Below are 144,179 nucleotides of genomic sequence, written 5' to 3'. Positions count from 1 at the left end.
AGGTTGGGAAGTACTTTTTCAGCATTGTGTGATAATTTTGTATTGGAAGATGGTTACTTTTAAAAAAAAAAAAAAAACCTTTATATTTTACAGCGATTTTCAGTTCACAGCAAAATTGAAAGGAAGGTACAGGGATTTCCCATATACCTCCTGCCCCCACACATGCACAGCCTCCCCCATTTTCAACATCCCCCACCAGAGTGGTACATTTGTTACAGCTGGTGAACTTACATTGACACATCATCCCAAGTATATAGTTTACATTAGAGTTCACTCTTGTACATTCGATGGGCTTAGGCAAATGCATAATGACATGTATCCACATGATAGCATCATACAGAGTAGTTCGCTGCCCTCAAATTCTCTGTGCTCCACCTGTTCGTCTCTCCCCACTCCCTAACCCCTGGCAACCATTCATCTTTTCACCATCTCCATTGTTTTTGCCTTTTTTGAATGTTATATCATTGGAATCACACAGTATGTGGCCTTTCCAGATTGGCTAACTTCACTCAGTAGCATGCATTTAAGGTTCCTCCATGTCTTTTCATGGCTTGACAGCTCATTTCTTTTTGTTGTTGTTGTTCTTTTTTTTTAATGTGTGTCTATTTTTGAGAGAGACAAAGAGTGCAAGCGAGGGAGGGGAAGAGAGACAGGCAGACACAGAATCTGCAGCAGGCTCCAGGCTCTGAGCTGTCCGCACAGAGCCTGACCTGGGGATTGAACCCATGAACTGCGAGATCATGACCTGAGCCGAAGTTGGATGCTTAACGGACCGAGTCACCCAGGTGCCCGGCTCATTTCTTTTTCGTGCTGAATTCTATTCCATTGCCTACACGTACCACAGTCGACTTCTCCATTCACGTACCGAAAGACATCGTGGTTGCTTCCAAGTTCTGGCAATTCTGAATAAAGCTACTATATATATCTGTGTAGGTCTTTGTGAAGATAAGAGTGTTCAACTCCTTTGGGTAAATACCAAGGCATGAGAGTATGTTTAGTTTTAAGAGAAACTGTCAACTTGTCTTCCAAAGTGGCCATGCCATTTGCATTCCCACCAGCAATGGCTGAGAGTTCCTGTCATTCCACATCCTCATTGGCATTTGGGATGGTCAGCGTTCTGGCTTTTGATAGTTCTAGTAGGTGTGTGGTGGTATGTCATTTTATTATTTTTTGTAATATGAAATTTATTGTCAAATTGGTTTCCATACAACATCCAGTGTTCCTCCCAACAGGTGCCCTTCTCAATGCCCATCACCCACTTTCCCTCCCTCCGACCCCCTATCAACCCTCAGTTTATTCTCAGTTTTTAAGAGTCTCTTATGGTTTGCTTCCCTCCCTCTCTCTTTTTTTTTTCCTCTTCCCCTCCCCCATGGTCTTCTGTTAAGTTTCTCAGGATCCACATAAGAGTGAAAACATATGGTATCTGTCTTTCTCTGTATGGGTGATATGTCATTTTAATATGCGTATGTCCCTGATGACATATTAGATGGAATAACGTTTCTTTTTTTTTTAAGTTTGTTTGTCTATTTATTTATTTATTTTTGAGAGAGAGAGAGAGAGAGAGAGAGAGCATATGCAGGAGGGGCAAGAGAGAGAGGGAGAGATAGAGAATCTCAAGCACAGAGCCGGACACAGGACTTGAACCCACGAACCATGGGATCATGACCTGAGCCCAAATCAAGAGGCAGATGCCTAACCAACTGAGCCACTCAGGTGCCCCTGGAGTATTGTTTTGTATGCTCATTTGCCATCTGTATATGTTTGTTGGTGAGATGTTAGCTAAGATATTTTGGACCATTTTTTAACTGAGTTCTTTGTTTTCTTGTTGCATTTTAGGAGTGCCTTGTATGTTTCAGAGAACAGCCGTTTATCAGATACATCTTTTGCAAATAATTTCTCCCAGACCGTGGCTTGTCTTACCACTCTCTCTTGACATTGTCTCAGCAGAGCAGAAGTGTTTACTTTTAATGAAATCCAGCTTATCAATTCTTTCTTTCGTGGATCATGCCTTGGAAGAATGTAGCATTTTAAAATTCTGTGTTTTCCAAGTGGAACATCTTTCCTTGTGGTACACAGACCTGCCTGCTGTGCTGTGGAGATGAAGTATAGAGCGTATGCTGTTCACATGGCAGGAACTCAAAACCCTAGATAGGGTACCTGGTTCATTTCTGCCACGTGCCTGGGGGCACACCACGGCGGGCTTGTTCAGAAGCAGTAATCTAAGCACAGTGTTACACGGAGTTGTGCGGAGACACAGCACGAGACTGCACTGAGGCTGCTGGGGAGAGGCTCCCCGCCAAGCCTGCGGCAGACAGACCATCCGGGACCTGCCAGCAATGCCAAGGCTCCGCCAGCCCTCCAAAGTGAGAGAGGAGCAGGGCTGGAAAAGGCAAAAGAATAAAGAAGGCAGGACAGGATGGAGCCAAGGAATTAAGCAGCGGGAAGGCAAGAGTGCAGTTAGCAGGGGGCACGAAACAAACACAGCCCCTCCAAGAGGAACCCCCCCACCGCCCTGCTTTGGAGAGGACTGGTTACTGTGGGGGGCTTCCCCGCACTGTGGCAGGGTCTTGCTAAAAGTGAAACCATAATTTTTCAAGCGTTCTGAAGGGGTTTGCCCTGGGAGGGAAGATGTTCCACTTGAGGGTCTGCACTGGCTTAAAAACAATCCCTCCCTCCACCTTCTTTCTGTATTCAAGGCTCGTCTGCAGTGGGCCCAGCACATCTGGCATCCCAGCATGGGCCGGGGCGTGAAAGAGCTCGTGTGTCTGAAGTGTGCCCAACAGCACGAGACCCCATCTGCTTCCTCAGCACAAGACAAACAAGGATAATAAGACTCCCCTCTGCTCCCAGGCTCCAGCACTGTGCCCGGAGAAGTGCATTCTTTCTCGCCTCCTTTCTTGACAGGCTAACAGGGTGGGTGGTCTAGTAACCAACCCTTTTAACTTCTTAGGAAATTGAGGCCCAGAGAGGCTCTGCAGCATGATCAAAATCACACAGCGTTTACTAAATCCGAGAGCTAGGATTCAACCCCAGGCAGCTTGACTCCAACGCCTTACCTACCCCCCACACTTGCCAGGCACAGCCAAGCTGTTTCTCTAGATTTTGAGGAAGTGCAAGCCTAGGAGTTTGGAGAAAAACTTGGGAGAAAACGTGTGTAACCTGATTTAAAGGTCTGAGTTTTGGGGTTATCTGAGAGAAAAAAAGTTAAGTTGGCTTTCAAATCGGGTAAACCCAGCAATACAGAATGTTTCAGGAGAAGAGGTAAGGCTGGAGGAGGGTGAATCCAGAGCTCGAGCGACAGACAGGAAGGCTCCATGTTTAAGGCAGAGGCTGGCATCCAAAAAACCTGGGCCGCTTATGTGATCCCAGCCAAGTGACCGTGGCTGTTGTTTTTCCCCAGTTTTCTTGAGATATAATTGATATATAACATTATGTTAATTTCAGGTGTACAATGTAATGATTTGATATTTGTGTATATTATGAAATGATCACCATAAGTCTAGTTAACACCCATCATCTCACATAATTATAAATTGTTTTCTGGTGATGAGAACTTTTAAGCTCTATTCTCTTAGCAACTTTCAAACATACACTACAGTATTGTTAACTATAGCTGCCATGGTGTACATTATGCTCCCAGAACTTATTTATCTTACAACTGGAAGTTTGTACCTGTTAATATATGGGTTCATACCTTTTGAGAATAAATATATAGAAAGAACATCTCAGGGCACATGGGTGGCTCAGTCCGTTAAGCCTCTGACTCTTGATTTCCGCTCAGGTCATGATCTCACGGTTTGTAAGTTTGAGCCCTGAGGCGGTTTCCGTGCTGACAGCGGGGAGCCTGTTTGGGATTGTCTCTCTCCCTCCTTCTGCCCCTCCCCTACTCGCATCTGCGCTTTCTCTCTCAAAATAAATAAACTTTATATATACATATATATATATATATATATATATACACACACACATATATATACATATATACATGTATATGTATACATATATACGTATATATATGTATATACATATATATATGTGTATATATATATGTAGAATATCTCTAATCCATTTCACCCCTCATACAGTATTTGTCTTTCTCCACTTGACTTATTTCCCTTAGCATAATGCCTTTAAGGTTCATCCATGTTGTCACAATGGCAGGATTTCCTTCTTTTAAGTGGCTGAATATTTCATTGTAACATATATATCCATTCATCCATTGACATTTAGGTTGTTTCCATATTTTGGCTATTGTAAGCAATGCCGCAATGAACATGGGGATGCAGATTCCATTTTGAGATAGTGATTTCATTTCCTTTGGTAAATATATATACACACAGAAGTGGGATTGCTGGATCATTTGGTAGTTCTTCTTAATATTACTGTTTAGAGAGAGAGCACAAGCAGGAGAGGGGCAGAGAGAGAGGGAGAGAGAATCCCAAGCAGGCTCCATGCCCAGCATAGAGGCGGGGGTGGGGAGGCTCAGTCTCACAACCCTGAGATCATGACTTGAGCCAAAATCGAGACTCAGGTGTTTAACCAACTGAGCCATCCAGGCGCCCCTATGGTAGTTCTATTTTTACTTTTCTGAGGAATCATTATATTGTTTACCCATAATGGCTTCACCAATTTACATTCCTACCAACAATACACAAGGGTTCCCTTTTCTCCACATCCTCATTAGCATTTTTATCTTTTGTCTTTTTGATGATAGCCATTCTTTTTTTAAATTTTTTTTTTCAACGTTTTTTATTTATTTTTGGGACAGAGAGAGACAGAGCATGAACGGGGGAGGGGCAGAGAGAGAGGGAGACACAGAATCAGAAACAGGCTCCAGGCTCTGAGCCATCAGCCCAGAGCCCGACGCGGGGCTCGAACTCCCGGACCGCGAGATCGTGACCTGGCTGAAGTCGGATGCTTAACCGACTGCGCCACCCAGGCGCCCCGATGATAGCCATTCTAACAAGTATGAGGGTATATTTCATTGTTTTTGATTTGCATTTCCCTAATTATTAGTGATGTCGAGCACCTTTTCATGTGATTATTGGCCATCCGAATGTATTCTTTGGGAAAATGTCTATTCAGTTTCTCTGCCCATTTTTAATTTTTTTTTTTTAACGTTTGTTTATTTTTGAGACAGAGAGAGACAGAGCATGAACAGGGGAGGGGCAGAGAGAGAGGGAGACACAGAACCTGAAACAGGCTCCAGGCTCTGAGCGGTCAGCACAGAGCCCGACACGGGGCTCAAACTCACGGACCGCGAGATCATGGCCTGAGCAGAAGTCGGACGCCCAACCGACCGAGCCACCCAGGCGCCCTCCTCTGCCCATTTTTAAATAAGATTGTTTGGTTTTTTTTTTTTTTTTTTTTTTTACTATTGAGTTGTGTGAGTTCTTTATATTTTTGGATGTTAGCCCCTTCTCAGATGATTTGCCTGGCTATTTTTGAATAGCTTAAAGTTTGTCCTCTGACAAAAGCCGCAAAGCCTGTTTCCTTGGAAATTCAAGTACTTTACACAGTGCCCAGAACCGAGCAGATACTCATTATATGATTAGTCTATTAACCTTCTAAAAAGGACAGAGTTTTTAAATTTTTGTTTTAAATTATTAAATATTTCACATATGAAGAAAAGCACTGGAAGTCTTATAATAGATGCCCAGATACCCACTGTCAGATTTATACAATTTAACATTTTCCCAAGTTTTCTTCAGTTTTTTATTTCAAGATATAAAATGGTAACACTTAACTTCATTCCCATTCCATCCTCCAGTACCACTCACCGCCAAAGTAATCCCCATCCTGAAGTTTGTGGATTCTACCTGGTTCTAGTGAGACTTTTACATTTTTATACTTATATTTTATATGTATGTATTTATAAATAATGATAATAAAAAATAATACAGAACATTATGGTCCATGTGTTTTTCTTTTTTATAAATGGTGTCAGGTTGAGAGTACACTTTAGATATTTTCGTATTTCATTAAATGGCATATTTTTGAGGTTTATCTGTGTTGATGCCTGTGAATCTGGTTTGCTCACTGTGTTACTTATCAACATTTATTTATCCATTCCTTTATTATTCAATATTTAAGTTGTTTCCAATTTTTGTTATTACAAATTTCCAGTTTCTGTTCTTGTTATCTCTGTGAGCACTCATACTTCAAAGTTTCTCTGAATGATGAACCTAGAAGTGGAAGGGCGGGGGCGTGGGGGGCAGTTCGGAAAGCAGGGGGTGGGAATGGTGATGAGTACATTCATTTTTGCTAGATATCGCCAAATTGTCTCCAAAGTTGGATGCACCCATTCACATTCCGATCAACACTGCATAAAATGCATTGGCCATTTTCTCATGCTTGATATTATTAGTCTTGTTAATTTTTGCTAATCTGAGTATAAAGTAATATCAGTTGTTTTAATTTGCATTTCCCTTACTCATTTAAGGCTTACTGTCTTTTTATATGGATATTGGTTGGTTCATGAGCTGTTCATTTTCAATTGAGTTATTTGCCTTTATCTTTTTAATTTGTAATAGTCTTATACATTATGGATCATGCTGCTTCTATGCACTGAAAGTATCTTTTTTTAATCTGAGATCTGTTCTTAAACTTTGCACTTACTGGTTTTTGTACCACATTCTTTTTTAAAAATTCAATATGGTAATATTTTGTCAGACCTTTATGGTTTGTGTTTTTAAGGTCTTGATCAAGAAATCTTGCCCTTATCCTATGTCATAAATTTTTTTCCCAAAAGTTTTAAAGCATTTATTTTCACACTTAGTCTCCACTCCATCTGGGTCCATCTGGGATATACCTTTGTAAATGGTTGAAGATATAGGTCAGATTTTACATTTTTCCCATGGAAAGCCAATGGTCACAGCCCATGACTAGATCTTTTACCCACTGATGTGTACAGCCATCTCCAATATTTTCATATGTATCTTTGCTAGGCCCTCTACTTTCTTCTTTGATTTATTACTATTAAAATTACTACATTTTATGAATCTTGATATTTGGAAAAGTAGGTTCTCCCCTTACCCTTCAGCAAACTTATCTTAGCCCTTTTTGGTTGGTCCTTTATACTTTCCCATGAATTTTTATAATCAGTTTGTTAAGAAGGTCTAGTTCACATTTAGAGTACACTGATCTGTAATATTAACTGGGGAACACAGACGTCTTGAAGTTGAGCCTTCTTGTCCAATATGGTGTACCTCTCCGAAGACATTTCTGTCAGAACAAGCTCACTGACATTTGGGACAGACTGGCTTGTCTTCCAACCTGAGATGACAATACCGACCCACTTCACAACTCTGCTGGGAGAAATTTTAAGAGCATGAGGATTGTCTCTTTCACCTACAGACCTTTCTACCCTTGACCCCAAATGTCAGGCAACTCATTTGTAGGTCACACACTACTGAAATTCACCTTGATTAACCACGGTGATAAAACCCAAGGTGATGGCCGGGAGAGAAGGGTGGGACCCTCACTTTGCCAAATGAGATGAACTTGCTTACCTTGGGGGCACAATTACAGTAAGTGGTTCTGTGTGATTTCCTCCTTCTGAGGAGAATTCAGAAGAAACAGAATCAGAGGTTTCTGGCTTCAGGTCTTAAATTAAATGGGGGGGGGGGGAGGATCCTCTTGTGCCCTTAGGCCTGTGGGGTGCTACAATCCTGGTTCCTTCTATTTAAGTTGACATACCATCGGACTGGTGAGCTAAATCACATAGTAAATCATCCATCATCCTTAGCAAGTAACCAACAGATTGTCACCACCTTGGTGCGACCCTGCCTTTTGCAAGGCCTCAAGGGGAAGGCATCTCAATAATCCCTGTCTCATGGTGCCTGCCTAGGAAGTACAGCCGTGCTGTGACCTCACCAAAGCTGCTGGGCCGCAGGATCATGAGACTCAGAGGCAAGAAGTGCAGGGTCCACACGGGTGGATCTTTCACATTTTCACCAGATTCCTTCGCCCTCCCATAAGAGTGTCCCAGCACCCTACTCCCAGCCCAAATCCTGGGAGATTCTAGTTCTGCCCTGGTGAGCCCTGTAGACAGGGGTCACCCTGTATGATCTACAGAGTGTCCACCTTTAATAAATTTGCCCAAAGTCCTAGAGAATGGGGGAAAGGGCAGCACTGGAATCAGCAAGCACTTGGGAACCTCTGTTTCCTGCATCTCTGGCAGGGGATCACCAAGGATATGATTCCCTTACTTCCGATGAGCAGCAAATCTGAGGTTAGAGAAAGTTGCTTATGTCAGGTGACCTCCTTCTGAGGAAAAGCACTTTTAATCTCCTTTCATTTTTTAAAGCTTCATACAAATCTTACGAATACAGTTTTGTCAGAAAAACGAATAGTTTGCCATTAGTAACTAATAATTCTTTGTTTCCCAAATCCACCATCACATTAGTTGACATAATACCACAGCACTTTCTGTGCATTTATACACATACACACACACATCATAATTTTTATATAAAAGAGTCCTAATGTATACATTGTTCTGCAACTCATTTGTCATTTAATAGATGTTAGAATTTGTTTTATTCCAGGACATACAAATTTATTGGCTTACTTTTTAAAAAATATTTATTTATTTTTGAGAGAGTGCAAGTAGGGGAGGGGCAGAGAGAGAGAGAGGGACAGAGGATCCAAAGCCCGTTCTGTGTTGACAGCAGCGAGCTCAATACGGGGCTCGACCTCATGAACTGTGAGATCATGACCTGAGCCAAAGTCGGACACTCAACCAACTGAGCCACCCAGGTGCCCCTATATTGACTTGCTTTCAACTGCTAGATGGTATCCCTTGAGGTCAGTGAACCATAATTTAAGTTCCCACTGCCCCAGTGATGAACACTGGGTTTTCTCCAAAAATTCACTTTATAGGCCGTGCTGCATGAACATTTTTGGACCTGCCTCCTTATGGATGGTTGTGAGGAACCACATTCTGCTGCACACATAGGTAGGCATGATGTTGTTCAGGCACATGCCGGGAAAACACTGAGAAATAACTATTTATATGGATGCCACAGAGGCAAAAATAAAATAAAAACAGTTACAAATATGATAGGTATTTATCCCATCACATCAATAATCACTTTATTTTTTTTTATTTTTTTTTAATGTTTATTTTTGAGATAGAGACAGAGCATGAGTGGGGGAGAGGCAGAGAGAGAGGGAGACACAGAATCCGAAACAGGCTCCAGGCTCTGAGCTGTCAGCACAGAGCCCGACACGGGGCTCGAACTCACGGACCGTGAGATCATGACCTGAGCCGAAGTCGGACGCCCAACCGACCAAGCCACCCAGGCGCCCCAGCAATAATCACTTTAAATGGGAATGGTCTAAATACACCAACCAAAAGACAGATTTTCAGAGTATAAAAAGCAAGTCCCAAACATACGTTGTCTATAAGCAGCCTACTTCTTTTTTTAAAAAATGTTCATTTATTTCTTTTGAGAGAAAGAGAAAGAGAGAGAGAGAAAGAGAGAATCCCAAGCAGGCTCTACACTCAGCACGGAGCCCAGTGCAGAACTCAGTCCCACAAACTGTGAGATCATTACCTGAGCTGAAATCAAAAGTCAGACACTTAATGGACTGAGTCACCCCCGTGCCCCATACACGGAGCCTACTTTAAAGGAAAGACTCATATGGGCTGCAAAAGGATGGGGAAAGCTGCATCATGTTAATACTTATCAAAAGAAAGCACTTTATTTTGTAGTCATTTTAATTTCAGATGGGGCAGACTTCAGAACAAGGAAAATTATCAGGATTAAAAAGAGGCATTACATCATGTTAAAGAGCTCAGTTCTCCAAGAGGACTTAACAATTCCACGTGTATGCACCTAACAACAGAGCGTCAAAATATGTGAGATAAAAAATGGCCTGACTGCAAAGAGAAAGAGACAAATCCACTATAATTGTTAGATATTTCAACACCCTTCTCTAAGCAGCAGGCAGAAAATCAGTAATGAGTTAATTGACTTGAATAGCATTTTTAACCAACTTGATTTAGTTGACATTTATAGAACACTCCATCAAACAAGAGCAGAAGACACATTCTTCCCAAGCTCACACGGAATATTTACCAAAACAGACCACCTTCTGGCCCATAACACGTACCTTAACAAATTTACAAGAATAGAAACCGTACAAAGTATGGTCTCAGATTACAATGAAATTAAACTAGAAATCAATAACAGAAAGATATCTGGGTAATCCCCAAATATTTGGAGATTAAACAACATACTTCTTTTTCTAGTTTTTTAAGTTTATTTATTTTGAGAGAGAGAGAGAGTGTGTGTGTGCACATGTGTGCTAGCAGGGTAGCAGCAGAAAGAGAGGGAGAAAGAGAATCCCAAGCAGGCTCTTGGGCTGACAGGGCTCGAACCCATGAACTGTGGGATGATGACCTGAGCCGAAATGAAGAATCGGACGCTTAACCAACTGAGCTACCCAGGAGTCCCTAAACAACATACTTCTTAATAACATATGTGTCAAAGAACAAGTCTCAAGAGAAATTTAAAAATATTTTGAACTAGGCAAAAACGAAAATACAACTTACCAAAATGGGCGGGATACAGCCAAAGCAGTGCCTCTAAGGAAATTTACAGCACTAAATGCCTATATTAAAAAGAAAGGAAGATCTAAAATCAATAACCTAAGCTTCCACCTTGAGAAATGAAAGAAAGAAAAGCAATTTAAGCCTAAAGCAAAGCAGAAGGAAAGAAATAAAAATGAGAGCAGAAGTCAATGATATGGAAAACAAGGAAACAATAGAGAAAATCAATAAAGTTAAAAGCTGGTTCTTAGGAAAGATCAATTACATTAATAAATTGCTAGCCAGGCTAACCAAGAAAGAAAGGGAGAAGACACTAATTACTAATATCAGAAATGAAAGAAGGGTCATCTCTACTGATCACTTGGACAGGATAAGTGGATGGGGCCACTTGCGTATGACAGGCTGGGCTATTCCTCATCTTCTTAGTCCTGGAAAAAAAGCATAAGACTCAGCTTCCCACACCTTTTTTTTTTTTTTTAATTTTTTTTCTTAATGTTTATTTTGTTTTTGAGAGAGAGAGCGTGAGCAGGGGAGGGGCAGAGAGAGAGAAGGAGACACAGAATCTGAAGCAGGCTGCAGGCTCCAAGCTGTCAGCAAGCACAGAGTACGACACGACACGGGGCTCAAACTCACACACCATGAGATCATGACCTGAGCTGAAGCTGACGCTTCAACTGACTGAGCCACCCAGGTGCCCCTCCAGCTTCCCACATCTTACTTTCTCCTCCTTCTCCACCAAACTCCCTTTACCTTAGGGACAATGAAACAGGAATGTATCAATACCAGGAAAATCATGTAATCTCAGTGGGCATCACTTTCCTCCATATTTCAGCCCAGTTACCCTAAAATCTCACCACTCTAAAAAAAAAATCTTAGGGGCGCCTGGGTGGCGCAGGCGGTTAAGCATCCGACTTCAGCCAGGTCACGATCTCGCGGTCCGTGAGTTCGAGCCCCGCGTCAGGCTCTGGGCTGATGGCTCAGAGCCTGGAGCCTGTTTCCGATTCTGTGTCTCCCTCTCTCTCTGCCCCTCCCCCGTTCATGCTCTGTCTCTCTCTGTCCTAAAAATAAATAAATGTTGAAAAAAAAAATTAAAAAAAAAAAATCTTAAAAAGCACCCTTCCCCTTAATTGTATAAACTTTAGGCTCCACAGTGCCCCTACCTGCTTTGTGTGCTACACTGAAAGGTCTGCTCAGGTCCAGGGGTAGCAGGGTGGGAGGCAGTCAGGGAGAATTTGTGGTATCTGGCTTGATCACTGGAGTTTTTTTCTTTTTCAATAAGGTGTTTGGCAGTCAAATAAATATAAACATAATTCTTAGAATGTACGACTTGAAAGAGATTAACCTCCTCAAGTTACAAGTTAGAAAACAGAAACACAAAAGGACACGAACAAACAATCCACACACAGCAAAGAAAATTCAACTGATTATCAGACTTGCAGGGGGAAAAAAGTCACCTTCAATAAATATCAAAGCAAATCTTTTAAAATATCCCATATCCTACCTCAAAAATAAAAGCAAAAACAAAAGCAGGACACTTGTTTTTGTTCTTTGTTCTTTTTTTCTTTTGTTTTTGTTGTTCTTTTTGTTTTCTGGGTTTTTGTGTTTTTTTTTTTTACCTGCTGCCCACCGGAGTTAGTAAAGCAAGCCAACTGTGGCAGCCTACAGTGTGCATTTGTCAAATCCTCAGGATTTGTCAAATCCCAGTTCGGCTTTCAACACCCTTTCCTTCCAAAAATCCAGACTGAGAAAATAATTCAAAATCCATAAAAAGATATATAAGCCAATTTGTTTATTTGTTCTTTTTTTAAATTTACTTATTCTGAGAGGGAGGAGGGGCAGCGGGGGGGGGGGGGGGCGGGGGGGGGGAAGAGAGCATTCCAAGTGTCCCTGAAGTAATTCATGAACCAGTAAGATAACGACCCCAACCAAAACCCACTAAGGCACTCAGATGGTCCCAATTTGTTTATCATCCTAACATGGAAATAAAATGGCCAAAGGGTACAAAGTCCAGTTATAAGATGAATACATTTTCGGGATGTAATGTACAGCATGATGACTACAATTAACAATACTGTATCGTATCTTTGAAAGTTGCTAAGAGTAAATCTTAAACGTTCTCAACGCACACACACATGGGAAAAAATGTAATTATGTGAGGTGATGGATGTGTTAACTGGCCTTATTGTGATAATCATTTTCACAATATATACATATATTAAATCATTATATTGTACACCTTGAACTTACACAATGTTACATGTCAACTGCACCTCAATGAAGCTGGAAAACATCTTAATAAATAAAATATGTAAGGCACAAACTGTTAGAAAGAACTATAAAAAGGAAATGGTAAGTCCACAAACATAGTTTGAAAACTTACAGTTCTTTCAGAAATTAGCAGATCAAGTAGATAAAAATAAAGGACAGAGTAGGAATGGATAATGTATTTTACTAAGCTTGATCTAATATACAGAATTTCGTGCTCAATCATTCATTCAACAGTATGCCTAAAGTTATTGACAAAATCAACCATCAATCAAAAGCTGAAAAAATTTCAGAAAGCTTCAACATGGACCACATTCTCAGACTAGAGGGCAATAAAATGCAAAACAAATGGGGAAGATCTACCCACTTAGAAAATTGTTAACACCTTTTAAGAACTCTTGAGGTAATTAAGTAAAAATTGAAATTGTATACTATTTAGAAAAAAAAGAAAAAATATTAAAAATTACATACTATTTAGAAATCACTATGTCATAATGAAAAAGTAGGCATGACCTACATGTCCAGCTAACTGGGGACTGGCTGGGCAAAATATGAGCAGAATATTATGCTGATATCAGGTGAGATTCATGACGCACCTGTTATCAAAGAAATGTGTATGATATAGGAATTTTAAAAAGCAGGCTGGAAACCTGAAGAGGAAATATGATGACAATGATGGAAAAAAAAATAAAAAATACATCAGTATAGGATCAGAACAAAAAAGGACAAAAAATGATACCAAAACAACTGTTGACACCATGAGTGATTATTTTTCTCTTTCTTTTCCATTTTATATTTTCCAAAATATTTTTAGTCTAAGAAAGAAGGCAAAACTTTTTTAGGGTAAATACCGATTGTGTACATCTGAGGCAGGGAGGGATTTAGAGGTCTGAGCGAAGCACTGTCCACCCCTTACCCCTGCTCCACCCCCCCCCCCCCCCATTGCTGGGTCTAATCAGCTCAGGATCCACGTGAATAACCAAAACCGAGGATTCACGCCAGCAGAAGAAACTGACGGGGCCTAAAGACTTGTCAGTGGCTGACAGCATGACGCATTTTGACCAAGGGGCCCTGGCTCCAAGCACCGCCAAGGCCAGCTCAGGGCCGGGCCCTCCAGTAGACTGAAACCAAACGCGGAATGAAATCGGTAAACAGGTCCTGGGAGCCTCAGAGAGGCACGGCTCCTGTCAGCACCCACCTTAGCGCTCCAAGACCTCCCCCCTCTCGCAGACCCAACCCGAGTCCGGGGCGCGCGAGCCTGCACCCGCCGCCCGGACCCATTCCAGAACAGCTACCTCCAAGCCCCGAGTGGGTGGGAGGCCGGAGACCGGATGCTCCGCCTGCCCCAAGGACAACCCAGAGCCCCTTCCCCCCCCTCCCGCCCCCGACCGACCCCAACCGCTTCCTGCCCGACACTCCCCTTCTCCTACGGCCCCGCCCCCGCCCCTGGCCTAGGGCCCCCTCTCGGGGCTCCGGGTCCGGAGGACCAAGCCTGGGGACCTCTGCCCGCGTTCCCTCCGTACCTCGGCCGAGCCGTCCCCACCTGGGGAGCCCCAGACAGCGACCAGGTCACGCCCCAGCCGGGCCTCCCGGCTCCCGGGAAGGCGCGGGATCTCCGATCTCCAGTCGGTCCCTCTTCGGGATGTTGAATTGGGAGAAATCGCAGCCTGGCCCAAACAAGAGGGGTTCTCAAAGTGGGGATTCCTACCTACCATTAAAGTGTTGACATTCTAGCTATTCTAGGGACAAGGCATTGCACAGATGGCTTAAGACTAATGGTAGCTATTCAGACATTGGGGGCAATTAAGAGTTTACCTGAAATCTCTCCCCCACCCCTAATACTGGGCCAGAAATTCCATCTTTAACTCGTCATTTGATCCCCTGTTAAAATGCAAACCCACCCTCCACCCACCCCACCCCCCTCCCAATACTAATCCCCGTTGCCAAAGAAAAATAGGGCTCTAAGGAGCCTGGAAAAGGACTAGGGAGTCAGTGGGGATCTTGAGAAAGGCAGGTGGGGGGGGGGGGGAGCTACAGCCGGGGAAGACTGAGGCAATGTGGGGAGGTTGAACGAGGCTGGGCACTCGGTGGGAACTAGCACCTGCTTCCGTTTTGCTTGTGGTCAAGCGCGGACTGAATCGGATTACCCACCCCCCGCCACCCCTCACCCCTCACCCCTCATCCCCACTCCCCACTAGAGGGGGGTAAAAACCAGAGCAACATCGCCCCCTGCTGGACGGAGAGGCGCGTTAGCTTTCATCCAAGGTGGGCACCGGGCGGGCGTGGTGGGGAGCGTCCTGGGCTGCTAGACCCAGTTTAGGGAGGCCCTCCTGAGTTACTTGTAGTAAAATGCTCACCCTCCTGGGACTCCGTTTTTCTTCCTCTATAATGTAATGTTTGTAATGTAATGTAATGTAATGTAATGTAATGTAATGTAATGTAATATTTTCTTTCTCTGGGGGGGGGGGGGGGCAGGGGCAGAGGGCCAAGCCCTGACTTTCTTTAGGGGCCACTGTCTCCTGGGGTAAGAGTGGGAAATGTGCTGGCTGCTTCCGTTCGGGAGCTTGCTACGCACAGAAAAATAAATTCTGTGCGAAGTGGTGGGAGGGATCCCGGCCCTGGATCAAGCAGGGTGGATACCTTAGACATCTGCCCAGGCTGGCCCAGAGAATGGTGCAGAATGAGCAACTGAGAAGGGAAGGGGGTGCAAACCCCTTACAATGGCCCCACCTCCTGTCCATCAACTCTGCCTCAAGCGACCTGGCTGGTGCGGGTTCCCCAAACCCTCCGCTCCGCCTAGGCCGCCGTGCCTGTGCAGCTGCGTGAGCCTTCAGCTTGGCTCCCCAGCGCGGCACGTCGCCGCCTCGGTGAAGACTGGGTTCAGGTGCAGCTGCGCTGGTCGCCCTGGTCGCCTTCCCCCAGCCTCCCTCCACCCCCCTGCTAAGGGTGGCGACTTTGGCTGGGCTCCTGTCCTCGCTGCACCCACCACATCCTGGCACCCCCCATCTGGTATCACGTGTTTCCTTGCCTGTCCCCTTTGGCTTGGGGACCTGCAGCACTGGAAGCGGTGCGGTGAAGCAGGACACCAGCTGCAGGCCCCACCCGCACCCCGGCTCCACGTAGCTCCCCTCCACTGCACACCCGCCTGGGGGGGGGGGCATAGGAACACATTCTCCACAGTCCAAGTTAGAAGCTGACTGTGGGGCCTAGGGAGTCCACTTGCACCGCTCTGCGCTAGGAATGTTCCTGATGGACAGTTCGCCTCAATGTCAGGTGCGGAGAGGAGGCTCATTTCTCCCATTCTTGCTAACCTGAGAAATTGCAAACCTTCCTGGGAAATACTCTCACCCCTTTCACTCCGAGGCTCCCAGAAAAACGGAAAGAGGAGGGAGGAGCTGGAGGACTACAGGAGGAGGGAGGGAGGATGGGGAGAGCCCTCGGGTTTCCAGGTCTTTTCTCTCCTTCTCAAGCTTCGCCTTCTACCTTCCTCTTCACTCTCCAGTCTTCCTGTTCGCAGAGGAGGAAACTGTAATTAATGGGTCAGTGGGCTGTTGGAGTTGGAACCTTTTCCGCCTGCCCCAGGCGAGGGTGGTTAGCTGTGGAAACAATCGCCTCCCACCCCCGCCCTTGCAATTTTCCATTGCTGCGCCCTCCAGCTTCCACAGCTCACCCAGCAGGTATCTGAAGAGAACCGCGAAGATGCCCTCAGAAAGTAGCACGGGGGCTTCCCACGGGCAAGGTCACAGTTTATAAAACATGAGAGTGAAAGCTTCATGGTTGCGTTGAGCTTACTTCATGGATCCTCCACCAGCGCCCAAGTAAAGAAGTAACCATCTTGTGTACAAAGAAACATTTCCACTGACTTTTCAAGTTTCTATCTTGGATACACTGGGTCAAGACAACAAATTGTCTCAAGAAAGAGAAAGAGAAAGAGAAAGAAAAGAAAAGGAAAGGAAAGGCTAGGATAGGAAAGGAAAGGGAAGGAGAAAGAAAAAACAAAGGAAGAAAGGAAGAAAAAGGAAGGAAAGAAGGAGGAAAGGAAGGAGGGAAGAAAGGAAGAAAGTGAGCCTTTTTTGTAAGTTTATTTTGCACCTGGGTTGTTGTTTGTTTGTTTGTTTGTTTGTTTGTTTGTTTTTGCCAGAGCCTTAACCATGAGTACAGCAGGACTCAGCACAGCCAGAAAGAAAAAGGAGAGCTGAAGCCTCATTTATTGTGGAATCAATACTGCACAACTGGTTAGAAAGAAATCAGTTTCTCTAAGCACCAACAAAATTTGTCTTTTAAATGTTCAACAGACCTGTAGGCAAAGAATGCAGACAGGCATTTGGCGGAAGAGGTCAGCTGAATGGCCGCATGGGAAGGACACACTGTCTCTCAACCTTAGTCAGGGAGATGCAAGTTTAAACAACAAGATACCAACTCATCTATCAGAGTGACAGAATTGAAAAGACTGACCAAACTAAGAATTATAAAGCGCGTGGGTAAATGGAAACTCATCCACAGCTGGTGTGAGGATAAACTGGTATCATCACTTTGGAGAGAAACTTGCCAATAGCTAGGGAGGTTGAAGAGAAGCCCATGTTCCAGGTCAGTTGGCATCCTCTTGAAGCCCTTCCTCTCCCAAGCTGACACCCTAGAGAAAATCTTGTACATAGACTGTAGGAAATATTCACAAGGATACTCACTGTAGCATTGTTTATAACGGCAAAAACTAGAAACAGCCTGAAGATCCATTAAGAAAGGAACAGAGAGGGGTGCCTGGGTGGCTCAGTTGGTTGAGCATCTGACTGTGGCTCAGGTCTTGATCTTGCGTTCGTGAGTTCAAGCCCCGCGTTGGGCTCTGTGCTGACATCCTGGAGCCTGCTTCGGATTCTGTGTCCCCCTCTCTCTCCGCCCCACCCCTGCTTGTGCTATGTTTCTCTCTGTTTTTCAAAAATGAATAAACATAAAATTTTTTTAAATAAAAAAACACAAAGGAATGGGTAAATAAAGAGTGGCGGTTGTTATCAGATTTTACTGCTCTTGTATCCCACCCCAAAGACGAAAGACTCTGTGCTCCTTTACTTGGTTTTTGTTTTTTTTTTGAAGTTTTTGTTGTGGTAAAATACGTATAATATTTACCATCTTAACCATTTCTCAGTGTCGAGTTCAGTGGTATTAAGTACATTCACATTATGGTACAGACATCACTACCATCCATCTCCATCCATCTCCAGAACTCCTATTTGTACTCATCAAATAATAACTCCCCAACCTTCTGCCCCCCAGCTCATGGCAACTGCCAATCTACTTTCTGTCCCTATGGTTCTGAGCACAGTATTTGTCCCTTTGTGACTGGCTTATTTCACTCGTCATAAGGTTCTCAGGGTTTAGCCATGTTGTAGTGTATGTCAAAATTTCCTTCCTTTTTAAAAGTTGAATAATATTCCATTGTGGGGACATCCCACATTTGCTTATCTTTCATCTATCGGGGGACACCTGGGTTGCCTCCACGTCGTAGCTCTTGTGAATGATGCTGCTATGAATGTAGGTATATTCCTTCACTCCATTTTAACTTGACATCAAGCATTTTTCATCATAAATAGATGTAAAATATATAATTCCAATGTGTTGTAAATATTAATGTTTTAAGATAAAACCTTTACATCACTTTTTAACTTTTTCTGATAGAATATGAATGAATAATGTATCAATTTTATTTCCACCCTCACTGTTTTGTTTTTTTTTTAATGTTTATTTATTTTTGAGAGAGACAGAGACAGACACAGCATGAGCAGGGGAAGGAGCAGAAAGAGAGGGAGACACAGAATCCGAAGCAGACTCCAGGTTCTGAGCTGTCAGCATAGAGCTCGATGCGGGGCTCAAACTCACTAACCGTGAGATCATGACCTGAGACGGAGGCTTAACCAACTGAGTCACCCAGGCGCCCCAACCCTCACCTGTTTTTAAAAGCAAGAACATGTTCTTTAACTTTTGAAAATTTTTCATCATTCCTTTTTTCCGTCTAATTTATGAATTCTACCCATCTTCCTGCATAGAAGTTTATCCTAATGTAGTATGTTTTTATGCTTGAAGAGCTTTTATTGATCAGACTTCTCTGCCAGAAAAGCATATAAAATGAAATTTTAATTTCCTATAACCATGAATTTCCAAGTATTAAAAATTTATTTAGGTTATGCCATCATTACAGCTATTGGCAGTGCAGACTGCTCAAAAACAACAGAAGTTATATTGAAAATGAAATGTTAAACATAAAAAGTAGCCTTTGGTAATACTGTACTATAGTTACAAAATGTTACCATTGGGAGACACTGGGTAAAGAGTATATGAGAGCTCTGTATTGTTTTTTATAATGCAGTGTCAAAATAAGAATTTTTATAACAAAATAACTTTTAGGGGAAATTCAGCTCTTAAAGAGATGGACAGGCCCAATTAGTTAATGAACCCATAAGAAATTATTACCTATTGCTAAAATGAGACAGGGTTCAACATCAATTATTTTCCTACCTTCTTTTCATCCAGTGTAAACACTGAGAAATCTTGTCCTTATAAATGGTTTGGTTGTAGCAGAGACGCTAAATCTTTTAACTTTTTCAAAAAAAAAAGAACACCACAGGGCGCCTGGGTGGCTCAGTCAGTTAAGCATCCACCTTCAGCTCAGGTCATGATCTTGCAGTTCATGGGTGGGTTCGAGTTCCACATTGGGCTCCGTGCTGACAGTTCAGAGCCTGGAGCCTGCTTCGGATTCTGTGTCTCCCTCTCTCTTTCTCTCTGCCCCTCCCCTGTTCACACTCTGTCTCTCTCAAAAAATAAAGCATTAAAAAAAATTAAAAAAAAAAAAAACCACAATAGTGAGCTACCAACAAAAAGCCATTTTAATGATCTAGTTGTTACTCTGTTACTTTGCAAGGGCTGCTGTAAACAAAGTACCACAAACCAGGCGGCTCCACAACAGCAATGTATAGTCTCACAGTTTCGGGAAGCTACAAGTCCAAGATCAGGGGTGAGTTTGTTCCCTTTCAGGGCTGTGAGAAAGATCTGCTTTCCCTCTCCCCTACTTTCTGGTGCGTTCCCCACCATCTTTGGGTTTCTTGGCTTGTAGAATCATCACCGTGATCTCTGCCTTTATTTTCACATGACATTCTCCCAGGGTATGTGTTTGTATCCAAATGTACCCTCTTTAGAAGGACACCAGTTATATTGGATTAGGACCCACCCTAATGACCTCATTTTAATTTGACTTTACCTTTAATAAAACCCTATCTCCAATAAGGTTATATTCTGAGGTACTGGGGGTTAGGATTTCAAAATAGGATTTTCAGGGGACATACACACTTCAGCCCCTAACAGTTGGCAAATCTAGTAGGTCTTCTTTCAATTGTGTTGAAAGCAAAGACTTGGGAACCACTGAACTGCAAGTGGCTTGATTACTATCTTTAGAGTTACTCACTTCTCAGTTTCTGGAAGCCGACTAAGACAGGCTTTACCAAGACCTATTTACTCATACCTATGAACTGTACCATTCTTTCTTTTTTTTTTCTTTAATTTTTTTTTTAACGTTTATTTATTTTTGGGACAGAGAGAGACAGAGCATGAACGGGGGAGGGGCAGAGAGAGAGGGAGACACAGAATCGGAAGCAGGCTCCAGGCTCTGAGCCATCAGCCCAGAGCCCGACGCGGGGCTCGAACTCACGGACTGCGAGATCGTGATCTGAGCGGAAGTCGGACGCCCAACCGACTGCGCCACCCAGGTGCCCCTGAACTGTACCATTCTTATCTCACCTAGAAGCAACTGCCCTCACTGATGGACTTAGAAGGGGTTGGGGAAATATAAATATTTTTAATTTCAATACAGATTTGACAAAACTATATTTTAATTAAATGTTTTTATTTTATCATAGACTTTAAACTTTGTTGTCATCAAAACTTTGGAGCTGAGGATTTTTACCTCATTTGATTCGTTGCAAATAAAAATGCTGCCAACTAATGTCATTGGCGAAGCCAGTCTTCAATGTCAAACCAAGTAGCAAATCCGACTGTGTGTTGAAAAGGAAGTCTGGGGGCACCTGGGTGGCTCTGTCGGTCAAGTATACAACTTTGGCTCAGGTCATGATCTCACGGTTTGGGAGTTCGAGCCCCACATTGGGTTTCGCGCTGACAGAGCGGGCCTGCTTGGGATTCTCTCTCTATCCATCTCTCTCTGCTCCTCCCCTGCTCTCTCTCTCTTTCAAAATAAATAAACTTAAAAAAAAAAAAAAAGAAAGAAAGAAAGAAAAGGAAGCCTGGTTCCCTTTGCAATGCAATGCTAATGAACACGTTAGGAATGAACGCACCTCCCATAGTAACTGTGTGGCTTCTGCACTGTAGCTCTCCAAAAGAGAGGTGAGTAAAGTGATGGGGCCAAGGAGTTGGCCATAAAGTGCTCTGCTTCCAGCATTTCTCCCAGACACCCTCTTTGCTAGGATCTCAGGGACTCTCCTCAGGAAAAATGCTTATTCCTAAAGGAATGGGCATGGAATGAAAAATATCTGGGTGTTTCCCCTTGTTGCCCACAGAGGGTTTCGAACCTCCTGGGCATTGCCCCACAGTAACGTACGGGATGGTAGCAGGTCTGCCTTTTTGTTTTAAAGCAAGCAAACGGCAATCATGAAAAAGAAGGCAGGGAAAGAGAATCAACACGAAGACAAGACACAGACATCTGCTCCTGGGCAGATCCGTCTTAGGAAAGAGAACCAATGGCAGTTGAGGATCTGGAAAATGAGCCCCTTCAAATATCGTGCATCCCCGCAGACAGCCTCCTTGTCCCCCAGGGGTATGAATACTCTGGTTTGAGGACCCCCGAACTGTCGTGTATTCACAAGATAATGTTACTATACACCATTTTAAATGAATGAACTAAATATATGTAACAACACAATGCAAACTCAAAGACATACAATATGACAATGTGTCTGTAGATTGAAACATTCTCCAGAAAAAGTGGGAGTGACGTTGACAGGTATTTGTCACTGAGATAAAGCAAAGCCCTGTCAACTCTAGAACCCAAAGGCCTTTCTAGGCCCAAACAAGCTAACTCCTTCCAAGGAGACAGTATTGTCCCCACAGAGCTGGATTGGCAAGAGGAGGCAGCAGGGCCACTGATTTCAAGTTGTCCGTGTAGTCAGTGTCTTAGGAGCTGTGGCACAGAGCCCTGATTAATTTCGTACCCCTGCCCTGCCCGTGTATGCCTTCTGAGTGTCTTCGTGTCATGTCAGTTAAGATGATTTTATTTCCACGTTTTAAGAACGAACACCTCCAGAAAAACAAAGACTTGCTTCAATTCAGCACAGAAACTGGTGACTCTCCTACCTTGTCTCTCTCTGGATGTTTTTAAAAAGAAGGGGCTCGCCTGGCGGAGTGTAGTTCTCGTGTCTTCACGCCACCCCGCTGGAGTGCCGTGGCTTGGGGTAGGGGACGCACCTGGCAGGGGAGGGCAGGCCCCGCTCAGCCTTCTGCACACCTGGCCCTATTGCATGCAAGTATCCCCCGAATTTGCGCGCGGATTGCATCTGCTCTCCTGCTTGCTGCGGAGCGGATGTCCTCGTGGTTGCATCGAGAATCCGCCACATTCTGTAAAAAAAATATCACAAAGCCTCCTTTGTTTCACACGTTGCCTTGGCATCCCCCTCCCCTCAACCCTCTGTAGTGCTCTGTACAAAGGGGCTGCCACCCTCGTGGCTGACACTTTTCTTAGCTGCAAGGCTGGAAGGCCTCCAAGCCAGCTGCAGCTCTCTTTCAGGAGACAGACATGGCCTGTCTGGTCTTGGCTCTTTCTCCATCACCCTCATTCATGTGAGTTAAGGCACAGCACTGTGTATACACAGCCAGGGACACACGCACACATGTATACATCTATATGCCAGGGGATGATGCCCTACTGTGAGCCACAGTCATATCCATCATTACAAAAGGTTTTCCTTCCCTAGCCTCCCTCATCTTCCATTTGAAAATGTAACAGGTAGGGGCGCCTGGGTGGCTCAATCAGTTGAGCATCTCGATTTTGGCTCAGATCATGATCTCATGGTCCATGAGTTCGAGCCCTGCATCAGAGCCTGGAGCCTGCTTTGGATTCTGTGTCTCCCTCTCCCTCTGCCCTTCCTCTGCTCATGCTCTGTCTCTCTCTCTCTGAGATAAACATTAAAAAAAAAATTTTTTTTATAGCCCATTCAACACTTAAAGTTTTGCAAGCACAGCTCACCCCAAGCTATGATGTGACATGGTGGGGAGGGGTGTCTGAGACACAGTCTTCGCCAGGCAAAACTCACAGGTGGGGCAGACACATGGCACAGATAATGCCACGTGGCTCAACTCTAGAATGAAGTAGCAACAGTGTGAGGTACATTCATTATGGGATTCAAAGCAGAAAGGCTCAGGCAACCGTAAGAAAAGGGAGGAGGGGCATCCACTGGAGCCAGAAGCTTTCAGGACCGCAATCTGCAAAAAGGAAGGGGACACGGTGTGCAGGAGCCTGGGAAGAAAACTGTCTCCCCCCAGGCATTCACCCAGGCTACACACATGTCCCTGCCAAGCACCTAAAGTCAGGTACGCAGAGGAATGAGGTCTAAATCCCACAGCACTGGAGCCGGCCCCAGGGCTTAAACAGAATGGTATTTCCCACAAAGGGAACAACGAAGGCAAGAGGAGTTTCGACGACCTCAAGTCCCCGTGAGAATGCAGGGCCAGGGGACTGGGCAGAGGTTGGGAGCAGCCAACCCTTGTTTCAGTTTCCATTCAGTCCCGGATTTCGTAGGCGCCTCCAGGAGTGACACTCTCAGATCCCCTTTATGAGAATAATGATCATGGCAGGGTGACTGAGGGTCTAGCCAAGAGAGGCACTGGTGTAGAGGCCCCACTGTTTGCAGTGGCTACACCACACCAGGAAAAAAAAAAAAAAACCTGTGAGGTGAAGTTTAGCAGCAGGGAGAAATCTCCACGGGTGTGGTCAGCAGTTGACCGCCAGTACCACACAAGGCGTGAGTGGCCCCTGCCCCATGGTAGTCTCCTTCCAGCGGAACACCCAGAGTCCCCTGGCCAGAGAAGCTTGCAAATCATCAACGCCTCTCCGTCCTCAACCCTCAGTGCCCATCTTGCTAGAGACACTCTGAGTGACTACAGAGGAAGGGGACGTGTGTGCTCTGCTTTCCTGCTCACCCTCACCCTCACCTCTTGTAAACCTCTGTCTCCGTCGCCCCCACAAGAGAGCCTTTCCCAAGGGTCATTTGCAAGCCTTTTTCTTGATCCACAAACCCGCAGTTCTCCACTGACCCCAGCTGTCCTGTAAAGCCTACTTCGACGGCCCATCTAGATCATGGACCACCACTCCCCCCTCCCAGCCCCCTCACCGGGCTGGAAGGTGGCAACCGCGGAAAAACAGGGCCACTCTCCTTGACGGGGCTTCGGGTGACATCACATCCTCCGAACGCGAAATCTGGCTCCTCGGCCGGCCGGCGAAGGGCGCAACTTCCCCCCTCGGGGTCCCACCAGCTCCTGCGCGCGTCCGCTCGTGTCGCTCAGCGCCGAGTGCGCCATGGCCTCTCCGGTGACTGCCCAGCTCCTGCCGCTGGCCTTGCTGCTTCGTGAGTTGGCGACCCTCGGGGAGGGCGGGGGCGGGGCAGACGCGGGGCGCCGGGCTCCCGGCTCAGTCTGGACACCTGCCACCCGCAGATGCCGCCGCAGCCGCCGGGCCGAGCCCGTTCCGCTTATCGCCCGGGAAGGTGGAGGGCAGGCTCGGCCAGCGGGTGGAGCTGCAGTGCGAGGTGCTGCTGTCCAGCGCGGCGCCGGGCTGCACCTGGCTCTTCCAGAAGAACGAACCTGCCGCCCGCCCCATCTTCCTGGCGTACCTCTCCAGAAGCCGGACCAAGTTGGCCGAGGAGCTGGACCCCAAACAGATCTCGGGCCAGAGGGTTCAGGACACCCTCTACAGTCTCACCCTGCACAGATTCCGCAAGGAGGAAGAAGGCTACTATTTCTGCTCGGTCGTGAGCAACTCCGTTCTGTACTTCAGCGCCTTCGTCCCGGTCTTCCTGCCAGGTCCGAGCGCCCAGGGCGCGGCACCTCTCGGTGTGCGGTTTAGGACTCCACTCTGAACCCGTGTTCACACGAACCCCCCGCTTTCGAGCCTCTTAGAGACCTTGTGTGGGGGGGGGGGCTCCTTAATACTGCTCCCATTTCACAGACGAGGAAGCTGAGGCTAAGGTGCGGCTGGGTCGAGGCTGAAGATGGCTTCTTAGGTCCGGCCGATTTGGGCTCGAGTTCGGGTGCTCGTCTACTCCTGGGCAGTTACTTAAATTCTGTGAGCCAGCGTTTGCTCGTCAGTGACCGGCGGATATCAACCCAAGCCCGCAAGCTTGCGGGTTGAGCCATGGAGAGAGGCTGGGTGACCGGGAGCGGGCTCCTGCGTTCCGGTCCGAGGCGCCGGGTGCGCTTGGCGGAGCCGGGGACTCGGCAGGGTACCGCGCGCGCCGCAAAGGGGTGAGCGCGAATCCTCGAAGTCCCTAATCCGTCTCCCCGCCTTGAGTGCAGAGATCCGCGAGCGCGGAGGAGGCGCCCCCTGGGGCAGAGGCGCGTGGGGCAGTGGGGAGGGTTAAGGTAGATGTCCCCGGTCCGACTCCAACTAGGCTGTGTTTTTCCCGCAGTCAAGCCCACCACTACGCCCGCGCCGCGACCGCCCACGCAGGCGCCCATCACCACGTCGCAGCGGGTGTCTCTGCGCCCGGGGACCTGCCAGCCTTCAGCGGGCAGCACAGGTGAGACAGGCACAAGGTCCCGGGGCGGGAACCGGCCAGGGGCCGTGCGGACCGCAGGGAGAGCCCCTGCTAGGGCCAGCCCTGATCCTGGAGGTAGAAGCGAAAGCTGTCCACGTGGTGGGAAAACAGACCCGGACCCAAGAGACAAGCCCAAGCTGGTGGTATGGGGTGGGAGGATCGCCGGCCGGCTCCTAAATGCCGGCGTTTTCGGTGTCTTCAGTGGAAGCAAGTGGGCTGGACTTGTCCTGTGACATCTACATCTGGGCACCCCTAGCTGGGACCTGCGCCTTCCTTCTCCTGTCGCTGGTCATCACCCTCATCTGCAACCACAGTAAGTCCTAGGGAAGGGCGGAGTTACGGCAAGCGTTCTGCTCCACTGGCTCCGATTCCGCGGCTTGCTCCAGGCAGCCCTTGCCCGCAGACAGGATGGAGATTTCTGGGACTCCAAGCTGCACTGTAGGGTAAGGCAGAGCCCATTTCTTTCCTGGAGACAGAACTCGAGAAAGTCCCTTGTCCCTCTGCTTTCCACTCTCCGGGACATTTTCCCGACGACAGAGCCCTTATCCCAGGGGCCGTAGCTGTGGTGAGTCCATTGGCTAAGGACAAGGCAGCGCACAGATCCTGGCTTATCACAAACGGCCGCGGGGGAGGCTGCCGCTGTGGCCCTGGGACCAGTGCCCAGAAAGGCTGGTCAAAACCATGACGAGTTGAGACTGACCCTTAGCCGCCTCCTCGCAAATCCCCTACTACTTTGGGTCCCACCGTGGGTGACTGTACTAACCCATCTTAACCCACATCTGTATTTTCAATGCTTTTTAAAATTGATGAGAAGAGGGAAGGAAAACTCCCTTACCTGGCTCTCAAAAGTTAAAATCCTAAAGAAATAGGAAAAGGGAGGGAGAAACTCTAACTGGGGACTATTGGTGGAGGGGGGGAGTCAGTCACTTTACCCCTTCTTTTTCTTATCCAGGGAACCGAAGACGTGTTTGCAAATGTCCGAGGTGAGTGTTTTGTAATCCCTGGGCCTAACACTGGGCAGCCCTGGGCAGAGGCCGGGCTTCCCAAACAGCAGTCGGTGGGAACCCTTCCCAGAGAGAGGCCACAGCAGTGGAATTCTGGGAGCAGGTAATCAGCATAGTTCTTGAGCAAAGAGAGGCACAAGGCAGGCACTGTGGGGGAAATGGGGGCACAGGTTGGGCTAACGGGAAGAGCAGTGTGACTATAGTAAATCTCCCTCTTATTTGGCTTAGCACCAAAAATCCCATCTGAAGCATTTGCCCAAAGAATCCTAGCTCCTCAAAGACCTGAGGTCTCTTCATCTGGATGATTCCAGCTGGCTTTTATTGTTTTCTTAAGAAAACTTTTCCTTCCCACTTGCTTGTTCTAGATTTTTGAGAGTCTAGTGTTTTGAGAGAGAGCCAATCTTCTATCAGGGAACCAAATAAACAATGGTCTAGGTTCCTAATTTCCCTGTGTCAGTGCAGGGCCTGGATTTATGACCAAGGAGTGGACTGGAAGAAAAGGGAACCAGAGGCAGGGGCAGGTAACTATCTGGCAGCTCCAGTGACTCCCTGATCCAATTCCAGGCTGTGATCATTCTGAAATGATCAGGAAAAAAACAAAAACAAAAACCAGTGTCTGGAAGAGAGGTCTCCGTCTCCACAGTCCTTTGAACTTAGGCTGAGGCAGCCCTGCCCTAACATCTCACTGGCACCACTGGAGCCCTGCACTGTGGTGGGGCTACACTCAGGATCTCTCTTATCCACACAGCAACCCCATGTGAGAGATACCACAGTCCCATCTCACAGATTAGCAGCTCAGCTCAAGAAACCCACCAAAGACGGCAGAGACATGATGACACCCAGATTATTGATAATAATAAACCACTTGATAAAAGCCTGCAGAGTCCTAACTACTAGCCACATATATACATATATATATTAATTTCAAGTTTCATAACAATTTTACAAGTAGTTACCATGACCACCATTTTTCAGATGAGGAAACTAATGGGTAGGACATTTAGTGACTTGTCCAAGGCCATACAATCAGCAGGTAGCAGAGCTGCGACTTCTATCCAAAACTCAGGCTGCTTCCTACGACTGGGGGGTTGGGGGATGGGGTTGTTTAAGGATAACATATAAGAATTATATTCACTGGTTTCTTTCAGTAGATAAAAATATTTCAAGGTTTGTTTTTTAAGTTTGAGAGAGAGATAGCATGGGCGTGCGCACACACACACACATACACACAAGCAGGGGAGGGGCAGAGAGAAGGGAGAGACAGAATCCCAAGCAGGCTTTGCACCATCAGTGCAGAGCCTGATGTGGGGCTTGAACTCACCAACTGTGAGATTATGACCTAAGCTAAGATCAAGACTCTGACACTTAACTGAGTCATTAATTTTTGAGGCGCCCCCAAATTATTTCAAGTTTCATTCCTAGGGTTTGCATTTCCCACTCCTTGATATTTCCCTGCAGGAAGCCAACTTCACTATCTCATATATCTTTATATATCTTTATATATATATATATATATATATATATATATATATATATATATATGTAACAATGGAAATGTAATGAATTTCCAATGCCTGTTTTAAATGCTATAACAAGGGGATAAAGACCCTTTCAAAACAGAGAAAGATTTTTAGCATTTTCAAGTACTTGGGGTGCAGTTGGGAGCTTTTGGAGGAGGATCATCCCTTATCTGTATCTTTTCTGAAAATTCTCATTTTGAAATGAACTGAGAGGGGCACCTGGATGGCTCAGTTGTTTCAATGTCTGACTCTTGATCTTGGCTCAGGTCATGATCTCACGGTTTGTGAGTCTGAGCCCCACATCAGGCTGTGCACTGACAGTGCAGACCCTACTTGGGATTCTCTCTCTCTCTCTCTCTCTCTCTCTCTCTGCCTCTCCCATGCACTCTTTCTCTCAAAATAAATAAACTTAAAAAAAAAAAAAGGAGGTGAGAACACAACTCTGCCCTAGAATGCAAAGCTATACTGAGTAAGCATATCTCAGGGATCCACATGCATGAGTTAACATATCTAGTGATGACTGAGGGCAGCTCAGCTTCCACAGAGACGTTTGGGAGGATGGTGTGCATAGACATGACACTCATGATGCATTAGCCCGTTTAGGAGGCACTAGCCCAGTACTGAATTAACACACATTTTTAGTGTGACATCAAATGTGGGTTGTTTGTGTGAGATAAAGTAGCTCTTCGTGGCTGATGGTGGTGGTTTGCTCACATCCTCCCCTATCCCTGTGATCCTCCCAGGGGCTGAGAATCAGGTCAACTGATGATGTTGGTTATCAGCCTCTTTTTGTCACCTCCATGGGTACCCTGACAAAGGCTCCAAGAAGCTAGACAAACTGGGTTCAGACCCTGGCTCCACCACCTCCTAGATATGTGACCTTGGGCAAGTTCTCCAGTCTCTCATTCCCACTGCCCCTCACTCTTCAGGTAGCTGTGACCGCGAGACGACAGACACGTGATGCTTGACAGGGTTGCTAACATCACTCACCCAGCCCCATGCTGGTGTTCCAGGGACAAGTCCTCAGGCCCTGTAGGGGCCGGGAGGCTGGAGAGGGTGGGGAGACATGCATGGATGTTGCATCACACCGTGGGGGCTCTTGCTGCAGTAACAGTTGGTCGCCTGTCTCTCTTTCAGGCCCGTGGTCAGAGCAGGAGGCAAGCCTAGCCCGTCAGAGAGATACGTCTAACATGGAGATGGGCCCCATGCACCAGCCACTACAAGACCAAATAAAACTCTCTTTATGAGGACAGTAACAGTCCTTCCCTTTCAGTTTTTCCAGCTTCCTTCTTAATGTATCTGTTCTCATTATTATTTTCATGGGGGTGGGGTGGGGAAGTGACTTTTTCTTTACGTGTTTTCCTCAGTTGACACAAAACAAGACTGTATATCTACAGTACACCACAAGGGTTACGAGACCATTGTGTGCACGCACTGGGGTAAAGGGTGGGCAGGCCAGAGCTACTGTGAGCCATGTTCTCGGAATCTGGCGGTTAGAGCTGGTGGGGGAGGAGGGAGCCTTGACATAGCTTAGCCCAAACCTCTTCAGTGGACATCCAGGGATGGGGGGCAGCTTGATCAGAGTCACAGCAAGGTTCAGGGCTCTTCCTCCAGCCATTCAGATCTTTCTTCTGGAGACCTCTGTTTCAGCGTGGGGTGTTGTGTCTCAAACCTCAAGGGCACAAATTATTTCTTGAGCACCAGTGATAGAGCCATAGCCCCAAAGAGGTAAGGGAATAAGAGAACTTCTGCCTTTCAGAGTTCGATAATGTAGTTGAATAGTATCAGACTTTTTAAATTATGAAGTGTGAAACTGTATGGAGTAGGAATGCCTCAAAATGGAAAGGGTTAACTGAATCCTGGCACATGAAGAAAATCTCTGTGAAATCTGCAGGGGAGGGGGACAAAACTGCTCGCCCAGCCCTTGCATTGCAGAGGGGCCCCTGAAGGAGGGGAGACCGCTCCTTTCCGAGTGTGATTTGCGTGTCAGTCTGGTAAGGAAGCTGAGAGCCAAGCGTGCTGCCCTACAAGCACACTTCCTCTCTTATGGACTTGTGGAAGCAGTGAGTGCTGCTTGGAAGAAAAAAACATAGACAAGGAAATAAGAATCACCTGTAATTCTTTGTCTCGGGTATAGTCCATTGTTAATATTACGGTGTACATTCTCTATTTTCTATGCATGTATGTGAAGTACATACTTCCGTTTTTTAAAAGTGGGATTGCACTGTGTGTTTATAAATGGCCTTAAAAAACAAACACTTATGGCATGCTTTTTAAGGACAAGATAGCACTCCGTTTTTGATTGTGGCATCTTTTATCTATTTAACTATTACTCAGGATTGAAGTTTCCAGTTTTTCACTACTGTAATAACGCTGACAAAACTTTGCACACAGCTTTGTTTTTTTAGGGTAAAAACCTAAAAGTAAAATGACTAGGTCGGTCCCTAGTTTCACTGTGCACTCCCCTATTTTCACATCAGTTAAAACTGGTTAGCCTTGGGGCCCCTGAGTGGCTCAGCCGGTTGAGCATCTGGCTTTGGTTCGGGTCATAATCTCACGGTTTGTGGGTTTGGGCCCCGAATTGGGTTCTGTGCTGACAGCTCGGGCAGAGCCTGGATCCTGTTTTGGATTCTGTGTCTCCCTCCCTCTCTCTGCCCCTCCCCTGCTTGTGCTTTTTCTCTCAAAAATCGATAAATAAAAAGAAAAACTGATCAGCGTCTTCTCGCAACATCTTGTCTTTTGTTCTTTCGTGGTAACAGATGAGCTGATACCTCTAATAAGGAAGCATAAAATCTTCAGGCTGTGGTTGAGGTCAAATATACATACTGAAAAGTGCCCAAATCCTAAGTATACGGCAGCTCCAAGACATCATTACGTGAAAACACTCAACATAGCCAGCACCAGGTCCACAGAGAACTTTCCCTGCCTTCCTAAAACTGCCTTCTGCAACCTTAATTTTCAAAAACCAAAACAGTTTTAAGGAACAGAAATCAAGAGGCAAAAGTGTCACAGATGTGAAAAGGCAGTTGTGAAAGCTAAGAAACTTCCCATAAGACAAAGTCTTGCCCCTGCCCCCCTCCTCCCCGAACATAATCAGCTGACCAGAACCAGACGCCAGTCCAGGGACTGAGACTCAGCTCAGAGCTGGCTCCAGGCTCCGAGCTGCCTGTGGAAGCTGTCCCTGGGTCCCTGAAAAGGGTGACAAGGAGCATCCGGCCTCCTCATGGCGCTGGCTGTGGAGGGCCAATGTCAAAGAACCAGGGCCAGGGTGAAGGCAGGAAAAGGGCCTTCCTTTCCTCCGCTTTCAGCTCAGGTGATGAGCAGCGGGGAAGCCGCACTGGGGAGGCTCTGGAGAGGGTTCAAGACTTACTGATTTTTTCATACGCCCTAACTTACCACACCATACTTACCACAACTAAGATGGTAAACACTACTTTGGGGATTCAAAGTATCAACATAGGAAAAGGTATGCATTAGAGTTGGCGCTCAGGACCAGGGAGAAAATAGAAAAACAATGTGCAGGCTGAGGCCTAAAGCATGTTCAAGGTGGGCTGTGAATTTAGGCTCAGGGCTTGCTGGCGACCACAAGCACCTCGCCATCCATCCTGCACAGGCACAAGGAGCACCTCATGGTTCAAAGTCGGCAGCCTCAGGTCCAGGTCATGGTTCACTTGCAAGTTCTAGCCTGAAGCATTGGTTCTACAAACTCCCCCTGGGGGATGATGCCGACAACACATTCTTTGGACCCTGAAAAACAGGAAGTAGAGAAATGAGTTCTCCATTATGCAGTTAACTTGGTCACAGTTGGCTGGAAACAGCTCCAAGGCAGTTCACTTAACATTCATTCATTCAACAAAACATACCCCATTGGCGGAAGAAAAAAAGTCAGAGAACTTTGTCGTTTCTTTCTCCAGTTGTGACACTGCTCTTCAGAGATCCCCACCCTACACTTGAACATCCCGCATGACTCCACAACCACTGAGACGGGGAGAAGTCTCTCTTTTTCACCAGCAAGAAGCCACCCCTTCCTCCAGCCCCGGGGGCAGATTCTTCCCCGAACACAGTTTTGTGACCACCAGGGTTAGGTACCACCTAACCTGCTCCTAAAAGCGGCTTGAGTTATGTTTCTCCACCAAAGGGAACTGAAGGAGGCCACGATTGCCTTAGATTAAGTTAAATGCAGAGGCTGTGAACGTAGCTTCCTGGCTCTGCTACTTTGTGTGTTCTCTAGCAAGCGCTTAAGGCCTCAAAACTTCTGTCTCCCCACTTGTAAAATGGGGGTAATGATAGTCCCTACCTCAAAGGTTGTTGGGAAGGATACGAGTTCAAATGTATTTTTAAGCTCCTGGAACAGCTCCTGGAACATAGTAACAAGATGTATATGAAAAAAGTACTGAATTTTTCAAAACTGGTGTAGTACCTATTACACTCTGAATGCAGTCACCTGATTCTCCCAATTCCTATTCTCAGAAATGGGCACACAGTAACCATTTCCAACAGATACACATTTATGTATGTACCCAGGGATCTCAGCATCCCAGTGCTAGGGAGGACAGCCCTTCCTGCGCAGCTCACCTCAGGAGAGCTCACTCCCAGATGCACACAGCCTTCACACTGTCATTGAAGCTCCCCTCAGCCTCACCTTCTGAGTGCCACCCCTTACGCCCCCCACCGCTCTGCTGCAAGAGAGCTCCACCATGCTTACAGCCGTCGAATAAAGTTGGCAGAGCAGAAAAAGCCTGTGTGTTCTACCATTTTGTCACCTCACCACCTACTGAAGCCCCCACCACTTTGGGAAACCTCACTTTTGCAGGCCAGTTACTAATTCCCCTTTTCTGCTCTCCTTTAGGTGGTTGTGATCTGCAGATGTCATTTGTTCTTATGTTTTAGCGACTGAAATAAAATAATAGCTACCAGTTATTTAGCACTCGGCATGGGCCCGCTCTCTCATTCGGGCCTCATCAGAACGATGAAGTAGGAACTAGTACCATTCTTCTTACAGATGAGAAAACTAAGGCATAGGAAGTTTTGGTCATTTGCCCAAGATCACACTAGAACCTGGTGGGATCAAGGTTTGAACTCAGGTCCAATCCTGTAGCCCAAACTCTCAGCTGCTACGCTATTACTGAGTATCTTATCTGCCTTTTTTTTTTTTTTTTTAATATTTATTTTTGAGAGACAGAGCAAGCAAGTGCATGAGCTGGGGAGGGAGAGAGAGGGAGACACAGAATCCAAAGCAGGCTCCAGGCTCTGAGCAGTCTGCACAGAGTCCGACGCGGGGCTCAAACTCATGAGCTGTGAGATCATGACCTGAGCCGAAGTCAGATGCTTAACCGACTGAGCCACCCAGGCGCCCCCCCCCCTTTTTTTAATTGAAGTGTAGTTAAGACACGATGTTAGTTTCAGGTGTACAACATAGTGATTCAACAACTCTATACACTATGCTATGCCACCACAAGTGTAGCTACCATCTGTCACCATATAATGTTTTAATAATACCATTGACTATATTCCCTACATTGTTTTTAATTTTAAAATTTAGAAGTTCTCTAAACTCTCTGTAAGCACCTCAAACCAAAAGTATTTTTTTTTTCACCTATGCTGCCCAAGGTAGAAAACGAAGGTTACCACCTGCTCTGAAATCAAACAAATGGGAAAGAGTATGTTCTAGAACAAGAGTAGAGTAGGGATCCTGTCTGAAGTTAGGGTGAGGGCTCTGCTTCTAAAACAAATACCAAGAGGGGCCAAGAAATGCAGCTCATGGAGATGGTTCAGGGATAGCTAACTCATTTGTCTAATATCTCAGGGCAGGTGGAAGGCTGCACTGACCGCTGGTTGTGAACGAAATGTCACCTGTTTCCTGGCTGAGATGCACAGTGCAGGGGGGTAGAATTCGCAGGTTGCTTGCCTACCAACCATTCTCCCCTTTTCCCTTACCAGCAGAACCCTTGTTGTATTACAGGGGGTGATGTGCCCAGACATTTCCCAGACTTGCCCCCAGCCAAGTGTGGCTAATAAGTCACTGGCTGGAGCTTCCAGGAGACTCTTCAAAGGGGCTAATTCAGCTGCAAGCTCCTTTTCCCACCCCTTTCCTCCTCTTTTTGCCTAACACAGTTATATGTCTAACAAAGAGGTGAAACTGAAGCCACACCTTAAGGTTGTGGAGAACAGGAGCCTGGGCCCCTGACGGCAAAAACCCTAAACTGCCTACTCCTCACATGCCACTGGTACACACTAGTCAAGTCAAAGGCTATTTGCCCAAATTTCCTGTACTACTTCTCAAAGCTTTCATGACAATTTAATAATGTCCTGTACAATTCCTCTTTAGGACTAATTGATGAGCTCACTAATCTAAAATCACTAGAAGCAACAGGGTCTTAAGAATGAAAGGAAACCTAAAATGCACGTTCAGAAACTCCCAAAATGATTAGTCTTGAACACTGACAAGTAACAGTTCCTTTTAAAGAACACTTTTCTTCTAGAGGGGAAACATCAAAGTCCTTTCCTTGAACGGCGGCCCTTGCACAGTGGCTGAATGCAGCCTTCAAACGGAGTTAAAAAGATCCCTCCTGACTAGAAATTGGCAGAAAATCATACAACCCATGTAGTGTAGAGACCAACATATAGAGTCTGAAGTGAGAAATTCACCCTTCTAGAAAATGTAAACGACAGAAAGAATGGAGAGTGTATTTTAGAACACCAGGGCAAGGAAGCCCATCATTTAAGAGACCTCACCATAAATTGGTTCTCTGAAATTATAAAAACGTTCAGAGCACTGACATTTTATGATAAAACATCTTGCTGGGTTTTCTTCATTGGATTTCTCACTCTCACAGTATCTGGGTCTCCACTGAGTAGACACCAAGTTTGTCTTGTTCACCATTCTATTCTCAGGACATACAATGCTCAATACTCACTTTAACCGCTTACTGTACTGGCCTCCCATGCTCTAACCTCATCCCCTCCCCAACCATCTTTCATCCTACTGTAGCCAGAGTGGGCCTTAAAAATACACAACTTATGGGGTGCACGGATGGCTGTCGATTAAGCATCCAACTCTTGAATCCAGCTCAGGTCATGATCTCATGGTCTGAGATCGAGCCCCTCATAAGGCTCCATGCTGAACGCAGAGCCTGCTTGGGATTCTCTCCCTCTCTGCCCCTCCCCCACGTGTGCACACTCTTTCAAAATAAGTTAACATTAAAAAAATACACAACTTATTACATCTCTCCCTTCTCATCCCTCCCATTGTCCTCCAGCAGTTAGGTCACTGGTGGGAATTAACCTCACCAGAAGGGTCTCCGTGCGCTACTTTTCTCTACCTCCCAGCAGTCCTAAGCTGCAGGAGGCCCAGGGCCCTGTTCTCTCTCAATGCCTTAAAAAAAACCCATGTCAAATGACTGAAGGTGCCATATCATTGTATGTAAGATGTTTTCTGCATTTAACATACACACATCTGGGGCGCCTGGGTGGCTCAGTCAGTTAAGCATCCGCCTTTGGCTCAGGTCATGGTCTCATGGTTTGTGGGCTCAAGCCCTGCATTGGGCTCTGTGCTGACAGCTCGGAGCCTGGAGCCTGCTTCGGATTCTGTGTCTCCCTCACTCTCTGCCCCTCCCCCACTTGTGCTCTGTCTCTCAAAAATAAATAAAAATGTTAAAAAATTTTTTTCATGACTTTAAAAAAAAAGCAAAAAAACCATACACACATCTGTCTGTTATTAAACGAAAGGATTCTAATGCACAAGCCAGTATTTAGAATGAAACACTTGCTTTTCCAAGGAAACTCAAAATTCTGTCACATAGTGCTTTCCTAGGCACTACTTACAATGTTGAGGTATGTTACGTTAGCATAGAAGATTCATAGGAGTGTTAAGAACACCCCACTACAAGGAAAAGTTTTGGAAAAAAAATTAAAAAAAAATGAGTATAATACTTTCTGTCATACATATACTGACAGAGATTTCAAAGTAGCTTTGTGAATGGATCATTCTCTTGTCCTTTAATGCAAAGTTTTTAAAACTGGATCTCGACCCATTAGCAGGTCATAAAATCAACTTAGAGACTTGGTGAACATTAACAAATAAATCTAAAGTATCAGTGTTATCACACTTTAGAAGCATTCATTTTGTAAAACTTGTCTCAGAACTATAAACTTTATGTGTACACAGGGTTATGAGATTTTCTTACTGACTGCCACAAAACAGTGTGTCCTCTGTGAGAGGGTGAGGGGTACCAAGCTACTGTTTAGTTTGGTCTAAGGGTGCGTTTCCAGGCTTTATCTTGCCATTACAAAAAATCCAGTTTTCCATCTTTGGTGATCATTGCCCATTTTAGTGGGCAGGGGATGGGAAATGCATTTTGCCATGCTGCAAATACAACACTCCTTTCAACTGCCTGGGTGCTTAAAGAAATACACTCATTTTTAAAGTAACTGTACTCAAACTGAATTCAAAGCACACTAAATTTAACTTTTCTTGAGGATTCAAGTCTTAATCATCAAGAAAAGGGTAAATTTTGCCCAGTGGGCGTGATCCTTACCTCAGAAAATAGGGAGCATCCGAGAGGCTCCTTGTAAGGGAAGCCAGTTCTCTCACAAGCGTGCAGATTCTGATTCAGATCTGGGTTGAGGCCTGAGATTCTGCCTTTCTCACAAGCTCTCGGGTGATGCCGACGCTGCTGGAAACTCCACTTTTGAGTCCTAGAGAGCCGCACACGTTGCAGGGATAGGTGGCGAGCTCTCTGGCCGGGCTGGCCAGACCTCACCTATATACCACCTGAGCCACTAGCTCCAAATGCAACGGGGTGGGACCCAAGCGAGGACCCACTTGTTCCCAAGTAGGAAACATTCTGAAATCTCCCGTAAGAATGAGTCTTAAAAAATACACAAAAGCAGCACACAAGGATCCTTGGTCTCTACCACCTTAGCTCATCACTGAACAGGATAGACAACTGAGCCTGCTTCTTCTCCCTGGCAATGCCGACTGTGTGTGCCCCACTCTACCGACAGCCTGAGTACAGCTGTCTCAGGGCTCCTCTTCCAGGTGACACGCAATCGATCACTCCCGTCAAAGGGTCCTGGCTATGCACAGGGTACAGGAGCCTGCAAACACTGATGTGAGCCTGCCCTAGGAATTGGGATGGTGACCGGCCACCTCCTCTTCTTACACTGCTGTGGCACAGAACAGGATGGGATGGAGACAAAGAGATTCTCTTAAATTCTTGGCATGCAGGCCCTTCACAAACACAGGCAGCAGTGTCCTCTTCTTACAACTGACGCCTCCATGCTCCCCTGCCCTCGTACCTCTGTCAGCTGTCACGTTTATACAGATGGGTTCCACAAAACACTTTTTAAATGTGCATTTCTTTAATTTTTAAAAATATACACAGGAGAAGCCATGTGTTTTACATAGGAATACACACATTAACAAAGCATTTGTTATAGTTTTCCAAAATTCTATTATATCAGTCTGAAATTTATAAATTAAGTATAGCAGAACTTTTAAAGTCAAAATGAAATCCCTGAAACTACTGGATGCAGTGGACTTTTTTCCAAAATCAAATGAACAGAGAGTATGAATATGGTTTGTGTTAAATAAAGTTTATTGTTAGCTTTATTGCCTATAGTCTATAAGATGCAACTTTATTGTGCCTTTGCAAACAGGATACATTTCTTAAAAAACTGATCAAAATTTTCCATACATATAGCTCTATATGATAGATTACAGTGCAACACTATTTTCGTTACATAATTATAGAAATACTATAGAACCCAAGAGCACAGCGTAAGCAAAAGAAATACAATCCTGAGCCATCTGAACAAGATGATTTAATGAATCCTTTTAGTGTAAGTTTAGAAAACACGGAGGAGGAAAAAGAAAGATACATGCACACTGCAGTCATGAGCAAAATACATTAAATACCTGTTCCTTGCTAGACACAGGTGGGGGACTATGGTGAATTTCAGACACATGCACACGCACTCACACTCCCATCTACTCCTGCTTCCCTCCCATCCCCAATACATTCACTCCCACCCCTTCCCCAAAGAAAAGATCAGGCACTAAATCCTAGTGAACCCCACATCTGCCTTGCCGGAGAACGTGAAGGGACTGCTAAAATAAGAGTAGAAATCCTCACCCACAACATGAAACAAAGCATGTGCCGTAAGCCAATTCCAGCTGCTTTTGCCTCTTTGGAAGTAAACGAAGCATATGCTCACTACAGTTTACAACTGTAGAGGGAAAGGTCTTGAAAACAAAACTGTTTTCCCTCCCTATCCCCTGAAGTAAAATCAACAGCGGAAAACTCACCCTAAAACTAATTGCCTCATCTGCTATTAAAATACATTTGTCATTCTATTTTTGGTATCTATTCAATCATAGTTCAGTAAGAACAGTTCATGAAGTTTGTACCTGCTTATAGTAAACACTACTGTACCACATAAAACCCACCACAGCTGGACAGGCTTATGAAGCACCAAACCTTCTACGTGTGTGTTCCTTGCTAACATTCGCTCAAGACCACAGCATCCTAGTGTTACCAAGGATAATGTACGTAGAGTTAAGTAACGAAAGGTATTTGGTTTGTGTCTTCACCTTACACATCCTGGTGATGAAATTAACCAAACCATGCCTTCCCTGAAAATAACCTGAGTCTGCTGACTACGCAAACTGACCAGCTCGACTGTCAGTCCACTAATCAGAGGTTGAGCTGGAAAACCAGAGGGCTAATGTCTACCAGCAGCTTGTCTTGTGCGGATAACCAAGAGTTCTTGGTTTTTGCAGTATCTATTGTCCCAAAGGCTGAACCACTGAGGTGGAAAGAACTCACAGCATCAAGAATACTGAACGAACTACACAGCCTGCGGGACTGCCTGGAGAGAAAAGAGGATCCTCATTCCCCACAGGATGTGCTGTGGGTTTTAGTGTCTCTGTGTACATCAGCTGCTACAGAAAGAAAAAAAAAAAAAGATTAACTCCATAACTTTCTTATTTTCAATTAAATGCTCATACACTCACAAAATAGTCACACACCCTATGAATATGAGGTGGCTCTTCTCTTCAACATTTTTAAAATCAAGAGGCACCAATACCCGTTCATTTATGTATTAGAAGTCTCACAGAATCACCACCAAAACGACAGAAATGGCATTTGTGATGATCACACAAAGGAGAAAAAGATCGAAAAGACAAACTTAGCCGCCGTATTTCAGACTGTACTTGAAAGCACAGACGCTCTGGCTAAATTAGAATCTAAGGTTCTAATAAGGTTTTCTTGGTTTCGCATAGTCCCATGGCCTTTGTCCGTGACTGATAAATGGAATGGTTCCTAAGGTAATTGAGGAAACCACTCTGCAATTCTGTTTTCGATGTATATTATTATAATTAGTCTGCCTAGAAAAAAAACCCTTGGCTCTGTCATGGCCTTCTGCAAACAGAGGAAGAGCATGGCGAAGAGCATCCTCCTGCACTGTTGACTACACGGCCTCGGCGATAAGGTCCTGACGCCACTGGTGAAGGGGGTTCCAGAGCAGAAAGGACCACATGTTGTATTTCAGCATCTTTGGTTAAGGTCTGGCCTTGTCAAATCCACCTCTCCTTCCCATTTAGTCACCAATGTTTTAAGCCCATGCCTTTAGTTAAAGGTCACAAGACATAGTTTTCATGTCAAATCGAGAGTTTCAAATTTTTGGCCCTACCCTGCCCAGTAGGACTGTCAGGACCTTACACAGGAAACTGTAAAATCCAATGCTTCAGTGAAAAGCATACTCTTTTTAAAGTTTCATGAGCTGCATAGAAAACTGTCAACAAGATTCCCAACACTGGGAGAGGGACAGAGCACTTTGTCCTTAAAAGTGGCCTGAGCCAACTATATGAAGTGTGTGGCCCCCCAAAATATTTACCACCAGCCTCTAGAGCAACATCTATATTGTACAAATCTTATGTGAAGCCTAAATGTTTTATACGTTTTTCAGGTGGAAAGGTGAGAATAAGAGTTGTGAGTAAAGCTAAATCTGGCCTAGTGAGAAAAAAGAAGTAAACAAACAAACAAACAAACAACCTCTGGATTTTAATTCAAAGGAAAATATAGGTCATAAACCTGTTTTACATCCTCAGCCAGAGTTGCCTGGAATTCTCTACCTTCTGTTATGGAGTCCAACGAGCTTCTCTCTGCTCTCTTCCTTCACTGCTTAACCGGATAGAGGGGAAACTTTAGGGAGGCTTCCAACAGGAAAGCAGAAACATGGCTAAAGTCCCGGTGGGGCCAAGACTGAGGTCGGACAGAGCAAGCGTCGTGCCTGGATAGCCTAACGCTGCCCAAAGCGGTCACCCGGAAGCCTGACCACACACAGCAGTCAAGCAGCGTTCTCCTGCAGGTACTCCTTTCCTTTAGACGTACCCCCGCTCTCCCAGACAAACATTTCAGGACAAACCACCTGGTCTGGTATGGGCTGGTACGCTACTGCAAATGCTGACACTTTCCAGTGAACTCAGCACCAAACGTGTTTTCTCCCTCCCTGCGGAAGAAACCAATCTGCAGTTTAAAACACAAAGTGTCCCAGTCCTCTTTACTTCTGTGTTTTCTTCTTTCTCCATTTTCTCATCAAAGTTTTCCTATATTGACGTTCAGTTCCACACCAGATGAAATAAAGTTGCAAAATATTTGGTGATTTCCACAGAACATTCTTCTCGTAATGAACTGACTTAACGTGCTTAAGTCAAACTGACTTAACGCGCTTAAGTCAGAAGTATGTCCAAAGAAGTCCTTTCCATGTAGTTCGTTCATCATATAGAGAAAGACTCTTACACATGGCTATTTCGGGACAGTGCATTAAACGAAGATACCTCACAAGAGAAAAGATCATTATCTGTATCCATTAGAATAATACACAGATTCATAGTCAATGAGATGATACACTTTGCAGAAGAGAGGCATTGAACGGTATACTATTCAAATACAAAAACAGCAATAAACATATTCTGCACTACAGAAAATATGCTAACTTCTAACTTTAAGGATTTAAAGTAATGAGTCTGGTAACTGCATTTTAGGACTGGAACATGCTTCTTCCCTTCCAGGGACACAATGTTTGATGCCGGTGCACATATATATATACACACACACACACACACACAACACTGTGTCTGCAATGATATGCAAAGAGACAGACAGCCGAGTCCTGAAGGCAGATTTCAGAGAATAGGGCTACCAAGACCAAGAGAGCAAATATTAACTTAAGAACACCTCTAACTTCAGAATTTCATTTTATTGAACACACCTTTTAAAACAAGCACCTCTTGGCAATAAAAGCAAAGAAACACGAGTACTCCTTCCACTCTGTTCTAGTGGAAGACTTCTCACACCAACCTGCTGAATTCATGATGGAATCAGAAACAGGCAGCCCACTGGGGCTACAAGCAGAGCTCAAATGCAGGTCTGCTAACTTCTCGGGGAGAGCTGGAGCAGAGGAAAACACCAAAAAGCAAACTGGGCATCTATCACAGCTTTCTTCCTTAAGCAAAACAAATGCAAATTAGTTTTATAACCACAATTCAGTTTTTCAAACTTTTTCTGAAGAATTTTCATTTAATTTTGTATACATAACAGGAAGTAAAACTTTTTCACAAACATTCTCAAACCTTACAATTATCAAGAAATGACTAAAGTAAAAGCAGGAGAAATATTAAACACATGGCAGGGAGGTTGATTTCTGTTTCTGCTCTTAAAAAGTAAAAAAATCACCATATAATTAAGTACAAAAACCTGCATTGAATGACAACTGCTGGTGTATTTACTTGATCAAAAATGAAGACCAAGAATATAATAAAGCCCTATGATAATATTCGTCTGGAGCACTCCCCTCAGTGTGTGTACACTAAAATGTTGGCAAAGTTTCTGGAGCATTAGCTTATATAAACACGGGAGTCCTCAGTTAGCTGCATTAAATGGAACGTTCTCTTCTGAAATGCGCCACGATTCAGTTTCACTTACAAATCGCAAATTAAAGTTATCTCTTCAGAAAAATATCTGTTTGGCATCTCCTGGACTTTGTTCCATTGGACAATATGGACATTTTAATCTAAAGACAAGAAAGAAAACATTGAATCAAGGAACAGGATCAGTACTGAGCATTCAATTTTCCTCTACGGAATGTCAATGTCTTTAACAGTCACACACTCTCCACACACTCACGTCTGTATTTTGTTTTGAGGGTTAACTGTGCTTTCCCTTATTATACCAGCCAAGCTCTGAAGGGTCACAAATAAATACCAATCAAGCCAGATGCTAAACTGAAGGCTTTCCTTCAGTGGAAATGAGTGAAAACTGTTTTGTAAACAAAACAAAGACAACGGTTTTGAAAATTGCTCTTGCAGTTTCAAAAGTAAGCCCAATTTTCCTCCTCCGAAGTTTAGGCTGTGCCTGTCTTTGAACAAGCTTCAAATGGACTGGTCACACAATCCACTCAAGTGCAGCAAATCTGATGCCAGCAGCTGAGCCTAGAAGGCTTGCTGCCTACCAAGAACGACGCCCAGAACCAGCACGGTCTAGTCACCACCCACCGGCACCACCAGGGTTGCTGCATGGTCTGGGAAGGGCACAGATAGCTTCATTACATGCGAAGACTTTCTTTTAAAAGAAAGACTTTACCATAACAGGTCTCAAGTGAACTCCAATGAAAAATGTTCTAACTGCCTAAGCTAGAAATAGGCTTTTGTGCCTTTTTTCTTTTTATTGTAAGTTGGGCCCAGTATGAGTATAAAAATTATAAATGTATATACCCTGCGAATTAGCAATTCCAAGTCTACAATTTATATATCACATGTAGATAAAGTAATTCTCTTTACAACAACAAAACGTTTAAATGTTCATTGATAGGGAATTGGTTAAATGAATTGTCACATTTCCATATGGTAGAATACTCTGCAGCTCTAAAAAAAGAATGAGGGCTCTTTCTGTAGCATATAAAAAACCTTCAAAATACATCATTAAGTAAAAAAAGCAAACTTGAGTACCATACAGGGTATGTTACCATTTGTGTAAAGGCAGGGGGGAAATGACAATGTACTGCCTACCCAAAAGTTAAGAGTTAAAGATCATGCTTATAAATCTAATCATCAAATTCATAAACAAATAAAAAGACTGACAAGAAAAGAAAAGAAAAGACAAGAAAAGAAAAGACAAAACATCAGATACCACCTTCCCACTAAGTTTCAAAAGAAAATTTTTTTACCAACACTTAAAAAATCACTTACTTGCTACCATTAAACATTTTATTCAGGGCATCTCTTGATATAATATGACCACAGACCAATTTCATGGGTGGATTGTTATCTGTTGTTTGCTGACGAAGAATGGGACAGGCAAATATAGAGTGATACCAGCACTTTTTACCAAGGTCCACTTCAATCTTCAAAAAACAGTAAAAAGGCTCAAGTTACGTCTCAGAAAACCATCTACATGTCAATATGCACTGGGAAGCAAAAACATTTATCAGTCTACTCATCCAAATGTATCTTTTTACAGCACTCTTACCTCAAAGACAGGCAGTCTTAGGGATTCAAGCCTTACTTCATAATTCTAATTAACCTTCAAGATTATTTATAACACTACTTTTCAAACTAAATTCTGATGTCTGAGGAGTCAAAGGAAGGCAATGCTCTAGATGTCGAACACTCCTGAAAATCTGTCAGAATAGATATACCCTAAGAGCAAAGCCCACCAGAAACCCTGTTTTGCAGCACACTCAGGTAGGTGGTAAAATTCAGTGTAATAATTCCTTTAAAGACAGAATAAACAAGGCTTACTTCTATGCAAGGTTCAGATCTGAGTTTCCCATGTTCTGTGTATAATGGTCCAGAGAAACTACCTGAAACAAGGACTTTAAGCTCAAGTTCAGCAAGACCTCTCACAATCTGTACATCAGAGCCATGGTAGGTGTACCAGTCATTTCTCTTCACAGGGAACAAAACAAACAGAAGCTATGAAATCACCTAGCACAATGGTCGGCACACGACAGCGGGCTCCACAAAGGTCAGTTCTTTCTGTTTTCTTTCCTTCCAAAATGGTTATCAATATAAAGTCTATTACCCAGACTCTTTCAAGAATGCTGACCAAGTGTAACAGAACAATCCTGAGAAATAATGGTCCGATCATCACCTCCCATTGCTTTACTACCCCAACACACAGATGTCAGGTGAATTCAGACTTCAGCGTGCTCTGTGCTCATGCACAAATGTCAGAGATGCACGTAGCACAGCTGGGAAGCTGCCAGATTCTTGCAGGCACCTTCCTCAGCAAAGAAGTGAAGGCTCAAGTTCTTTTCACTTGTTCAAATAAGCAGCAGTCAAGGAGGGGTGCTGCCTGTGTCCTGACCACACTCAGACTGGGAATGCACCTGTGTCTTTAATCAAAACAGATCTCTGAGGAGGAGCTGGGGCAGCCAACCGACAGTTACCAGCTGGAAGGTGACTGTGGATAAACCTGTGCACAGGCATGGCAGACAAAAAGCAAAAGCCAAATGCGTATTTAGCCTTTTAGGGTCCGTGACACAACCGTGACAGGCATGATAACTGCAGTCCAAGTTTTAGTGCTTACTGTCAAAGGTCACATACAATGACCTTTGCCACTCCATGTCATAACTCCTATGGCAGCAAAGCTGGAGTCCCTACTATGTGTCCCATGTTATTCTAAGCATACCAATGTTATCTCTAGTCTTTAACAGCCCCAGAAAGGGAAGGAAGGTACCACAAACTACTGCTTAGAGAAGTAATAGGGTTGGCAAGTGACTAGAGGTGATGTTTAAAATCATGGCCAGGAGAGCAGTGGACACGCAGCACTGGAGGGCCGCTGAGGACTGCACGTGTACCAGGGACAACCTTTATTTTAGCAGCTCTGTGCTTATTTTGATTAAGCACAAACCCATGATTTCATAAATATCGATGCTTAACACAAAACTAAATTCAACCAGTTGACTCACCGCTCTTCTATTTTAAAAAACCGTAGTCCGAGTGGTTTCTCCAGGGCCCTGCAGAACATACTGCGTGCCACAGTACAGATGCCACGCACACCTGTGATGTCTTCCTTCACTAGCTCTCTACGTCAAAATTGTATTCGTTTTTTTCTACGTCAAAATTAAAAACCAGAAACTCCAGCGCCTCCAAAATGTACTAGCTCCCCATTTCTATTGTTTTTAATCATGTCTACACATGACATACAAGAATCCTGGCTGAACGGCTACAACGGTGTTCTCTCGTTAAAAGGCAAAAAACAGGCATTTTAAACTCTTAGCATCCATGTTCTTCTCATGGCAGGAAAAAACAGAGAACGGTAGAAAGTGGAACTCACAGGTAATTCATCTTTCTGGTTCCAAACTCCTGTGCACTGCCTCTGTTCTATCACGGCTTTGATATTAATTAACGCTGGCAGTGCCACACAACCTGCTGAGAAACTGGGAGAGAAGAGGAAATGTCAGTGCCAGGCCAGGTGTCAGACAGCTTGGTCCCAGGAAACATCAATCCCTCCAGACTCCGTGTGCACAGGGTCCTGGCCATTGGACAGGGCACAGTGCCCTCTGCTTTGTTAAATCAGTGCCAAGAAAAAAAAAAAAAAAAAAAAAACCTTCACATTTTACAAAACCACCAGATTCAATGGGCTCTGCTTATCAGTCATTAACGATATCCTGAAACAGTTTCTTGCTCAGCCTCCTTCTAGACCCTAGACCAGGATGCCCCTGTCCAGGGCAGAAGTGCTCATTTCTCAGACCCAGAAATGCTCACAGTCGTCTCTCAGCCGAGTCCCTCTTCAGGACTGCCCTCAGTTGAAGCAAGTCACCTGACCAGGGTCACATCTGATGACTGCTCTGGGTGAGGATACAGAAGCCCAGCTTGTCACCCTAATTTGGAACAGCTTCACAGGCCCACCATGGCGCCAGAGCTCCTCAGGGATGTGCTGAGGCCTCTGATAAGACTACTCTGCAGTCCAACTTACCCTAATCCTGCTGCTTTCATTCTGCCACGGGGGCTCATCCTAACAAACCTCCCTCGTGTCATCTCCACCATTTCACACTCTGTTCCCCCAGAGAACCTGACCTGCAGCCTGCTCATGCATTATAACAAACTGCCTCAGTGTCTCCTATGCTCAGCTGGAACACCCCACGGAAGGCAGAAGGTACCTTGTTCACCTTTGTAGCTCATACAATGCCTGGCACATAGCAGGGATCTAAAACACTTGAGGCATTAAATAAATAGGAGAGCTAAAGAAGTTATTTTCTTAAACAGGTTCATCGACTTCTTGTTTTCAAGACCCACTTACATGCTTAGATATTAAGAATCTCAAAGGCATTTGTTTCTGTGGGTTATATTATTGTACTAGAAATTAAAACTGACACATTTAAAAAATATCAATTTGTTTAAAATAATAAATATATCACGTTATAAATAACATTCTTACCAAAAAACAAAACAAAACAAAAACTCCGTATTTTCCAATCCAAAAATTGTGACAAGACTGGCACTGTTTTACATTTTTACAAATCTCTTTATGCCTAGCTTTATGGAAGACAGATTCTTATATCTTCTGCTGCATTCAATTTGTTGCAATGTGTTCTTTTGATTTAAATAAATGGGGAAAAAAATCTGGCTTTAAACAGATAGGCCAGGTAATTTAATTGTCTTTTCAGATAATTGTGATATTCCTTTAATGCCACACCAAAACTCAACAAGTAGTAGATTCTTAAAGGTTAGTTGCAGAGTGGAGTGAATCCTTGCCACTGAATTTCTTTGTTTCCTGCTACATTAAAATCCAATTGTCTGTCTCACACTGTGAATGAATCTTTTACTCATGCACGATTTTATAAGATCACAGTGAATTAAGATCTTCTAAGTGTTAACACATTTCATTACACAATCTCAAAAAAATCAAATTCATTAATATCACCAATCTCATCAGAAAAGTATTGGGAAGGGATCCCTGGGCAGTTCAGTCAGTTAAGCATCTGACTTTGGCTCAACTCAGGTCATGATCTCACGGTTCATGAGTTCCAAATCTACACTGGGTGAGCTCAAGCCCCACTGCAGGAGCACTGTCAGCACAAACCCGGTTCATGAGTTCCAAATCTACACTGGGTGAGCTCAAGCCCCACTGCAGGAGCACTGTCAGCACAAACCCTGCATGGGATTCTCTCTCTCTGCCCCTCACTCACCTGTGCACTCGCTTGCATGCTCTCTCTCAGATAAATAAGGGAAGGAAGGAAAAGAAGGAGGCAGGGAGAAAAAACAGTATTGGGAAGCTGCATGCCCACAGTGGCAGATACAAGTTTTCCAAAACTGCTATCTTAGCTTAAACTCATGAATTTAAAAGATACAAAAAGATACAGTCAGTTGCTTTCCTTGACATGACAGGCTCACTTCATACATGTGAAAAAACAGCTGCCAAAAACCTAAGTGTAATTAACTGTAGTGATTCTAATTTTTTTTTTAATGTTTATTTATTTTTGAGAGTGAGAGAGACAGAGCACAAGCAGGGGAGGGGCAGAGAGAGAGGGAGACACAGAATCCTAAGCAGGTTCCAGGCTCTGAACCATCAGCACAGAGCCCGATGCAGGGCTTGAATCCACGAGCTGTGAGATTAGGAACTGAGCCAAAGTCAGACACTTAACCAACTGAGCCACCCAGGAGCCCCAGCTGTAGTGATTTTTTTCAAGTAAGAACTATTTCATGAAAAAAACAACTAGTGGGGGCACTTGGATGGCTCAGTTGGTTGAACGTCCCGACTTTGGCTCAGCTCATGATCTCATGGTCCCGTGAGTTCAAGACCCGCATCAGGCTCTGTGCTGACAGCTCAGAGCCTGGAGCCTGCTTCAGATTCTGTGTCTCCCTCTCTCTGACCCTCCCCCACTTGCACGCACGCACGCGCGCGCGCGCGCGCGCGCGCACACACACACACACACACACACACTCTCTCTCTCTCTCTCAAAAATAAACAGTTAAAAAAATTAAAAAACAACAACAACTAGTGTATTGGCTCATAAAAATCAAGCAACATACACAGGTGTTTTCTGAGACAAGAGGATACTTTGGCTTGAAGTTGAAGTGCTTTATGAGAACTTCCCACTTTGTCACACAGAATATTAAAAAGGTGTGTACTCAAAGGTGAAAATGTAATAAAACTAATAATTTTAAATGTTTTGTCAAGAGCAATCTTTTTTTTTTTTTTTTTAAGAACAGTCTTAAGTAAAACTAGTGTGTCTTAAACTGCAAGTGTGTGGTGAAATATGATGTGTGGGGAATATGCCAAGTCCTTTAGGAGTCTGGGACCGCTCTGCTGATCTGCGAGCTAAGGCTCAAGCAGTTTAATACACCACTGTTGCTGCACCATCTGTGGAAATATCGGCACAGTGAAAAAGGCTCTGGGGGACCCCCAGAGGTTCACAGATGACACTGCTCTAAGACTGTTTCATCACCAATTGTGATGATCTCCTGAAATACCAACCGTACTCTTCTTCAGAAAGACAAACGTTCTCTTCAAAAGCGAGACAGGAAATTAAGAAAAACTAAAGCAAGCAGTGCATATTTCAATAGCAGGACCCATTTCCATACCTGACGCTGAGAGGGGACTCCACCGAGAGCCCCAGGAGGGCACAGGCGTCCCGAGTAAAGATGTCACAGATGTCAGCCCACTGGTTTGCATCAAGTAGGTGAACGTATGGTGAGTTCTCAATCCCTTGTCTCAGGTACACAAGGCTTCCCATCAAAACCTGAATGTCTAAACAAAACCAGTGACAATTTGGAGGTATGAATGAGCACTCCTGAAACAGGGGCTGACGTGGGGGTGGGAAGCTGAGAAAGGCAAAAATTCCCCCAACTGACATAGCCTAAGTTATTAACAATGTCTTTTAAAATTCTGGTCCTTAAGCTTGGTTTATCCCTTCACTGTAAATCAAAGAAACAGCATTGAGAGAAAGGGGAAGAAAAGGAAAACACTGAATACAAACTTCAAGTTACTTTACTCTTATACACAGCATAGTGTAACTACCATTATCTAGATGAGTAATGATAACGTCGTAAATGGGGCCACCAAACATTTCTAGCTGTAGAACTGGCCAGGACTCCCACACTGACATTCGATGTCACTGCTGCCACCTTGGACACTTTGTGGTGGCATGCCTGCCTGCTCTTTCTCCTATCTCTTACATACAGAATCCCCAAAATGCAATGTCTCTTTCTGACTTTGAATCCAAGAGGCTTCAATGTTTTACTTTTGTTCTAGGTCCACTCAGCGATCTAATAATAATCTAAGCGATTAGCATCTACAATTATTTTAGTTCCTTAGCAAATTGGTGTTAGATCTCCTTAAGATAAACCTAAATCCCAGTGGTGGCTATAGGTCTGTTCCAATTAAAAACATTTGACTCTAGACTCACCTTTTTGATGATTTAGGGCAAATGGCTGAAAATTTTTAGCATATTGTAATGCTTCTCGCTGATTCGTAGTTCCGCCCATTAACAAGCTAATAAAATACAGTCTGTGTAGTTTAAATTCCAAGGAACTGTTTTGGGCTATGAGCATTTCTCGGTTTGATACTGCCCATCTAAAGGAAAAGCAGAAAAGATTTTAACAGTAATTAAGAGCCGGCAAAGAGTGTCAAAAATTCTTTGAAACCTAACAACACACAAAAAAGGGTCTGGTCTGCCATCTTGTGGAAATCAGTGGTAACATCAATCCCTTGGCCCAGAGACTTTTGTAAAGAAAATAAACATAACTACACCCAAAGAGACACTTCAGCTAGTGAAAGTAAGATAAAAATAGTAAGTCAGATGACAATTAAATATTTAGTAAGGTTTTATACCAAGACAAGATGGACTCTGATGAGTCACAGGATATATTTGGAAATTGTACAAGGCCCACTTTGAAGCAGGTGTCAGCCATGAGATTCACTACTCAATTGCCCGTATCCACTACTCTTTTCCTGTTAACCTGGCATGGCATATTTATAAATGAATCATAAGATTCTGAATGGGAACCATCTATTTTTAGACTTTTTGGGGGCACAAGATTTTGTGCTGCATACTTTGAGATTAAAAACAGCAAACAAGGTTATTTGTGCCTCAAGGTGTTTTCAGTCTAATCCGGCAGATAAAACTACATACATATCACATTTATATCACACTGTGCCATAATGATTTGTACAAACATACTGCTAATGAAGGGAAGAATATCCAATTCTGAAAGATCCAAAGTACAGGGACTCAGGACTCTCCAGTACACACAGTTGGGATAACCACTGTTGAGCTGGGTCTACCACTCCAGGTGGGCACTAGGCAGAAAAGTGTACCAACCAGCTGTTAAAATCAATTTTGCAATCAAATGGTAAGGAAGCATTACTTTCTCTCTTTAAACAGATTAAGATGTAGGAGCCATATCATATTTTTCATCTGACTTTCAGTTGGACAAATATTCTAACCCATTTCACCAAGGACCAATGGAACATGAACTGGGTATTATTATAAACCCGGAGCAGCTCTGCAAACTACAAAAGTAAAATGTTACAGGTTCCTCATAATGATCAGTTGAATGGGATTAGACTTCACAGAACTCTACTGTTACAGGATCCTACCCTAAGGGTTCCACATGCACATGGGTATTCTAATCAACCTGTTGATGCATCCACATCTTAGAGTCCAAACATGAAGCTTCTGTGACTTCAAAATCAAGGTTATTGCTAAAAATATTTTAAAACCTATATTCATCACTTAGACTTTGGCAATATTTACTTAAATTTAAGTAAGCTTTGAAACCTTGCCTGGTCGCAACACCAAGTCTGAGATAAATCCTGCTGACACCAGCAACGTACTTTTGGCAGCGATCTTTCATGAATGCCCAACGCCAACCGCCAGTACCAAAAGTATTGAGCGTCTGGCAATATCTAGCTTGTCGGGGACCTTCATGATTTCCAGTTCCAAGGAGTACATTTATTTTTATTTTTATTCCAGTATAGTTAATATACAGTGTTGCATCAGTTTCAGGTATACAATCTAATGATTCCACACTTCCATACATGACCCAGTGATCAACATAACAACTACCCTCCTTAACCCCCTCACCTATTTCACATATCCCCCTACCCGCCTCCCCTCTGGAAACCATCAGTTTGTCCTCTACAGTTAAAAGTCTGTTTCTGGGTTTGCTTCTCTCTTTTTTCCTTTGCTTGTCTGTTTTCTTAAATTCCACATGAGTGAAATCGCATGGTATTTGTCTATTTGGCTTTGCAGCTCCATCCACATGGTTGCTAATGGCAAGATTTCATTCTTTTTTATGGCTGAGTAATATCTCATTATGTGTATACACCACATCTTCTTTATCCATCTATCTACAGACACTTGGCCAAGCAGTACATTTAAATCATGTTGCTTACCAAAAGTTTATCCTACACCCCTCACTCATAAAATCATGAGTGTGTTTTCCTACTAACAAGGAAGGAGAGGCAGCAAGCTACTTGTTTTCTGTTTCTGATATGAGGTACATGTGTAAGAGTCTACAGAGTCCAAGAAGGGAACTAACAGAGAGTAACTACAAATTTTAATAAACAATGAAAGTCAACAGAGAGGGCAAAGTCCTTACGTAGGCAATTCACAAAGGAAAAAATCTATTTCATTTTCACAGGCAGATTTTCAGGATATAATATTAAAGGTGGGGAAAATTGTCCTGTCTAGGAAAAAATAACTCCCAGTTACAAGAATCTTTAATGGTAATGATTCCAGGGAAGCTGGACTGCATCCATTGTTCACCAACTGTTATGGTGCATGGGCTACAACAACCCAGACCAGGGCATCAACTCTCAGAGCAGCACCAGGAGGCCAGAAATAATGGGAGGACATAACGGTGGTCCAGAGGACAGTGACTAACATAGTCTATGCTGTCCTACGTTTTACAAAATTACTTTCAGTTAAGAAGGCAGTAACTTTTTAAGCAAATGCAAAAGTAAACGAAATTCTTAACTTATTTTTTAATCAAAAAAGCTAACAGTAATTGCAAATTACATTTCCTAAAAGTAATCCAAGCCATGAATTATGATTTTAAGCTCTGCAAACTATATATATATATATATATATATATATATATATATATATATATATATATATATATAACCATTTAACTTGGAGAGGTATTTAAATACTGGACAATGTAGTTCCTAATTTATCACTTATTTTTACTCACTTTCAAATTTAGCTATAAACAAGGCTACAAAATAATCAGAAAAAAGCTAACATTGCTAGTTCCTAACCCCCACGCCCACCAAGAAATTTTCAGGAAAAGTAAATAGCTATTTCATTACAAAAAGGAGCTGGAGAAATGTGGGGAAAATGCAAACTCCAAATTCACAGAATACAAGTTGTCATGCATTTCTTAAATTACATTTCTTGACCTTCTGTCTTGAAACAATGCGTTATCTTCACTTAACTTTTGAATATTATATTAAGCCTAAATCTCACAAAGCAAAGCATTAGATTAACCATTTCTAAGCTTCTCCCTTCCTGGCAAAATGTCATTTTCTACACTAAGGATCTCTGCTCTCAAACGTGTAAACATATGTAAGTAAGCATTAAGGTGAAAACCTTGCCTTATAGCACCTCTCCCTCATACCTCCAGGCATCCACATTTGTATTGTCCTGACCCCAATTCCTTGGCCACAGTTGACTGGCCAAATAAACATGGGTTTTAAAGTCACACTCTTGTGGTGTCTCATATAAATGAATTCATCTATCCCTTATCTCCTTCATGATCACTTCATGATCCTGTATCTTTTGTGCTTGAAGTTCTTAATGATTGCCTTCCTTGACAATCAGAACATCTGCCTTAACTAATCTCTGGAATCTGGGTACAAATTTCACAGCAGCATTTTTTATCTACACTAGCAGCCTCCCCAGAGAGCTAAACGTTAGCCAGTTCATGATGACTTCTGAATTGATGAAACCATCTTTGGCAGTAAAGTTCTTCTTCAATCTCCTTATAATTACTGTTTTCTTTCAATACGGCCAACTGCCACATGGCCAAACTAACCTTTTTAAAAAAAAAAAATTGCAACCCAAAGTAGAAGTAAACATTCCTTTTAAACCATAAGCAGCTTTCCGTTCCTAGTGCAATTTAAATTAAAGAATGTCAAAGTGGCTCTACCTTGATTTTTCACATTCATAGTGCTTTTTCAGTACGGCTTCTATCATGACTTTGTTCAGGCCTGCATCTCATCCTGGCTCCGCTCTGTCGATGGCATTTTCAACTTTTTTTTTTTTAATGTTTATTTATTTTTGAGAGAGAGAGAGAGAGAGAGTGTGTGTGAGTGGGGGGCAGGGGGCAGTGGGGAGAGAGAGAGGGAGACACAGAATCCGAAGCAGGCTCCAGGCTCTGAACCATCAGCACAGAGCCTGATGTGGGGCTCAAACTCACGAACTGTGAGATCATGACTTGAACCAAAGTTGAACTCTTAACCGACTGAGACACCCAGGCGCCCCTCAACTCTTTCTAATCACATGCAATTTCACTTCTAGCAATTCACCTTTGTTGACCAAGCTCCTCTTTCAAAAATCCATTTCTGTAATATGTTGCACGTTGTTTATCTCTGGGGGATGAGGAGGCAAGACAACTACACGCTTGCTGAGGGGTAACGAATGTGCGGTGACCAGTCACTGACAGACTTGGAAGAAGTGATGTGGTTGGCTGTGATCAAGATGCACATCTGTTATTTATGTGGTGATTTGTTATTTATGTGGTGATTTGGGAGTAAGGTTTGTAGCTTATGCAATTACTTACAGTTTACACAGAACTTGAAGCAGGATCCAGGCTCTGAGCGGTCAGCACAGAGCCTGATGCAGGGCTCGAACTCACAACGGCAAGTCATGACCTGAGCTGCAGTCAGAAGGTTAACCAACTGAGCCACCGAGGCACCCCAACTTTATAAAAGCCAAGAAGGCCCAGAGTGGCACAAAGGAGAAAGATGCAATGTTTGAAGAACTAATAAGCAAGTCCACGTGTCTATGGCACAACTCTTTTTAAGGTAGGCTTCATGCCCAATGTGGGGCTTGAACTCACGACCCAGAGATCAAGAGCCGCATGCATGCTCCACCAACTGAGCCAGCCAGGCGCCCTCACTACAGCACAACTCTTAAAGAAAGAAAATTAGGTTAGTTTTCTTTTTCTCATCAAGATCCCTGCCCCTCCACTTTTCTTAAGGAGCACAGGGGTAGGTGTCGGCAGGAGCAAGAAGTGGTTGGCCAATAGGAGAAATTAGAGGTGTTTGTCATGTGGTGTGACAAATTAAAGGAGGAAAATAATGAGACTAGAAAGGAGACACAGGTTCAGGCCAAGAACCTGACATCTGAACCTAACACATTCAGATAACCTGATCTAGCAAACTTCATTACCATCAAGAGTGATGTGTCCAAGTGAATGAAAGCTGGTCTAGATGGAAGACCTGTTTGCTTTGTGCAGTGAGAAGCCATGATCCTACCTCCCAGTGGAGGTGCTGGTTAATTTTTTGCAAACGAACAATCAAACACAAAGTGAGTAGCTGAGAATAGAGCAGAAAAACTCAAGGGCCAGGCTCAATTGCCACATTTTCTACAACTTTCCTAAATAATCTCTGCAGCCACAGAACTCTTGATGTCCCTTGTATATGAACCTCTCACATGGCTCATCTCACATTTGTAGGATAGTTTCTGGTCTTTTATAAGGCAGGGACTCTGTCTTGCTCATCTTGGCACACCCTGCCTACTCTGAATGGGGTATACTGATAAAGAATACAGGTTAGTAGAGTCAACTACGTGTGGACTTTAATCTTAGCTCTGCAGTGTGAATTTGGGCAACTGTTACTCAATTCTCTACAATCTGTTTCCTTACTGTAAAATGGGGGTACCTCAAAGGGTTGTGGGCATCAAACAAGGGGGCTAGTTAAAGCGCTGAGCACAGAGATGGGCACAAATAGATATTCAATAATAAGCAACTTAATTTGTATTTACTGAACGGATGAACTCTAATGGTTCTTCAAAGTCATTATTTTTAATAAGAAAATTATACTTAAAAGACAAGAATTATTCGGGCGCTTCCATGTAATACTCAGTGCTGCTTTGGTTTTTATAGTCTCAACTGTGTCGGAATATGATGATATCCATGTATCAGTTAATCCTCTTCAAAACATTCAAGTTTTTGTAGCTAGAAGTTCACACTGAATATTCACTTGGGTATTTGCTTCTCTGAGCAGGAATAAGAGGTAGAAGACCGTCAGAGCCTTAATTAACCTGGTAATAACCAAATCCAAAGCACAGGAAACTACAAAAGCATGAAATATAATTGGCCCCCAAAACTTAACCCACTGCCTATAAAGCAATACAAGACACATACAAAAAAATAGTTGAGATGTTAAGAAATAGAATGCTATTTTCTAGATAATGGCATTTCCAGCAGAAAACTTTTGATTTTTAATTTTTAAAAGAAAACAACTAGTACGATACACAACCAAAAAGCCAACTAAACATTCAATTATAACGTCACTGTGATTTGTTAAAAAAAAATTCTGATCCCAAATCAGAATTGGGATATTTGAGAGCACCTATGTGGGTTATGAGAGCACCATATTTGTGAGAACCTATGTGGGTTATTGAGAGCACCATAAGCTTTAGAACTATTCCTCATTTAAAGAGACACTGTAGGGGCACCTGGGTGGCTCAGTCAGTTAAGCGTCTGACTTTGGCTCAGGTCATGATCTCACGGCTTGTGGGTTCGACTCCCACGTCAGGCTCTGTGCTGACAGCTCAGAGCCTGGAGCCTACTTTGGATTCTGTGTCTCCTGTTCTGCCCTCCCCCGCCCCCCCAAAATAAACATTTAAAAAAATTTTTTAAAAAAGACACTGTAGACAACCCCCCCCAAAAGGGCTAAAAGGCACCCAGTAAGGTCACTGATATCACAATTATCTCTGTTCACTGCCACTCCATTCCCTAATAAAGAGACCTTTTGTGCCTCTTCCATAAAAAGACCCCAAAACAATACTACTGACTTAGGTGACTAAGTTAGAAGCAACCCACTCCACACAATTATCCCACAAAGCATTAAGCATTAATTATCCTAACTGTCAGGCCTCTGAAAAGACTTGGCACATTGTTAGCTCCATATTTAGAATTTCCATGTTATTCCAAAAATAATTAAAACAAGATCCCACCTTCACAGTTAGCTGCTGTCCCCCAGGAACCTAACTGACAGCCTCATCTATTTACCTCACTCCTCTTATAATTTTGCCAATCTGGGTTGGTGTCTATTTCTGGTAATAATGAAAAATATCTCTTGCCAATTCCCACAGACACTCCACTACAACCTTTCAGAACATTTTTAAAAGGCTTACAAATATATTCTTTTTCTGTTCTCCTCTAGGGCTATATTCTTGGGCGGGAGGGGGGGATGGTGTATAAGCTTAAGTTCAGTGAAATGAATGACATTTATTTACTCCACAGACGTGGACTTGGTTCAATGTTATTGGTGACCAAATCAAGTGCTTAAAAAATTCAGAGAATGGCAAAAATGACAAAAATCAAAGTTCAGCCAAAAAAGGTTAAGAATCCTCTAACTCTGCTTTAGAGACCAAAAAGAATAGCTTAACATTTCTTTTCTGAAATATTTGCAAATGGCAGTTTCTCAGATATGGACTGAGTTCATCACTGGAACTACTAACATTTTACTCATCTCAGACTGGTGTGAATCTTTGTCCTTCTTACATGCTATTTTAAAAAATAATACAGGGGCGCCTGGGTGGCTCGGTTAAGCATCCGACTTCAGCTCAGGTCATTATCTCCTGGTTTGTGAGTTTGAGCCCTGGGTCGGGTTCTGTGCTGACAGCTCAGAGCCTGGACCCTGCTTTGGATTCTGTGTCTCCCCCTTCTCTGCCCTTCCCATGCTCATGTTCTGTCTCTGTCTCGCAATAATAAATAAACATTAAAAACAAAAATTTTTTTTAAATACAAACTATAGTGTTACGCATTTGATTTACTTCAAACAAAACAAAACAAAACAAACAACACGCACACTTTTAATCTGAGCCTCTCCATAATGCAGTGCCTGGTAAGAGTCCCAAAAGCAATGTGAGGCAAGTGGCCACCATGCTGGACGACACAGTTCTACCAATTAGCGATTTTTTTTAAATAAAGTTCTTAAGTATGACATGCTTTTTATTTACTGCTAATAAATAAACCCACAAACCATGAAATCATGACCTGAGCCGAAGCCAGACACTCAGCCCACTGAGCCACCCAGGCGCACCTCAATTGGTTTCTTTTTAATAGAATAGCTCCGTCTCCACCAGACTTAGCACATGGGCACAGTGAGTTAAAAATGTATCCCTTAACTCACCTTTTCTGCCTTTTCAGAATTAAGAACCATCCTGAACAACAACAACAACAAAAAACCCAAAAAGAACAAAAATAAAAACAAAAAACTCAAGCTCTGGAAAAAAAAAAAAATCCAACTTGAATTCCTTTTCTCCAATGGTATATCTATCAGAGCCTTCTTTCTTCTGTGGTTCTATGTGGCTATTAAAAAATGTCTAAGTCAGCAAGACTGCCCACCTACAGGAAGCCAAAACTAAAAACAAGAAAACAAATACCAGAAACTGCCTAATCATTGTCACCCTCATTGCCAGTGGTAGTCAAGGCTCTGTGATCAGGTACTTCAGCTTGCTGCCTTCATTTTCATTTTCTAAAAACTTTCTCCGCTTATAAATGGTGTTTTATTCACAGATACTACAATTTCTCTAAGTCTGGCAAACACTTCCTTCTCCTTAGATCCACTGTTCATACCACAAAGAAACTACAATGGTTAAGCTCATCATAATCCCTCTGTGGTTTTTATTTCTAGCCCCACCTAATCACTAGGCTTAGAGATGGAGTCCTTTCATTTTTCAACAGGCTGCCTCAGATTGTTCATGGCCTGTCCAATCTAAAATTCTTCTGTGGTCTAAACTAACAGAATATTTTTCTCTCTTCTGTGAAAAATTCTTTTAATTTCTCTCTCTCTGTCTCCTTCTCATAACCATTCAGTTATTTTCTATTCCCTCACAGTGTTCTACTGAGGCTTTGCAAACTCTTTTAAACTGCAAATTCTTCTAAACAAGTGCTGGGGGCCCCTGGGCCTACTCCTCGGTGTTGAAAAACCAGGTTTCCAAGAAGTCTGCAAGGTTGTAAGCCAGACCATAGACTGTGGCAAATTCAAGAAGGTGGTATTACTCTTTGAAACACCTTTAAGGCAAGCAACCTGAAGACAGGCTTCCCCTGAAGACAGCACTTAAAATGTCAGTAACTGGCTCATACCTATAACAACAGTTTCTGTTTCTCTAATATTTCTCCATCCCCTTGTGTTAAGTTGCTATTACTCTCTTGTTGACACGAGTTACTTTTGGCTTGACCTCTATCTCCCCCATGAAGGAAGAGGTCTCACGTTTGCTCAAAGTTCTCCTTCTAACTATTCCATCATTTACTGAAGTATGCCATACGCTTATGAAGTAAAGCACCATGCCAGGTGCCAAGAAGAACTTAAAAAATAGATAAGGCAATCTGGAGGAGAAGAAAAATCCATATACAAAGTCAGAAATATAAGGGGGCAGGAACAAAAGAGTAGGCAGTGTCCTAACCAGCTCTGTGTATATAATTAGCTGTTGTTCTGCCACTTCTGCCATATCAACATTCTTTTCTTCCTTCTTTCCATTGTGTCTTATCATTTGCAACTGATAGCTAATGCTCTCCAAAGTTCCTTTCATCGCCTCTATCCATAGTAATCTGTTTGGTTGGCTTCTGCCTCCCCAAATGTCTAGACTGCCTGGAGGAAGTGCTGCAGCCCCTCGTGGATGGTTCCATGCTGCTGCCTCTCCCAGCGTGGACAAATAGTAAGTGCCACAATGACTGAAAGATACTGTCTTGTACCTGAACCAGAATTCTTCAAACTGATGTCCCATATTCGTCAACTTTTGCTATGAGCTGAATAAAGTGAATTCTCTGTACCTTGGACATTAAAGATGCTGAGGAAATAAGGGCTTTGTAGCCACCAGTAACAGGCAAGAATTGGAAAAGTCGGAGTTGTTGTAACAGACATTTCTATTAAACTATCATTTTCAAAGCTTCTGTTCAGTAGGTCTCCAATTTTGTGGGTTTTAGCGTTTTGCGGGGGGGGGGGGGGGGGTTTGGGGACAAGAACAAGGATTCTGTGGTCAGATATGCATGGGGAACATGGAATTTGGCAACATTAAATGTTTCTTTAGGACTGCTGATGGCCCCTGTAATGTGCTAAAGTAATAAGTCTCTTAGAGAAGAGTATTCACAGGACATCATGTGAAGTGCTTTTCATGTGACCTTTTGATTCCATATCCTGTTCTTCCACAAAGCACCTGCCAGGCCTCAATTCGTCCTCTATAAAATAAGTATTTATTTCATAGGGTTATGATGAGAATATAATAAGTTAATACACGTAAAATGCTTAGAACAATGCTCGGTATATAAGCACTCAAGAAAAGTTAACTATAATTGCCGCCACATCCCCCTATACTGATAATATTTAATATGGCAACCTTCCCAGAAAAGTAAAGTAACAAAATTTTTACTGTGTAGTAATTTCCACTATTACAACCAAGGGGATAGAATGAACCCTGCCTTTGCCTGAGAGGCACTGCTTGAGGCTACCAGTTAACAGAAAACATTGATAGAAATAATTGATACATATGATATAGTTATCAGTAAGAATCTTAGATCTTACAGAAAAAGCACAAAGTTAAAAGGGTGTTATCAATTTTCTTCACTCCAAAAGGGAAACGCCTTGAGTACTTTGAGAGCTGAGGTGGTCTAAATACTCAGCAGTCTGTGGCACATGGTAAGCACTCAACAAAAATTTGATGAAAAAAATCCTGAGAAATTAACGGATAAATGACTATCAGTTGAATAACCCAAATATTATTTCCAAATCGTTATGAAACAACTGGAAAACCCATACATTTCTATATTTAGGCTCCCTCACTCTTCTCTATAGATGTTTAATCATATGGGTAAAACATGAAAGTAGATGGGAGAGTGGCTATTTAAGAGTTATGACTGGTACTTGACAGAATTTAATCTCCCAGGTGTGTCAAAATCTAATATCTGGGGCGCCTGGGTGGTGCAGTCGGTTAAGCGTCCGACTTCAGCCAGGTCGCGATCTCGCGGTCCGTGAGTTCGAGCCCCGCATCGGGCTCTGGGCTGATGGCTCGGAGCCTGGAGCCTGTTTCCGATTCTGTGTCTCCCTCTCTCTCTGCCCCTCCCCCGTTCATGCTCTGTCTCTCTCTGTCCCAAAAAAAAAAAAAAAAAAAAAAAAAAATCTAATATCTGCTAAAAAACAAAACCCAAAAAAACTGTAAAGGTAATGTATGCCATACACAGTGGTACAATTTGATGTCTATCTTTAAAGATACAGGACCTAGGGGTGCCTGGGTGGCTCAGTCGGTTGAGCATCCGACTTCGGCTCAGGTCATGATCTTGCGGTCCGTGGGTTCGAGCCCCGTGTTGGGCTCTGTGCTGACAGCTCAGAGCCTGGAGCTTGTTTCAGATTCTGTGTCTCCATCTTTCTCTGACCCTCCCCTGTTCATGCTCTCTTTCTGTCTCAAAAATAAATAAATGTTAAAAAAAAAAATTTTTTTTAAAAATAAATAAAGATACAGGACCTACCTGCCTCATATTTATAATGTATACAGGAATTTATCATTTATAAATGTACACAGGAATCTATCTCTACATGTTCATCTGATCTGGTTTCAAAACTTTGCAAATCTTTTAAGAATTGATAAATGATCAGAAACAGAAAACTAAATATGCAGAATTAAATAGGTTAGTGGAATTTTACAAAAAAAAAAAAAAAAAAAAATCAAGAATCTCCCCACCTACTTTTTTTTCTGAAAACAATAATCTCAAATACTTCCAATTTTAAAATACCAGAATTCTATGCCTAGAACCCCGTAACAGTATCACTGTTTCTATCATCCAGTTTCTTCCTTTTATTTTATGAGTTTTTGTTTTTTTTTAAACCACCTGGTAATCCTCACATTAAAAAATTCTAGGACAGGGGTCAGCAAATTATGGCTAAGGTTCAAATATGGCTTGCTGCCCATTTTATATACCAGATGGCCAAGATGGTTTTGTGGGTTTTTTTGTTTTGTTTTTTTACATTTTTAAAGGGTTGTAAAATAAAGCAAAGAAGAATATGTGACAGAGACCTTATGTGGCTTGCAAAACTTAAAATATTTACTGTCTTGCCTTTGACAAAAAACCTTTCTTGATCCTGCTCTAGGGTATTACTTATCATGGCTTACTCAGTAATTTAAGATAATTCATATCAATGACAAGTTCACAGTGAATCATTACATTTTATAATGTAGTAATCAGCACAGAACTCCTTCATAACAATATCTGCAGTCTTCCTGCATACCACTTAGTTCCAATAGCCAATTAAGTTGTTTTTTTTAGAATGCTAGCACAGAACCCCGCACATTATGGAGGTTCAAATATCAAACTGAGACCACTTGAACAATAGTACTTCAGTTATAATGCTAGTCTAAAGCAGTAGAATAGCCTGGATATAGGAAACCCTTTTTCTCTTCTGGGAATTCAGATCAACTGATAAGAAGGCTCTAACCATTTTCTCATATTTGTCCATCCCCCATTCTCACTTTGCTAAAAGAAAGAAAATAATTCTTCCTCACTTTCTCTGAAGTCTACCCCAGGTGAGATATATAGAGGGGTACAGATATATGTCAAAATCTCTAATGTGTTTTCTAATTAAGTTTCCTTACAGAGAGTTCTCCCCAAGTATTCAAAAGAAAACAAACATAGGAACTCACTCCAGAGCAGGTCTCAGAACTCTGACTTTTAATGCTTCTAAAATTCTATTTAACTCCACAAACGGTTCTTTCTGACTTGGGTCTACAGAAAGACCAGATTCCTGAAAAAACAGAAAGAACTTTTGTTAGCAGTAATCAGACAAAGAAATATATTAAAAGCATATTCTAAATGATAAAATATGAGGCAAGCCATTAAAAAATAATTTTTAACATGTGTTTCTATGGTACAGACTGATGACTGAGTCCTACTAACATTCCTTCTTCTTTCCCAAAGTAGCAGAGCCCCCAGATTTTAGCCGAGTACATAACTGTATGGAATAAAGCTGTACTCCATAACTGTATGGAGTAGGACTTTGCGAGATGGAAGTTCTGGCCGGTGAAATACAAACATGTACTCTTTTCCCTTTCTTGGAATACCAAAAGGTGTACCTAGAGTTCTGGTTGCTATCCTGGACCATAAGCACAGGGGACACCTTAGTAACAGCAGAGCTACACGGAGGCTAGGTCCCCAAAAGCCTCATGGAGCATAGCTACTATAGATGCTGTGGATGGCTTACTACTTCCTATTTCTGTGCAAGAAAAATATAATCCATTATTTTTAAGCCAGTGGTATTCTGGGTCTTTGTTACTTATAAATAAGCTTAACGCTAAAAGACACAATTCACTTTAGGAAATTTACATGGACACACACAAAATTCCCATAAAGGTACAGAGAAAGACTTGAATTATTGGCTTTCCGAATTATTTAAAATAGAAGGGGTGCCTGGCTGGCTAAGTCAGTAGAGCATGCAACTCTTGATCCTGGCGTAAGTTCAAGCCCCATGCTGGGTGCAGAGATTACTTAACAATAAAATCTTAAAAAAGAAAAAAGAAAAAAGAAAAAAGAAAAGGCTTAGATTAGAAGTCTAGCTTACACACTGACATTAAACTATTTAATTTTTATAGTCCTTCACTTTTCTAAACAGAAAATACAGTAACATATGGTGGACTAAAAGGGAGTTTGAAGACACATGAATTTGGGACTGAATCCTAGTTTCTTCACGAAGAACCCATATGGCCTTGGGCAAGCTACTTCTCCAGACCTCGGTTTCCTTATCTGTAGAATGGAAGCAATTTCTACCTCACAGGATTGCAGTAAGGAATAAAGGCAGGGCTTGGCCTGTGGCTCTAAATACATGGCAGCTGCCATTATTACAACTAGGTAGAATGGATGAACTATTCTGAGATCCTTAAGCTCATATCTACTAGCAATAAAAGGCAAAGCTGCTCACTGAAGTAAATTTTAGCTTGAAACTTATTTGATAAACAAAATGCTGCAAGTTGGGCCAGATCAGCAGAACATACGTAAACTTCTTTATCCTCTTCTTCTCTGCTATACTACCTTCCCTAACAAAAGAGGAAATGGAGAAAGTAGTATCACTTTTGACCCCTTGGTTGATTACCTGGGACCGCTGTGATGAGGCAGGGATAAGGAAAAAAAACAACTCAAATAAGAAGTTCTAGAACTGTGGGGCATGTGGGTGGCTCAGTCAGTTAAGCATCTGCCTTCAGCTCAGGTCATGATCTCACAGTTCATGAGTTCCAGTCCCACACTGAACTCTACACTGACAGTGCAGAGCCTGCTTCGGATCCTCTGTATCCCTCTCTTTCAGCCCTTCCCCCTGCTCGCACTCTCACGCGCTCTCTCTCAAAAATAAAAACAAAAAAATTCTTCAAAAAAAAAAAAGAAAAGAAAAGAAAAAAGGACTTCCTAGTAAGATGAGGTCAGCCCTGGCACTTAAAATATTAAAAATCTGTCTGTGGCCAAAAGAAAACTCAAAACTCCCCTGAGTGCCCTCATTTTGCATCATGTTCTCACCCACCGGCACACTGTTAGCAGGCACACCGTTACCTGGCAGAGCTCCTCAGCCACATCCAGCATCCCTTGTCGAAAGAAGTGCTCCACCATCACCTCATTGAGAAGCCTCTGACTGTCTGCCTGCCAGCAGCCATCTATTCCCACACTGCTAATGTCAGAATCAAAATTCTGAAAAAAAGAAAACAAATCATGAGTTGACTAGGATATACCATTTTATATGATCTTCACCCTACCTAACAGAAAGAGTACCCTTCGTTTCACTCAGATATCCACAGTAAGTACCCAATTCAAATTATCTGCAGCCTACCACAAGAAGTAGTTTTTCCACTGCTTTCCAAAACTTGTCACCCTCACTGATTATTGCTGGAAGAGTAAATGGGTACATTTTCAGAGGGGATTTGGGAAAATACATACATTTAGTCATTTCTGTGGATAAACTGATTTCTAGTGAATACAGCAATATTTTCAGGTATACAGTGCTAACTATACAAACATGTTCAATACAGCACTGTCTAACTGGAAAAGAGAGAAAACCCATACGTCCAACACAGGATTAAATAATCATGGCAAGGCCCATGGCAAGGGGTTGGGGGGAGGGAAAATGGCCAAGTAATTAAGAGAGCAGACTCTGAGGCTAATCTACCTGGGTTTGAATCCTCATTCTCTCTCTTACTAGCTGTGTGATCTTCGCCAAATTAGTCAAAGTCTTTGAGCCTCAGCTTCCTTAAGTGGAGAAAATAAAAGTACCTTCCTATTATGGGCTGAACTTCATCTTCTCAAAATTCCCATGTTGAAGTCCTAATTCTCAGTACCTCACTAAATTAAAATGAGGTCATTACAGTGAGCCCTAATCCAACAGGACTGGTATCCTTATAAAAAGAGGGAATTAGGACACAGACAGGTACAGAGGAAAAGCCATGTGTTATTAACTGAATATCTAGATGTCCCCATCTCCACCCCTCCCGAATTCCTACATTGAAGCCCCAACCACCAACGAAACTGTATTTAGAGACATCTGTGAGGAAGTGATAATAGTTAAATGATGCCACAAGGGTGGGGCCTTAATCTGATAGGGCTAGGGCTCTTATCAGACAACAGGAGAAACACCAGAGTGTTCTCTGTCTCTCTACCCTGTGAGGACAGTGTGAGAAGGCAATCATCTATAAGCCAGGAAGGACAAATCATCTATAAGCCAGAAACAAACAAATTTCTGTTGTTTAAATAGCCTAGTCTATGGTATTTTGTTTTGGCAGTTCAAATGGACTAAGACATCATGTGAAGACACCGGGAGAAGATGGCTATCTACCAGCCACGAAGACCGGTCTCAGAAGAAACCAACCCTGCCAGCATCTTGATCTTGAACTTCCAATCTCCAGAGCTGTGGAAAAATAGAGGTCTGTTTAAGCCACCCAGTCTGTGGCATTTTGTTACAGCAGCCCTGGCAAATTAATACACTCCCTTATTGGTTAAATGAAATGGTAGTAGCTATTATTCTAGTATTACCATTCACAATGAAAAAGTGAGGTTCATTACTCTACATCTACTAACACAGAAAAATGCCCAGGACACCTTAAGGGGAAAAAAAGCAAGTTTTACAAAATTATGACCCCATTTTGTTTAAAAAAAAAAGAAAGAAAGAAATTCTTGTAAAAGCTTAGGAAAAAGTCTGAAAGAATATACATTAAGGTTTTAGCAGAGATTATCACTGGAGATTACCACTCTCCACACAAAGAACAAATGTTCCTTTTATAAGAAAATAAAGGATTTTTTCAAAACACATGTTAAGAGTTCCAGTTCTGGGTAAGATCATGTAAACACATTCCACTCTATCCCACTGAATACAGTTATAAAATCAGGACAGAATGAACGCAGCAGCCATTTAAGGACATTAAAAAGTAACTACAAGGGCACTTGGGTGGCTCAGTCAGTTAGGCTTCCGACTTCAGCTCAGGTCATGATCTCACAGTTTGTGAGTTCAAGCCCCAGATCAGGCTCGCTGCTGTCAGCACAGAGCCTGCTTTGGATCATCTGTCCCCCACTCTCTCTGCCCCTCTCCTGCTTGTTCTCTCAATTAATTAATTAATTTTTTAAAAAGTAATTACGTATGTTCCTCCACTTATGATTACATCCTGATAAACTCATAAGTTGAAAATAAGGTAAACTGAAAATGCATTTAATACACCTAAGTTACTAAACATCATAACTTGGCCTAGCCTATCTTAAACATGCTTAGAATGCTTACGTTAGCCTATAGTTGGGCAAAATCATGTAACACAAAGCCTATTTTATAATAAACTATAGAATATCTCATGTAATTTATTGAATACTGTAATGCAGATCATACTGCAAAGTATCACTAGCCCAGGAAAAGATCAAAATTCAAAATTCCAAGTACAGTTTCTACTGAATGCCTATCACTTTCACACCATCATAAAGTCAAAAAATTTTAAGTCAAATCATCGCAAGTCAGGGACCATTAACGGTAGTAAGTGGATTGAGAAGAGGGTCACAGAACTAGTAGTGAGTTTACTATTTTTCTCCCACCACTACCTCTCAGCCTGGATGCAATACAGCCAAAACACAGAACGAGGCACCCAGAATATGGACACAGAACTCCAGGAGAAGCCCTCTAGTTCTGGCATGAGAAACAGGAATGGGTTTCTCCTACCGTTCAGAAAGACAGGAAGGGAAATCACATGTTTTTCCCCTCCATTTTCTTGCAACTCTAGCTCAAGGCAGTCTGTAGGTGCACTAGTTTTTGTTAATTTAAATCAATTTTATTATCTCACAGCTTGATAGATCAGAAGTCCAACAGGCTCCAGCAGTTTCTCTGTTCCAGGCCCCACGAAGCTGAAATCAAGGTGTCAGTGACCTAGGCTCTTGTTTTGAGAATATGGGACGAATCTGCTTCCAGATTCATTCAGGTTCTTGCAGAATGCAGTTCCATGCAGTTTTAAGACCAGGGTCCTTGTTTCCTAACTGGCATAGGGAGTGTTTTCAGCTTATAGAAGCCACTCACATTCCCTAGCTCATGGCCCCCTCTATCTTCAAAGCCAACAACAGAGGTGACATCCCTCACACTTTGAATTTCTTTCTACCAACCTCTACTGCCTTTAAGAACTCATGTGAATTATACCAGGCTCACCTAGATAATCTCCCTATTTTAAGGTCGACTGCTTAGTAACCTTAATTATACCTGTAAAGTCCCTTCACAGCGGTAACTAGATTAATGTCTGAATAACCAGGGGACAAGAACCTTGGGAGGATATCTTTAGAAATCTACCTCTACAGCGAGAAACCTAAAACTCTGAGGGGGGGGGGGGGTCCTTTCTCTCTAATCAGAGGAGCTGTGGTCCCAAGAAGGAGGGGCAAAAACCTCTACTGCATCTGCTCTCTGTCCTTCTACCACCCACCCCCAGGTACAGGCATAATCTCCATAAATGCACAGAGCAGGGTAAACAAAGCCCCAGTTTTCAGGCTGAATGACCAAAACAGCAGCCCCAGAGAACCATAAAGTCATAGGGAGATCCCAGAGAGGGAAGAATTAAACAACATGACCCTTTAAAGTTGTTTCTGAACCCTTAGGTTCACTCTCAAGTTTCACGTGCATGGGTCTGACCCTAAGGAATATGCCAGACTTTGAAAACTAAACTAGGGGACAGAACTAGATTCCAGGTCCCAGAATGGCTGCTGGTTGGCATACAAACAGGACACATTAAAATAGCTCAGACACTGAAATTACAACTCAGAGAAGACTGATCAGAACTTACAGCCTGAACCCAACCAGGTTGACTGTCTGCTAAAACAAAAACATTAACATTCTCCATAGAATTTACAGAAGACCCAGAATCTCGTAACATAATATGGGTGACCCTTGAACAACATGGGTTTGAACTACAAAGATCCACTTATATGTGAATTCTTTTTCTGATAAATACAGTAAGATAAATGTATGTTCTCTTCCTTACGATTTTCTCAGTAACATTTTCTTTTCTCTGGCTTACTTTACTGTAAGAATATACTATATAACACACGCAACATACAAAATGTGTGTTAGGGCACCTGGGTGTCTCAGTCGGTTAAGCGTCCTACTTCGGCTCAGGACATGATCTCACAGTGTGTGGGTTCGAGCCCCGTGTCAGGCAGGCTCTGTGCTGACAGCTTGGAGCCTGGAGCCCACTTCAGATTCTGTGTCTCCCTCTCTCTCTCTGCCCCTCCCCTGCTCTCTCTCTCTCTCTCTCAAAAATAAAATAAAAACATTTTTAAAAATGTGTGTTAACTGTTTATGTTATCAGTATGGCTTCTGGTCACAGTAAGTTATCAGTTTCGGGGGAGTAAAAGTTATATGCAGAATTTCAATTGTGCAGGATATTGTTTAAGGGTCAACTGCATTTAATTTTTTTTTTTAACGTTTATTTATTTTTGAGACAGAGAGAGACAAAGCATGAACGGGGGAGGGTCAGAGAGAGGGAGACACAGAATCCGAAACAGGCTCCAGGCTCTGAGCTGTCAGCACAGAGCCCGACGCGGGGCTCGAACTCACGGACCGCGAGATAATGACCTGGGCCGAAGTCGGCCGCTTAACCGACTGAGCCACCCAGGCGCCCCTAGGGTCAACTGTTTTAAAAATGTCCAGGATACAATCCAAAATTACTTGGCATACAAAGAACTAAGAAAATCTAAACTCACATGGGAATAAATGTTCAGCAGACATCAATGCCAAGAGAACAAAGACACTGAAATCATCAAAGACTTTAGATATCAAGTTATAAAACTGCTCTAATAAGGAAGAACAAACACTTTCAAACAAAAGACAGAAGGTCTTAGCAAAGAAAACAGAAGATACGGTAATCAAAATAAACTCATTGGATGGACTCAATAATAGAATGGAGGTGATAACACAAAAAGTCAGTGAAAATCAATACAAACGATCTAAACAACAATAAAAAGGGGTGCCTGGGTGGTTTAGTCAGTCAGTGTCTGACTTCGGCTCAGGTCATGATCTTGCAGCCTGGAGCCTGCTTCAGATAATGTGTCTCCCTCTCTCTTTGCTCCTCCTCTGCTCGTGCTCTCTCTCTCAAAAATAAATAAACATTAAGAAAATAATGAAAATAAACAAAAAAAAAACCTGGAAAACATGAAGAGAGCGTCAGAGACCTGTGGGACAAAAAAACCTGACATGCACTTCATCAGAGTATCAGAAGGAGAGAAGAGTGTAATGTAGAAAAAAATATTCCCCAGTCTTAGCAAAAGACATAAACCTACAGACTCAAGAAGCTCAGCAAACTTGTAAAAGGATACACTAAAAGAAATTCAAACCCAGACACCTCACAATCAAACTGCTGAAAACTGAAGACAAAGAAAAAATCTTGAAAGTTGCTAGAGAAAAGTGATGCACTGCTTATAGAATTCTCCACAGAAACCATGGAGACTAGAAAGAAGTGGCATGTTTTTCAAGTACTGAAAGAAAAGAACAGTCATCCCAGAATTTTATGTCAAGTAAAAATATCCTCTACAAATGAAGATGAAAATAAAAACATTCCCAGATAAAGGAAAGCTGAATTTGTTGCCAGAAGACCTGCTCTGAAACAACTGTTATAATAGGTTCTCTAGATAGAAAATGATACCGTAAGAAAACTCTGAACATTGGGGCACCTGGGTGGCGCAGTCGGTTAAGCGTCCGACTTCAGCCAGGTCACGATCTCACGGTCCGTGAGTTCGAGCCCCGCGTCGGGCTCTGGGCTGATGGCTCAGAGCCTGGAGCCTGTTTCCGATTCTGTGTCTCCCTCTCTCTCTGCCCCTCCCCCGTTCATGCTCTGTCTCTCTCTGTCCTAAAAATAAATGTTGAAAAAAAAAAAATTAAAAAAAAAAAAAAAAAAAAAAAAGAAAACTCTGAACATCAAGAGTAAAGGAAGAAAAGTCTACTTTGTGGTCTAAAAGCTTTCCCTGACCAATTTTATTTCCATTCCCTAAATCTTTCATAGGCATTACCCCCTAATAACCTTCTTGCATTTTTTAAGTACATAAATTTAATTAGATAAGATCATTTAGATTTAACTGAAATTATAATCCTAGGAAATCACTGCTTAAATCAGACCAAGAAACACAGGATTATTTTATAGCACATACAACAACAGGCAGGAACTACTAATCACCTACCATTTACAATTACCACAATGAAGGAGTTGTCCTCTCCCAAACTGAGCATCTCTTTCTTTAAAGAGCTATCTACCCTATTTTTAGATGTCAACACATATATTAAGACTAAGACTTATTCAGACAAAAACCAAAATGAACAATCCAAAATTACTGTCAGAGTCTAAATTTTTATTTACTTGTTTTTTATAAACATCTTTCTTGGTCTAGTACTTAACATAAAGAATACTAATAATACAAAGCACCGAGATGCTAAAGCAATAGCTTCCACACGCGTACTAAATCTAGGTTGCCCCTAGCACTGAAGAAAAGGCCACAAATGCTTGGATGAGGCTCTCTAATTTCAAATCAGCTTATGAGATTCTGCCTGTTGAGAGATGCCTTCATAACAGTTCACCAATGCTTTTGAGTAGATTATTGTAGCTTTATGCCGTCTATGACCACTAGAATGCTAGAAGTAGAGATGGTGCTAATTCTGTTCCTCTTCTAATACTGTCCAGTATCTGTGAGTACACAAAGCCCCAGGCAAATGGTCATTCAAATGAATAAAGGAATGGGTATCTGAAGATGATTTCATTTATATATTTGATTTACATATATTTACATATTCATTTATAGATATTTCATTTATTTATATATTTCATACATATTTATATATTCATTTATATTATATATTTATATATTTCATTTATAACAAACTCAGGAATCTGCCAGTATTTCTCTAAATGTCTAAGTGTAACCTATAAGCAAGAATTATTGAGACTACATAAGAAAGATTCCTCACTGATCTGTCAACCTCATTCAATCCAAACATAGTCTTCAGACTTCCAAATATTCATTTAATAATTATTCTCCAATCCCATCAATCTCCAACAAATTTATAAGGTATCTGTTCTGTAGGAAAGAAATGAAACAACTTTGGAAGACATACTCATCAGCTCAAAGGACAGGACATGTTAAAAGAAACTATTTCATTTGGTAGTATATATTAAGTCCAAATTTTAATAGCTACCATCAGATAGTAACTGCTCAAGAATTCCTTTGTGGCACCTGGGTGGCTGAGTCAGGCCTCTAACTCTTGATTTCAGCTCAGGTCATGATCTCATAGTTCATGGTATCAAGACCCGAGTCGGGATCCACAATGAGTCTGGTGGGATTCTCTCCCTCCCTCCCCAACTCTCTCTCAAAATAAACATTAAAAAAAAAAAAAATCCTTCAAATCTTCTCTTAATATACATAAAAAAGTAAAATTCGACCATTTGGAAATGTTAAAATTTAATATTTAAACAAATTTGAACAATTTTACTATGCCCCTCACATACCTTTGTTTCCATAAGGTATGCCATGGTCCCTGTTATATGGGTAAGAAAAAAATCAAACACTCATGCTCAGGATGTCTTTTTACTACATTCAAGTTCTATAACTTATTTGATAGGTTCGGAAAATATAACTAAGCATGAATGAGCAATGCACTAGATGAAATGTTCTGAGCTTCCTTCCGCCATTCTGACTTTCCAGTATAGACTACTAAGAAAATAAAATACTTTCATAGCTTATTTTCTGTTCACCTATAGTAAAAATTACAGCTAAAATTATAAAAAGAGGTTGAGGAAATGCAACACAGTGTTAGAACTCCTTTTGTTATAACTGCACGTTCTTACTGTTGCATCAGTGCTAGGATCAGTTCCAGCTTCTGTTGCTAGGTGACCAAATTCGTTTGCATGGCTGCAGGAAATCAGTAGCATTGCACAGAAGCCAAGAAGTGGCTAATAAAAAGAAATATCTATTATTAGTACTTCTGTTTTACTGTACTTTTCCCTCTCATATTTTTAAAGAAAAAAGGACGTGAGAAGAGGTTCTTAAAAGGTGAAAGCAGGATTCAAACATGAATCAAAAGCAAAAGAGCACACATTCAAGGGTGTGTCTGTCTGAAGAGGATGTTATAGCTTAGAAAGAAACTCAAGGATACACGAATTCATATACTACCTCATATATGTACTTCATGTCATTCATATTTTTGATGAATTTAAGTTTTAAAATCTGGAAGCTGAGACAGAGAAGGAATAAATAGCTTTAATAAAACATTATGAAGGGTGCCTGGGTGGCTCAGTCGGTTAGGCAGTTGACTCTTGATTCCAGGTCAGGTCATGATCTCAGGTTCTTAAGTTTGAGCCCCTCATCGGGCTCTGAACTGACAGTGAGGAGCCTGCTTGGGATTCTCTCTTTTTCTCTCTCTGCTCTTCCCCAACTTGTGCTCCCTCTCTCTACTTCAAAATAGGTGAATAAACTTAAAAAAAAAATTACAAAACTATGAAATCTAAACAGATCATCCTCTTTGGCCACATCACGAACATGCTTACACACTGGTTAAACTTTAAGGACTGTTTTTGACTGTTCACCATCCAAAACCAATACACTTCCGAAATACAGTTCATGAGATTATAATTATTGAGAAAGTGGTAACAATACATGATAAAACTCAGTATATGTTTCAATTCTTAAGTACAAATTCTTTAATACTATTAATAATATTTTAAAAAACTACCTACTTTTGAAGAAAAATTGGTGTTATAAACCTAACAATGTGCTATTGTTGCACATACCAGGAATCAATTTCCCTTCTAAGCATCCAGTCAATCTGGTTTAGCAGTGAGAGAAAGAGATAAACTGCAAAAAATGCTTAATAGGGAATAAAAAGACCTGAATTCTGGTTACACACAGTCTAGAGAAAGAAATCTACTTAACATATGTACATATTTTACATACATCCAAAAGAGGTGTTTTTTTTAAATTCCTCCCAAAATGAGAACAATCAAAATCCCCCCATCAATAATAAAGACAAACAATCGGGGCGCCTGGGTGGCGCAGTCGGTTAAGCGTCCGACTTCAGCCAGGTCACGATCTCGCGGTCCGTGAGTTCGAGCCCCACGTCGGGCTCTGGGCTGATGGCTCAGAGCCTGGAGCCTGTTTCCGATTCTGTGTCTCCCTCTCTCTCTGCCCCTCCCCCGTTCATGCTCTGTCTCTCTCTGTCCCAAAAATAAATAAACGTTGAAAAAAATAAATAAATAAAGACAAACAACCTAACTGAAAAAAATGGACAAGCAATGAATAAGAAATTCACAAAAGAGAGACATTCTGATAGTCAAACACACGAATCGATGTTCAACCCTGAAGATGGTGATGGAAATGCAAACTGATACAACTAGATAATATTTCACATCTGATTAATTTAAGAAATCTTAAATCTGATAATACCAAGTATAGGTGAGAAATGAGAAAACAGGGCTGCTACCGTACATGTTTGGTAGGACTGGAATTTGGTATAAGCTTTTCAGGGAAAAATGCAGCAAACCTAGTAAAGCTGATGATGAGGCACAAGGCCTCAGATGAAAATAACCCATATTTGGGCATATACCAGCCAGCAGTGCCTTGCAAACTATGGCTGGAAAATAAACTCAGTAGTGTGTCATAATCAGCATTTGTAGATGAATTTTTAGATGTAGATACTACCTTCTTAGACATTCCATTCTGTCCTCTGTAGGATATTCATACCTCTATTTTTATTTTCAAAATAGAGAGGTAGGTTGTGCCAAATCAAGGAAGGAGGAGGGGAAAGTCACACTAGTAACTTCTTACCTTGTAAACGAAGGGGAGAGTAATGTGGTGTGGTCAGAGATATGCCAGACTTCTGCGCTGGGCTTTTTAAAATCCTTAAAATGCTCCACAATCTAACCATCTGTCACATTTGCATCCTTATCCCTCACAATTATTTTACATACCTTCCTGCTCTGGTCTGACTGCCTCCTTATCTGAACAGATTACAGAAATCTGAGGGACTATTTTACTAATTCTCCCAAAGATGTCACATACCTCTTTCCACTCTAGATGCACACGAGAGAAATTCATACATACAGTGGCTACCCAAGGACACCAGGAGTTAATTCTCTCAAGGAACTCCAACTGAGGAAGTTTCTTCAAAGTCATAAAATCTGAGTATTTACCCAGTTCCTCCATTTGTTTTCTAGTTCTTTGATCAAAGTTTTCCCATCTGTATCTGTGGACAATCATCCCTATCTTACAAAGTGTTGATAAAAACTTATCCTAAAATATCTATCGGGACCTATCCCACAATAAGCCTTCAATACACAGTAGCTGAATCAAAAACCAGGCCTTGCCACCAAATCCTGATTCTACATTTAAGAGAGTCTTCATTTTAGGAAACATAAATAAAAACAAAAAACACATTAACAGAAGCATTAATAACAAATTCATTAATTTAAAAATCACTTGAATACAATTACACACTGGATTAGTTGGCACAACTTACCGGGTGTAAGATCCCTTTTCCCTCTCAACCCAACCTGACCAGGACTCTAGAACAAGCTAGCTATTTCATCTTCTGGCCTCAGGCCAAAGTGGGTCTGTACCACCTCCAGGTTCAGTGGGATTATCTGATCCTGTATCCTAATAGGAGACGTGATTGCAAAGGTGTAGGCTTTCCTCTGTGGACTATACTTTAATGCAAATAATTATCATTACCAACTAAAGAATATAGTTTCATTCCGCTTGAAACAGGGTAAGAACAATACAGGCCCAGAGCTTACAGCTAATGATGTAATGTAACAGATGGCAAAGAAAACAGAACTTAACTCATCTTCGCTTTTGAGAATGATCTTCAGACTGAAAAAGGCAAAACCAGTATTGTTTCAGAGAAAATGGAGCCCAACACAAGTGAAGAGACCCAGAGAGCATCTAGCTGTTTATATGAGTCAGGACTCTTCGTTCTTATAAACAGAAGTCTCTTTTGCCCACACAAGTTGGATTTGAAGGATGCCCAGGTAACCAGGGGTAGGTAAGAGGGTAACTGAACCTCAAAAAATATTCGTTCCCTCCCCACCTTTTGCCTCTATTTCTCTCTGCGAAAGCATTTTGTTTTCCACAACAGACCAGACTCTTTCAAGGACTACTAATCACTTCTAGGCTCACATATTCCCAGCCCTTCCTTCCATTAAGAGCTCTAATGAAAAAGGTCCTACAAGAGGACTTTGAGGTACTCACCCTGGAGCAAACAATTGTGGCCAAGCCTGGGGGGTCAGATCCATCCTCAGACCATGCACTGTGGCCAAACCCAACGAGGTATTGAGAATGCAGCTGCTCCCAGTCAAATCACATAATTTAAGAACAAACATCTTCCATCTTGACCACAAAGGTATGAGATTTTTATTTAAACACACAGTCTACTCCATTTCCTTGCATTACTAAGTAGTAATTTGGGGAGAGGAGTTAGTTTGACATGTTTTATTTTATTTCTAGGGGACTATATTCCTTGCTTTTTATTATTGTTGCCTTTTTCATAATTTTGTTAACCATTCCTTTTCAGTAATTCTAAAAATTCCACTCAAAATATATTATCAAATTATCTGTCTATATTTCAGAATTCAACTTAGGTCTTTTTCTTCTCAGAGTGAAATTTCCATTTCTAGTCATTTTAATTTCCTTTTTCCTTCATTACCAGTAACATCTCTCTACTACATAAGGATTTATCCATTACATAACAAAACTTTAGAGCTAGTACATATCTGACTTCACCCACTCTGTATCTATATGGCTAAATCCAACACCTTTTCTCCCATTGGTATCTTTTTCTCCTCTCATGCCACAGTCAAACCTACATAAAAGGCAGTTCCAGATGGTTCACATAGAACTATCTTAAATATTCTACATTTCACTTTTTATAGCTTTATGCCATTTTTTAACATAGTCAGCATTTTGCCTCATCCATGCAGATGCTCCATCTACTGGTAGAATATCAGCTTCGGCTTATGGTTTTTACTTTATCATTTTTTTTTAATGTTTATTCATTTTTGAGAGACAGAGAAAGAGAGAGCACGAGCAGGGGAGAGGGAGAAAGAGACGGAGATACAGAATCTGAACAGGTTCCAAGCTGTCAGTACAGAGCCCCCAACGCAGGGCTTGAACCCACGGACCGTGAGATCATAAGCAGAGCTGAAGTTGGACAGTTAACTGAGCAAGCCAGGCCAGGCGCACCTAGGCCAATAGTTTTTAAAACTACTTTTTAACCCTTATTTTCCGCCCTTAAAACACTACTGCCCTGGCAAAGGCCTAACTGATTTCCTAGCACAGTGTTTAAGCATAGACTCATGAGTGAGATCTGTTTCCAAAACCTGATTCAGCACTTCCAAGCTGCACACCTGGGGTATGTTACTTAATATCTGAGTCTTAAAATGGGAAAAAAGTACCAGCATCATAGAATATAGATATATGTACAGCACTCAGCCCAGTAGCTGGAACATTGTCAAAATTCAGTAAGTGACAGCTATTATCTTCCTACTCCTGACTTCTCCTTAGTCTAATTTCACCCTATTTAATGAGGGCAAGCAAATCCTCAACTGCTTAAATCATTCACTCCCTTTTCCCCTAATCTCAAATCATTAGGCTTTCCATCAACCTGATCCTGCTTTTTCCTGATAAGGCAGCCACTCCAATTGAGTCAGTCCCTGAGAGTCTTTCACAGTCCAGCATTTATTTCACTGTTGTTCAGCCTCCTTCTCAGCCTTGCAGAAAACCACACCTCACTCTGCTGTTTTGAAATCTTACCTGTTCTTCCAAGTCAAATTTAAGATACCAACTCCACAAAACTTAAACAAGGGCACGATGATCTTCCATTTACAGTAAGCAAAGCCCATCCCATGCAAATTTATTTTACATTGCCTCAGAAGTTTTCCAGTTCTTTCACGTGTACAAGCAGCACTCTTATGTGACCAACTAGACCATAATCTTCTAAAGAACATGGACTATGTATTTTGCTTTCAATTACCCCACAGCAAATTTCAGACAATTTCAAATCTTAACACTATTTATTTTAACACACACACACACACACACACACACACACCCTAAAGCAGTAATCACATATCTAAAGCAGTAATGGTTTTATTGACTTTTCTTACTTAGGAAGTAAACTAAAAAAAAAAAAAAAAAAAAAAAGCCAAAAGACTAAGTAAAACACTAAAGTAAATGCCCTAAGCAGGAGAGAACTCTAGATGTTCTTAAAATGGGAAAGGAAATAAGAAATAGCCCAACACATTGTTTTTACTAAAAATAATTTGCCACAGAACCCAATGGCTGATACTATTTATTTTAAATAGTGATCATACTGTGGGCATCTGAAAAGAGTCAACACATTAAGGCAGAAATCTTCAATAATTTTTTATGTTCACAATAATTAAAAGCCAGAAAGTGCCTTAGCTAATGCCACAAACTTCTTTTCTGCTTACTTTAAGTGATGACTAAAGAACTTTAAAACAAGCATTAAAACATTAAAGGAAGAAAAACCATCAAGCATGTCAAAAATTTACTCATGTTCCTCACTCAAAACCAGCCTGCTCATAAAGGAGTCACCAGCTTCTCTGTCCTCCTCTTGGCAGGGTGGAAAAATGTGTCCATAACATGGTGCTCACAGGCTGCTTCACAGCATTCCAGTTCATTACTCAAGTCTGTTTGTGGTACTTAAAGGCTTGTGCCGCAATGGCTTCAGCTTCATCCTGTTTGCTCACCGCCAGCCCAAAGGAGTCCACCCTGCCCTGTTACAACAGGTGGCCCTGGAAGCTTGTACAGATTTATTTACCAGATCTAAGCTAAAAGAAAAGGAAGACTTTACAAGTCAGTGGAATCTTCTACAACAGCCTACACAGAATTCCTTTTGTATGCGGGAAGCACAATGTCTGGTTCGTTCTAGTGGGGTAACAGCTTCCTACAGCTGAGGCCAAGCAGATACTCCCACCCCGAAAAAGGGGGAGGGAAGGAGAAAATGCAGTGAAACATGTTAGAGAAGTGGGCTAAAAGATCCAGGCTTTCTTCTGTGCCCCAGGACTATAATTCAACAAACAGTTATCAATATCAACCTAACAATGTAGTTTCATAGGACGGATCAGAAGAATCTGGAATCCGTCACCTAGAACCTAAACTACTTTCACAGCAACATAAAGCTACAAAAAAAAAAAAAAAAAAAAAAAAAAAAATTTTTTTTTACTTGAAAAAGCCCTTATAACTTCCACATACATGAAAAAAAAATGTCCTCAAAAGAGAAATGAGTAAATTAAAATATATAACTAGGAATATCCACCTCAAACACATCCCCACCAAAAAAGCCAGAACGTAGATTACTCCTCATGCATTCCCTGGGTATCCATGTTTGTTTGTCCCAAACAAAAAGGGACACTTTTGTTTCTAGTACCAAATACACTTAAATGTTTTGTCTCAAAGATTAGCCAAAATATCTGACAAGCATTATGAATATTTGTAAAGACCTGGTGGATCAGAAGGAAGACACACTTCCCAATTCACTGATAGCTGAGGAACAAGAATTAAGAAGAGGATTCTGATAATCATGACAGGACAACAGGCACAATCTAGGAAATGAGGACAGGTGGTCACCCTGTCAGTGGTAGAATACAGAGCTAGTGAATTACTGGCCCAAATGCTCTAGATCCTAGTGGCCAGCAGTCCAAGTACTTGAGCTATGGCTGCTGAGGCCATCCTCACCTCTCCCGATTCTCAGATCTCTTCTCAGATTCTTTCTCTGATTGGCTGTGAAAACTTCAGCTCTTGTCACTGTCATGGCCATCTTCTGGTCTTACTCTCCCCCCACTCTGTCATAACTACAGGCAGCCTGATGGTCAAGCAGATGCCTCCTGGAACGTCTAGGAACCTCCAACCTCTAGGTTTGAACCATCAGAACCATTAGATTGCCTTGACCACTGTCAGCCACCAAAACCTGAAGCTTCCTAAATACCACCAGTAGTTACTCTACCTAGAGAAACTGATGGTTCCTCACCCACAGTGATTTAAGATTCTCTCTAAAGGCCCCATCACCATTCCAGTAAGGACTTAAGCCAGTACAGGCCAACTGAAGACTTCCAATCCCATAGCCCCCAAAAAGTCTAATGCCAAAGCCACTTCCAATGCTGTGTTCACTCACTTGGAGTCACCAAATAGGCATCACAACCTCAAAGCTATTTCAGAGAATACTCACTGCCTTCCCAGCCTTTGCTAGCAAATGCCATCACTAACCCAAAATGGGGCTGCTGCTGCCAACACTACTTCTCTGGCCTCGTTTGCTGAGTTGAAGCCCTCAGCACTACGATAGTGGCAAAAGCTCTCTGAAAGGTCGCTAACACTTCTGTAAACCACAGCTACCCAAACAATCCCGAGAGCCTCTGCCACACACAGTCCTGCCACACTGTACCTACCAGTTAAAGAGATCTATCTCCTTAGAAGCATATAGTTCTGCCTTAGGCTGCCTTGTCTAGCCCTTCAATACTACTGCTTTATAGGGTAATTTCTAACAGCTAGGTTTACCCATGAGTTAGACAAAGCCACTCTCCGGATTCCATGAGTTTCCATCTACATCATAGCTATTAGCTCTCTTATATACAAACTAAGCAACTCATAGGACTGTTTTTGCTACAAAAAGCTCTTCCCAAAAGTTCTTCCTACCTTCCCAGAAGTTTACAATGGGTCAACAAAAACGTCCATAACCGGTTACAAACTCCCCAATGGCTGATGTAGTCAGGGGTATCACATAGTAACCTTATACCTCTTCTCTTAGGCCCCACTAGGACTATGAACTCCAAAGGCAAAAGTGGTCCAGTGCTAAAAATAACTGCTTATGAGGAAGATTCAAGAGATGTCACTGGAACAATCACCCAACAGAAATGACTGGCCCTGCCGGCTAGCAACCAACCCACTCACTCACACAGAACACAACACTGGAGAAAAGCAGCTAGCATGTCCACAGGAAGACAACAGTTAGGATGATGCAGGGGAGACGGATGCAAGGGTGTTATTCTAACTGCCCCATAAGAGAGACACAGCCAAGGAACTGCTCAGGAAGTAGGAAAAGTTACCCCTGTAAACACACTCCCTCATAGTAGCTAAAATTTCTTTGTAAATTTACTCATCATGATACTAGGAACCGCAATCATACAAGCAAATGGATAAACAACAAGGCTGTAACAAGGTTTGCTGTATTTTTCTTTTTCTTTTTTTAAATATCAACAGAAAACTTTAAGAATAACATAATAAAACCAAATCTGCAGAAGTTGTTAAAAGCAAGCATAAAATAATTGGAGAAAGCAAATGTTATCAAAGCAGTGACAGGAGATGAAGGATGCTTTTTAAAAATCTCAAACACTTCCTTCAACACCATACCTTATCAATGGCTTTTCCAACCCGAGAAACACTGCTGTGGATGTCTTTGTGGTCTGAGGCCAATTTTTGAACAGTATCCTTTATTCTTTTACAGCACTGTGTCAAAACAAGTGAAAGTGTCCCTGATAATTCAGCATCTTGGCCTATAAAAATGAAAGAAAGAAAGAAAAGAAAGAAGGAAGATTGGTTACTCACGAAGGCAAACCCAAAAGACAGCAAATTTCAAATAGGCCCTTTTGAACATGAGAGTTGGAAGAAAAGTGAAGAAAAACAAATATCTGCTTTGAAGCAGATGGTCACACTCACAGATAACATTTTTCAAGTGAATGCTAAGAAAGCTATCTTAATTTATTTTTTGGAATAAATAAGAAAACTTTACTAGGAAATAAACCACTTTTGTAATTACCAAAATAGCACAGACTGTGAATAATACTGCCAAGGCATTTTTCAAAAAATATGTCTAAGTGAATAAACTCAGTTATTCAATCCACTTAAAGTAAACTGTTCAAATTATTCTCAAAACAGTTTCATCATTACTAAATTTCCTGAAGAGACTGTTTAGTCCAAATGCTTTATATTCTATATGAAAGATAGAAAAAAACCCAACAAACTTCTTTGGATACCATGTTGAAAAGCATGAACACAGCAGAAAAAGTTATCATATCCCCATGTATAAGGCACAGTGAGCCATTCTTATAAGGGTTCCCACCACCCTACCTGATAACAGAGGCTTACTATGCCCTAAAGTGTATACAATGTGGTTTATGATGAATTACTGCTTTCCTTATGGGAGTCTAGAATTACGCTATCCGCTAAGGCAGAGAGTGCCTATATGACCAGTCCCCAATAAACACCCCGAGCACTACCTTTCTAGAGAGCTTCCCTGGTAGACAACACTTCAAACTTGCTACAATTTGATGTCAGAGGAATTAAATGTGCCCTGCCTGTGTGACACTACACTGAGAGAGGACTCTTGGAAATTTTCTCCTGGTTTCCTCTGGACTTTGCCCCATCAGCCTTTTCCCTTGGTTGATTTTGCTTTGTACCCTCTTGCTATATAATAAACCTTAGCCATGAGTGTGACTACATGCTGAGTCCTATGTGTCTTCCTAGTGATCACTGGAATCTAAAGGTGGTCTTGGGGACCTTGATACACATGACAAATCAACAGAAAGTTACTAGAATTTAAATCCTCTTTCCCAGTGCTACCTCCTCAGGAAAAGGGGAGGAAAAGAAGATGGGAGGAAGAGAGAGAACAAACTGAGTCATGTTGTCAATTACCTCATCTATCTACATATCCCCACCTGTGAGTAACAGGCCTGGCTTCTAAACCCCTACTCACTATAACAGTGATTCTTAAACTGTAATTTACATCAGAATCACCTGAAGGTCTAGTTAAAACAAAAGAGTTGACACCCCCCCCCATCCCCAGTTTCTAATTCAAGAGCTCTGGGATGGGGCCCAAGAATCCGAACAAGAACAACCCCAAAACTACAGTAGTCCTAGGATGTTCATTTATTCAACAAATATTTATAGAGAACTCATTATGTGACAGGTATAGCAGTGACGCAAAACCATCAAGTACCACCATCAAGTACCTAGGCTGCCTTAAAACGTACCTTCTGGTGAGCAAGATAAACAACACAAAGTATCAACTATATACAGTATGACAAAAGATGATATATGCTACTGGGGGAGAAAAAGTTGTGTAGAAGAGATGGGGAGTGCATTTGAGCTGAACAATCACAATCTTAAACAGAGTGGACATTATAGGCCTCACTGAGAAAGTGGTATCTGAGTAAATACTTGAAAGAAATGAGGGAACCAGCCTTGGGGCTACTGTGGGGGTTGAAGGGCAGCATATCTGCCACCCTAAAATTAGCTTCTTTGGCATAAGGATTATTTTGAGCGTATTATTGTGAGAAACAGCAGATGCAGGAAAAAACTCTGAAAACAGTAAAAGTTACCCTTTTGTAAGGGAAATTTACATTTAGAAATCTCCATCAGTAAGAATGTCTCCCTCTCTATACCTCGAAAAGAAATGGCACTAAATCATAAGAAACCTATCAATGAAGAAGGCTCAGATTTATATCTGAGTAACAAACTTTACTCTTACTGTGCTTTTCCTGATAAACTGGTCTCCCCACACCTTTCCTGAACTCTAAGCCACCTTTTTGACTTGCTCATTTTTCTCCAGGAACCTCCCATGTGTACATGAGGTATATATGTTAATAAACTGTTTTTCTCTTGCTAATCTGCCTTTTATTACAGGGGTCTCAGCCAAGAACTCACAAGGTTAGAGGAACAATTCTTTTTCCTCTCCTTCAGGAGAAAGCATTCCAGGCAGAGGGAGCAAAAGCCCTTACAGAAATATCCGAGATTATTCAAGGAACAGCAAAGAAGCCAGTGTGGCTAAAGTAGATGTCTGGCAAAGAAAAAGAGGAGAAAATGTTTAAAAGATTATGGGGTCCTGATCTTGCAGGGCCTTTTTGGCATTATAAAAGGCTTCTTAGACTTTATTTTGAGTGAAAGGGATATCCACTGCAAGGTTTTGAGCAGAGCAGGTACAAAAACTGACACATTTTAGTATGGCCATTCTGGCTCAAGACAGGAGTAGAAGAACAGAAGCAGGAAGAGTAGTTAGGAGGCTGTGGCAGCAATCTAGATGAGAGGACAGTGGCTCAGCCCAGGGTGTTAGACGTGGAGGTGGTGAGAAGTGGCTGGATTCTGGATATATTTTGATGATAAAGCCAACAGGATTTCCTGACTTAAGTATGAGGAAAGAAAAGGACTTACAGATGACTCTAAACTTTTTAGCTTAAGTCAACTGGAAAGATGGAGTTGTCTTCAATTAGAAGAATATAGATGAAAAGCTGAGCAGGTATGAGAGGAAGAAGAGATAGAGTTCAGTTTCAGCTTGTTAAATTTCGTATGTGAGTAGTCACTTCAGTGCACATGAGGAGGAGTTAGACATACAAACTTGGAGTTCAAGAGCAAAAACAGGGCTGGATATATAAACTTGTGAGTCACTGGCATGTAGATGATACTTAAAGCCATGAGGCTAAATCAATGAAATCATCAAAAGAATTAGTACAGACACAAAGAAGTAGTAAAAGACGAGAGTCCTGGAAACTCCAAGTTTATAAGAACCACGATAAAGTCAAACTGGAAAAGGAGACTAACTGAAACACTGTGATGTAGGAGAAAAATCAAGTATGGTGCTGGGGAAGCCAAGTAAAGAAAATGTGTCAAGGAGGAAGAAGTAACCAAGTGTATTAAATGCTCTGCTATGTTAAGTAAGATGTGGACTAAGAGCTGACCACTGGATTTGTAATGTGGAAGTTAAGAGTGACCATGACAAGAACAGTTTCTCTCAAGTTTCAAGAAAAGAAATCTAGAAGGGGCATCTGCATGGCTTAGTCGGTTGAATGTCTGACTCTTGATTTTGGCTCAGGTCATGATCCTATGCTGACGGTTCAGAGCCTGGTTGGGATTCTCTCTGTCCCTGTCTCTCTCAAAATTAAAGGAAAGGGATAAGGGGGAAGGGGGAAGAAGGAAGGGGGAAAGGAAGGGGGAAAGGAAAGGGAAGGGGAAAGAGGGAGGGAGGGAAGAAACCAAACCTAGGGACTTCTAGGCACTATGAAGAAGGGAATATGTTTGGTTCAGTGACAACCACTGAGAGAAGTAAAAACGATAAGCAGACAGAAAATAGTGTCCATAAGGTAAGCAATCCAGTATGATGTGGCCAAAATAAATTGCCCTGATCTCTATTTACAATTATACGAAGTATGTATCAGGTGCTTCCAACATCTAATAGCATAATTTAAGCTAAGAGAAGACCTGGAAATTCAGGAAAATTTCACAATCTGTCTAAAAGGTATTCCATACATACCTTGAGCCTAAAGAATCTAACTGCTTCAGTAGCTCTACTGTGGCCATTTCTGTATCTAAACCTTACCTAACGTCAACAGCTTCATCTCCTCTATAAATCTCTCTGTTCACCGATTCACTCAGTCTTCTCAATTCCTAATGAATTCTGTTCTCTCCACCATTCCTCTGGCACTGAATCATATCCCACTCAACAATTTTATGTATAATCCCATCATCCATCTCAATTAGATACAAGTCCTGAAGGGAAGACAGATTCTTATTGTTAACTGTGTATTCCAGTCTTATCCTATTGTCTTGCAGTTTCATGCACTATTAATGTAAGTATTTGGATTAATGGCAGAGAGAAAAAAACAGTTAAAAAGAATGCCATATTCAACAAATGGTGCTGGAATAACCAGACATGCAAAAGAATCATACTATATACAAAAATTAACTCAAAATGGAATGAAGATCTAAATATAAAAGCCAAAACGATCAAATACCTAGAAGAGAATAAGAGCATTCTCGACCTTGGATTGAGCAATGGCTTCCTAGACATTATACCAAAAGCACAAGCAACAACAACAACAACAAAAAAACAGACAGATAAATTAATTACTTAATTCCTTCATTTGTTCAGTTGGCCTTTACCAAAACTAAAAACTCTTGTGCTCCAAATACTACCAAGAAAGTGAAAAGATAACCCACAGAATGGGAAACAACATTTACAAGTCATATGTCAGATACGGGCCTAGTATCCAGAATATATAAAGAACTGTTAGAACCTTACAAGACAACCCAATTTAAAAGTGGGCAAAGAATTTTAATAGACATTTTCTTCCCAAAGAGAATAAGACAAAACACCATAAAAACAGGAAAAGATGCTCAACATCATTAGTCAAAAGAAAAATGCAAATCAAAACTACAATGAGAAACTACTTCACTCCCACTGAGATAGCTATGATGAAAAAGATGGACAACAAGAAGCGTTGGGGAGGATGTGGAAAATTTAGAACCCTCATATATTGCTGGTGGCTGTAAAATGGTGTAGCACTGAAAAAAACAGTTTGACAGTTCCTCAGAAAGTTAAAGAGTTACTGTATGATCCAGGAATTCCACTCTGAGGTACATACCCAAGAGAAATGAACACAGAGGTCCACACATAAGTTTGTACATGAATGTTCACAGCAGCATTATTCATACTAACCAAGAAGTGGAATCAATCCAAATGTCCAAATGATGAATAGATAAGTGGGGCATATCCATAAAATGGAATATTATTTAGCCATAAGGAATGGAGCACTAATACATACTACAACACGGATGAACTTCAAAAACACTGTTTTAACTGAAATAAGCCAGACACAAAAGGCCACACATTGTGTGGTCCTATTTATATGAAATCTCCAAATCCATGGACAGAAGTAGATTCATGGGGGCCAGAGGCTGGGGAAGAGTAGAATGAGGAATGACTGTTAATAAGTATGAGGTTTCTTTTCGGAGTGATGAAAATGTTCTGGGATTAGATAACAGTAATGGGTGCACATCTCTGAACATACTGAAAGGCAGTGAGTGAATCATACCCTTTAAAAGGGTGACTTTTATGGTATGTGAACTATTTTTCAATTTTAAAAATCTTAAAAATGCAAGCTGTAAGTCCTATCCATTCTATCATATTTTTTTTTTCCTACACTCAGTAGACAGCAAAGTAAACAAAAGGTTAAAGAACAAAACGGCAAAGACCAAAGCAGAGGATAGAGGTCATCTGGAATTTACCAACTGAACTTCCAAGCCCCAATCTTGAAATCCATCATTTTCCAATCTCAGCAACTTAAATGTCTGAAGTTTGGTGCCTTTGTCATCTCTTTTTTTCCTTTACCATCTACAAGACCCTCCACTTTTTGTTTTTCAAGTTTATAAATGACAGACACTAGTAGCATAAGGTCAATTAATAAACACAGAGTTTTCAGTATGCCCCAAGGAAAAATAATTTCTACAATGCATTTGGAAGTGTAGGAAAAGTACAATGGAATAATCTGAAAGAGAACCCTGGGAAAGCCCTGTTCAAAGAGAAAGATTCCACTAATGCATTTTCAAATGGATTTAGTGGAAAGCAGCCAAAGGTAAAAACAGGTTTAGAAATCACTATAATAATCAAATTGACTGAGACCAAACCTCTAAGTCCTAAAGGGAGAGTTCCAATGTTCTTCTGATTTCTCTGTCTTAAAACGAAACCTGCTTCTAGGAGAACCTTTCTGTGAAAGAAATCTAATTGGATTTAGTTCCTAGAAATAAAGTGGGAGGATTACTGTGACAACCATCTTTACCATAACTAAACTGGATGTGAAAGTATATGTTAGAACCCCGACTGGCCACTGCAAGGGTCACTTTTTACCCAGAATGACGTCCTGTGCCAACTGTCTTTCCATGCAGTAAACCTCTTTGGACTCAAGCCCCATGCACAAGCATAAAAGAAATAGTTCTGAGGCAGTGCTCATTACTTACAGTGACCAAAAGTATTTTTTTAAGACTGTTTTTTTAGAGCAGTTTTAGGTTTACAACAAAATTGAGGAGATACAGAGATTCCCCATTTTCACCTTGCCCCTATGCATGCACAGCCTCTTCCATTATCAACATCCCCCACCTGAAACGTACTTTATTTTTATTTTTTTTTTAATTTTTTTTAACGTTTTATTTATTTTTGAGACAGAGAGAGACAGAGCATGAACAGGGGAGGGTCAGCAAGAGGGAGACACAGAATCTGAAACAGGCTCCAGGCTCTGAGCTGTCAGCACAGAGCCCGACGCGGGGCTCGAACTCATGGACCGCGAGATCATGACCTGAGCCGAAGTCGGCTGCTTAACCGACTGAGCCACCCAGGCGCCCGGAAACGTACTTTATTTTTAAACCAAGGATGAACGTACACCGACACATCATTATCACCCAAAGTCCACAGTTACTGTAGAGTTCACCCTTGGTGTTGCACCTATGGGTTTTGACAAATGTGTAAGAGCATATATCCCTCACTATGGTATCATGCAGAGTATTTTTACTGCCCTAAAAATCCTCTGTGCTCTGCCTCTTCATCTCTCTTCTCCACCCCACCCCTGGCAAGCACTAATTCTTTTGTCTCCTTCCATAGGTTTCCCTTCCTCAGAAGGTTAGATAGTTGGAATCACATAGCATGTAGCATTTTCAGATTGGCTTTTCATCTGGTAATACCCATTTTTAAGGTTCCTCCATGTCTTTTCATGGCTTGATCCTTTCTTTTCAGCAATGAATAATATTACATTATCTGCATGTACTGCACTTTAGCCATTCACCTAACTAAAGAACATCTTGGTTGCTTCCAAGTTTTGGCAGTTATAAATTAAAAGCTACTATAAACAGTCTGTGAAGGTTTTTGTATGGACATGTTTTCAACTCCTTTGGGTAAATACCAAGGTGCACGATTGCTGCATTTCATAGTAAGAGTAGTGTTTACTTTTGTAAGAAATTGCCAAGCTGTCTTCCAAAGTGGCTGTACCACAAAAGTACTTTTTACAATTTTTTTTTTTTTTTTTTTTTTTTTTTTTTTTTTTTTTTTTAATTTTAGAGCAAGAGAAAGCAGGGGAGAGAAAGAATCTTAAGCAGGTTCCATGCTCAGTGTGGAGTCCAACTCAGGGCTCAATACCACAATCCTAGAATCAGGACCTGAGCCAAAATCAAGAGTCAAATGCTCAACTGACTGAGCCACCAAAGCACCCCTAAAATTACTTTAATCATTATTTAATTCAACAGATAAAATAATTGGTACATCCATAAGAGATTTTAAATCCAAGCAAAGAACCAACACACATGGTTGGTCTTTCAATACAATAGAATGATACTCTCAGAAACTAGAATAATCATAGTCTCTTCCAAAATCAGACAAACTAAACATATCTGAGTGAACTCCTAAACCATTTTTTTTAATAGAGCACAGCTATGACTTCAAGCTCTGCCTTGGGCTTCATTTACTGCCTAGCGATTTCAAGATTTATGTCCATTAGTTTCACAGAAATAAACTAGAAAAATGTTTGTTTCCATAGCATCCTGTACTTCCCTATCAGAGTTTCAGACTTAATTGTAAATATTTGTCTATCAACCCCATGAAATTACTTGAAGACCGGAAACTCGATTGCTTAATCTCCAGTGTTTAGCATGGTAACTGACATATATTAGGCATCCAATAACTATTTACCAAAGGAATAGAAAAATAATAATTTTTTTTTATTTAAGAAGGCTCCATGCCCAACGTGGGGCTCTATCTTACGACCCCAAGATCGAAAGTCACATGCTCTACTGACCGAGCCAGCCAAGGGCCCCTAAAAATTATGTATTACATATTCTAATTTTCAAGCCCAGCACTGGAGACTCCTGGCACTATGACATACTCTGAACTAACTCCCTCTGAAACTGCAGGCAGTGTCACACTCAGCAGCTCACTCACCTTCCACTTCCTTCCAGGATGTTTAGTGCATACTACACAATAGCATTACGGCTTAAATTTTCCAAATACCAAATAAATAAACACACACACACACACACACACACACACACACACACACACACCCCCCACAAATTTCCAAACAAAACACATTCATAGAATAAAGTCCCCACAGTTGTAAGCACCTTCCCCTTTCCAGATAATGACCAATCCCTCCCCTCAAAAACCTTAAATAAGTACGTAAAGACTTGGAAAAAAATTAACAGGCTTGTGTCTGAGCCAGTTTGTGTTTGTAAAACAAAATCATGCCACGGTGTGTCGAAAAAATGAAACACATTTCAACTTTAGTAGATACATGTTCCTATAAAAGTACACCCCAAGTCAAAATGTAGGAAGGCAGGACCAACTTACACAATTAAGAGTGCCCTGTTCCCACAAAGGGAAAAATTATAAAATTCCTATTTATACCTTGGTTTTTATAAATAACTTTTCAATGCAGTCTATCATTTTTTACATTTATTTGTTCAATTATTTCCCTTCAGTACTAATCACATGGCTTAAGACAACCATAGGTCCAACTATGTGACAAGATTTACTCATCACTTTGGCTAATCTAATACAATCAAGACAAAGATGATTGAAAGCTATGTTCTCATCCCTACTCAGTGTTTACATTTTCAATTTGTTTGCCATTTATTTTTATGGTATCAGGAGGAAAAAAAAAACCCTCAAATAATTGCACATACTGTTAAAGAAAGATAAACAGCTTGTTGGTAGGCAGCACTATAATGGTGTGGCTTGATATGTCTGCTCATGGACAGATAATTAAAAGTTCTAATTTGGTCTGTAAAAGGCTGCAAAGGTGTCAATTACACTATGCAGTGCATGCTGCCTAAGAGTCCAACACATGAGACTATAATTAAGAGCATTCTATAAAAAAGTGGTGAGGCACAACACAGGAAGGTGACTACTATGATGATTACTCAGATGTCCAAAACGGCTGAAAACCTTACCACCTAGGACTACAATATTTTGATAGAAGCAAATAGTAGCATTCCCCAGAAATCACGAAGACTTGACTTTACAATCTTATGAATATCATGGAGGCAGAAAAAAATTTAAATATCCAAGTTTATAAATATTATATATATTGCATTTGAGCTCCTTTGCATTATTAAAAGTTAATTTCACTTCATAAAATGGACAGAGATCTTAAATTTGGAATTAACTGGAAAGCAAAATGGCACACAAGTTTTTCTATAAATACAAAGAAATCCACTTAGTAAACATAATTCATTTAGTCAACATAACTGTGTCTAAATGAAAACCCAGACCTCATAGAGCTATACGCCAGAATTCATTCTAGTTTAGTTCCTTAAAAAATATTAAGATAAAAAAAGTCAAAAGAAGGCTGTAAGGGGGCAAAAAATGCTACATTATCCCATTACATTATACCACTCTTATTTTTAAAAGTATTAATACCTTAAAATAAACAAAATGAGACTAGACAAAGACAAAACAGAAAACAACAGCAACAACAACAACAACAAAACACTAAAGTCAAAAGGGAGAACCATGACATTCAGAGTCAATTTACTGAGTGGGCAGAATACCCATGTCAGTAGTGTTCAAGGTACAGATCAAGTATTTTAGACAGATTAAGAAATTTAGGATGGGAATAAAAAGAGAAAGAGTAAAATGGTCTAAGATTGATTCTAAAGAAGTCACTGAAAAGGGCCATCTGGGTGGCTCAGTTGGTTAAAGGCCTCTTTGATTTCAGCTCAAGTCATGATCTCACGGTTTGTGGGATGGAGCCCAGAGCCAGGCTCTGTGTTGACAGTACAGAGCCTGCTTGGGATTCTCTCTCTCCCTCTCTCCCTCTCTCCCTCTCTCCAAATAAGTAAATAAAGCATTTAAAAACAACAACAAAAAAAGTCACTGGCAAGGTGAACATGAATCTACTTGTAAAATATTAAAATAGAAAAACTGGAATCCTGAAAAGGTAAGGTTTGTATTTAAAAAACAAAAGGACTGTTTCATACTGTGAGTAGCAAACTAAATTGTGGCCTATTGGAGTTTGGGGCTTCTTAAGAGCTACCTCAGCACCTAAGGCCCAGCAGCTGCTCACAGAGATTCACTCAAAGGAGGAAGGGGAAGGCACAAATAGAACACACCCTTTTTTGTTTCTAGGGGCAGTATACACTGAAAACAATTTTCAGTATATTAATTGGTGGTAAATCTACAAAGTACAGTATTTTGGGGGTCAACCCTGACCTCTCAGAACAAAATAAAGGTTCAGACAGGTGTGTTCTGATCCAGTGCAGCAAATCGCGGCCTAGTGTGCTGCAAAACCAACCATGGGGGGAGGGGGGGATTTTATATTTAAAAATGAAATTACATGGTACAGACTAATAGTGCTCTTAGAGCAGAGAGCTAGATCAAAATGAGTGGCATAGGGAAGAAAGGGAAGATTTCAAAAATACACAATGAGGCAAGACTGAGAGAGATGACCGAAAAAAAAAAGAGGACACAAAGCACCAGGTCTGAAATGTCTGTGAGACAGTCCCACTTTATAGAGCCTGTTCACTCCCTTCTAATTCAAAATAGAATTAATCTCTAACCATCTCCTTATTTATCTCTGAAATGAATGACTGAACCAGATCAAGTTTCTTTTAGTCTTTAAATGTGAAACTTCATACTTCAAAATCAAACTCAAATTTCCACCTTTCTCTCTCATAAACTTCCTATTTTCTTCTTAGTTCCATAACTGTCTACCTCTCACTCATGCTCAAACCTTAGATTAACCTTTGATTTTTCCAACCCTTCTCTCCCATTCTGCCAGACTGCATCCATGCACCGAGTCCTGGCAATTCTTTCCCTCAGGAGATCCCATGCATGGGTCCCTTTACAATCTCTACCACCACTACCCAAAGACAGGTCCCTCTTTCCTCAGATCTAAGTTGGCACTTAACTAGTCATCTTGCCTGTAGCCAAACTGCACTCCCAACTCCAGTCAACCTAAATGCTGCTAATTAGTCTCCGATCAAGTCCCTGCCCAGTCCCTGTTCGAAATGTACCACCCACCCAAGTCATTCAAGGTCTTCTCAGTCTACTACACTACTTTCCCTGGCATCTAAGAGTCTGTAAACCCTGATTCCAATTTTAATTCTTTATTCTATTTCTCCCCACCCTGGTCCTTCCTTGTTCCCAGAATGCCTCTTGCATTCTCATTCTTCTGCATCTTTTTTCTTGCCAACCTCCACTCCTGGCACTTTGTCCTACCTTCCTACCATCCACATTCAATCTCTGTTACTGAAACTTGACAGGTTAGAAGACTTGGTTTCAAATCCCACCCCTTCTTGCCAGTACCACTCAATCAACATTGGCCAATATACATGGCCTTGCATTATAGGGCACTGTTTGTTAAAAACCCACCAATGTCATCTCCCTAACTAGACAGAAAGTTCTTAGAGCACGAGAACGATTCCTTGTCCTTTGTTAACCCCCACAAGAGTTAGCCTAGTCCCACATATATATATAATTGGCGATTAGTAACTATTGACCAGGTGCTCTGAAACTCAAGTGAAATAACAAGCCCCCACCCCCAGCCATTCTTTCTAAAGGTTTCTTCTCCTCCCATTTCTCTGAACTGCTAGTATTTATACCAACCAGAATCACTGTTATACTGTGCCAAGACCATGACTTTCTTTTCCCCTCTCAAATGTACATGTCTGGTCTCATTAGCCAACCAAAGTTCCTTGAAGATTGTTTCTTATACCTTTTGAATATTCCTTATGGTGTTACAGGCAGACCACTGGGCACAGAATGGTAGCTAACATACACCAGTTAAAAAAGATACCTAATAGTCAAAATGTCTTAATAAGACAGTGCTTAACACTACTTAAAGGCACAGACCTAAAAAAAAAAAAAAGGGGGGGGGGCACTGATCTTAAAAATAACAAATACACCTTGTTTCACAGATTTTAAAGCCAGTTTATACCTATTGACTATTTAATTCCCATAACTCTTGCAATGTAACTTACCAGTTTACTGAAGAGGAAATAGGTTAAGATTATAAAACCACTCAGCAAAGTGGCAAAGACTCAAACCCAGATCTCCCTAGCTCAAGGACAATATTTCATGGTCTACTCTCCAAGTGGCAGATTCATCTTCTCATCTTCTATCTCCCTAACTAGCCTCCAAGTTCCTAGAGGGCTAAAGACATGTATAATCCTTCTTTTAAATCACTCCTTATCTCCTCTTGAATACCTTCATATAATCACTAGTAAGTTCATTATTATACCATGTGTTAGCTAACCTGGATTTAAATGAAATTTAAAAGTTAAAAAAAAAAACAATAAGAAGATACTGAATCTATATAGATCCCACAGATAGAGCAAACTCTTCAAAGATAACACACAGCCAGACACTGTGCCCCAAAATGAGAAGAAATTACCATTCAGGCTCAATGTTAGGTGTTAAAAGACTTTGCAATACAGTCTATGGACTCCCAGGACAAGGCTACCTAAGAACCACTCTGAGCTCAGCCATACTATCACCAAACCCAAATAAGGCGAAACTATTATTTCTAAAAGCTTCAGGTCTTGCTGGAGATTCTAGTCTCTGTTCTTTGTGGCATTAGACAAGCATCTAATCCAAGAGAAAGGACAGATGTTTATGCCACTCTTCTACAAACTCTTGGAGCTTTCCAAAAAATGCCAGTCTAGAGAGCATCTTGTCCCTGGTATCTATCAACTTCTGGGGGTTACACAGAGTACCATGGGGCTCCAATACACAGCGCAGGGCCAGGACCCTCTAGAATTCTCCCCTATACTGCATTTTAGGGTCATTTTCAAAGATTTTACAGATGAAGAAGCAGGGCCCCAAATAAAAACAAGTCAGTTTCAATGTCCTAAGTGAATAGTTTACTAAAGCAGCATTTTCACTTTCCTAACAACTAAGAGACTAAGACATGGAAACAATGGAGATTTCTCTATATACTCTAGTATGATAGTATCACAGAAGTATTAGCAAGCTTCTCCTTCACAAATATTATTATCCAGGGTTAGAAACTACTTAAGATATAAAATAACCTTAGGAAAATGATTTTATTATGCCAAGCATACAGGCAATTTCATGTAAGTTCCCAAAGGTAACATGAACCAAATTATATTTTTTAATCTATAGATTAAGTTGTCCTAACAACTCAGTATTTGAACTGTTTGAACATTACAGTTAGGAGGCAAGACAAAAGCTGAGAAATAAAGGTTTGGCTAGTCAAGAAAACATTGCAAAGAACATTGCTATTAGTCTAACTTGCAGCTGCTCAACTATAATAGCCATCTATCACTTTTGTCTGGATACAAGTTTTCCTTCTTAGAACTCTCTCCTCTGTATGATCACACGGCGGTACATCTCCGTACACAGGGTAAGCAAAGACAGCCCAAGGTGGCCAATGGACTCCATGCCCTGGCCCCTGTTACTGATTCAAGAAAAGGTTTATGACCCTTACCAAGGCAATACGGACACTCTCTGGTAATTTTGTTTTTGAAAATACAAGGGGAAAAAAGGCATGTTCCTGTTTTTAGGATCACTAGCAGGATAATGATGACATGAACTCCATTGGCCTCCTTTAACTTCCGTGTAGAGAAAGCTCCTCTGAGAATGAAGTCAACCATGGAAAGCACAGGTGAGTGAGGAAGAGAAAAAGACCAGTCCTTATGGTACCTTCTCTGGTCCTGGAGCCAGCTGGCCTTACCTCAGCCTATTTAGTCATGAGTCAACAAAGCCCACTTTAATTAAAACTATTTGATTGCCACTTGCAATCAAAAGAATCCTGAGTAAGATACTAGTCTCCTGGTGTATTGAATGAATGAATAATGAGCCAAATAACAAAGAATTATCTCCTAAAAGAGCCTGGAAAGGAATGGCTGACAAAGTTAAATCTGCTTCTAAACCTAACTGGAAATGCCCACACAAACCTATTCTTCTCACCATCTAAAACAGCCCAAGTAGTGCCTTAACTGCTCTATTCTTCTCTTAGAGTATTTGAACAATGACTACTGTTATCCACCCTAACTTTTCTGACCTACTTATCTGCTACTTTCCACACTAGATGTTAAATGTAGATATCAAATTTTATTCAATTCAAAATTTAAAGTCCTTATTCTCTCAATCTTGTTAATATTTAGCAAAAAGTTCAGTTGACAAATGAGAGACCAAATACCGTAGCTTGCTCCAAGTACACCAAAGAGTGAGACTGAATAAGTAAACTATTCCTCTACCAAACTCTGATCCTTTAACAATTCATTCAACATCACACATTCGACCCTGCGAGGCTCTAAAAAGCACAGAGAATTTACGTGCATAAATAAGCATACTTTTCAATATATACAACTCAAATTCTAGAATGAAAAGTTATACCTACCATGTGGCCCTGAATCTGTGTTCTGTCTACTGACACAAACCATACCATAGAAATTAGTGAAAAACATGACCACCATAATTTGCTTTTTCTTTCATGCTTAATTGCCTACTTACCTTCTCATTTATTACCTTCAAATTTTAAAAACTGGAAGCAGTTCTGCAACTAGTAACTAAATATTCTTTGAATCACCAAAGAGAGAAAGATGGACGATTATGGTTTAAATGAGTTTTACTACTAGGAGTCATACCTCTCTCCCTCCCTCCCTCTCCCTATTCCTCTCCCTCTTTCTCTCTCTCTCTGTCTCTCTCTCTCTCACACACACAAGGAGTTTTAGAAGCTAACAAATACATGTATTGATCACTCCTACAAATTAAGTTGTCTTTACCAGCTTGCAAACTGCAATAATACTAAGCTTAAATCACAGTAAGTAGAACTACATGTTCCGTACCTCAAAGTAAAAAGGAATAGTGACAAATTACCATTTCCCTGAATTTTCTTAAAAATTTTCCTGGAAGCAAGCTAGCATCTTTGTATGAGGTAGAAGACTAGGTGGTCCAGAAATAAGAAAGAGTAGGAAGGAGATTTCTTAGTGAGTATCCTTTTTTATTATTTGAATTTATACCATTTGAACGTACTACCTACTCAAATAAAATTAAAATTTAGAAAATTCACTGAGACTCATTTTCAGAAACTACATTATAACTCTCTGTAATAGCCTAGAAATAATTTTTTAAAATACTACACACTTTTGACTCTTACAAAGATAGTAATTTTCCAAAATATACTTCAGACACATCATAAATGCTACTCTATTGTTTCAGTCCATTCTCTACTCACCAAATGTGAAATCAGAATACCAGCAAAACATGATATATAGTTCTTTTTTGCTCTCCCTTCCAGAACAGAAGTGCTAGTGGGAAACAAAATGTATTTTCCAAAAGAAAAAAATTGCTAAAAAGCATACAAATAATCACAAGTCAAATCACCAACATTTATCCATACTGTTAATTAAGGGTTGTCCAAAGTATGGTTTCCATACCATTGATGCAAATGGTGACTTTAACTGTATGTGAAACAATATTTTAATAGTTATGAATTTGCTTTTAATAGTTTATTATACCTAGTACACCAAATCAATGACTTCACAAATACTAGTGCCTACAATGAGACTAAATCTATTTAAGTGAAATCATGAATCTATCTGGGAAAAAAAAAGAGTGCGTATGTGTGAGTAAAGTTTGAGAACCACTTGAGCATTACCCAAAGATCAAGGGCTCACCAGGAATGATCACCAAACAGAATCAACCATACTGAATCCTAAATTAGCTCAAACTTCATGCAATACGGGGGAACTCACTGAAAAGCTGGTACAACTAAATGACACCAGTGCTCTCCTCTTTCTTAAGAGTTACGGAAATTAAGCAAACCTGAAGTTTAAATAAAGTAAGGGTAAGACTCAGAGCTTGGTACAATCCTTGAACTTCTGGCTAATGACGCTAAAAAATGGTATTCCTTTCGACAGACCTTTCATGTGCTGTCAACAGTCATCTCTAATCCCTTTTACCTCAGATACCTCACTCTGCAGGCTCTGGCTCACTCTCCCATCCTGCAATCTACCACCCTAAGGTTTCCAAGGCAGTTCTAGGGCCTGAAGAAAGCCTTTACAGTCGATCAGTCTCCAGGAAGAGGAATGAATCAGGCTCCGGCAGAACTTCTGTTTAGTATTCTCTGTGATTCTTTACTGCCTCTTCGCACTTCTGTTACTGCTATGTTGCCCCTCAACCACCAAAACACTGGCCACGACCCAGTCGAAGCCTGCACTTATCTGTCAGAGCCTTATACTCTGAAATTACTCCTCGGTCTCAGGCCTCACATTCCCATTAAAAAATTAATTAAAAAAAAAAAAAATTTCCTTCTCCCAGGCCGGACTTGGTGAGGAGTGGATTAAATGGCAGAGCACAAACTAATCCTCCAGATGTGAGTGACCATCCACCTCACCTTATTCTCCCAAAGGTATCTGAATTAAGAAAAGTGCATTTTAAAAGAAACAGTTAATTAAAGAAAGTTTATATGAAAGAATTCTAGGCTATATAGAGGCAATTTAGAGCAGATGAAAAGAGATTGTAGGGCTCACTGCAGGACTACTGCCAGGCCATCTGCCAGGCAAGCCCCCTCTGGGCAGTCTCACAATCTGGAATAAGAGTGATGAGGGTGGACAAGAGTTGTCAATGGGCTTCCTAACTAAACTTCATTTATGCATGATCAGTTCCCACCGCAAACTATCCTAACTGTCCTCATTTAGTATGGTTTGCTCACTTTAGAAAAAAGACATCTAAACCCAAGAAAATGTAAATCACCCTCAAAAACTATACTGATCCCCTGACTGTAGCCAAAAAGATACTTCCAAATCAGACAGTTACTCTCCATCAGTATGATGCCATGTTGGGGAATCCATATGGTTCCCAAGATTCTACTTTATGCACATTACATTCTTACAAGAATATTATCACAATAACCCCAGAGAGTGAGATCCAAAGCCCTGACAGATGGTCCCAATTGGAGACCCTCTCTCATGTCACAGGAGCCCACAAGATCAATTCCCTAGACAAGCACATTCACTTGAAAATGCAGTTCTAAATTCAGATTTCAGTAGACCTAACTTTAGAAAGGGTATATTTAAGATACAAATGTAATACCCACATCCTGAGCAAAGAACATTAGAAATTATCTGCTTTGAAAATTACCATAACCCAGATACCAAAGCATGATGTTTGCCTTCACACCTAAGAACACCATAAGAAAAACCATTCTGTTTTGGAAACTAGACCTGGCACTTGCAGTATTTATTTTTTCTTTTATGTTTCATAACTGCCTTTAGTCACTTGTTCCTATTAATAAAGAATTCAAGAAAATTAAAGAATTGCAGTATCAAACTGCAATTTGGTAGACAAGACAGTAAAAAATAGGTTGAAAGTGGAACACAGGCAATTCACCAAGTCAGACTGTTTGAATAGTATGGCACAATCTGTGGCTAATACCCTCAGACCACATATATTCCTTGCAAAGTTAGCTGATACCAAGCAAAAACAATTTGTCTAAAACAAACTCCTGCTCCAGCAATTTCTGGCAATTATCTTATCCGTCCAGGATGGGTCCCAAATTCCCTAAAATGAGGCTTGCGACCACATCCCCTTCAATTAATATCCCCCCCTCTCTTACAGGAAAGTATTTCACTTTTCATCTTCTCTCTCAAATTCTGCCTATCCATCCCCTCAATCCTGACCTGGTCCCTAAAAAGGAAATGCTCCTTCCACCTCTTCAAGTCTAGACCCTTGACTCATTCTCTTCCTTTCAGCCTTTAACAAGACATAGATTCCCTGGAACGGATGGACAAGCAGGTGGACACACAAGGGCGCACACCCGCGCGCGCGCGCGCGCGCGCGCGCGCACACACACACACACACACACACACACCTCCCACCGCTTTACTTAAACAGCTTTAGGCTTCCCTACACTTCAGTTTACACAGTTTTCTTAACTCCCACTAATCTAGTTTATTTTAACTCTATGAAGCTCCAAGCACAGAGGGTCACTGACTCCCAACAGCCCAATACCAGCTGACCAACTTCTCTTTTTCCAAGCTCCTACCCTTTTCTGTTTCTGCTGGCTCCTCCATGGCCCTCCACTCTCCAAGAGTTCAAGGTGTGGCTAGACTCTGGAGTCTTTCCTCCCTCCAGTCTACATGACTTCCTTCACTCTCCTCTGTAGCAATGTTACACCAGGGATCTATATTGGACCTCACTTTCCCCTCAGATTCTAACTATGCATCTTTAGCCACCAGTAAACATTAAGCCCTTGCCTCCATCCTCCTTAGCCCTTCCGCTTTGTCCCACAACCAAATTCACCAGAGCCTTCCCAGGATTCGCACTCAACTCCCACCTCCACTTCCCCCTTTACAGGCAGCCATCTAGGTCTGCTTATGTTTCCGTATTAATATTTTAACTCCTATTCCCACTATGGTTGCAGGCTTGCTCCTTCCCCAGAGTTCCAAAATGACTGCCATGTCCAGAATGGGATGTTATCGACTCCCTTACCATGGGCTAGCACTTGCTCTCAACTGAAAGGAGTCATGAAAGAAGGGCACAGAAGGAAGAAGCAGCTCAGGTGGTGCCCCTGCCTTCACGTCACCTGCCAAAGTCCTGCATTTCACCCCAAATACCAAACTTTCCTTTCCATAAATTTCTGTTCAACCTAGCTGAGAACACTGCCCCAAACTCTTGAATAAGTCCATTAAATAAAATCCTTTTTTGATCAGAAGAAATCACCTCTATGAATACTGCAATTAAAGGTACCAGACCTTCAATGTTATTAAAAAAAACAAAACCAAAAACCCTTCCCAATCAGCTGCCAAAGCTAACTTCGGCCAAGTATCTGCCCCCAGGTCCTAGAGCAATAACAAAATAATCTAGGTAAAACACCTTCTATAGAAAATCTGTTTTCTAAAGGGAAAACAAGTAAAAATCTGACCACGTAAGGCAAGTAACTAACAACGCGTGCCACAATTTTCTTCAGCAAAGTTGCCTGTTCTTCCTCATGCTACACTAGGAGAGCTGAACAGCTCGATTCAGCTAGCTTCCTAGGAATCAGGTCTGTGCTGCTGCGGAGTTGGAAGAGCTGCTTCCTTCCACACAGCAGTCAAATCATGAAGTTGCAGCAGCGGCTGTTCTGTTAACCCGCAGCTAAGAATAACACTCGACTTTCTAATTTTAAAAGAAAGAAAGAAAAGAAAGACAAAAAAAAAAAAAAAAAAAGACTTGCAAAGTAAGTCCCTGGGTCAAGGATCTGGGGCACGGGAAGAGGAAGAAGGGGCTTCCTGCACTGACCCTCTTATCACCCAGACCCTTGGGTCCAACGCAATTAGCGCACCTTCAGCCCGCGGGGACAACCCGAGAGCGCCGGGCGGGGTGAGGGGCGCCCACCTCGAGAGGGCGGCAGTTTGCAGGTGCCACTGACTGGCCACCCACGCGTTTAACCCGGCTGGAACTCGCGGTTCGGGGATGGGTTTCCGGGTGGATCGCGCTCACTCTCAATTGACAACGAGGTCGGGGCAGGTTCGAGGGAAACAGGAGGAAAAGTCACAAGAGGGCTGAGGAGGAGGGGGTCTCCGCGCTTCGGGGGGAGGCGGGGACCCGGCCCTCCAGAGGGCACCCCTGCTGGCCCGCCGGGGCCCGAGGGGCCGGGCCCTGCCCCGCGCGCCCACCCGGGCCGCCCTACCGTGGCTCTGCAGGATCTCGTGCTTGAGGCCGCCGGTGTAGTCGATGAGCTCCTCCAGGCCGCGCTCGCACAGCTGCCCATAGCCCGAGAACTTGTGCAGCACCTTCTCCAGCTCGCGCTCCACCGTCACGCACTGATCCATCCCGGAGGCGGCGGCGGCGCCAGGCTCCCCGGCGCCCGGGTATCCGCAGCCGTTCGGCCCGGGCCCGGCCGAGGCCGCGTCCTGCTCCTCGTCCCCCAGGCGGGCGGCGCGGGCGGCTGAAGCGGCCGAGGCAGCGGGCGCGCTAGCCGCGGCGCCGGGGGAGCCCCGCGCAGCCAGTGCCCGCCTGCCCCATGCCCCCCTCCCACGGCCCCCGGGAGCGTCGCCGCCGCTCCCGCTTGCTCTCCCCACCCGGCCCCGCGACCCTGGTCCTCACTCGCCGCGTTCGGCTGCCCGCAGCGGCACCGCCGATTGTTTTTGTTTTCACGGAAACCGACCGATGACCTGGTTCTCCCGGGCGGCACCAAGCGCCGCCGACCCGGGGGGGGGGGGCAGCCACCCCAGCAAGGGAGAGAGGCGGCGCGGGCCGTACCAAGCGCACACTAGAGAGGGGGCAGCCTGGAGAGCGCGGGCGGAGGAACGCGACGGGCGTCCGCTCGCGCCGCCGCTCTAAAGGTGTGGGCAGTACCACGCGGGTAAGCGTGCAAGGGAGAGGGCGAGGGTGGAGCAAGAACCCAATTGGTCCAAGGAGCTAAATAAGGAACTTTGGAGACAGCCCCGGAGCTTGCAGAGCGCTACAACTACGCTCTCCGTAAACAAGAGGGTGGAAACCGTCCCTAACCACTCCGCCCAGAAACGGGGAAAAAGAACCAATGGGCGCGGAGTATACCTAAGGAACAAACGTCCTCCAATCCCTGACCGAGGCGTAAATCTTCAGCCAATCCGGGTCTAGGGGCCAAACCAATAGTCTCGCTGTTGGAGGGGGTGACTTTGGAGTACATACTGGAACCAAGTTGTTTCTGGAAAGCCATGAGGGAAAATAAGACAGAGATGAAAAGGTCTGTTTCCTGTAGGAGTTCGCCCAGGTCATAATTTATGTCATCTCCCCATTACTCCTGGGAGCACTGTCATTCTGAAGTTTTGAAGGCTGGACTCGCCGCCCCGGACGAAAAACCGAGCCGGGCGGGGCGGGTGGTGCTGCGGGCGGGAGTCACTGACGACAATTCCAGGCGGAGGTGATGCTGGAGGGCGGGGGAGGAGAGCTGCTTGCTAGCCGCGCGGGCAGGCGCCGGGAAGGGCCCGGCGCGACCAACGGTGAAGCCCGGACGCTGGCGCCGCGGGGAGGTCACACTCCCCACCCCCCGCGGGCCTCAACCCCATGGCCCCAAGGCCTGGGACCTCTCCGGACCGGTAACCTCCCCACCGCGCGGACAGGCAGCTTCCCGCGGTGGAAACTCTCGTGGGAGAGTGGCTCCACAGCCTGGCTCCCGCTGTCGGGCGCCTTATTCCTTCGATACAAATTGAGTTACCTCCTCTGCGTACATTCTTCCCCGGACTTGCCGTGGTGCCTCCAACCTTGGCCTGTATCCCCTTGTTCACTAAGCTTCAGTGGCGCAAACGTTACCTTTCCTCCAAAAGCCATGTTAGTAAATTGCTTCAGAGCCTCTGCATTTACCCTTTACTTTGACCATACACCTTTCTCGTCCTGAAGTTCTCAGCTCACTTGTCCCCTGAGGAGGGCCCTCTCCCTGACCACTAATAAAGCCTCTACCTTCCCACACTCCTCCGTGGCTGTATCATCTTAATCATATTTATTATGCTATCAAGTGTATCCCCAGTTTTCGTATTTGCACCCCATTTATTAAAAGTTTAAATGATCTGGTTCATTTATCCGTTTACTTTTCTCCTGCACCTCTCCAGTAAATCTCTATAAAGGCAAGGCTTGCCTGTCTTTTTCCTGGCCCAGGAACAGTGCCTGGCAACGTAGTAGGGATTTTTTTTTTTTTTAATTAAGGTGAAATATTTTTGTGTTTCAATTTCCTTTTTTTATAACTTGCAAATAATTGGAATTAATACTTAATTGGATTCTTGGGAAATTGAGATAATAGATCAAAACACTTGTAGTAAGCACGCAATAGCCACATGATAAATGCTGGTGGTGGTTGTTACTATTGTCAGTTCCCAGGTGTAAATCTGGGATGGCAACCTAAAATGCAATCAGGTTGGTGTAGTCCCCAATCCTTCCATTCATTTCTTGGTGATTCTCAAGGGCAGCCCCAGACTGCTGTTATATATCTCCTTTCTCCTCCCCACCTAACCCATTTAACTTTCTCTTTCTTGACAGATGGCCCTGATTGCAGTATCACTGAGAAGATAAAAAAATATTCAGCTCCAGCATCCTCTGCCACTCTTCTCAAAGTATTTCTGTTTGCACCATCAATTTTGTGAACTGTTGTCAAGTACCTGGAGGAACAGGAGCCTCTTTTCCCTTCTAAGTTGCCAGCCCTTGGCCTGCTGGCTTCATCTCACCTCCGTTCAGATATTCTTCCCCTGCTTTGCACTGGGTTCCTCCTTTCTGCTTTCAGACTGAATGGAACTCGCCTATCTGGGGAGTTGGGGTGGGGGTGGGGGGAGCGGTGAGGGTGGAGGTAATCTTTATTTATCCCTTTCCAAGCTGTTTCCCTTTTTCTCTCATTCCTTTCACAGCCAAAATGCCCAGACAAATCCTTCACACTTGTTCCTCCCTTTTCTCCAAGGATCTCCTTGATAAGCTCAGTCACCTTTTTCACAGTGTTTTTTTTTCCCCTTGACCTCACTGCAATGCAAGAAAATTATGACTCACTTCCACTTGTAAAATTCTCCCTTGACATTGCCCTAGTGTGGTTCAGTCACCCTTTCTTCCTTGCTGGCTCTTGTTTCTCATTTAGCCCTCTGGGTGGGTGGGCATTTGCCCCAGGTTCTATTCTCAACCTTCTTGTTTCTCTTTACCTGTTGTCCTGGGACAACATATTACAATTGCCCATCTCCAGCCTTGATCTGCTTCATAAACTCTAACTTCACATTCCCTCCAACCAGTAAGACATCATCGTCCAGAGGACTCATTACCTCTAGTCAGCATGTCAAAAAATATTGATACTTCCCTTCAAAATCAACTTGTCTCCCTTTTACTCAGTTTTTGTCCGCATTACCTTGCCTCCCAGGTACGACTGCCACTTTTCCATCCTCATCTTTAATTCACCTATAGGACTCTCAAAAATCTTTTCTTTCTTTTTTTTTTTTTTTTTTTTAATTTTTCTTTTTCAACGTTTATTCATTTTTGGGACAGAGAGAGACAGAGCATGAACGGGGGAGGGGCAGAGAGAGAGGGAGACACAGAATCGGAAACAGGCTCCAGGCTCTGAGCCATCAGCCCAGAGCCTGACGCGGGGCTCGAACTCACGGACCTCGAGATCATGACCTGGCTGAAGTCGGACGCTTAACCGACTGCGCCACCCAGGCGCCCCAAAAATCTTTTCTTTATCAGATTCCTCAACTCCACTAATGTGTTTCCATTGCCACCTATCTTGCCAAGATCGCTTTGCTAAGTCAACTGCCTTCATTCACCCCAGAATCCTTGGTGTTCCCCAGGATTTTGTCCTCATCAGTATCTCTAGGGATACAGATTGTCTCCTCCCTTTTTCAATTCACCCTCTACATGTAGTCAGATGTCACGTTCTATTGAGTCTAACTTCCTAATGTCCCAATGAGGCTTTTTAACTTCCACATTCTCATCATCAGTACCTCAGAGATATTTCCAAGATTATAATTGCTTCTTTTACCCCTACGGTGACATCAAATAAATCTTCATTCCCCTAAAAAGGTTGTTATAATAATTAAGTGAGATACAATCCATCTATCGCACTCAACATAATGCCTGACCCACAGTAAGAGCTATTATTATACACTGATCAGATATAATCATGCAAATACCAAATCATGTTGTACACCTGAAACTAATATAATGTTACATATCAATTATACCTCAATTTAAAAAGAAATAACCAATTGCTCCCCATTTCCTGCAGCTCCAAGTCCTAACTCTAAGCTGCATCTACACTGGTCTGCCCGGTGTAGTAACCCATCACAATCCCCCCATCCAAACACTGGACGTTTTCACATTTTCAATGTGAAGTAAGCACAGTTCATGTTTTTTTCTTCTCCCGGAATGCCTTTCTTTGTCCTCAGCCATTCAAATCTTCCCCCTTTCTTCAAGTAACAAGACAAGCCCTACTTTATTGGTACCTTCTAGATCTTGGCTTGCACTCTTCAATATGGTAAGTCACCAACTCTATGTAAACTTTTTAAATTAAATAAAACTAAAAATTCAGTTCCTCGGTTGTACAGGCAGCATTTCAAGTACTCAGTAACTACATGTGGCTAAGGGCTTCTGTTCTAATCAGTATAGAGTGAACACTATCATCACTGTAGAAAGTTATATTGAACAGTGCTGATCTAGACCATGACCACAGTGGAGTTACCAGCCTGCTTCAGGACTGCTATAGGACTTCTCTGTGTTAAGTCATTTAATTCCTAAGTGCATAGTGCTCTTTTCTTGGTTAGCTTTTCCAATATGTTCCTTGTTTACTCAATTAGATTGTTAGCTCCTAGGTCGGGGCTGATGTTTCTTTTTTATTTAATCAGAATAGAAAAGGTGTTTTAGGTGTTAAAGGAAAGAGGATAAATAAGAGAAGAGGCTTCAAATTTAACCAAGGAGAGAAAAATAGTACTTGTAAGGGCAGAGATCTTTATGTTCCCTCTTTAGTTTGTATTGGCCCTTCCTACCCAGTGCATAATTGCTTTAAGCCTATACCTTGATTTCTCGGAGTAGGATCTCTAGAAGCAAGAGGGGAAAAAAATCAGTTTTCAGAACAACTGCAAATTATTTATCTATGGTTGCATTTTTACCACACAACAAAAAAGAATTCACACACAAGGCACCTGGGTGGCTTAGTCCATTGAACATCCGACTTCAGCTCAGGTCATGATCTCAGGGTTCGTGAGTTTGAGCCCCATGTCAGGCTTTGCACTGACAGCACAGAGCCTGCTTTGGATTCTCTGCCTCCCTCTCTTTCTGTCCCTCCCCCACTTGTGTACACTCTCTCTCAAAGATAAAGAAACATTTAAAAAAAATTCACATACAAACACAAACAAAAACCCCACTCTAGTATCAAATGGACTCCTGCCCCACTTATTCTGTTCAATCTGGAGAACCTCTCATTTACAATCATTCTGGACTTTGGTCTTTCCCTTCACTTTAAATTGGATTCTCTGTAACATTTAAGTAAACATGAGTGAAAAGAAAGGGAAAATGTATACCCTTTGTCTTCTGACCAAAACACATATTCATTGTAAAGAAATAAGAAAAAAAATACATAAATATTTTGTGATCTCGTGAAATCACAGAAGCCAGAAAAAAATGTTTTAACATTTGGGGTGAATTTCCAGAATTTTTCCTGTGTGTGTACATATACCCATATGTGCATTCTCATAAAAGATAGCTCTTTTTATATATATTTTGTAAACTGCTTTTGTTGTACACTTAACATTTCTCTAAGAAAAAAAAAGTTCTTAGAACTGCTTTTGTTTTTTTGAGTAATCTCTACACCCAACATAGGGCTTGAACTCATGACCCCAAGATCAAGAGTCATACACTCTTCTGACTGACCCAGCCAGGTGCCCCAGAACTGCTTTTGACATCCTTTGAAATGTTTAATAGCTGTTGCACATAACTAGAGCCTAGCACTCACCCTTACTCAACATATCTCATATATATTTTTTTCATTCTCGTTTATACTTAAAAACCTGAAATTACACAAAGGCAAGATAGAGAAAGTCAAGGGGCACATGGGTGGCTCAGTTAGTTAAGCATCTGACTCTTGATTTGGGCTCAAGGCATGATCTCACAGTCATGGGATCAAGCCACACATTGGGCTCTGCGCTGACAGCGCGGAACCTGCTAGGGATTCTCTCTCTCCTCTCTCTGCCCCTCCCCTGCTCAGGCTCTGTCTCTCAAAATAAATAAATAAACTTAAAACAATACGAGAAAAAGTCAAAATTTCATTTTTCAGATTTGAGACTATTTTTAAAAACTGCTTTAAAAATGTGCTTTCATGAAAAATACACTTAAGAAAGATTGTTTCTAATCATAATCATAAAGACCTTGTAGAAAAGATCTTGCTAATTTACTGACTGTTGTAGCTCATGGTTAATATAAAAGTAAGAGTAAACTGACAAAATGGATAATGAAATACTGAATTACAAAAAATATTCCTTCTCATCACTTAAAAAAAGTCAATGTTCATCATTTTCAAGCTAAAAAAACTCTCCACACATTGCTGGAAATTGTTACTAAGACCACTTTAATAAGTAGGTAAAAGTACCACGACAAGCAAAAAATATCCTTGTGAATGTTTTCCACTTCTTTTAGGTCTCCTTTGTGGTTTGCGGCACATTGCCACTTAAATGCCTGTCTGCTGGCTGGTTAGATGATACTTGCCTGCCATTATGACCTACTGTTAGGAATTGGATGGGCAGTGTTGACAATGACTTGTCTTCTGTATCCACCGCCCCCTTCTTTCAACCCCACTAATGTTTGTAACAGACTGTCTCTCTCACCAGCAAAACTTCTCCAGTGTAGCCTTCATTGCTTCCGGGAGCCAGGACACTTGTAATTTGTTGTCCACCAAGTAAGCTACCCCCCTTATAGATCTCTGTGAGGATGGTGTGCAGGCATTGCCCTCATTCATGGGGACCAACCTTTAGGGAAGTATTTATACCTTCTGTACCTGTCCCCACCTCCCCAGATGTTATTGGCCCAAATCTTTTTCTTTCTGGAATCTGGGGTGTCTTTCTGTACTTTATTTCCTGCTTGCTCTTTTGTATGGTTTACCAGGTGTAGCAGGAAGGGTGCTAACACTGTAACTCTGAAGTAATTCATTCAACCCCTCCCAACCTAAGTTTCCTTATCTATAAAATGAGAAGCTTGAAATAGATGACCTTTTAGGTCCTTCCAGCTTTAAAATTACAGAGATGCCGATGTTTATTAAGCAACATGTGAGGTGTGTGACACAACCAAACAGGAATGAACAGATGCACCCTCTCTGCTTTTGAAAGCGTTGAGTCTGAATCATTATTTCCTCATTATGGAAATGCAGTGGGTTTTTTTTTTTTGCTTTATTTAGCCCTAATTATAATAATAGCTACCATTTATTGAGTACTTACCATATGCCAGGCACTTTGCTTTAAATATGTGATTATCCAAAGCAACCTTTTGAAGTAAATATTATTACAGTCATCCCCATTTTACAGATGAAGAAACTGAGGTATAGAGGGGTTAAGTAATTTCTCCGAGATTACACAAATAAGACATGGTGGAACTGGAATTTGAATTCAAATCTGTCTGACTCCATAGCCCACAAGCCACCATGCCCCCAAAAAGCAAAGTTATGCTTTGTGATTATTTGTTAAGCACAGGATTTCTACTACAACAAAGGGTCATTTACCCTAGGTAGTGTGGTTTGGTATCAGGAGCTCAGGACTAAGAGTCACAAAAATTGTAACACTTCTACTTACCAACCTTAGGCAAGAACCTTAACCAAACAGCCTTTATTTTTTTTAATACCAATATCTGCTCTACCTACCTTGTAATATTGTTGAGAGTAATATTTATATTTATGAAGTGATATGAATATATAGTAAATATACACTTAACCAGTAAATATGAGTGTGTGTATACATATATACGTGTATATACATATATAGGTATACACACACTCATATTTACTGGTTAAGTATATATGTATATATGTATACAATATATATATATGTATACATATTGTATACATATGTATATATGTATACAATATATATATGTATACAAAGCATTCTGTAAACTATTAAGCCCCATAAAAACTTAAGGTATTGTTATTTCTTTTTTTTTTTTGAGGTATTTTAAACATTGACTTTTTTTTTTTTATGAAATTTATTGACAAATTGGTTTCCATACAACACCCAGTGCTCATCCCAAAAGGTGCCCTCCTCAATACCCATCACCCACCCTCTCCTCCCTCCCACCCCCCATCAACCCTCAGTTTGTTCTCAGTTTTTAACAGTCTCTTATGCTTTGGCTCTCTCCCGTTCTAACCTCTTTTTTTTTTTTTCCTTCCCCTCCCCCATGGGTTCCTGTTAAGTTTCTCAGGATCCACATAAGAGTGAAACCATATGGTATCTGTCTTTCTCTGTATGGCTTATTTCACTTAGCATCACACTCTCCAGTTCCATCCACGTTGCTACAAAAAGCCATATTTCATTTTTTCTCATTACCACGTAATATTCCATTGTGTATATAAACCACAATTTCTTTATCCATTCATCAGGTGATGGACATTTAGGCTCTTTCCATAATTTGGCTATTGTTGAGAGTGCTGCTATGAACATTGGGGTACAAGTGGCCCTATGCATCAGTACTCCTGTATCCCTTGGATAAATTCCTAGCAGTGCTATTGCTGGGTCATAGGGTAGGTCTATTTTTAATTTTCTGAGGAACCTCCACACTGCTTTCCAGAGCGGCTGCACCAATTTGCATTCCCACCAACAGTGCAAGAGGGTTCCCGTTTCTCCACATCCTCTCCAGCATCTATAGTCTCCTGATTTGTTCATTTTAGCCACTCTGACTGGCGTGAGGTGATACCTGAGTGTGGTTTTGATTTGTATTTCCCTGATAAGGAGCGACGCTGAACATCTTTTCATGTGCCTGTTGGCCATCCGGATGTCTTCTTTAGAGAAGTGTCTATTCATGTTTTCTGCCCATTTCTTCACTGGGTTATTTGTTTTTCGGGTGTGGAGTTTGGTGAGCTCTTTATAGATTTTGGATACTAGCCCTTTGTCCGATATGTCATTTGCGAATATCTTTTCCCATTCCGTTGGTTGCCTTTTAGTTTTGTTGGTTGTTTCCTTTGCTGTGCAGAAGCTTTTTATCTTCATAAGGTCCCAGTAATTCACTTTTGCTTTTAATTCCCTTGCCTTTGGGGATGTGTCGAGTAAGAGATTGCTACGGCTGAGGTCAGAGAGGTCTTTTCCTGCTTTCTCCTCTAAGGTTTTGATGGTTTCCTGTCTCACATTTAGGTCCTTTATCCATTTTGAGTTTATTTTTGTGAATGGTGTGAGAAAGTGGTCTAGTTTCAACCTTCTGCATGTTGCTGTCCAGTTCTCCCAGCACCATTTGTTAAAGAGGCTGTCTTTTTTCCATTGGATGTTCTTTCCTGCTTTGTCAAAGATGAGTTGGCCATGCGTTTGTGGGTCTAGTTCTGGGGTTTCTATTCTATTCCATTGGTCTATGTGTCTGTTTTTGTGCCAAGGGTATTGTTATTTCTTCGTTTTATGTATGCATTTGATTCATCTATTTAGGTATCTTCCTGTGCATCTGTTCAGTGCAGAGTCTAGGCTGTAAAATGCTACAATACAAGATTCATGACTTTTGACAACCTGGGGAGATTCTAGGTAGTAAACTAAGCAAATATTTAAAAATGGCCTTTGGGGCACCTGGGTGGCTCAGTTGGTTAAGCGTCCAACTCCGGCTCAGGTCATGATCTTGCAGTTCACAAGTTCAAGCCCCACGTCGGGCTCTGTGCTGACAGCTCGGAGCCTGGAGCCTGCTTTGGATTCTGTCTCTCTCTCTCTCTCTCTCTCTCCCCCCCCCCCCCACTCATGCTCTGTCTCTCTCTCTCTCTCTCTCTCTCTCTCAGAAATAAAGAAATATTAAAAAAAAAATAAAAATAAAAATGTCCTTTTAAGGAGACTTCCAGTTCAACTGACATGAAGTAATCCCATTCCTCTGGGTTTCCCTAAAAAACCCTAGACATGGCACAAAAACTAAGCACAGTAATATTTAGGAAGGTAAGAAGGTAAGGAGAAGTTGGGCTGCATAGGAATCTGGAGACTTGAGGAATGACACAATGGTAAGTTTCCCAGTTTCCTTATTTCCTCTCATATCTCAGAGCACTATAAAATCCTCCAACCCAACACTATGAATGAGCACAGGCAATAAAAGCTCAGCCTGTTCTCCCTAGCCAAAGGATAGAAAAAAGAGTGGCCTAACAAAGGAAAGCCTTATTGGAAATTTTGTCCTACTTAAGCCAAAGACAGAAAAGCTACATGGTTTTCAGCAGAGCTGAGCAAACAAGGAGTTAATTTTCCATTCGACCTTTCATAATACATGGACATGAGAGGCAGCATTCCAGTTCCCCTGCAGGATGGTTTTGGCATAGCTGGAGTGGGGAGCTGACCTTCCACCTCCTGCCTGGCAAATGCAGGTGGTGCTCCATTTTCCCCAGCAGGTGGTATCAGCAGATTGATAGGGGAGCTGAGTTTATGCCCCCACTCAGATGCAACAAGACAGTGGGGGTTGGTGCCCCACTTTCACTGGGAAGTTGTCAATGGAGTAAGGGGAGAGCTGAACTCCTACCCCTCCCATTTGCAACAAGGCAGTGTGAGTCAGTGCTCCACTTTTGCCAAAGTGGGGTTGGCAGGGCTCAGAGAGAAGCTAAACATACACACCCAGCAGCCCATGTGCTAAATCTCAACAGGGGACTTCCTGCTTTAAAAATAAATTCATAAATAATTGATTCAAAAGGATCTAGAGCTTTATAATATAATACAGTAAAATCTTAGATTGAAAGTAACTTGTTCTGCAAGTGTTCCCGCAAGATAAACAAATATTTCTAATAATTTTTAACTTGATAAATGAGCAATGTCTTGCAATACGAGTAGTACATGATGCCAAACATCACATGATCACAACTGAGCAGGTTTCCTCTTTCTCTCTCTCTCTCTCTCTCTCTCTCTCTCTCTCTCTCTCACTGTGGGATTGTGGGTGATTGCTAATGAAATGTCACATTTCTGCGAAATCCTCAAGAAGAGGCAAAAATCCTCATTGGATACATTCATTGTTAAATTTACACAAAAAGAAAAAATTGTATTCAGCCAATAGATAGCAGTAATTCCTTTAGTGATAGTGAAAGTTGTTCTACACAATAACCCTCCTCTCTCTTGTCTCCCTCACACCAGCCACAAAGGTTTTCAAAGGTAAGTGCAGATTAATTTGTTTATTTTTCTTTATATTTTATATTTTTGCTATTATTTTATATTATATTAAATCATATAATTTTTATATGAATATTTTTGGGTTGTAGAATGAATCATCTGAGTTTCCATTTCTTATGGGGAAATTAGCTTTGATATACAAGTGCTTTGGATTACAAGCATGTTTCTAGAACGAATTATGCTTGCAAACCAAGGTTTTACTGTATCCAAAATGTCCAAGATTAAAAAAAAAGAAAAAAAATCACTCATCCAAGAATGAAGAAAATCACAACATGAATGAATGAGAAAAGACAATCAATAGATGCTAATAATGAGATAAATCAAATGTTGGAATTGTCTGATAATTATGTTAAAGCAGCTATCATAAAAATGCTTCATCAATCATTTACAAATACTCTTGAAACAAATTGAAAATAAATATTACAGCAAAGAAATAGAAAGTATAAAAAAACTAAATGAGGGACGCCTGGGTGGCTCAGTCAGTTGAGTATCTGATTCTTTTGTTTATTTTTTTAAATTTTTTTTAACGTTTATTTATTTTTGAGACAGAGAGAGACAGAGCATGAACGGGGGAGGGTCACAGAGAGAGGGCGACACAGAATCTGAAACAGGCTCCAGGCTCTGAGCGGTCAGCACAGAGCCCGACGCGGGGCTCGAACCCACCGACCATGAGATCATGACCTGAGACAAAGTCGGACGCTTAACCGACGGAGCCACCCAGGCGCCCCTGTTTGTTTATTTATTTTTGAGAGAAATAGAGCAAAAATGGGGGAGGGGCAGAGAGAGGGGGAGACACAGAATCCAAAGCAGGCTCGAGGCGTTGAGCTGTCAGCACTGAGCCAGACATGGGTTCAAACTCCCAAACTGTGAGATCATGACCTGAGCTGGAGTTGGACACTTAACTGACTGAGCCACCCAGGCATCCCTTGACTCTTGATCTCAGCTCAGGTCTTGATCTCAGGGTTGTGAATTCAAGGTCCACATTGGGCTACACGGCATGAAGCCTACTTAAAAACAAAAAACAAAACAAAACAAACCAGCAAAAACTAATTAGAAATTATAGAACTGAAAGATACATGAGTAAAATTAAAAAAACCAAAACCATAAGAGCTCAATAATAAAGTGAGGATAACAGAGTTTAGAATCAGTGAACTTGAGGAACAGACCAGTGGGACTTACTCAAGCTGAACTATTGGAGAAAATAGTCTGGAATAAAATTAATGGAATCTTAGGGACTTTGAGATATATAATTAAAAAAAAAAGTAGCAATCATATCATTAGCACCAGAGGAGAAAGAGAAGAACTAAAAAAATATTCAAAGAAATAATAGTTGAAAATTTTCCTAACTTGGCAAAATACATAAACCTACAAATTTAAGAAGTTATTTCACAAAAAAAGACAAACCCAAAGAAATCCACTCCAAAACATACAATTAAACTTCTGAAAACTAAACACAGAGAAAATATTTTGAAAACAGCCAGCAAGAAATAACTTTACTTATAGAGGAAGACCAATATGAAACACAGCAGATTTCTTACCTGAGGTTCTGTGGAGGCCAGAAGGAAGTGGCACAATATTTTTCAAATATTAAAAGGACTGTCAACCCAGAATCCTATACCCAGTGAAATATTCTTCAATAGTGAAAGGGAAATCAATTTTATTAATTTTTAGTTTATTTTTATTTTTAAAGTTTATTTATTTTGAGAGACAGAGCACAAGCTGGGGAGGGGCAGAGACAGAGAGGGACAGAGGATCCCAAGCAGGCTCTGCACTGACAGCAGTGAGCCCAATAACCATGAAATCATGACCTGAGCAGAAGTCAGAGGCTTAACCAACTGAGCCACCCAGGCACCCCAAAAAGAATATTTTCTAAACAGAAAGACAATGATAAAAGAAGAAACATCAGGAAGAAAGAACATCAGGAAGAAAGAACACAATAAGCAGAAATATTGCTGTATACAATAGACTCTGCTTGAATTTTATAAATTTCTAAGTTGACAGTTGCAAAAATTATAACACTATTTTATGTGGTTCTAAATGTATGTAAAGTAGGGGCGCTTGGGTGGCTCAGTCAGTTAAGCGTCCGACTTCACCTCAGGTCATGATCTCATGGTCGGTGGCTTCAAGCCCCATGTCAGGCTCTGTGCTGTTAGTTCAGAGCCTGGAGCTTGCTTCAGATTCTGTCTCCCTCTCTCTCTGTCCCTCCCCCACTCACTCTCTGTCTCTATCAAAAAATGAATAAACAGCAAACTATACATATATATATTTATTTATTTAAATGTATGTAAAGTAAATGTTTAACACAATAATAAACAGGGAGGGTATTTTTTACCTGTTGTATAGTTTTTTTGGTGATTGCTCTAGGTATTACAGTATATATACATATCACAGTCTACTGGTGTCATCATTTTACCAGCTCAAGTATAGAAGCCTTAACTCCCTTTATGTCTCTGCCCTCCCTGTTTATAATTGTGTTAAGTATTTACTCTACATACATTTAGGAGCACTTGGGTGGATCGGTTGATTAAACATTTGGTTCTTGGTTTCAGCTCAGGTCATGATCTCAGAGTTTGTGATTTAGAGCCCTGCATCAGGATCTGCACTGACAGCATGGAGCCTGCTTGGAATTCTCTGTCTCCCTCTCTCTCTGGCCCTCCCCTGCTCTCTCTGTATCTCTGTCTAAATAAATAAATAAATAAATAAATAAATAAATAAATAAATATTTTTTAAAATACTAAAAAAAATAAAATAAAAAATACTATAGACAAAGGGGAAGTGGGGAGTTACTGTTTAAATGGTACAGAGTTTCTGTATGAGATGAAAGATTCTATAAATGGGTAGTGGTGATGGTTGCACAACATTGTGAATGTACTTAATGCTCCTGAATTACACACTTAGAAATGTTTAAAAATGGTAATTTTGGGGGCGCCTGGGTGGCGCAGTCGGTTAAGCGGCCGACTTCAGCCAGGTCACGATCTCGCGGTCCGTGAGTTCGAGCCCCGCGTCGGGCTCTGGGCTGATGGCTCAGAGCCTGGAGCCTGTTTCCAATTCTGTGTCTCCCTCTCTCTCTGCCCCTCCCCCGTTCATGCTCTGTCTCTCTCTGTCCCAAAAATAAAAAAATAAAAACGTTGAAAAAAAAAATTAAAAAAAAAATAAATAAATAATAAAAATGGTAATTTTTATGTTATGCATATTTTACCAACAAGGAAAAAAATAGGTAAATTTAAAAAACACTATAGAAGTGGCAATCAATTTTGCAATATGTCAGTGTATCAAATCCGCACATTGTACACCTTAAACTTACACAATGTTATATGTCAATTATATCTCAATAAAGTTGGGGAAAAAGACTATAGATAAATTAGAATTTTCAAAAATGTTCAAGTAACTAACATGATGGCAGGAAAAAAGAAACTACAGAAATGGAAAACAGTACACACAGAAAACAAATAAAATGGCACAATTAAGTTGTATCATATCAATAATTACATTAAATATTAATAGTCTAGTATACCAATTAAAGGATAAAATTGGAAGAATGATTTAAGAACATGGCCTAACTATATGATGTCTACAATAAGGTCATTTCAAGTACAATGATAGAGGCAAGTTAAATGAAAAGGATTTAAAAAGATACATCATACAAATGTTAAAGGAAAACATGAGTGACTATATTAATATCACATATAGAAGACTCAAGAACAAAGAAAATTATCAGAGATAGAAATGGCCATATTGTGATAAAAGGGTCAGTTCACCAAGAAGACATGGCAATTCAAAATATGCATGCACCAGACAACAGAGCCGCAAACAAAATGTAAAACAAAAACTGATAGAACTAAAATAGGTAAATTCACAATAATAGTTGGAGACTTCAACACCCTTCTCTCAACAGCTGGTAGAACAACTAGACAAAATCAGCAGGGATATAACAGAACTCAACACGAACAACCAGTAGGATCTGGTCAACATTTATAGAATACTTCACCCGATAATAGCTACATACATATTCTTATCAAGTGCTCATGGAACACATACCATAATAGATCATTTCCTGGGCCATGAAACAATGCTCACTCAACTTAAAAGAAATGAAATTAAAAACAAAAAGATGAAATCATACCGACTATGTTGTCCAACCATAATGGAATCAAACTAGAAATAAGTAACAGAAAGATAACAGGAAAATCTCCAAACACTTGGAACTGAGCACACTTCTAAATAATGCATGGGTCAAAGAAAAAGTCTCATCTCAAAGAACTAGGAAAAGAAGTACAAAACAAACTTAAAGCAAGCACAGGAAGGAAATAATAGATATAAAAGCCGGCAGCAATAAAAGTGAAAATAGGAGAACAATAGAGAAAATCTATAAAAGAAAATTAACCTCTAGCAAGATTGATAAAGAATAAAAGAGGCATGACACTAATTATAAATACCAGGAATGAAACAGAGAATATCACTACAGACCCTGTAGACATTAAAAAGATAACAAGGAAATACTACTACAACTGTATACATATAAACAGTTCCTCAAAAAAACACTCAACTACTGCAACTCACTCTATATGAAATATATTATTTGAGTAGTCCTAAGGCTATTAAGGAAATTGAATTCATAATTTTGAAACTCTCAAAAAAGAAATCTCTAGACTCACGTGGTTTCACTGGAGAATTCTGCCAAATCTTTAAAGAGTAATGCCAATTCTTTTTTTTTTTTCAACGTTTATTTTATTTTTGGGACAGAGAGAGACAGAGCATGAATGGGGGAGGGGCAGAGAGAGAGGGAGACACAGAATCAGAAACAGGCTCCAGGCTCTGAGCCATAAGCCCAGAGGCCGACGCGGGGCTCGAGCTCAGGGACCGCGAGATCGTGACCTGGCTGAAGTCGGACGCTTAACTGACTGCGCCACCCAGGCGCCCCTAATGCCAATTCTATACAATCCCTTCCAGTTTAAAATATGACATGATGAATACTTCACAATTCATTCTGTGAAGCTAGTATTACCCGGACACCAAAACCCGATAAAGATAGTAAGCCAAAAGAAAACTATAGACCAATATCTCTCATGAGCTTAGTTGCAAAAATGCTCACAGAATAGTAAATTGATTCCTGCAATACATAAAAAGATTTATATATCATAATGTAGAGGGGTTTATTTTAGGAATACAAGGTGGGTTGAATGTTCAAAAATCAACTAATGTAATCAACCATATCAACAGGTTAAAAAAGAAAAATCATATGATCATATCAATTGATGCAGAAAAGGCATTTGGTAACATCCAACATCCATTCATGATTAAAAGCCTTAGTAAGCTAAGCATAAGGGGGGAATTCCTCATCTTGTTAAAGAAAGACTATAAAAACCTACAGCTAATGTCATAACTACTGGTTAAAGGTTAAAAAGACTGAATACTTCTCCCTAAGATGTCCTAGAATGTCCACTGTCACCACCTAGTGAAGCGACAGGAGGCGCTAGCCAGTTCAGTAAAGCAAGAAAGATTGGAAAGGAGGAAATAATACTGTCCCTATTTGCCAATAACATTAGTGTCTATGTAGAAAATTCCAAGGAATCTACACACACACATACACAGTCCCAAAACTTAATAACTAAGTTCAGCAAGGTCACAAGATGCAAGATTAACACACAAAACCCAATTATATTTCAATATACTAACAACATTAGTTGAGGAAACAAATTAAAAACAATGACATTTATAATTGCTTCCAAAGAAAAATGCTTAGGTGTAAATCTTATGAAACATATACAGGGTCTATATTCTGAAAATTATAAAATACTGATGAAAGAAAAATACCTAAATAAATGGATAAATATACCGTATTCATAAATTGAAAGAGTAAAGATGTCAACTCCCAAATTGATTACTATAGATTTAATGCAATTCTGATTAAAATCTCAGCAAGGTAGGGGCGCCTGGGTGGCGCAGTCGGTTAAGCGTCCGACTTCAGCCAGGTCACGATCTTGCGGTCCGGGAGTTCGAGCCCCGCGTCAGGCTCTGGGCTGATGGCTCAGAGCCTGGAGCCTGTTTCCGATTCTGTGTCTCCCTCTCTCTCTGCCCCTCCCCCGTTCATGCTCTGTCTCTCTCTGTCCCAAAAAATAAATAAACGTTGAAAAAAAAAATTTTTTTTTTTTAAATCTCAGCAAGGTATTTTGTAACAGGCAATTTTGCTGTAAAATTTATATGTAAAGGTGTAGGAACTGTAATAGCTAAAACAACTTTGAAAAAGAAGAATAAAATGGCAGGAATCACTCTATGCAATGTTAAATCTCAGTGTACAGTGACAGCAATCAAGACTGTATGGTATTGGCACAGGGATAGACACAAAGATCAATGGAATAGAATAAAGAACCCAGAAATAGGCTGACACGAATATGCCCAAGTGATTTTTAACAAAGGTGCAAAAGAAATCAATAGAGGAAGAATAGCCTTTCAGCAAATAGAGTCGTAAAGTATTTTGAGCATTCATAGCCTCCCCCCCCCCTCCCCCCCAATAACCTTGATATAAGTCTCACAGTTTTTACAAAAATGTTATCAGGGCACCTGGGTGGTTCAGTCAGTTGAGCATCTGACTCCTGGTTTTGGCTCAGGTCATGATCTCATGATCCAACCCTCTGTTGGGTTCTGCGCTGACAGTGTAGACCCTACTTGGGATTCTCTCTCCCTTTCTCTTTGCCCCTCCTCTCTCTCTCTCTCTCTCTCTCTCTCTCTCTCTCTCTCTCTCTCTCTCAAAATAAATAAACATTTAAAAAAATCCCAAAACAGATCACTGACTTAAATGTCAGACAATACAAAATTTAAAACTTAAAAAAAATAGGCAAAAATCATCGGGACTTACGGCTAAGCAAAGAATTTTTAGATTTGACACCAAAAGCACAAAACATAAAATGAAAAATTGATTAAGTTGAATCTCATCAAAATTAATAACTTTTGCTCTGTGAAACGTCCTGTAAAGAGAATGAAAAAGACAACTATAGACTGAGAGAATATATTTGCAGACCACTTATCTGCCAAAGAACTTGTATCTGAGTATATAAAGAACTCTCAAAACTCAACAGTAAAAAACCAAGCAATATAATCAGAAAAAAGCAAAGGACATGAGCATAATTATCACTGAAGAGGGTATACAGACAACAAATAAGCACATAAAAAGCTGTCCAACAATCATTAACAATTAGCAAAATAAGAATTTAAACAATAATACCACTACACACCTGTTAGGATGGCTAAAATAAAATATAGTGATATACCAAATGCAAGTAGAGATGCAGAGAAACTGGATCACTCATACATTGCTGATGGGAATGTAAAAAGATACAACCATTCTTCTGAAGCAGAGTTTGGCAGTTTCATACAAAACTAAACCTGCACTTGCCACGTAACCCAGAAATTGCACTTTTGGGGCATTTATCCCAGAGAAATGTGAACTTATGTTCACACAAAAACCTGTACACAAATGCTCACAGAAGTTTTATTTGTGTTAGCCCCAAACAGGAAACAACACCAATGTCCTTCAACAGGTGGCTGGTTAAAAAACAAAAACAAAAACAAAAAATGTGGTACAGTCATACCATAGCATACTCCTCAGCAATGAAAAGGAATGAACTATTAAACATGCAACATCCTGAATGAATCTCAAGGGAATTATGCTGGAGTGTGGGGAAGCCAGTCTCAAAGTTTCCTTTTATATCACATTCTTGAATAATGAAATTCTAGAGATGGAGAACAGATTTTGAATGTTGCCAGGGATTAGGGATAGTAGGAGGGACAGGCTGGCTGTGGCTACAAAAGAGTAATATGAGGGATCTTTGCAGTGGAACTCTTCTGTCTCTTGATTGTGGTAGCCACACAATTCTACATATGTAATAAAACTGCATAGAAGGTTGCCTGTGCACACACACACAAGTGCATATAAAACTGGTGAAAACTAGAGGAGAAAGCAGGAAAAAAACCTCTCTGGCCTTAGCCGCAGCAATTTCTTACTTGACACATCTCCAAACGCAAGGGAATTAAAAGCAAAAATGAACTATTGGGACCTCATCAAGATAAAAAGCTTCTGCACTGCAAAGGAAACAATCAACAAAACTAAAAGGCAACCAACGGAATGGGAAAAGATATTTGCAAATGACATATCAGACAAAGGGCTAGTATCAAAATCTATAAAGAACTCACCAAACTCCACACTTGAAAAACAAATAATCCAGTGAAGAAATGGGCAGGAGACATGAATAGACACTTTTCTAAAGAAGACATCCAGATGGCCAATAGGCACATGAAAAGATGCTCAACATCACTCCCCATCAGGGAAATACAAATCAAGACCACACTGAGATATCACCTTACCCCGGTCAGAGTGGCTAAAATGAACAAATCAGGAGACTATAGATGCTGGAGAGGATGTGGAGAAACAGGAACCCTCTTGTTCTGTTGGTGGGAATGCAAACTGGTGCGGCCACTCTGGAAAACAGTGTGGAGGTTCCTCAAAAAATTAAAAATAGATCTACCCTATGACCCAGCAATAGCACTGCTAGGAATTTATCCAAGGGATACAGGAGTGCTGATGCATAGGGGCACTTGTACCCCAATATTTATAGCAGCAGTCTCAACAATAGCCAAATTATGGAAAGAGCCTAAATGTCCATCAGCTGACGAATAAAGAAGTTGTGGTTTATATATACAATGGAACACTACTTAGCAATGAGAAAGAATGAAATATGGCCTTTTGTAGCAACATGAATGGAACTGAAGAGTTATGCGCTCTCTGAAATAAGTCAGGCAGAGAAAGACAGATTCCATATGTTTTCACTCTTATATGGATCCTGAGAAACTTGACAGAAGACCATGGGGGAGGGGAAGGGGAAAAAAAAGTTACAGAGAGGGAAGGAGGCAAACCATAAGAGACTCTTAAATACTGAGAATAAACTGAGGGTTCATGGGGGGCGGCGGGGAGGGGAAAGTGGGTGATGGGCCTTGAGGAGGGCACCTGTTGGGATGAGCACTGGGTGTTGTATGGAAACCAATTTGACAATAAATTTCATATTTAAAAAAAAAAACTGGTGAAAACTGAATAATTCTATGGATTGTACCAGTGTTAATTTTTGGTTGCGATATTGCACTATGCAGTATCTTTCTGCATTATTTCTTATAACTGCATATGAATCTACAGTATCTCAAAAAAATTTTTAATTGGCCTTTTGAGGTAATTATGATGATGAAGGGGGAAAGGCACCACTCCTTTTATGTCCATAATTTTTTTATATTTATTATTTATTTTTGAGACAGAGAGAGACAGAGTGAACAAGGGAGGGTTAGAGAGAGAGAGGTAGACACAGATTCTGAAGTAGGCTCCAGGCTCTGAGCTGTCATCACAGAGCCCGAGTCGGGGCCCAAACCCAAGAACCACAAGATCATGACCTGAGCCGAAGTCAGACACTCAACCGACTGAGCCACCCAGGCATCCCCTGTGTCCGTAATTATTATATCTACAGCCACTTCTCTTTGTTTTTACTTTTACTTTGGTTTACTTTTTCCAATGATTAATTCTGAGTTATGTTTTTTTTAATTTTTTTAATTATTTTTTATTTTTTGTAATGAGTTATGTTTAATCCCCCTTTTTCTCTCCTGTCCATTATCCTGTCAAATAATTAATACATCATTTGGATCTGATGCAAGATTATTTAGAGTTACATTTCAATATAAAGACTTGTGGTTCTCAAACCTATGACTGATCTTCCTCATCATCCCAAAGGCAGGGAGAGCATTATGGTTGTTGGGTACTCTTCAATAGCACATGGGAGGTGTGTAAAAAGCGTGCTTTTGTTGCTACAAAAGACAAATGCCTCCATTAGTAATTCTCTAAATCACTTTGAATGTTGAAACCAATGGGGATATTTTTCTGCTCAACTCATTCTGAGCTCCTGCCTTTGCCCTTGGTTGAGAATCAGGCATTATTCTTTCTAAAAAGAGTAAAGGCTTACTAGAATTCAGAGTGTAGTGTTTACCAATAGAAATAAAGGTCAGAGGGGCGCCTGGGTGGCGCAGTCGGTTAAGCGTCCGACTTCAGCCAGGTCACGATCTCACGGTCCGTGAGTTCGAGCCCCGCGTCGGGCTCTGGGCTGATGGCTCAGAGCCTGGAGCCTGTTTCCGATCTTGTCTCCCTCTCTCTCTGCCCCTCCCCTGTTCATGCTCTGTCTCTCTCTGTCCCAAAAATAAATAAACGTTGAAAAAAAAAATTTAAAAAAAAAAAAGAGAAATAAAGGTCAGAATATGAAGAAGACCACATAACTGATTACAAACATTTGAAAGGAATAGTAACATATATCCTTGGCAAGTACAGTGTTGTTTTTGCCCCCCTACCTTAGCCTATGCCATTCCAATCTGTCTGGAATGCCTTCTTTCCAGAAGGCATTTTGCTTCAGTGTCTGTGAATCTTTCTGACCCCTTTATCCTATAGATACAATCATTCCTTATGCTGTACTTCTTCTATAAAGAGTACCTACTTCTATATAAGTATGTATATAAGATGGAAAGAGGTACAGTACAGTGATTAAGAACTTGAACTCTGAAGCAAAAACAAAACACTCAAACCAAACCAGGTTTGAATCCCAGCCCCACTAGCTGTGTGACGGTGAGCAAGGTATTTAACCTCTTGTTGCTTTAATTTCCTCATCTATAAAGCGGCATGGGAGTTTACCTCATAGAGTTATTGTAAGGATTAAATTAATATATGTAAAATGCTTACTAAAGTACCTGGCATATAATAAGCACTACATAAATGTTAACTGTTATCTTCATTTTCATGTTTATTTTACTTAATTAGACCATAATCTACTTGAGGGCAGTGTAAGTTATCTATTGCTATATTCAAATTATTCCAAAACTTAATGGCTAAAACAACAAACATGATCTCATGGTTTTTGTGGGTCAGGAATTCAGCAGCAGCTAGTTGAGTCCTCTGGTTCAAGGTTTCTTATAAGGCTGTAATCAAGATGTTAGCTATGCTGGTAGTGTAGTTATCTGAAGGCTCAGCTATGCTGGTGATGTAGTTATTGGAAGGCTCACATGGTTGCTAGCATGATTAAATTCCTCATAGATTGTTGGACTGAGGCCTCAGTTCCTCAGAGGCCACCTTTGGTTTCTTGCCACTGGGCCTCTCCATAGGGGCTGCTCACAACATGGCAGTGGCTTCCATCAAATGAACAAGTTGGAGAAGGTGAGCAAGACAGAAGTCACACTATTTTTATAACCTGACCTCAGAAGTGACATCCCTCACCTTTCCTGCATTGTTTTTAGAAGTGAGTCACTAGGTCTAGCCCACATTCAAGGTGAGGGGATTACACAAGAGCAAGGCTAAGAGGAGGCAGGAATCATTAGGATCCAACTTAGAGGCTGCCTCCCAATTATTCCCATTCCTCCCACGTGCAAAATATACTCATTGCCTCCCAATGTTCCCAAAAGTCTCATCCCAATATAGGCAGGGACTATATTTTATTCATATTTGTAACTATAGCCACCTTATTTTTTTACTGATTTGAGCAAAAGAAAAAGGGTATTCTTTGGGGGAATGAAAGAAAAGTGGAGAACCTCATGTCACTAGAACTTAAGCTATACGAATAAAATTCTATAAATAGGGGTGCATGGGTGGCTCAGTCAGTTAAGCATTTAACTCTTGGTTTTGGCTTAGGTCACAGATCTCAAGAACTGTGAGACTGAGCCCCACATCAGGCTCTTTGCTTACAGTGCAGAGACTGCTTAGGATTGTCTCTCCCTCTTTCTGCCAAAATAAAATAAATAAATAAGTAAATAAGCAAACATTTTTTAAAATAATAAATAAAATTCTATTAAAAATGTAATAAAGAACAAGATTTTTCTTAGCTGATATTTTGAATGCCCTGAAATTTTTGGAGAATTTAATAACTACAGATATTTTAAGGATTCATCATTTTATTTCATTTCCATGTTTGGTTTGAATGTGAAGATATTTCAAGAGATCAGAAGGTAAAACCTAATCTTGCATCTTAAATTTATGTAAGCTCATTCATATATTCCTTATCTTCTCTGTTTACAGTTGGATTCATGATAGCAAGGGATGTAGGTATTTTAAACTCTTTTTTCCAAATAAACTCCTGATCATGGATGTCCAATAAAGTACAACTAACTAAAACGCATCATTGCATTGAGATAGAACTTTTCTCATCCAGCCATATCTAGGGCATTCCTCCAATCTCTAACTATAGGTGCATTCATCTGTGAAGTGGAAGGAACATAGTAGGTATATGCCATACCAGGTGACTCTGTCTCTATCTCTCTTCTCATCATGCACATGTTTCTGAGGCATAAGCAAAACCACAAAACCAACTGCTTTGCCCTGGAGCCTCTCCTTAGATCTTCAACAGTCTGTTGAAGCAGGACATTTGGAGAAGGGACAGGGGGAGGGTATTTTTCCTTTTAAAGAGCTGAGTTCAATGCCCGTGAGGAAAACCAGAGGAATTGAACCTGGTGGACGAGGTGTATATTTAAATGGCAAAATAATTAAAATCTATTTTTCTTGTTTTTTTTTTTTTTTATTTTACCAGCCCAGTGGGCCAAAAAACATATTTTTCTCTTTAAAAACTCTGGGATTTTAAGGGTGCCTGGTTGGCTCAGTCAGTTAAGTGTCCAACATCAGCTCAAGTCATGATCTCATGGTTCATGAGTTCGAGCCCTGCCTCGGGCTCTGTGCTGACAGCTCAGAGCCTAGAGCCTGCTTCAGATTCTGTGTCTCCCTCTCCTCTGCCCCTCCCCTGCTCACACTCTGTCTCTCTCTCTCTCAAAAATAAATAAACATTAAAAAAATGTTTTTAAACTACTTCCTAGCATGAACTTTCAGTTCTGGTCTAAATCAGTCTCATTTTCTCTTCTCACACCATTCTTGCTCTTGTCCCCACCTGTCTGCCAATCTAATACAATTCTCCCAATCCCCTGAAGTCTGATCCTATGCTTCAGACCCCAGCTGATTTTTCCTCAAAGCCTCCCTACATCACGAGAGCTGTCCTGGATCTCCCTTCTGTGGATTTCTCTTATAGATAGAATTTTCAGTGCTTAATTTTTTTTCCTAACCTAATACTCTCTTTTTAGTTATCATATAACATTTTAATGAGTGAGTTCTATCATAAAGCTATAGCCTCAGGATATTTGTTTTGTAATTTTAGAGATTAATGGATTATGAAGTGCCAGATATTCCTACAGATGCTGTACAATGCTACCAAGTGGTGGTAAATAGTGCTGCATATTCTTGAGATTGAAGGGTACAGGAGCAGAAGAATGTGTTTTTCATGAATTAAATGGTGGGTTTCTGCATGACTTTATATTAAACTTAGAATTTCAAATCATAGTACCTAAGTAAACTAAAACAACTTGCAATTACAGTAAAAGGTGTATATACCTTTAGCACATCCTACTAAAAAATATGTGTGTGTGCATTTGCCTGTACACCTGTGTGTTTGTATTCTATGATATATGTGGATTTCTTTCCTCGTGGTTTTCTTTTTAACGTTTATTCATCTTTGAGAGAGAGAGACAGAAAGACAGAGTGCCAGCGGGGAAGGGAGCAGAGAGAGAAGGAGACACAGAATCTGAAGCAGGTCCAGGCTCTGAGCTGTCAGCACAGAGCCCAATGTGGGGCTCAAACTCACGAACTGCAAGATCATGACCTGAGTTGAAGTCAGAAACTTAACCAACTGAGTCACCCAGGCTCCCCCCTCATGATTTCTTAATTATTTCTAAATCCCTTTAATTTTCAAATTTCCCTGAATATTTACTTAAACTAAGTCACTTTGCAGGCAGTTTGTCAAGTTTGCTACTTATTCTGGCAAGAGTTTTGTGCAGCTACTCCTGAGGCTCAGAAGTAAAACATCTATGTGCTTTTGAACTAAATTGCACTAAGAGTCACAGGTTTTTTCACCCCTCCCTGGGCAGCTACTCACATAATTTTCTATTCTCTCTCTTACTTTGCTCTCTGGCCATTTCTCCACACAAAATACACGAAACACTATTTTATAGTCAGCAGCCAAAACTGCTTGTATATTTTCCTCCAAACAGAAGATAATACTAAGCCACTTAGGAAAATCTATCTTGATTTTACCCACTCTCATGACCATCTCAGGGAGGGAGCCAGTTTGGCAATTTTTTTTTTTTTTAATTTTTTTTTTCAACGTTTATTTATTTTTGGGACAGAGAGAGACAGAGCATGAACGGGGGAGGGGCAGAGAGAGAGGGAGACACAGAATCGGAAACAGGCTCCAGGCTCTGAGCCGTCAGCCCAGAGCCTGACGCGGGGCTCGAACTCACGGACCGCGAGATCGTGACCTGGCTGAAGTCGGACGCTTAACCGACTGCGCCACCCAGGCGCCCCAGTTTGGCAATTTTTATTTGCTGACCTAAGTTACCAATTTAACAACTCTTACCAGTTTCCCCTGCCAAATTATAGTGTGTGTGTGTGTGTGTGTGTGTGTGTGTGTGTGTGTGTCTTGTTTCAGTACTTGACTTCTTATTAAATTTAAAGTGACAGTACTCGTTGGTGGAGGGAGGGGAGGGGGGAGAGGAGAAAAATAGCTGGTTTCATCATACTCCATGTCTAAATTGTAGGTTTCTCTTTAATTTTCTCTTTCCTGCACCTCTCCCAACTTAGCATAAGTGTTTAAATAGTATAGTACTACTGAATTAAAATTCTCTTTATAATACAAAAATTATAATATTTAAGGTATTGACTATTACAAAAAGTTCTAGGAGTGCCTGACTACCTCAGTCAGTGGAGCATGTGACTCTCGATCTCAGGGTTGTAAGTTCGAGCCCCACATTGGGTGTAGAGATTATTTAAAGAATAAAATCTTTCCCAAAAAAGTTATAGGTGTTTCCTTTTATATTAATTACCATTAATATTAACCATAATCTTATAAATTTCATTTGTTGGAAATGAAATTTTTAATTTTATGACTAATGCATAATCAGCAATTTGACAAATTACATTTTAAATATCTGATGAGAGCTTAAGACAGTGCAACCGCTTAATTTCTTAACACATTGCCCTTCACTCACACAAGAGAAAAGGGCTCTCTCTCAGACACCCCATGTTCTTACTGTGATCTGAGTCCTAGTTTTCCCTTTAGAATTAATGAAGTGCCTAAAAATAAAAGTCATAATAATAAATTAAAAATAAAGAATTAATGGAGTGCCTAAAATCCATGACTCAACAAACTATAGTGATAAAGCATTTATTCAACAACTCCCAAGAATGGAAACTCTTCCTGGGCTGGTCTTCCTGTCTCAATATCCAGCTCTCTGGACCCAGAATGAGTTGAGAGGAAATGTCATGATAGCGTGGCTGTATTAGTTTTCTATCGCTACATAGCAAATTATCCCAAAATTTAGCAGCTTAAAACAGCAAACATTAATTATCTCACATAGTTTCTGAGGTTCAGAAATCCAAGAGTGGCTTACCTGGGTGGTTCTGGCTCAGCATCTGAAAAACAGAGGATTCTTTTAAATATATACATACAAATGTGCAAACAAGTGAGCACATTTTATTTTACATGAATGTTAATTATACTTAATCAGAATGTATCCTGTGTTTCATTATCATGTCAATTGATTTCTCATCTTTTTTTAAATTGAGGTATAATTAGCATACAATGTTATATTAGTTTCAGGTATGTAACATTGATTCACCAATTCTATACATTACTCAGTGCTCACCATGACAAGTGTAGTTACCATCTGTCACTATACATTATTACAATATTATTAACTATTCTCCCTATACAGTACTTTTCATCTCTGTGACTTATTTATTTTATAAATTATAAATTGTACCTCTTAATCCCCTTTATCTATCTCACCCACCCCTCTGCCTACTTTCCTTCTGGCAACCATCAGTTTGTTCTCTGCATTTAAATGAGTGTTTCTGTTTGTTTGTTCATCTGTTTTGTTTTTTAGATCCACATATAAGTGAAATCATATGTAATTTGACTTTCTCTGACTTATTTCACTTAGCATAATACACTCTAGATCTATCCATGTTGTCACAAGTGGCAAAATCTCATTAATTTTTATGGCTGAGTAATATTACATTGTATATATATTCCATATCTTCTTTATCTGTTCATCTCTCAATGGACACTTGGGCTGCTTCCATACCTTGGCTGTTGTAAATAATGCTGCAATAATCATATGGGTGCATGCATTCTTTTGAATTAGTAGGTTTAAAAAAATTTTTTTAAGTTTTACTTATTTAAGTAATCTCTACACCCAATGTGGGGCATGAACTCATTACCCTGAGATCAAGAGTTGTATGCTCTTCCAATTGAGCCAGTGGGCACCCCTTGAATTAGTGTTTTCATTTTAGGGGGTAGATACCCAAATGGTAGAATTACTGGATCATATAGTATTTGTATTTTTAATTTTTTGAGGATCCTACCTACTGTTTTCCACAATGGTCACACCAATTTACATTCCCACCAATGGTGCACAAGAGTTCCTTATTCTCCACATCCTCATCAACACTTGTTATTTCTTGTCTTTTTGATACTAGTCATTCTGACAGATGTGAAGTGATATCTCATTGTGGTTTTGATTTGCATTTCCATAATGATTAGTGATGTTGAGCATCTTTTATTGTGTCATGTGTATGTTGTTTTGTATATAGTCATCTGTATGTCTTCTTTGAAGTAATGTCTATTCAGGTCCTTTGTCCATTTTTTAATCAGATTGTTTGGGGGGTTTTGGTGTTGGTGTTGAGTTATATAACTTCCTTTTTTTTTAATGTTTATTTATTTTTGAGGCAGAGAGAGAGACAGAGCATGAATGGGGAAGGATCAGAGAGAGAGAGAGACACAATCTGAAACAGGCTCCAGGCTCTGAGCTGTCAGCACAGAACCCGACGCGGGGCTTGAACTCACAAACTGCAGGATCATGACCTGAGCCGAAGTTGGATGCTTAACCAACTGAGCCACCCAGGCGCCCCTATAACTTCTTTATATTTTTTTGATATTAACCCCTTGTTGGATATATCATTTACAAATATCTTAACTAGGTTAATCCATTAACTAGATTGTCTTTTTGTTTTGTGTAAGGAAACTTCATTTATAATGGAGTCAGGAAGCCCTGAAGGGGGAACTTTCACCCATGTATACCTAAATGAGGTTTCCTTAATTTTATACTGCAGCAACATAGCAAATAATAAAGGGGAAAAAATTAAAACATCAGTCACAAATCATGGAAAGATTAAGCAGAGAGCCATTAAAAAGAAATGGATAATCCATTGTAGAAAAATGAAGAAGATGATGATTTCAAAGGGCAAAGAACAGGGAATCAAAAGTTTGGGGTTACAGCCCAGTTCTCTCAATTGTTTGGCTTTAGGTAAGACATTTACTTCTCTGTGACTTTGTTCCCTCATCTATAAATTAAGGAGGTTGGAAAATCATGGTATCTGAGATCTCTTTCTGATATGATGTGGTTCTGAATTAAAAAAAAAAATTTTTAATGATGTGGTTCTATGCATCTAAGCTCTAGTTGGCAAGACATAGTGGTATACAATAAAGTAATGGAAAGTCAGCAAAATTCACAATTTAAGGAAATTGAAGAAAATTTTCTGAAGCAAAAACAAAATTTAAAGGTAAAATTTAAGTTGTCTCCAAGAATAATCCTCAAAGAGAGATTCCCACCACTCTCCATCACTAGTCAAGCAAATATGAGAGAATAATCCATCATAAATGAAACAATAAACACAAACATAATTGTAATTAAATATATGAAATCTGCATTTTCAAAAGATTATGATAATGAAGTTAATAAAGATAGAGTAGATTTGAACAATATAATGAATAACATGTAACTGATATAAAATCTGTAAATTTTTTCAAATGAAAAGATGCAAATGAATCTTTTATAAAAACTACACATAAGCATAAAGAGCCTCAATGTATAAATGACTTCATATAATTTCAAATAAATTTTTTAAGTACCCAACCATAAAGAAACTGGTAAAACATTATTTTTAAAAAGATTCTCTTCAGAGAGGAAATACAGAATATAAAAATGAAATTTTTAATTAGCTTTGACATATAGTTAAAATATAATAAACTACACATATGTAAAGTGTACACCTTGATAAGTTTTGACATAGGTATATACCCATGAAACCGTTGCCACAATCCACAATGAGCACAGTCATCACCCCCAGCTTCCTTGTGCCCCTTGATAATCTCTTTCCTGTACTGCCCTGTCTTCTACCCATCTACATGATCTACTTTTTGTAATTCTAAATTTCTTTGCATATTCTAGAGTTTTATGTAGATAAAATTACATAGTATGTACTCTTTTGTGCCTGGCCTCTTACTCAGCATAATTATTTTAAGGTTCATCTATGTTATAGCATATATGAATAGTCATCCTTTTTTTTTTTTTTTCTCAGTAGTATTGCATTACATGGATATACCACAGTTTGTTTATTCACTCACCCACTGGTGCACATTTGGGTCATTTCTAGTTTGACACTTTTATGAATAAAGCCAATATGAATATTTGTGCACAAGTTACTGTATGGACATATACTTTAATTTCTCTTAGGTAAATATCTAGAAATAAAACGGATGGTAAGTTTATGGTGAATATGGTAAGGTTATGCTTAAATTTTAAGAAAGTGTCAAACTGTTTTTCAAAATGGTTGTACCACTTTTTATTCCTATCTGCACATCCTTCTATTCATATCCTTGCCAATGCTTGATATGGACAGTCTTCTAAATTTAAGACATTCCAATTGGGGTATAGCAGTGTCTCACTTTGGTTTTTAATTTGCATTTCCCTAATAGCTAATGATTTTAAGCATCTCTTCATATGCTTATTTGCCATCTGTGGATCTTTAGTGACGAACCATCTTGTTTTGCCCATTTCTATGACAGATTGTCAGATTTTTAAAATTTTTAATAGTTTTGAGAATATTTATGTATCCTAGATCCAAGTCACTAGCAATTATAGTGCCTATCTCATTTGTTTCTTACCTCCCAGGGATCACCTTCCTTCACTGCCCTAGGTGCAGTGTTGAAAACTATTGTTTCAAATATTTTGTCTGATTCTGTTGTTGTTTCAGGTGGGAGGATAAATCCACTTCGCATTGCTCCATGTTGGCCAAAAACTCAAGTCCATTAATCTTTTATAAAAACTACCCAATTACCTTAAAGAAGCTAAATTTTACCAAAAATTCTATGTAATTTTAAAATTACATTATTTTAGAGTACCAATTTATGTGAGGAAACAGTAAAAATAGGAAATAGGAAATAGTAAAAATTATCTTGAAAAGAATTCTCTTCAGGAGAAAGTCCAGAAATGATAATGGAATATATATTTTTAAAATTCATTTATTTAATTTCAAGTTAGTTAACATACAGTGCACTCCTTATTGCTCATCATCCATGTAGCCCATCCCCCTACCCATCTCCCCTTGAACAACCCTCAGTTTGTTCTCTGTCTTTAAGGATCTTTTATGGTTTGCCTCCCTCTCTGTTTGTATCTTATTTTTACTTCCCTTCCCTTGTGTTCATCAGTTTTGTTTCTTAAATTCCACATACGAGTGAAATCATACAATATTTGTCTTTCTCTGACTGACTTGTTTCACTTAGCAGAATACCTCTCGTTCCTTACATGTTGCAAATGTCAAGATTTCATTCTTTTTGATCACCAAGTAGTACTCCATTGTGTGTATGTGTGTGGTGTGTGTGTATATGTGTGTTTGTGTGTGTGTGTATACCACATCTTCTTTATTTTTTTATATATTTTTAATCATTTATTTTTGAGACAGAGAGAGCAAGTGGGGGGGGGGGAGGTGCGCAGAGAGATGGAGATAGAGGATCTGAAATAGATCATAGATCTCATAGATCTCATAGTCCTGAGTTGGGCTCTGTGCTGACAGCTCGGAGCCTGGAGCCTGCTTTGGATTCTGTGTCTCCCTCTCTCTCTGCCCCTCCCCTGCTCACACTCTGTCTCTCTCTCTCTCAAAAATAAATAAACATTCAAAAAAATTTTTGTTAATTATTTTACCTACAGGTCATAGTACATTAGCGTGGCTAGTAAATTATAGATATAACAATAATAATATCCAATATTCTGAGCAAATATATGTATTTTTGTGGATCTGTTTATTTTGGCTAACTAATTAGCCTTCCATTTTTGTGTGACTCTTCCTCCTGATAAAAGGTATTGACTCGTAATACCTACTTGATTTCTTTTTTACCTTGTCTTTGTAGATCTGAAATTCTTAACGCAAATTCTAACTAAATGAGATTCTAATGAGGTTGGAATGTGGTATATGATATGTAAGAGTAGTTATTTTTTTTATTTAAAATTAACATATTTTTTAATCATCTGTTCTTGAAAAAGAATCAGATAGTTAAGATTAGCTTATCTTTCTTGACATTTATCTTATTGCTGTGTCATAAGTATTTGAAACTCATAAAACAAATATAATACATTTTTGTTAAATAACTGGCTTAAGACAAAATGAAATTTAATTTTTTTAAAGGTAAGGGGAGTAGATTTAATTTACACAAAGGCTGTAAATTGATTTTAATTAACGTTATTTACAATGTGAAATTTACTGACAAGGTTGAAAAGAAACGCTACAGAAAAGTTATAGATAAAACTATAAACCAAGCAATATGAATAAAAGTATGGCCTAAGACAGTTTTATTCAAAACAGTATAAAAAAGCATTTCCTTACTCACTGATATGATCAGGCTCCCATTGCAAAATTGCAAAATTATAGACATGTATTACTTCTTTATCTCTTTTATCAGACTACATAAACGCATTGAAAGTATTCTTTTTGAAACTAACACTGAAGAATGAAATTTACCTTTCTGTTGAAACCTGTGTTTGTTCTTTCGTTGGTTCAACACAAAGATTTCATTTTTAACTGAAATAGACAATTTCTGATACTTGTTAAATAAGAAAAAAGCTTATTTACATATTTCAAAAAGTTTAATACTGCAACAAAATGCCCGTTGTTTTCCCCTGAATAGCAGGATCCCACTTTTGCACAGAAATCCAGAACTTGTCTAGAGGTAGATCAGTAAATCTCATCTTGAGTATACTTATCAGCCTGCAGCTCACAAAGTCCTTTTCTCAAAGTCACATTTTCAGGCAGAAGATTCAGTGAGTGTAATTTAAGTCACTCCCTTGTGTTGACAAGGGAGGGAACATACCCAGGCTGTGGTTCTGTGGTTCTCCCAGGTGGTGTTCAAGAAGATGTGAAAGATGCAGAGGCCCTTCTCACTTCCAAATCCAATCAATAGGGGAAACATGTCAAGATTTCCTTTTGCAGCATAATTTGACAAAAGATTCCATTTCTTTTAAATCCAAGAATCTGGTCAGTTGTAGTCAAAATATTTCCTCTGAGCCTTTGTGATTCATTTTTTTCGCCCAAAACTCCTGTTGAGAATTCTTCCTCCACTAAGCCAGCAGATTTCTGCCTGTAGCAGATTTATGTGCCCTTTATCTAGGTGTTCACACAGTATAAAAAATTTTTCTCAGGTGAATTGTTCTTTCGTTAATAAAGTTGACCATTTTTGTCACATCATGCAGACTTTCAAAATTTCTTCATTAACAGGCTTCAATACCAGCACCTCTCCGTGAAGAAAACTGTGTGTTGTGATCAAAATCAGATTTTCGCCTCTCCTGGAACCAACCACTGGTGAGCCCTGTCAGTCCAGATGCCTACACAGCTCCTCCAGGTCAGATCTTTTGATTCCAAATATGAAGACTAAGCACTAAATGTTATCTTGGTCTTAACTTGTTTGGACTGGTCTTTCTGCAGCAGAAAAGAAAAAGAAAAGTTGTCAGTATTCACTATTTTTACAAATCTTAACAAATGTTATGATAAGACGTCTAACGGTAAAATCTGCTGACTCATTAACCTCGATACAAAAGCAATATTTGTTCAACTTATTGCACAAAACTTCTTTGACATAATGTTACATGTCATGTATATATGTATGTATGTATGTATGTATGTATGTATGTAATCAGTATGTTGACTCACTGGGATGCTGAAGAGGAACCAGCAGCTTATCCTAATATTTTACTCACTCTACTTTTACACACTGATGTTATTAGGTTCTCACCAACTGGGTGCCTTTTCCTTTCTGGACACTAAATAAATGCTACTAAATAATTTGCTTCCTGAACCTTTTCACTGATTATGACTGTTTTTTTTTTTTTTTTAACAAGAGCTTTACTCTGTTTTGAGATTTCAGTACCATTTAAAACACTTGTCAAATGACTGTAATTTGGAGTTAAGTGTCTTTGCAGTTTGTGGGGGAGACATTGCTTAATGTGTAAGTTGTTTAGCACAGACAATGCACAAAAGAATAGAGCAGCTTGGAAGACCAGACCCCCTTGTCTCTGAGTGCAATGAGGTGTCTCAAAAGATTGAAACACTTCATCATTAACTTTATCAGAAGGGTCCACAGATCCAGACGCAGAACTGTTCTCTTCTATCTCATCTCTTGTCTTTAAAAAAAAGTCACCATGTTGGACAAAACACATATGTTTAAAAACACAAACCCTAATAAAACATAAAATGATAGAATAATTAATATGTGAAAACAAGGGGCTCTGCATTTTCATTTTGCACTGGGTCTTGCAAATTATGTAACTGATCCTGTTCCAGGGAAGGAAGAAACAGCAAAATTCAAGTACAGGCTGACAGATTTCTCTTTAGGATATCCACAATCTCCCAGAACTGACATGATGAGAGTTGGTGGGGAAGAGTTCTCCATCTCCAATGAAACTGGGTTTTTGCCAATTCTGGCAAATAGGGGATGAAGCAACTTTGATTTGATTTTGGAGCCCAACAACATTTCTTGCCCTTCAGGTGTTACAGAGCAAATTCTTACCCCTTTTGTGAAGATTTTGTCTTATCAGTCTTATGTTTAAAATTCTGTAGCGGTTCTCCATTATCTGGAAGCTAAAATACAAATACAAACCCTGTCATAAAGAATTTAAGCTTTGTGCGATCTAACATTACCCTAGTCTTGCTGTCCACCAAATTCTCTCTCTAGTCCCCAGTACCAAGTCTTCCCCCCACTCCTGTTCCCCCTCCACTCAGATTCCATACCCGACTCCAAATGGTCGACCACTGATACTAGTTTCTTGTGAGTATGCAGAAACCTTAAATATATATACAAGTAAATAATATGTACTTTGTTTCCTTTCTTACACAGAAGTTGCAAACATAGTGGACTCAAAGTTCTATCCATTCTTTTACTTATGCTACTGTCTCTGGTCTGGGATATATTTCTATACCATCTCCATCACCAAGTCAGGCAGTCTTTGACACCCATTGTAAACACCTCTCCCCGAAGCTTTCTGAAATCTCACTAATTGCAATGAAAGATAATGTTCCTGGGAAATTAAACAGGCACTTTAAAATTAAACTGTAATTAGCTGTTTAACATGTCAGAAAGTACTTTGTTCTTATTTGACATAGCAAAAGACAAAAGATGTCTTATTTGACAAAGCAAAAGAGTCTATATATTAGGGAAAAATCATTTGGAATGGCTGTTATGTGACATTTTTGACTTAAAAATGGCATTTCATATGGGTAATCTGATAGATTTGAATTTAAATAAAACTTTTCCCTACCTCTTCAGTTTCCTATAGGATTCTTTCTTTTCCTACTGACAAACATAGCATTTAGTGACCTATATTCTTTTATTCCAATACTTTCCATCAACAATATTAATCCTGTATGAATCTAAGGCTTTCTAGGTTTATAATTATCTTTTATTTCCATATTACACATGGCTCTTTTACTCAACAGAAGTGACCTTTATTTTATTTTACTACCTCCACCGTTGTTATCATTAGCACAATCTGTACACATTCTTATCAACTTTACATCCTACTGCTTTGATAAGCCAAATATGAAATCACTCAGACATTGCAGCTGGTATTGTTTCCAACAATGTTTTTCCTGCTCTGCTTGCTAGTTCTAAAAGAGGTTATAACAACAGTAGTCAAAGATCATGTTCTCTGATTAATCAATCACCTCATAACTAATTCATGTTAGAAAAGCTTGTGCTGAAGGTCTGTTCTTGCAGATAGACTCTCCATCCCCAGCAGGGAGTATGCCCTCAAACATCTCTGGGCCCACAGCCAAAGAATTCCGTGACCAAACGAGAAGAAAAGAAGACCAGTCCAGTTAGAATATGTTTGGACAAGGATTCTGATTGTTCTGGCTGGGGTCATATGCCTATCCCTGAACTAGTCATTGTGTCCACAGGGATGGAATAATATTATTGCCCACTGCTATAACCAAGCACCGGGTTATTAACAGAAGAAAGTGAGAAGGCAAAGACATCCTGAATAGATAAGAACACTAAATACTGCTCCATGTTGAATTAGAAGATTTCCCCACCTACCCTCTTGTGTTATATACTTGTTACATAAAGTAAGTTTAAGCTCTTTTTCATAAAACCTTCAAATATGTTAACAGTACGTGTGTTCTCCTTGTTTCTTCCCTTCTCAGGCCAGTGACCCCACTGCTGGTTTCCCCCTGGGTATCTAGCCATTCCTTCCTTTTCTCCTCCTCTGGCCTTTCTTCCCTGGCCCTTACCCCCTTCAAGATGTTGGCCCTTTTCTTCACTATGCACATTCTCCCTGGGTTAATTAGCATTGCCCACTGCTCTATCATTAGCACACCAAACCAGCATTTCCTGTGCTCTTGGATTCTTTCTGACTCTATCTAACAGGGTTTGCCTAAGTTTCGTTTAAAATCTTGCAACACCCACCCTTAGGAATTTTATATTTCATCATTTATATAAGTTAGGATTGTATTTGCCTCCATGTAAAAGATAGCTGGTGTCTTAGTCCATTCAGGCTGCTTAGTCCAGTCCAAAAATACCATAGACTGGGTATCTTAAATAACAAGCATTTATTTCTCACAGTTTTGGAAGCTGAGAAGTCCAAGATTAAGGTGGAGGCAGACCTCCCTGAAGCCCCTTTGTTCTTTTGTAAAAAATATATTCATAAAAGCAGTTTTCTAAGATCAACAGCAAAAATATGTATTGATTGCTTTGACTCTCCTTGAGTAGGATTTTCCTTTTTCCTATTTCTTCTATTTTTATCCATCGTTTAATGTTTCAAGATCCCCAACCCTGAAGAAATCCATCTGCCTGCCTGGCCCTGATTACTGTGAGCTGCCTACTCTAATCCCAATGAAAGCAACTCAATTTGCATTGTATTTAGTTGTTCACAGATTAAAAAAAAAAAAAAAAGGACATACTAAAAGTGAATATTTAAGACTTTTCTCAGCTTGAATTGTTTTCTTTTTCTACCCCAAAGAAAATACATGAGTTTATCACAATCTTCTCTTATGGAGCCTGTCTTAAAGTGATAGTATGCGCACTAAGAGTGAGATTTGTAAATTGGTACAATTTTGTTAAAAGGCAATTTAGAAAATATATCAAAGCATCTTTTAAATGTTCATATCCTTTGAAAAGACAATTCTTCTTTTAGGGAATTTCTGCTGATTTGTAGCATCATGTGTTAGAATCAAAGTCTTACTTGGAATCTCAAATAGTTAGAAATGTCTAAGAGTGCTTGGGTGGCTCAGTCAGTTAAGTGCCCAAGTCTTGATTTTGTCTCAGGTCATGGGCTTATGGTTCATGAGTTTGAGCCCTACATCCCACTCTGCTGACAGCACAGAGCCTGCTTGGAGTTCTCTGTTTCCCTCTCTCTCTGCCCCTCCCCTGCTCACTCTCTCTCTCTCTCTCAAAGTAAATAAATAAAACATTAAAAAAATGTCTAAAATTAGGGGATTGATTATATAGGTAATTGTATATCCATACAAAGATGAACGATGTTGTAGAAATGCATGAAATGAAATGAAAAAAATTTCAGAATATATTGCTAAGGGAAGAAAACAACTTATAAAAAATTATGTGTAGTTCTATTGTCCCTTTTTTGTTTTTTTTAAGAATGTATAGAAAAAGTTCTGGGAAGATTTCCACTAAGGTATTAATAAATAGGTGAAATTATGAGACTATGGTAATGATATTCTCTGCTTACTTGCTCATGTTTTTCTATTTTTTCTCTGAAGATCAGGAATTACTTGTGTAATCAATGATAACAATAAATAATGTTTTGATTGCTAGAAAAGTTATGTGAAAAGTTAATGACCCTGCCTCTTCTAATAAGCTGTCACCTGCTCTGGAAGATGTCTTCAAAACAAAGTCATCTAATTTCACATCCTGATCATCTCTGTTCAAGCAATTGCAGAACTATCAGGAATTACAGGTTTCACATATCGAGGCTCTGACGCAGACAATTTGGCCCAAATTTCAACAGACTTGCCTACTTGCTAAATGAGTGAAGTCTTCAAACCTCACTCACTATGTCCAGAATTAAGTATTTTATCAAAATCTGATACTGTTTCCTTAAAAAAAGAGCTTTTTATATTTAACTTCTCTAAGATACATAGCAAAATATGGCAAATCATTCTATACATTCTAGATTCTCTCAATTATAGCCTCTGCTTACATGCCCTGCTATACATAACATTGCCCTGCTATACAATTATCATTGTCATCAATCACATTATTGAGTACATACAACATGCTAGGCACCACACTATGTACATTATATGTACTATTTAATTTGAAGTTCCCAACTCACTTTAAAGCATATGCTTTTATTACCGTATGTAATATATATAACCGTATATATGTGTGTAATTTGAGTCATATTATTAGCCCTTGTGGTAGACAAGTATAAATGGACAACCAGGCATTTCTCTTCCCCATTTCCTCACAATACCCTGGAAAATGGGGATGATAAGAGTATCTATTCATAGGATGGTTGTGAGCTTTAGATAAGTTAATACACGACTATTACAAATAAAGCTGCTATACATGTTCATTTTCAAGGCTTTGTATGGATACAGATTTTCTCTTGGGAAAATAAATGAGGACAATAGCTGGTTCATATAACATATGTTTAACTTTAAAAAAAAATCTGATCACTAAAAAAAGTGATTTTTCCAAAGTTGGCATACCATTTTACATTCTCATCAACAATGCGTGAGTTCTAGTTCCTTTATGTCATTGTCAACACTTGGAATAGTGAGTTTTAAATTTTAGCCATTCTAGTAAGTGTGTAGTAATATCTCATTGTGGTTTTAATTTATATTTTCCTAGTAGCTAATGATGTTGTGCACCATTTTATTTGTTTTATTTGCCAGGTATATATCTTTTTTAATTAAATGTGTATTCAAATCTTTTGCCAACTTTTCATGAGTTATGGGCTTGCTTATAATTGAATTTTTAAAATTTTTGTATATTTTGGATCTAAGATTTCTATCAGATATATGATTTGAGAATATTTTCTCTGTCTGTGGGTTCTCCTTTTATTCTCTTATCAGTGTCTTTTGAAGAATCAAAATGCTTAATTTTGATTAAGAAAAATATATTAATTTTTAATGAATTTTTTAATCTGAGCATAAGAGGCCTTAATTTTTTTTTAAGTAATTTTTTTTTAACATTTATTTATTTTTGAGACAGAGAGAGACAGAGCACGAACGGGGGAGGGTCAGAGAGAGAGGGAGAAACAGAATCCGAAACAGGCTCCAGACTCTGAGCTGTCAGCACAGAGCCCCATGCGGGGCTTGAACTCACAGACCGCGAGATCATGACCTGAGCTGAAGTCGGACGCTTAACCGACTGAGCCACCTAGGCGCCCCGAGGCCTTAATTTTTTTTAAGTTTATTTATTTTGAGAAAGACAAAGTGCATACACACGCAGGGGAGGGGCAGAGAGAGGGACACAGAAATACCAAGCAGGCTCTGTGCTGTCAGTGTGAAACCCAATGCAGAGCTTGAACTCAGGAACTGTGAGATCATGACCTGAGCTGAAAGCAAGACTCGGAGGCTTAACTGACTGAGCTACTCAGGCACCCCAAATCTATTCATTTCTTTTAATGAATTGTACTTTTGGTAGCATATCTAAGAAATCTTTAACCCAAGAACACAAAGATTATATCATATTTTTTCTTAAAATTTTTATAATTTTAGATCTAAGATCTATTTTGAGTAAATTTTTGTATATGGCACAGGAATGGATGGAAGTATAGTTTATTTGGGTTTTTTTGCAGATGGATATCCAATTTTTCCAGCACCATTTAATGACAAACCTATCCTTTCTTCACTAAATTGTTTTTCACCTTTGTGAAAAATCAGTTGTCTATATATGTATAGGTTTTATTGCTAAACTTTTTTCTGTTTCATGGATATATTTCTAATTTTGTACCAATACTGCATTGTCTTGATTACTGTAGTTTTATAATAATTTATTTATTTATTTATTTTACTTATTTGAGAGAGAGAGCGAGAGAGAGAACATGAGTGGAGAAGGGGGCAGAGGGAGAGAATCCCAAGCAGACTCCACACTCAGTGCAGAGCCTAATGCAGGTCTCAATCCCATGACTCTAGGATCGTGACCTGAGCTGAAATCAAGATTGGACCCTCAACTGACTGAGCCACTCAGGCACCCCTTATAATTTTTGAAATCAGATAGTGTTAGTTTTGAATCTTCTACTTTTTCAATGATGTTTTCACTTTTTTCAGGTCCTTTGCATTTTCATATGAATTTTAGAATCAGTTTGTCAATTTCTACCATAAAAAAGTCTGATAAGATTTTGATTAATATTTCATTAAATCCATAGACCAATTTGGGAAGAAATGACATCATAATATTAAGTCTTCTGACCTATGAACACAGTATATCTATTTTATTGATTTCTTTAGTTTTTCTCTGCAGTATACTGTCATTTTCAGTGTACAAGTCTTTCATATCATTGTCAGAGCTATCTCTATTCAATATTTTTTATGTTATTATAAATGGTAATTTTTATTTCATTTTTATTTGTTTATTGCTAGTATATAGAAAACAATTGATTTTGTCTATTGATCTTGTGTTCTACAACCTTGAAAAACTCATTTATTCTAAACCCACAATGGAATTGGGAGATTCTATTGAATATCCTACATAGCCTCTCATGCTATTTCAAATAAAAACAGTTTTACTTTTTCCTATCCAATCTGAATGCCTTTTTCTTTTTCTTGCCTTATTGCACTGGCTAGAATCTCCAGCATGATGTTAAATAGAGTGGAAAAGCATTTGTCTTTTACCATTAAGTGTGATGCTATTATAGGGTTTTTTTGTAGATGCTCTTCATCATGGTGAGGAAGCTCACTTCTACTTCTCATTTTCTGAGAGTTTTTATCAGGAATTAACGTTAGATTTTGTCAAATGCTTCTCCTGCATCTATTTAGGTAATTATATGACTTTCTTTTTTAGTTTATTAAGGAAAATTATATTGACTGATTTTCAAATATTAAGCAACCTGGCATTCCTGGGGTAAACCACACTTGCTCATGATGTATTATCTTTTTTTATTCTTTGTTGGTTTGAATCACTAAGATTTTGTTTAGAATTTTGCATGCATGTTTAAATTATTTTATTTTATTTTTTTTATTTTTTTTAATTTTTTTAAATTTTTTTTTTCAACGTTTATTTATTTTTGGGACAGAGAGGGACAGAGCATGAATGGGGGAGGGGCAGAGAGAGAGGGAGACACAGAATCAGAAACAGGCTCCAAGCTCCGAGCCATCAGCCCAGAGCCCGATGCGGGGCTCGAACTCACGGACCGCGAGATCGTGACCTGGCTGAAGTCGGACGCTTAACCGACTGCGCCACCCAGGCGCCCCAGCATGCATGTTTATAAGGGCTATTATTATATAGTTTTCTGCTGTAAAGATTTTGCTTGGTTTTGATATTAGAGAAGAGTTTATATAATACAATTTCTTTCTTAAGTATTTGGTAGAATTCACCAGTGAAGTAATTTGGACCTAGAATTTTCTTTGTGGGAAAGTATTTAACTATAGATTCAATTTCTTTGACAGATACAGGGTTACTCAGGCCATCTATTTCTTCCTGAATAAATTTTAGCAGTTTGTATCATTCAAGGAATTTGGCCATTTCCTCTAAGTTGTTGAATTTACACACATAAAGATGTTTATAATAATCCCTTCTTATCCTTTTATTATCTGCAAAATATGTTGTGATGTCACAACATCTTCTCCTCTTTATGCTATTATTATGCTATTATTATCTCTATTTTAGTTTATTTATTTCTGAGAGAGAGAAAGTGCACATGCATGATCAGAGTGGGAGCAGAGAGAGAATGAGATGGAGGATCCAAAGCTGACTCTGCACTGACAGCAGAGAACCTGATGCAGGGCCCAAACTCATGAACTGTGAGATCACAACCTGAGCTGAGGCCAGCCACTCAACCAACCGAGCCACCCAGGCGCCCCTATGCTATTGTTGTTTTACATTTACTAATACATGTAGTATAAACCTTATAATACATCTTTATTATTTCATCATTATTTGCATTTAAAAAGTAAGTTCTTTTTTAAAGAGATCTAAGTTAAAAAAAGTCATATATTTATCATATAGTTGACATTTCCAGTGCTTTTCATTCCTTTGTGTAGATCTGTATTTCCATCTGGTATCATTTTCCTTCTGCTTTTAGGATTTTCTTTAACTTTCTTTTTTTTTTTTTCAGTTTATCCACAATGTACTTTATTTTTTCTTCTTTTTCTTTTCTTTTTTTTTTGTAGTTTCAAGTTTTTCTTTAAATTCCAGTTAGTTAACATATAGTGTAATAAAATTGGTTTTAGGAGTAGAATTTAGTGACTCATCACTCACATAGAACACCCAGTGCTCATCACAACAAGTGTGTTCCTTAATACCCATCATCCATTTAACCCATCTCCCTGCCCACCTCCCTTCCAGCAACCCTCAATTTGTTCTCTCTTGTTAAAAGTCTGTTTTATGGTTTACCTCTCTCTTCTTTTTTCCCCTATGTTCATCGGATTAACTTCTTAAGTTCTACATATGAATGAAATCATATGGTATTTGTCTTTCTCTGACTGACTTTTTTCACTTAGCATAATACACTCTTGCTCCACCCACCACATTGCAAATGGCAAGATTTCATTCTTTTTGATGGCTGAGTAATATGCCATTATATATATGCACTTCTTTATCCATTCATCAGTCAGTGAACATTTAGGCTTTTTCCATAGTTTGACTATTGTTGATTAGGCTGCTATAAACATTGGGCTACATATATCCCTTTGGATCAATATTTTTGTATCCTTTGGGTAAATACTTAGTGGTGCCATGCTGGATTGTAGAGCAGTTCTATTTTTAACTTTTTGAAGAACCTCCATACTGTTTGCCAGGTTTCCTGCTCCAGTTTGCTTTCCAACCAATAGTGGAGGAGTGTTCCCCTTTCTCTGCATCCTCGCCAAAATCTATTGTTTCCTGTGTTGTTAATTTTAGCCAATCTGACAGGTATGAAGTGATATCGCATTGTAGTTTTTATTTGTATTTCCCCGATGAGTGATGTTGAGCATCTTTTCATGTGTTTGTTAGCTATCTGAATGTCTTCTTGGGGAAAATGTCTATTCATGTGTTTGGCCTATTTTTTAACTAAACTCTTTGTTTTTTGGGGGTGCTGAGTTTAATAAGTTCTTTTTACATTTTGGATACTAACCCTTTATCAGATATGTCATTTGCAAATATCTTCTCCCATTCTGAAGGTTGACTTCTAGTTTTGTTGATTGATTCCTTTGCTGTGCAGAAGACTTATCTTGATGAAATCCCAATAGTTCATGTTTGCTTTTGTTTCCCTTGCCTCAGGAGACATGTCTAATAAGAAGGTGGTATGGTCAATGTCAAAGAAGTTACTGCCTGTGTTCTCCTCCAGGATTTTAATGGTATCCTGTCTCACATTCAGGTCTTTCATTCAGTTTGAATTTCTTTTGTGTACAGTATAAGAATGTGGTCCAGTTTCATTCTTTTGCATGTTGCTTTCCAGTTTTCCCAGCCCCATTTGTTGAAGAGACTATCTTTTTTCCATTGGATATTCTTTCCTGCTTTGTCGAAGATGAGTTGTTGGTCCATTGCTGAGTTTTATATTCTGTTCCATTTATCTATATGTCTGTTTTTGTGCCAGTACCACACTGTCTTCATCACTACAGCTTTACAATAGAACTTGTAGTCTGGAATTGTGATGCCTCCAGCTTTGCTTTTCTTCTTCCAGATTGCTTTGGCTATTTGGGATCTTTTGTGGTTCCATACAAATTTTAGGATTATTTGTTCTAGCTTGGTGAAAAGTGCTGGATTGCATTAACTCTGTAGATTTCTTTTGGTAGTATAGTTATTTTAACAATATTTTTCTTCCAATCCATGGGCATGGAATGTTTTTCTATCTCTTTGTGTCTTCTTCAATTTCTTTCCTAAGTGTTCTAAAGTTTTCAGAGTATAGATCTATTACATCTTTGGTTAGGTTTATTCCTAGGTATCTATGGGTTTTGGTGCAATTATAAATCAGATCATTTCCTTGATTTCTTTCTGCTGCTTCATTATTGATGTATAGAAATGCCACAGATTTCTCTGTACGTTGATTTTGTATCCTGCCACTTTACTGAAATTGTGCAGCAATTCTAGCAATTTTTTAAATATTTATTTTTGAGAGAGAGAGCAAGTGGGGAGGGGCAGAGAGAGGGGGCAGAGGATCCAAAGCAGGCTCTGCACTGAAAGCAGAGAGCCTGATGCA

The 144,179-nt window shown here is 40.8% G+C and overlaps 2 protein-coding genes across 7 annotated transcripts; one reads left to right on the top strand and one right to left on the bottom strand.

The window, feature by feature from the left end:
* The first annotated feature begins 23,987 nt into the window (after nt 1-23,987).
* CD8A (CD8 subunit alpha) lies at nt 23,988-29,422 on the top strand. Of its 3 annotated transcripts, none has more exons than XM_047851341.1 (7): nt 23,988-24,438; nt 24,527-24,892; nt 25,498-25,608; nt 25,829-25,939; nt 26,579-26,609; nt 27,093-27,151; nt 29,288-29,422. In XM_047851341.1, the coding sequence occupies exons 1-7, from the start codon at nt 24,390-24,392 to the stop codon at nt 29,395-29,397; spliced, it is 837 nt and encodes a 278-aa protein (XP_047707297.1). In that variant the 5' UTR covers nt 23,988-24,389; the 3' UTR covers nt 29,398-29,422. The 3 variants fall into 3 exon arrangements, with proteins under 3 accessions (XP_047707297.1, XP_047707298.1, XP_047707299.1); XM_047851342.1 differs by having other exon boundaries at nt 27,088-27,151; XM_047851343.1 differs by lacking the exon at nt 27,093-27,151 and having other exon boundaries at nt 24,170-24,438.
* An 8,304-nt stretch (nt 29,423-37,726) lies between these two features.
* Nucleotides 37,727-100,667, bottom strand: RMND5A (required for meiotic nuclear division 5 homolog A). 4 transcript variants are annotated; one of them, XM_047851339.1, is made up of 10 exons: nt 100,325-100,666; nt 80,286-80,428; nt 63,930-64,064; nt 62,039-62,139; nt 49,571-49,737; nt 48,747-48,912; nt 45,496-45,598; nt 43,404-43,558; nt 42,142-42,229; nt 37,727-41,662 (listed from the first exon to the last, which is right to left on the bottom strand). In XM_047851339.1, the coding sequence occupies exons 1-9, from the start codon at nt 100,464-100,466 to the stop codon at nt 42,166-42,168; spliced, it is 1,176 nt and encodes a 391-aa protein (XP_047707295.1). In that variant the 5' UTR covers nt 100,467-100,666; the 3' UTR covers nt 37,727-41,662; nt 42,142-42,165. The 4 variants fall into 4 exon arrangements, with proteins under 4 accessions (XP_047707295.1, XP_047707294.1, XP_047707293.1 ...); XM_047851338.1 differs by having other exon boundaries at nt 37,727-41,658; XM_047851337.1 differs by having other exon boundaries at nt 37,727-42,229.
* Between the last annotated feature and the right edge of the window lie 43,512 nt (nt 100,668-144,179).

This window comes from Prionailurus viverrinus, chromosome A3 (genome assembly GCF_022837055.1).
Source record: "Prionailurus viverrinus isolate Anna chromosome A3, UM_Priviv_1.0, whole genome shotgun sequence".
Classification (NCBI taxonomy): Eukaryota; Metazoa; Chordata; class Mammalia; order Carnivora; family Felidae; genus Prionailurus; species Prionailurus viverrinus.
The sequence above is the reverse complement of the archived record's forward strand: the minus strand, read 5'-3'. Positions and strand labels throughout refer to the sequence as shown.

Coding starts and splice junctions, on each gene's coding strand:
- CD8A (XM_047851341.1), top strand. CDS start 24,390: ATGGCCTCTCCGGTGACTGCCCAGCTCCTGCCGCTGGCCTTGCTGCTT. Junction 25,940..26,578: donor CACCCTCATCTGCAACCACA/GTAAGTCCTAGG, acceptor TTTCTTATCCAG/GGAACCGAAGACGTGTTTGC. Junction 27,152..29,287: donor GGAACCAGAGGCAGGGGCAG/GTAACTATCTGG, acceptor TCTCTCTTTCAG/GCCCGTGGTCAGAGCAGGAG.
- RMND5A (XM_047851337.1), bottom strand. CDS start 100,466: ATGGATCAGTGCGTGACGGTGGAGCGCGAGCTGGAGAAGGTGCTGCAC. Junction 64,065..80,285: donor TTGGAAAAGCCATTGATAAG/GTATGGTGTTGA, acceptor TCTTTTTTTCAG/AATTTTGATTCTGACATTAG. Junction 42,230..43,403: donor AAAATGTTTAATGGTAGCAA/GTAAGTGATTTT, acceptor TCTTGTCTTTAG/ATTAAAATGTCCATATTGTC.